Source organism: Pseudoliparis swirei, chromosome 7 (genome assembly GCF_029220125.1).
Source record: "Pseudoliparis swirei isolate HS2019 ecotype Mariana Trench chromosome 7, NWPU_hadal_v1, whole genome shotgun sequence".
Lineage (NCBI taxonomy): Eukaryota > Metazoa > Chordata > Actinopteri > Perciformes > Liparidae > Pseudoliparis > Pseudoliparis swirei.
In genome coordinates, this window is record NC_079394.1 from 25,405,840 (window position 1) to 25,527,735 (window position 121,896).

At 47.4% G+C, this 121,896-nt stretch overlaps 1 protein-coding gene and 1 long non-coding RNA gene across 6 annotated transcripts; one reads left to right on the plus strand and one right to left on the minus strand.

The window, feature by feature from the left end:
• Positions 1 to 8,017: 8,017 nt before the first annotated feature.
• On the minus strand, positions 8,018 to 115,112 carry sema6a (sema domain, transmembrane domain (TM), and cytoplasmic domain, (semaphorin) 6A). Of its 4 annotated transcripts, none has more exons than XM_056418152.1 (20): positions 114,738 to 115,112; positions 78,562 to 78,911; positions 66,948 to 67,128; positions 66,004 to 66,121; positions 54,242 to 54,302; positions 53,027 to 53,089; positions 52,484 to 52,585; positions 45,657 to 45,747; positions 44,378 to 44,497; positions 43,757 to 43,845; positions 41,477 to 41,694; positions 39,778 to 39,909; positions 37,929 to 38,084; positions 35,516 to 35,689; positions 33,799 to 33,939; positions 33,623 to 33,700; positions 28,824 to 28,882; positions 28,030 to 28,050; positions 24,845 to 25,009; positions 8,018 to 11,930 (listed from the first exon to the last, which is right to left on the minus strand). In XM_056418152.1, exons 3-20 carry the CDS (start codon positions 67,045 to 67,047, stop codon positions 10,768 to 10,770), a joined length of 3,051 nt encoding a protein of 1,016 aa, XP_056274127.1. In that variant the 5' UTR covers positions 67,048 to 67,128; positions 78,562 to 78,911; positions 114,738 to 115,112; the 3' UTR covers positions 8,018 to 10,767. The 4 variants fall into 4 exon arrangements, with proteins under 4 accessions (XP_056274127.1, XP_056274126.1, XP_056274125.1 ...); XM_056418151.1 differs by lacking the exon at positions 78,562 to 78,911 and adding an exon at positions 100,790 to 100,842; XM_056418150.1 differs by lacking the exon at positions 78,562 to 78,911.
• Positions 33,880 to 111,011, plus strand: LOC130196221 (uncharacterized). 2 transcript variants are annotated; one of them, XR_008832209.1, is made up of 3 exons: positions 33,880 to 33,967; positions 35,623 to 35,713; positions 110,300 to 111,011. It is a non-coding gene; the product is annotated as an uncharacterized LOC130196221 (long non-coding RNA). The 2 variants fall into 2 exon arrangements; XR_008832208.1 differs by lacking the exon at positions 110,300 to 111,011 and adding an exon at positions 49,500 to 49,567.
• Positions 115,113 to 121,896: the final 6,784 nt, after the last annotated feature.

Below are 121,896 nucleotides of genomic sequence, written 5' to 3' on the forward strand. Positions count from 1 at the left end.
AGCCGTGTGTGTGTGTGTGTGTGTGTGTGTGTGTGGGGCGGTGTTATCTCTCCTTCTCTTATGGCCAATATGCTCTTAGACTTTCTGAATATACATATGTGCGTGAGTTAGTGTGTGTGTGTGTGTGTGTGTGTGTATGTGCATGTCCAATTGCGCATGTGACCGGCAGATGAGAAGCAAAACTTCCATCCCAAGTCCCCCTGAGCGCCCCTCCAACATCACCCCATGGGCTTTGTTTTGATCCCCTCGCCAGTGATTCTCCACAGCCACCTCTTAAGCTCCCGTGCACACTGTGCAGTGTGTGTGTGTGTGGTAAGAAGGGGGGGGGGGAGAGCCCCCTCAAGCCTTTTGTGCTCCAAATTTACACCGTCTTGCCCTTATTCCCGCTGCCAATTCCTCCCCTGCTCGTCGGTCCGTGGATGCGGCGCGGGGCTTATAACTTGGCTCTTCTTGCCGCTCGCTCCGCCCTCAGAAGCCTCCGAGGCACATTCTCCTCTCACTGCCTCTTCACTGCCCGAGGCCTTTTTTGTTTTGCTTTTTTCAAAGTACGCAAGCTTGCCGTTGCTCTCGTCCTCCTTGCTGCGAATCCTCGACGAGACTCTTCCGCAGGAAGTTCTTCTGGGAGTTCGTCAGTCTGAGCTGAGCGACGGCTGCGTTGGCGCGCCGGAAATATACATCACAGAATACACAAGAAGAGGTTGTTCAGGTAGCATCACCACAACAGGGCCCAGCGTGTGTTACGCATATCACATTATTTAATGGATTCCTAGTCTGAGTTCCGGGAGCGACGGCATATTTCTTGGTAATGGAATATCAGAAGTGACTTTTGCATGAATGTGGCCATTAAAATCCCCAGAAAGATGCACGAAGGCACACGTACATAATCGTGCCGACACAATGAGTGACTTCACTGTAGTTGGTTTAACCCTCCTGTTACTTTTAGGGTCAATTTGACCCCATTCAATGTTTAATGTCGGTGTTCTTTGGGGTCAATTCGACCCCAGGCTGTTTTTCACTGTGTCAAACATATAAGAAATATCAACTTTTTTATATATTTAAAGAGCTATTTAGGTAGTCAACAAACAAACATAAAGTACCTCACACTTAAACTTGGGAAGCAATATTAATTCTAATAATTTTCTAGAGGTTTTAATTGCTGGGGTCAAGTTAAAATATGTTAGTAAATGTGAAGGTAACAGGAGGGTTAATCTGCACGGTTTTACTCAGTGATTAAACTCCCTCTTTTCATTTTAATCTCTCTATACATTTGACATTTGTCTTTTCTCTCTGAGGCTGCCAGACTTCATGACTCAACAGCCGCAGCAGCAGCATGGAGGCCCATTTCATTGTGTACACCCATACAGGCCTCTCCACTCAGCAACGAGGCCACCGAAATGCCTTCAGGGTACATTTAGTGCAGTTTAAGTGCTCTGGACACGTTAATGTGCTTCCTACAAGGATAACGTGTCTCCAGTGTGCTTTTATGTATTTGTCAGGGCAATAATTTCTGCTTTGCACTGAATTTTGGCCAACGTCCAGATTACTGCACCTAATCAGCTTAATATGAAGTGCAGCAGATATTGTTGAGTGCACAAGACACAAGGTGTGGCGTGGATGGCCGTTGCTGGCTGTTAAACCACAAAGATCCTCAGAAAAACAGAAACATCTTTATATTCAGTATTTAACTGCAAGATGCAGTAAAGGTCCAGCTTTGTTTCCCATTATAATACTTAACACAAGTGTAGATACAATGGCCTTGGACACATTTTATGCAGTATTGTCTTTGATTATATTCTAGTTCATCTGTCTGTCAGGGCGGATTTACAGCAATAATAAACTATGCATCTCCCCTGGAGTCAGGATTTTTGAAAAACTGAAATAGGAAGTTCCCCTCTTGACCCTGAACAAAGACTCGCCCCTCTTGGTTACTGTTGCTATGCCTGTCAAGCCTTCTCTTCCAGCACATATGCACATTACAGTGATAACGGCGACAGACTCACCGATACAGATTCTGAGTCCATTTATTGAACACTGAGTCCCAGATTTCCGACAGATGAAAACCAGGCTCCTCATTTCCAGCCCGGCAGATTTGATCAGATGTGGCTGCAGATGAATTGTAAAGAGGCGTGTGCATGCTCCTTAGCCTTGGAAGTGATACAGGTAGTGATGTGGATAGCATGCTAGTGGTGGCAGATAAACACACATTGTAATGAATCATTTCAATATTTTTATTATGATATAAAGATTGATATGTAGCTGTTTTATGTTTGATTATCAGTTGAATCATATTTTATCTCTCACAAAATATGATACGAAAGTAATTGACATCATTTGAAGATCGGATGTACTTGGCACATGGCACATTAACGACAAACCAACCAACATGGAGAACGGCCATCAGGGGGCCTATTGACCCCCATTAATGACGCATAGAGAGCTGCATCCATTCTCCTGGGACACATTACTCAGGAGTGTGTTCATGCGTGTGTGTGTGTGTGCTCACATATGTGTATCTCCCTGTATTCTGACTTCATTTCAAATCCATGCAGGTTTTCTGTCGACGAGGCACTGTGTCACGTGGTTACCTTTTGTGCCTTTGTGTCTGCACGGCAGACATCTTCTTCTTCTTTTTTTTGCCAGAAAAAAGGATGCCGTGCCATTAAAAGCAGCAGCGGTGTCGGCATCAGTGCGGGGATGATGATCGCTGGATGGGACTGCGGGGATTACGCACGGCTATAAACTTGACCACAGATCGTAGGGCACTTGAAATGAGCACGGCCACGGGAGATTAGAGGAATGTTGGGGGGGCGGGACTTGCATGAATGACGACCTGGTTAACCTAAAGGCCGGCTGGGGGGCTCAATGCCCGGCTGCCTGGTTTATCTGGTTAGCTGACCTGCCGACTGGCTGGCTCAACGTCGGGCAGGGAAAAGAGCCATCGAGCTCTTGGATGGACGGGTCATCATGTTACGTCGTGAGCCAGAGTCATTTGCAGCATACGGTGTCAGGGCTCTCAAGTTTTGAAGACAGGCAAGAGTGACATTTCCATCAGCACCCCCCAGAACGAAATTTTCGGATATCAGTCAGTCGCGCGCAATTCCAGGATGCTTTATATTCATTGGTTGCTGGATTAAATCTCACCCAGATACAACAGATACAGGGTTTTTTCTGATTGGCTATTGTGTAGCCCATTTTGTTGTTGTTGATTGGCTGATAAGTGGCACCTCACAGCAGAACTCCAGGGGAGCGCTTGATTCCTCCACGGTGAGGGCAGCTCATGTTTGCGCGCTGCGGCACATTAAAACATTAAATAGTTTTTTTCAGCGTGAGAAATACGATGTGTGGCGGGAGTGCGTGACTTAAGACCGAAATGCGTGAGTCTCACGCTCAATGCGTGACACTTGAGAGCCCTGCGGTGTTGCTACAGCAAATGCTAATCAAAGAGCAACTCACTTCTCGATTACGAGATGCATCGAGGATGTTAGCGTACGAAGCCACGCAAGCACGGCAGCGCCGCAGCTGTCCCCTTTGACGACGGTTGACGTCAAAGCTCCACAGACAGGTGTCTCTCTCTGGCACTCATCTCTGGCGGAGACACCGCATGCATAATGAACACTCGGTTGCCAGATCGAGAGATATACTGCCGGGGCGAATGGAGTCCAACAGCCCTGCAATAAAATAAAAAAATAGCTTTCGTTAAGGTTATCATGTCGAGTTCCTGTTCCGACGTGTGAGAAGCTGGAGTACGTGCTGCCGAGTTGTGTTGCGTTTTACTGAGATGCTTTCTTATATTTAGTCGACCCTCGTTTGTATAAACGGAACAAACGACATTTAAACTTATGAGTTTTAATGACATCATGCAAAAACAACGTACTCGCTTTTGTTGAGCAACTGGACGACACCGAAAGGATTATTTTGGTTCCCCTAATTTAGTTGTCTGTTTTTAATTTATTTGGTTTTTAATTTATTTATTTTCCATTTTATTTTTTATTTTAATATATACTTTTAAATGTAATATTGTTTTTTTGCTCTTCCACTTGTTTTGCTTTGACTCTCTGTGGAGCACTTTGTAAACATTGTTTTTAAAGGTGCTATATGAATAAAGTTATTATTATTATTATTATTATTATTAATCCCTATCAACGAGGGAGATTTCTGACGTGAGATTTAAAAAAAACTATTTGATTCATAATGTGAAACCCTCCACCTAAACGGCGCTGGCTAACGCAACTCAAACTTAATTTACATTTCCCATGGCGACTGGAAACTAATAACAGCGGCGGACTCAGTGAGGGCAACGTGATTGATTTCATTTAATATAACACTCCGACTGATCTGTATCCACACACCAAGTTTGGTTTGAATTCAAAGCAAAGATTCACAACAGCAAGAGTAAATATAAATATCTTTTAACACTGTATACTAACAGTATACTATTACATGGACTGCAATTTAAAGACTTGCGAGAAACACGATACCTGGTCTCTAACTAAAGTGCACTGAAGTAATGAAACCACTCAGTTACATTAGCATTGAGCTTTAATATCACATTAGCATTGACGCGGATTACGTTTCACGCTTAACGTGCACGTGTTTCTGTCCCGACTACACACATTGTCTCTCTCTCTGCTTCTATCCAACCCCCCAACACACAAAGACGAGTTCACCAGGTGTAAACACCGACGTCTGAGGCAATGCGTCTGCTCTCCGAGATTAGAAGAAGAAGAAAAAGTAGTCGGCCCTGGATCGCTTTGTTCTCTCGTCACGCTGGGAAAGATTTAGTGGCGAGTATCTGAATCTCGATCTCCGAGTAGTACGACAACACGCGGGCGGCTGAATGAAGGCCGCACAATGCGCCATTGTGAGGGGCAGCGACGGGCCTCATTAGCCGCCCGGCATCCCGGTTATCTGATCTCCATGACTTGTACCAACGCTTGCGACGAATGACTCACCTCGAGGATCAAAGGCTCGGGTTGTCAGCCCGCCCGTCAAAGCCACGTCTCCTTGACGAAGTGATACCAACGATGTGCCAACGTGCGAAACTAAACGCGCTCATTTGATATCGGAGCTGTTCTGGTCAGTGTTAGTCAGCACCGGCGCTCCGCGCTTTGATGATCTTCGTTAAACCGGAGACGTCCAGTCATAGCGAAGCAATTTGAGACAGACAATGATGCTTTGACAGGGTTATTATCCCTTTTTTAAATTTTTAATCAGGTAGTTCACTTCCTCTTGTTTTTTCTCATGACCTCCGTCAGATCCTTGAGGTTAAATTTAGAGTTTAATGTGTAGAGTATCTTCAGGACGTGAAGTAAAGGTGACTGTTGGCTTAGAGTGCTGCAGGATTGGGTCCTAAAACCAGGAAATGAGTCAGTTTCTGCACTTCCGGGTTTTGGCTGCAGGCTGTGGTTAACACAAGCATAAAAGATTTTAAAAGTTTTTTGGTCCTACGGTATTAAAAATAGGCCAGTAGATATCGCTCTCGTGGATTTAAAAACGTTTACGTGTTTTTTTTAAAAGGCGTTTGCTCCCAAGCGGCTAAATCAGGTGACAGAACATCATCACGCCGTTATCGCCGCCTCGTCGTTCACGTTTGTTTATAGCATGACGATAGCGTTTTACTTCCGCCATGGTTTCTAATCCATAAAAGCGGTGTTCCTTTGTGAAGAATATAAATGTATCTCACATGTACACTACCGTTCAAAAGTTTGGGGTCACTTAGAAATGTCTTTATTTTTCAAAGAAAAGCACTGTTTTTTCAATAAAGATAAAATTAAAATACACTCTATTGATTATTCGTATGATCGCAAGAATCTCAATCAATCGGGCCACCACTCCCATCAGAAGAATGTGACCTGGCTAGCGTATCGTGTCCGCTGTTTGTTTGTTATCAGCCCAACCACCTCTCTTGTCCTTCTGCATTACCAAAATTTCAAGAAAGATTTGTTGAATTTGAATATTTTGCATTTTTTTTTACCTGATTTTTTTTCACACTTTGTGGTTAATTCGCTGTTACCCACACACAGTCCGCGGTCATCATTCCTAAAAAACAGTTTTTTCTCTATCGACCATGGGGGACACTAAACTATTTTATACTTGTTGACTTTGTGTGGAAATACGAAACAAATCAGAAACATCAAGCCGTGTCTGGGTTCATCATATATGATCAGCTCCGCCTCCAGCGGACGACCGTGTCTGATGTCGCTGGTCGCTGCTCTTCATTCATTCAGGACAGTGACAGCAGTGTGGTGCTGGTGTGCTGTTCCATGGAGCCAGTGTTTTATTTTGTTTTGAAATGAATCAAAAGTAAAGGCAGACATTTCGACGGATGGGCCAATGGCTGCGTTCTTCTTCCATTCCTCCCAAGTTTCCAGTTCAGTTCCTTTTGTGAAAAGTGATTGATTTTGAAAAAGAAAAAAAAAAAAAAAAAATTGAATTGGTGTGTGTCGGTACCTCGCCCACAACCCATCCGATCAAACACAAGTCAACATGAGAACACAGTCCGAATAGCTCAAGCGAGTAGATGCATGACAAGTTGATGATTTGAAGTTAGTGAGCTGATAAGCCCATATTCTGAACATTCTGGCCATATTGACAATGCATCCAACAATGAGGCACAGTATAATCACTTTATGCACTGAGTTGCTTCTGAAATCGTCTTTCAGGATATAATGGATATAATAGCAGAGCTCAAACAGAAGAAGCAAACAGCAAGCAAACAAAAATAATGTGGGTTGATGTGAGTTAGAGTTTGTTGTTGGTGATCACGAAATATACATTATTAATTACGAATGTGAATTCTCTAATGACTCTTCTCTGTGGAATAATCTTCTATCTCCATAATATCTCCATAGGTAGAGGCCATCAACTATCACTCTAGTGTTCAGTGTTATTTTGGTACATTGTTTGTCGCCTTAGAAGACTAACTAATGATGAAAAAACTTTTGACAAATTATGTTAGCACAGCTAAAAAAGTTATGCTGGGTGATATAACTATACACTGGCCTTTCCTTTTGAGCCTCCTTTGAGCTTAACAAATTAATACTTCAAAATCATTATTCAAATATCTGTCATTATTTCTAACCTTTTTAATTTATTGACTTAAATAAAATAACATTTTTCATTTTTTGGAAGAAAGAAATTTGTCTGGGTGACAGTTTATTTTCTGCAATAATCCAAAATACCATGGGAAAATCACACTGGCTTTAATCCAGGGAACCCGCGCGATGTTGGCCTTCATACTCATCATGTAATAATCCCTCTGCAAGAATCTTTGCTATATTTCCAAAATGAAAACGGACGTGAACTTCGGTCAGCGAAAACAAGTTCCATGAACAACACGGACATGTTTTCACCTCATAAAGTGTCAAACTGGTTAGGAATCTGTTGCTGGTTAACATAGACATTTTAACTTTGTCTTATAACCCTTTTATCCACTCACAATTTGTCTTCAGAATAGTTTATTGATTTCCGATAGGGGGTTAAATGGATTACCTCCAAAGTTCCTTAAACTTCGCTTCAAGCCTCTATAGACAAGTATTGTAATTTAAAGGTGATTTAAAGTGCCTCCTGTAGCAGCCTGCCAACAGAGAGCTGCTCCCAATCTCCATCAAACTGTTTGCTCCAATTAACCAACTGGATGAATCGGACACTTGAGGCCTCTTCCCTCTGCTTATAATCTATTATTTCACGGATCAGATGTGAAATTTAAGAAATCATTTTCTCTTCAGTTTGAAGTGCTTCCATCCACTTAGACGTGCTTGAGAAAAGTTTCTGGGATCTCGAGGGGTTGGCCAAGGTTTGACAAACAAAGGAGAAAAGTGTACTCGAGGTAAAACAAAGTACAATATTTCCCTTGAGATGGATTCTCAATTCAAAGAACCTTCAGCGTAAAACTCTGACTTGGTTTTCCCCAAACAGTGTTGCACACAATTCAACAATTAAAGATGTTCCAAGTGTAAAGATAACCACCTGCGGCAGAGAGACGAGTGGAAAAAAAAGTCAAGGACGTATCACAGTCTTCATGACAAGAATTTTATTTCCTTTTTTTTGTTTTTTTTATTACATTTTGCATTAAATTAAAGAGTTTTTTCTTCTTCTTTACAACATACATTAAGCTGTGAATCAGATGTTAAGGAAGTGGAGAGAGTAGGGCAAAAAACTTTGTGACATCACAATATCTTACAAGTTTATAAAGTTCAAAAAGGTTGAGAAGAGAGTCGATTTGCATCCAACAGCAGTGTATCATAACAAGGGTGAAAGACAAAAAAGGCACACACCAAAGAACATCACTGTCCACAGCAGCCGTCACAGTCGATACCCCAGTCCGGTCGTAAGAATGTCCAAATCCGACGACGTCACGCGTGTCCTACAGTAGCGCCGTGCCCAGTGCCCCTCCACGAGGGAGTGGCCTCCTGGAGTAAACACGCCCCCTTCGGAAAATAACCTCGGCAGATCCTCACTTTGAAGATCATAGCGTTTTTAAGTAAAGAGGGGGGGGGGGGGGGATAACTGTCTGAAAGGGACAGCTTACTCTCGCCTTGTCCCACTCTGGTGCCCCGTGACCCCTTGACCCCGCCCGGAAGTGCACGCGTCGCTTCTCGTGTTCGCTGTGGATCGAGACATAGTCCATCGAGAAACAGAAAATTGCTTGACATCAAGAAACATTTTTATCTATCTACACATACAACACTAAGGGAGTGCTCCGTTGATTTTAGTGTTGGGGGGGTTGGGATGGTGATCAATACAAATCCTCAAGGAAAAAGGGAACGTGACAGCGGAAATAAAAACGGGGTCAGGTTAGTCAAACTCGGCCATTCACGGAGGCTTTGATAAGGAGTTAGTGAAGCCAAATGAAAACTAAGCTTCCTCAAACTTGTGTCTTACAACAACAAAAAAAGGGGGTTCAATAAATTACATTTCTTTTAGATTATTTGTTTGTTTTTCGAAACGTCAACTTTCTTCACAGGAACCAGCCTGTTTTGCGCGACGGCCTAACCAGCGAGCGTCGCTTAGCACACGGAGAGCCGAGAGCCGCGTGAGAGTGCGGCCTAGCGCTGCATTATTACTGCAGTGTCCAGAAAGACACCCGGACACCGGCCTTCTCGAGGAACACGTGTCACTTGTGCGGTTAATCGGGTCAATCAACCGCCGCTCCAAACCAACAGACGGCAAACAAAACAAACACCAGGGCTTTTAAATCGTATAAAAGAACAAATTGAAAACACTCACAACGTCTTCATCGACACTGCCAGCACAACATAACGGGTTGCTTTAAGCGCATTAATGGCACAATCAGAAATGAACCACAAAGATGAGTGTGTGTGTGTGTGTGTGTGTGTGTGAGAAGCCCTCCTTCCTCTCCTCCCTCCGGACTGTCCGTGTGTGTTATGTCTTGGGACCAGAAATCACAACAATAACACCTACATTCTTTAATTGCATTTTTATCAAACCCGGGAAATATCATGACGTAAGAAAGATGAAAAATAAGAAAACACTACGAGGAGACAAAGTCAACAGCTATTAAAGGAAAAACGTCGTCACTACTTTAGGGTGTAAGGCACAAATGTACATGTGGAAAAAGAAGCAGGCCAGGTGTTTTTGTTCTTTTACCTTTTTTCCCGCCTGCTCGTCGGCGCCCCGCCCACTCAGACGCCCCGCACCGACGTACCGCAAGTTGCGTCTCTTTAGATTTGCGTCATGCAACAGCGAGCTCAGACGGCGCCGGTTAGCCGGCGGCCAATCGGGACGAATGTTACCGACTCACGCAAAATAACCACAGTGCTGATTGGGGGGGAAGGGGGAAGTTTTGTTGTTGTCCGTGATTGGTCTAAAAGGGAACTCTGGTCCACGGAAGTAAAAGTCTCCCCGTCTGGCACAGTTTCAATAAATATCTCCTCCTCGCACACGTCTCACGCTGCAGGTCCCACTGAGACCGAGTGGACCTTCAGCCTTCGAGAAAGTTCTACGGGCTCCAGTTTAATGACTTTAAATACACTTATTCCTCCCCCCCCCCCCCCTCACTTGATTCATCAATATTAAAAGATCTCTTCTCTGTTCTCCCTCTCTCTCTTTCTCTCTCCGAGCCTAGAAAGTTTAGTTTTTTTTCCAAAAGCACTTAATAAAAATAAATACAACAAGCTATTAGTATTAACAGTCATGAGTTATTCAGTAACCAGTACAGTAGAAGATTTCCTCTGGCCCGGGCGGGACTTGATTGCTGTAACACTGAGAGGCTTTTTCACAGTCCGTTTCAGTCCGAGCTCTGAGCGCTCGCTCCCTCAGATTCCCTCGTCCTCGGGGTTCTGGACAACTCTCCGAACCCCCAGCGCTGTCGTCTTGTGTGCTTTTTTTTCTTCCTTTCTTCTTCTTCTTTTTTTCAAATCAGCGTGATAAAGGTATCAAGTCCCGGTTGGCCAAGGACAGCACAAACAAGAGCGCCACCGTCTCGGATGCTACAGGGCGCCGTCGGGATGAAGCATCGTCTTCTGCTTCAGGAGCGCACGCGTGGTGGGGGGGGGGGAGTCGACGAGAAACAAATGACCACAACCATGTTGTATAATATGTACATATTTATATAAAAAGAAAGTGGTTTCCTTAAAAAAATAAAATAAAGTGTCGCACTGTACTGTACACCAAAAACAAACAAACAAACAAAAAAAACACTAAAAAGAGATGCAAGTTGTACAGTATTCCCAGTTTTTTTCTCTCGTTTTGGAAAAAGAACCCTTTCACTGCTGTTCACATTGGACCGACCGGACAAGGAGCTGACTATGTGCAGGAGTCACCGGACTTGACTTTTGTGGAGAGTGAGACTACGGAGGGTTTGGGGGGGACGTCGGGCTTCAGATACTTGATGCCCGTTCGAGGCAGGGACCCGTAGGAGCTCATCCCAGGCTGCCGGGACAGAGATATGCCCTGTGCTGTCATTTGTATGGAGTCCACCCTCTGAGGCGCAGGGGGCGGAGTCTCCACGCGGTTGAAGCTTTGATGCCTCGCCAAATGGGAGGAGTTGGACGAGTTGGTGTTGTGCCTCTTGAGGGCGGAGGAGCCGGACGCTCCGGACGCCGATCCCTTCCGGAGCCCGTAGACCGACGAGTGGACCTCCAGGCGCTTGCCCATCTGGGGGACGGCCGGGGTGGGGATGGTGAGCGAGGCCTCTCGCTGGGGCACGCGTGGCGGCAGCACCCCGTCCGGGTCCACCGTGCCGAGGTTGTGACAGGGGCCCTTGACCGTCTTGTACTCCAGGGTGGCCCCCTGGTCGTCCACGACGCCGGGGCCCACGCCCAGGTCGCTGTGGTGGGACTGCTCCACGTACTCGTGCTGGTAGGACTGATGCTGCTGCAGGTGAGGCGGGAGCTGGTGCTGATGCTGCGGCAGAGGCAGGACCACCACGCTGGGGATGTGTCCCGGCGAGGCCCTCAGGGGCAGGTCCATGGAGATGACGGGCGAGCCCATCGACGGCATGTCCTTGGTGCAAGCGTTGATGAGGTTCTGGTTCCTCTCCCACTCCCGGCTGCCCCGGCCCGGTTTACGCCGCGGCTGCATGGGGGTGGACTCTGGCGTCGGCAGAGCGGCGAGGTCCAAGTGGTGCTGGTCCGCTTTGATCAGCATCTTCCCGTTGGGCGTCAGCCTCCCGTTGTGCATCAGAGGGGCGAGGATGGCCTCGGGGCAGCCGTCTTTGGCCTGCGTCTCAAACAGGCCCGTCAGCTTGGTCACGCTGTTCATGGAGCCGCGGCGGGAGTGGAGGTGGCGGTTGTCCTTCTCCTGGCGGCCCGTCAGGTCGACGTCCCGCCGCCGGTGGTCGCAGACGCAGTAGACGACGATGCCAGAGAAGACGGCGCCCATGGCGAAGGCGAGGATGACGGCGATGGCCAGCAAGGTCACGGGAACCAGCTGGTCGCGACCCTTCTGGTAGCTCTCACGGATGACACCTGGAGAGAGATGCGGAGAGGACGTTGAGACCGGCGGAGGTTAAAACTTGCCGTGGGGAGAGACGCTGGGAGAGACGCTTATTTATAGAAAAATAATCGAGAAACAATATTGAAAAACTAGAATCAAAAGATATTTTCTGGGTAAAAAGATTAGAGGATTGCAATAATTTCATTGAAGACATGCAAATGAAGACGGGTTTATCCCATCGAAAATCCAATTTTAGAGTGAGAAGGCGTTTCGTAGGGGTGATTATAATTCACGTTATAAACCCGAGATAAAACCCTCCGCCGAAATGAAAAAAAAAAAAGATATGAGCGCAGATGAAGTGAGTCTGAACAAGCCGAACCCCTTTTCTCCTCGCCGGATGCAAACGGGACGACTTTTCATACATCTTGGATCCAATCTCGCGAATCGCAGAGAACGTATTAAAAAGCCTCCGACGAGGCGTTAATAAATCCGACGAGCCGTGTTATCGGCGTCTTGTGAAAGCGGCACTTTTCAAAGACGCCGCGAATGAAATATAATTCAATTAAAGCGGATGCGACGCATGCTGGGGGGGGGGGGGGGGGCATCAGGGGGGCGGGTCATAAAATGGGGTCAACAACAATCTACACACACACACACACACACACATAGACACAGATAGAGGATAACCTCCAGCCTGCTGATGAATGTGGACGTCTAATGCAGCACTCAGTTGCCCGGGTTAAACACACCGGTCCACGGCAGAGAGGATTTATGACGTCTTCCCACATGACCCGTGGCCAACGATGATCAGTTACCCCACACAGGGGATTAGGCAGGTGGGCTCCGTCACGTTAAAGCTCCCACAGCGCGCCGCCAGTCTCCATTACGTGACTCCATTACACATGTGCGCTGGTGTCAGAGCATGTATTATTCACTGTACGGCACATGCTGTGCATTATGCTGGGCAGTGTGTGTCGACAGTGAATCCAGGCTTCTTTTTAAAAAATCTTGTTTTATACGTCAGATTTTCACTCCAAAGGCACTTTTTAAAAAGTGAAACAAAATTAAAAAGAATTGACCTACTTCGCCGTGCGGGAAACCGTTCCAAATATGTCGATACTAGTACTTATACAGCGACAGGAACATTGTGTGTGTCTTGTTTGCCTGAAGACAATAAAATCATCAACTTGCTGCAAACGGTAAACAACGCAAATGTCAACAAGCATTATTGTTGCGAGTTTCTGTTTCCATGAATCAATTCACTTTAATTTGTCTTCTTCTTCTTTTTTCTGCACATCATCCTAGAAGTGATTCAATTTGTTCCGCAATCTTCCAAAAAGGACACGTCACAAATGAAGCGCCGGTTGCAATACATCAGTCAAATCCAGAAGGGCCCGGGTAATCGTGTTTTAGGCTTTTCGGCTCGTCGGTGTCACCGAGGACGCGCTCGGAGGAGATCTCCTTTCTGAGTGTCCTCGGCGAGACGTAACACAGACACGGAGACGACGCTAATCTGTTCTCAGGGAAGAGAAATCCAGACTCTCTTAAACTAACATGCTTAATCCTCGCTCGCTGCAGTCGTACTTCATTAGCCCAAAGACTTAAATCGAGTAAAGCACCGAGTTATGCCTGAGAGTCTCTGCGTTGACTCCCGAGCTCAAGCTGGATAAAAAAAAATGTAAAAAGAAAAAAAAGCTGTTACTTTTGCTCCGTTCATTTATCATAAAAAAACCAAACCCCATTTCTCTTGAATAGAGTGCCGCCGAGACTCGGCCGTAACTCATTGAGTGTTAGTGTTCGTGTCTCTTCGGGCCAAACGGGTTCCTTATCAAGGACGCGCCCTGACCCCGCTGTGAGGCGTGATGAGTGCTATCCGCAGTGAAGCATCGAGGGTCACACCGACCAAACATCTGCTTCCCATCTCGCACAGTCGGCCCCGACAACCAGAGGGATGCTTTCCCCCCCGCTGCCGTCTTCCATTTTGTCCTCACTTAGATCTTTTTTTTCTTTTTCTTTTCGCCGAAAACAACGCATCATTTTTCTTGGACCGGTTTCTCTCCGCGCGGTTCGGCCTCCATGTGGGGGAGAGGCGGTAACTATGACCTCGGGGGTCTCCGTGAGTTACCCATCCTCTGGCGGGGACCGGGTGGCGTTGGAGAGAGCGGCGGCTCAACAAAGGCCCAAAAGGAAGAGGGAGTGCAGCCTTCACAGGAGGCGAGGAGCCTCGAGGAAAGGACTCTGAGAAAATGAAAGTGTGCGTGAATAAACAAATACTCTGGCGAAGCGACAATCCCCGTTGGACGTAAATACCTCCGTCTCTGTCTCCGGCGCTTCCATGCTGAAAGAGCGAGTCGAAACTGTTATGAATTTTCACGACGGTGAATTTATTGCCGCTAAAGGTCGGAGCGCGTCGACCGGGGGATTGAGATTAATCCCGTTGAATGTCAGAGACGGAGGAGGAGGAGGGGGAGGAGCCGGACGGTTGTCCGTTGTGGTGAAGAAGGCGAGCTGGGGAGCCACAACTTTGTGTTCTACTCCGGGTGTGGGAGCCGAGGGTGACAACCCTTTTTAACCTGCCTATTAAAAAAACCTTTCTTTCTTTTCTCTTCCTCCTCCCCTTCCATCCAGCCATCACTCACGCACACACTTCCGGACGGTACTTCGCCCCAGGCCTCTGGGTAAAACGCATGCGGGAAAAAAAAAAGTAGGGAACTTTGAAGACTTACATCTTTCATGTGAGGAATTGTTTCTCATGCTCACATCAGAGAGAATGTAAGTAGCCACGGAGGACACGCGGCCGTCTCGTCCAATCACAGGACTTCAGGGTTTCCGACCGAGCTCTCGACGCCACTCTGTTCATTTTTTTGCGACCTTTTCCAAACTTTTCCAAACTTCTCCACAGTGTGACCTTGAGAAGTGTCAAAGTGTTGCATCACAAGCCCACAGTTGCTCCTGACTGTACCGTGACGTGCCATCAGCCCGGCTTCAACCCCCCCCCACCCCCAGAATGCAAGGCGAGGCGTCCCGTGGTTTCTCTTGATTTGAATATCACGACGCCTCGGGTCTCAACATGCAGATATTAAACCCATATCTCAGATACTCTGATAGCAGCCGGGGTCGGCAACACGCTGTAGAATCAGGACACTTTATAATCTGCTTTGACGGGAGAGGGTGAATGCTCTCTCTCTCTCTGTCTCTCTCTCTCTCTCTCTCTCTCTCTCTGTCTCTCTCTCTCCCTGTCTCTCTCTGTCTCTCTGTCTCTCTCTGTCTCTCTCTGTCTCTCTCTCTCTCTCCCTCCTTGTCTCTCTCGGTCTCTCTCTTTCCCCCTCTCTCTCTGTCTCTCTCTCTCCCTGTCTCTCTCTGTCTCCCTCCTTGTCTCTCTCGGTCTCTCTCTTTCCCCCTCTCTCTCTCTGTCTCTCTCTCTCTCTCTCTCTCCCTGTCTCTCTCTGTCTCCCTCCTTGTCTCTCTCGGTCTCTCTCTTTCCCCCTTTCTCTCTCTGTCTCTCTCTGTCTCTCTCTCTCTCTCTCTCTCTCTCCCTCACACTCGTTTTAATCTCTTCAGAAGCGCCAACTGACTGGCGCCCACAGGGCTCGTCTTTGTGTTGGCGTTGTGGAAACTTCAAAGGTGGTTAAACATCACAGAGGGCTGACCGGGGGTTCCCTGACCTCCGACTGCAGGCCTCCGACAGAGACGGCGTCTGCCGAGCGATACGAATCCTAATCAGACTTCACTGACGAGCCACTTGTTGAGACTCTGGACGTCGCTAACTAATGGAGAGGAGGAAAGAGATGAAGGAGGAGAGCATGTTCTGTTCTTTAGAGAGCACTCAGTGGCCCTCTTTATTTATTTGTCTAAAAGGAGAATTGTGATTAGATGGTGACAGCAATTTATTAAGTCCCATTTAATCCCCAGCTAGGACATTATCCCATTGTGCCTTGTGTATGTTTACGTTTCGAGAGGCACTCGCAGTAATGGGGTTATTCAATATTAAAGGGCTCATCAGACAATCCAGTGTGCCGCATATTGATGAGCCCATTAAGTTACAATTAAAGCCCTAATTATATCATTCTGCGCCTCAGGTATTCACACCGATGCACTAACCTATCCACCTCCGTGAATACGCAGCGCAGTATTAAATGCTCGGAGGAAATCAAGCTGAATTACGCCTCCCTGGGAACCGTAATCATCCGCTGTTTGATGGCTGACGTTGACACCCACACTGTGTATTAATGGGTGATAGGCTTGTGAAAAGGGGCTGCCCGGCGCAAATAACACAGCGACATCAATTAATGCAATTATTTCTGAGTTCAACCTCCATGACGTGTCGAGGTATTCAAGGCAGTCGCTCCACGGCGGCGCCGGTTTACGGCAAGAGTTGAAATCCTCAACCGCGATTTAGAAAAATAAAAAAATACTTGATGAGTCACCGTCGGCGACCCACTCGAGTGCATTTCATCACACTGTGACTGAGAGGTGTGACAAGAATCTGCCTTCTGTGTATGACTGAAGTGAAATGTTTTGTAATTCATAGATGGCCATTCGTTAATGTTATCCTTTAAAAGCCGGTGTCGTCCCTCCAGAGGACAAAGACTCGGTTGGTTATCTGCTCACTCATGGACGTCGTGCGCGTGACCATTCAAGTTGTGTTCAAAGCAGAATAACGACGGCTGAATGCGACTTAGACGAGCTGCAAAGGCACACAGGGGACGAGCGGCCGCGTTATGAGATTCAGTTTCACGCGGCCCAAAAAAAGACAAAAGCAAAGCGTTTGAACGAGACCGGCAAAAGGCGAGAAGGTCTGACCGAAAAGCATAAACCGAAACATTAAAATGGAATAGTGAGCGGCAAATGTGCACGGGAAAAAAACTAAAGCGGGCCTGAAAGAACAATAAGCTAATCAGTGGAGGAAATTATGACTTATAGATTGACGTCAGTCGGGGAAGTGCGTAACGCCGGGGAAACATCCAGTCCGCTGTTTCTGTTATGATTAACAATGAGCTGCACATAATGTGTCCGCCTCACAGACGTCTATCGCAACCTCTGGCCGGCGAGGAACAGAATCCTGCTGTTGAAACACTAATGAAGGTGTTATAATTACAGTTGTAGGATCATTTGACAAAAAAACAACCCTAAAAAAACGTTTTTCTTCGCTACAGTGCAGTCGTCCTCAAATGACCAGCCCACTGACTTTGAACCTAAATCCTATCGTACTTTTTTATGGGATTAAGTTAAATCCTATCATTCTCCTGCGAGGACATATGCGACGACCAACATTAAATTACCCGATTGCCCTCGTAGCCTCCCGAAAAACATTTCCCCAGCCAAACGCTTCATCTGACAGCGAGCAGAGTTCCAGTTGAGCTAAACCGTCTAATCTCGTCGGCTCTCTTCCAAGGACGGGTAATTTGAAGGGGGAAGTCTCGACCAAAAAATCCGTCCTCCGGCTCTTTTTGCTCACTAGTGGGAGAGAGAAATAGATCCGGAAGGTAATGTGTGATATTTATATAATGACTACATTCAAGAGAAATGGCTCCCAGCCAGACGGCAACCCTGCGGTTCTGATAGGTGATGATGTCATGACCGTAATATTTCTCTCTTGATTTGTTCCCTCAGTAAACATCGTAAACATGAGTTTATGTCTCAATCTCTAGTTTCAAGTCTTCTTCAATCCTGATGTTCATTTCGTAAACGATGGTCCATGTAGAGTGCTTTTAAGGGCGGGGCTACCTCGTGGTTGACGGGTCGCGACCACAGCGTTGTCTGGTTTGGGAGTCGTCTTTGTTTTCATCTTTGACTTGAACATCAACCCCTTCACAATGTATTATCAGTTCATGGAAGTTACTTGTAAATGTTGGTCGCTGAAACATTTCCTATTCAGTGGTCGGTTGTACTCGGCTCCACCTTCTCATGTCATTTCTGGTTGGAAAATAACCAAAACAAGATGGCGTCGGACAAAATGCAGAACTCAAGGCTTCAAAGTGCCAATCGCCCAACCAATGGGTGATGTCACGATGACTACGTCCACTTCTTATATGTGCTAAACGCCCCTTTGGTCCAGTTGACACTAGTTACCTTCGCATTGAAAATGCGGAAGGTTATGTTTTGATCGCCATTTATTTACTTATTTATTTGTATGCGTGTTATTCGCATAACCAAAAAAGTTTTAAACCGAATCGCATGAAATTTGGTGGGATGATTGGTTATTATCCGGGGACCATTTGATTAGATTTTGGGATCAATCGGGTCCAAGGTCAAGGTCATGGATAGGTCAAAATCTTCTTTTTACCATAGCACGGTCAATTTTTCTCCAATTGGCATGCAACTAATGCCAAAATGTTCATAATGTAATGCCCAATGTTGTAATATGCGAAGGTATGCGCTCTACCGAGTGCCCATTCTAGTTTGTTGTAGTTTTCAGAGTTAAAATGTGGATTTCTCAGTAGTTAGAGGGACCCTACCAAACTACATGAGTTGACTGTTTTCAGGTGTTTCAACACGACAGGCATAGCTGTGTGAAATGCAAAGATCCCAGACACAGCTCTACTCTTTTAGGGGCATGCAGTCATGGTGACGAAGGTTGGATTTCTTGTCTTCATCATGTGTATACTGTGCACTGTAACTAAGTTTTAAATCAGACTGGACGTGTTTTGACAGTTCCCCTCAAAAACTACCGCTAACATTCGAGATTAACAGACCATCCCCCAATAACGATGGTGCAATGTTGCTTTAACTGCCTTTCAGAAAGTGAGATGAATCGAAATGATCAAGCGAGAGACTTTTTTGGACGAAAAAATAAAATATAGCTGTTTCCCTGTCTGTTGGAGGTCATCCTACCCCTCCATCACACCAGCCTCACCTCGGCACACAGGTGTCACAGAGCTGCCTGCAGCTGAAAATAACCCTTGCAGAGCAGCTCTCAGAGTCGTTGGTATTACCATAAAATCCACGAGGGACAATCATATCTCTCAATACACGTCACACGCTCTCGTCTAATGGCGAATAAATATCACCATAGTGCCATGTTTTAGAAACCCGGCGTTGGAAACAATATTGCGGTTCCTCAGATTTGAAATCAAGACCCATGTTCGGTGTTTCTCAAGATGTAAACACGGCGTCGTCTTCCGTGGATCGACACTTGTGAACGGTCCTCCTGTGAATCACAACGAGCGTGAGAAAACAAAACCATCTCCCCAGACTCGTGTCTCCTAAAAGACGTTTATGTATGACGGATGTCCCTCCACGGCTATGTTGAGATATATAATTAGGGTGACCAGACGTCCTCTTTTCCCCAGACATGTCCTCTTTTTGAGACCTAAAAAATGCATCCGGCAGGGATTCCAAAAACGTCCGGGATTTTGCTTCGTCGGATATTTGTGTTTATCTGGGTCTTTCACAAACTAGTATTTACCCCTTACAAGTTTTGGAAATGGTATCTCCCTTACGTTCCACCTTCTTGCGTGAGCTCTGACTGTATAGAGAACAGTCATCGGTCGACCGATCTCAGTGTTGCCAGATACACGAGAATTATCCTCCAAATATGACAATTTTGAGCCTTGGGTCCCTTTCCTATCTCAGGGGGTCGTCATGCAGGAGTTATGCCCCCCCCCCTCCGAGACGATGTGTCCTCTTTTTCACAAACTCAAATCTGGTCACCCTGATATAATAGTACCTGGATTATGTTCACATGCAATGTTATTTTCTTTAATCATTTTAGTATTTGTATACCACGCGGCCACACGCACACAACATGCACTAGCAGCACGCTCGGCCAGCCACATCAGCAATTCAAGAAGAAGCTCGGATTACAAGAGTGACTTCATCCTCTGCCCAGGTAGACGCTACTCCACTATATCTGGAGTCAGCAAACGGTAGCTTGCTGCTATATTAATCCTCTGCATCCTGTACATTGCACCTTTAACTCGGCGCTGCCTTAAAGGGACAGCGTCGCAGGTTTAATCGCGCTCTTGTTGCTTCCTGCGGATATTGTGGGAGAACGGATGAAACACATAATCGGGGGATGTTTTGCAGATGAGTTCAGAGGCAACATTTCATGTTCTGCAAATCAACATCGTCATTATGTTGGCAAAACAACATCATACCTGCTTCTCCTTTGTGAATAGATTAGCTTTGGAAGTAAAAAGTACACACATTGTATCATTTTGTTGTTGTTGTACATCATCCAAGATTAGTTAGCGGAGCAATGTGACCAGTTCAGGGTTACAATTGTGGCCCGGTATGAAAACAAATGACTGGGTGGGATAGAGAGAAACATCTCTCTACATCTTTTATCTTATTTCCCTTTCTTCCATCTTGTTTCTTCAATTCCGTCTTTCAGCCAGATTGTCCACCTCTTATCTCGACACTCCCTCACTTATAACCTTCACCACGACATTATTGTCATGTTATGTTTAATAAATCTTCATCATCCCCCCCCCCCCCCCTCACCTTCTCCCCTTCCCTCATTTCCTATGTCTCTTCCCCTGTTGTCTCTCTCCATCCCTCTTCTCCTCCACCTCTCCCCTCTTACTTCTTCCCTGGATTGCTGCTGTAATGAACCCATAAATTGGAGCAACACAGCGGTGGCTACAGGTCGGGTTGGGTGGGGGGAGAGGGTCTGACAGAGAGAGAGAGAGGTAGAAAGGAGAGAGAGCAGGGGTGGGGGAGGGGAGGGAGGAGGGGGGGGGCAAGGATTCATTCCTGCAGACAGGGGAAGAGATATGACTCCAGTTGGAGAAGAGACAGACGACAAGGGAGGAGGAGGAGGTGCAGAGATGGAGGAGGAAAACAGACAGAGATAGGCAGGGGGAGGGGCATTGGGGGAGCTACATGAATTGGTTTCAGGAATTAATTTGCACTCGGTAAGGTACAGCCTTGGAACATGCCATCCCAGTCAGATGAGAGGTCCTGTGGAAGGGAGACTGATCACAATGGCAGCAGATGGTGGAAAGATGCGGGTGTGGGCCGGCGGTGGGCCGCGGAGAGGTGTATGGGCGGGTGACAGGCTGCAGGAAGATGTGACAGAGACAGATGAGGCCCAGGCAGACAGACAGTCATACAGACAGTCATACAGACAGACAGACAGGCACAGACAGACAGGCACAGACAGACAGACAGGCAGACAGACAGACAGACAGACAGACAGTCATACAGACAGACAGACAGACAGACAGACAGTCATACAGACAGACAGACAGACAGGCAGACAGACAGGCAGACACCAGGCTCTAATGTACTGTGAAACACAAGCGGCCACCTGGCGACCGCGACAGTCCCACTGGAATGCCGGATAATGATGCTGTTGGGTGCTAACTATCCTCAGCGTGTGAATCCTCATCACTTTGCAGAATTTGTAATTACTACGGTGTCGGGCTAATACATATTGGCAGCACTGTAATATTCATTAGCAGATAAGATTCGGCAATGTCTCAACTGCAAATGAAAAAAGTTGGGGAGTAATTGTAATGTTCTTTAAATCGCCACCAGCTTGCAAACGACTTTTGATATGAGCTCATTAATACTTATGAGCATACACTTTTTTACTTAGTTTGAGAGACTCGTGGTTAAATGAGCATTCCTTATTGCTTCTGTAAAATGCGCCATGTGGATTTATCTCTTTGGCATTAAGATAAAAACGTTGTGACTCCATAATCATTTTTCATATATTGATGCCATTTCCACATTTCACTTCAGGCAGTTTGCTAAGTTTTCACAGTACAGTTGACACCTGAAGCCAATACGACTGAAGGCGACGGGAAGGAAGAGGAGGCAGGATGGGTGGAGCGGGAAATGAATGCTGCTCACTGTGGCGCTCAATTTGCCATGCTGAAAAGCATTAAGCTGCATGGAGGCAAAACTGTGCTTAATACCATCAAAGCAATCAAAGGGGAAGAAAAAGGCAAATATATAAATAGCAAAGAAAAAAAGAAGAACAAAATATCAGTCTCAGACGAAGCCATGCAAAATATATCAAGAACCGCTCAAAAGAAAACCAAACGAATCCCATCAGAGCTGACGCGTATATAGAAAAGGAAAAAAATAATAAAGGATAACAGAGCTGAAATTGAAATATAACTGATAAACACTGAAAGAAGCTGCATAGGTGTCTTGTGAAAATCATAATAATAATGATTGTACAGAAAACAAACAGCAGGAAGCATTGGTTTGAAATGTGAAGACCTGTTGCAGTTACCTGAGCGTCCCCTGCCCCCCAAATATGGGGGGGGGGTTACGTATTTGTATGTATATATATATATATATATATTTATATATATATATACTGTATATAAAATTGTTTTAACATACATATATTTATATATATATATATACAAATAAATATACAGATGCTAAAACAATTATATATATATATAATTGTTTTAAACAATTATATATATATATATATAATTGTTTTAACATACATATATTTATTTATATATATATATATATACAAATAAATGAACGGATGCTAAAACAATTAAATATATATAGAATTGTTTTAACATCCATATACTGTATGCATATATACAGGACTGTCTCAGAAAATTAGAATATTGTGATGAAGTTCTTTATTTTCTGTAATGCAATTAAAAAAACAAAAATGTCATGCATTCTGGATTCATTACAAATCAACTGAAATATTGCAAGCCTTTTATTCTTTTAATATTGCTGATTATGGTTTACAGCTTAAGAAAACTCAAATATCCTATCTCTAAATATTAGAATATCATGAAAAAGTATACTAGTAGGGTATTAAACAAATCACTTGAATTGTCTAATTAACTCGAAACACCTGCAAGGGTTTCCTGAGCCTTGACAAACACTCAGCTGTTATAAATCTTTTTTTTACTTGGTCTGAGGAAATATTAAAATTTTATGAGTTAGGATTTTAGAGTTTTCTTAAGCTGTAAGCCATAATCAGCAATATTAAAAGAATAAAAGGCTTGCAATATTTCAGTTGATTTGTAATGAATCCAGAATGCATGACATTTTTGTTTTTTTAATTGCATTACAGAAAATAAAGAACTTTATCACAATATTCTAATTTTCTGAGACAGTCCTGTATATATATATATAAATATATGGATATTAAAACAAGTATATACATATATATCTATATATATATATAATTGTTTTAATCCTAGCATACCTCACCATTAATTTGGAGGCTGGACTATACTACGCCTGCTCAGGTAGAGGCAACGAGGGCAGCGGCAGCATGTTGTGATGCTGGCTGGAGGCATGCTGTCTGAAGTCTCTCCACCATTGTGCTGCTGGATCTACCCGCCGGGCGCCGGACTGCTTCCAGCTGACGTCCACAGAGTTTGTATTCACGAGAGACCGTTGTATGTTTTTATGGCTCTGGGTTTTCGTGGCTCTCACGTGTGTGACGGTACATTCGGGTCGCGTTACTTTTGGGTGTGTCTGATGTTTAAAGCTAAATATACCTGTCGATGAACAGTTCTGTGGTTTTACGATATGCATTTGCTTGACGGCGTGCAAAGCAGTCGGCAGAAGAAGAAAAAAAGTTGTCATCGTACGTTTCTGCAAACCTCGGGAAAGATTTAAAATAATAATAGTAATATTTCATAACAATGAAACGTGCCAACGGTAAAACAACAACCGCCCACTTTCTCTCCACTTAACATTACGTGACAAGGGAGAAAATCAACTTTTACTTTTGGATTTATGTTTCACGCGGGACTCGAACAACGGTCTCCTGGGTGGACGCGGTTGTTGTTCGTTATTACACCGCATAATGTCAATAACGCTCGATATACTACGGCCCTTTGTTCTTCTTCATACTGTGTCTATAGAACGGCTGTGAAGGAATAATCCTTATTAACAATCATTATCTCCTCAAAGCCGCGCTGAAGCTGCCTCTAACAGCACGGCGTATGTCATGTGGCGGGGGCATGTTGCACGGTCTGTAGCAGGCCTGTTTGTTTTATTAACCCTCCTGTTACCTTTCGGGTCAATTTGACCCCATTCAATGTTTAATGTCAGTGTTCTTTGGGGTCAATTTGACCCCAGGCTGTTTTTCACTGTGTCAAACATAAGAAATATCAACTTTTTTATATATTTAAAGGGCTATTTAGGTAGTCAACAAACAAACATAAAGTACCTCATACTTAAACTTGGGAAACAATATTAATTCTAATAATTTTCTGAAGGTTTTAATTGCTGGGGTCAAATTGACCCCGAGGGTAACATATGTCAGTAAATATAAAGGTAACAGGGGGGTTAAACATTGAATGGGGTCAAATTGACCCTAAGGTAACAGGAGGGTTCAGGGACAAAACACGCTGCAGTGACATGATTCTTTTCTTTCTTAATTTCCCCCTCCGACGTAGGGCTCTACACTCGTCTCCTTCCCTCCTCTCCTTTCCCCTCCGTCTCATCCATCCAGCGGATCGTCCTTGAGGCGGTGCGGCATTAGACAGGTTGTTAACACGGGAGGAAAAAGGGCGTTCAATGTCGTGTCACCGTGGCGCAGAGCATGACAGAGGTCTTCCCCGGGAAATAAATACCTTTATAATATATGAAGTTTTTTCTTTCTTTTCTTCCGTGAGTGTAATGGTGTGGATATTACATCTCCTGTGGGACATTACGGCGCGGTGATAGTAAATCCATCCTGCCGAGCGTGCACGTTTGTCTGGGTGTGCGCGCACGTGTCTTAACGAGCGCAGAGCGTGTGCTGTGTGCATAGTGTGACGTCGGTGTGTTTGCATTCGGTTCTTTAGGGGGGGGGGCGAGGGGGGGGGGGCCTTACGTGCACAGTGTGAGGCAAATTGTCCCCTGGAGAGAAAGCGATCCAGCATCTCTCCCCTCCGTCAGCTGGAAGCAGTCAGGCAGCCGTAAATCTCAATTACACAACCCCCCCCCCTCTCCTCCCTTGCCACAGGTGACAATGGACCAAATTGACTGCGAGCTGTTGTGTTCCAAGGCTTACCATTGGCTTCGGGCTGGGACTGAGAGGGCACGGCTACGTAGGGGTCCTCCCCTTTGTCTGAGCTCATGGGGGGGTCCTTCCGCTCCACCATGCGGCCCCGCCCCAGGGGGCCCTCGGGCGGGGCCGAGGTGGGGAGGGTGCGGTGATGGTGGCGGTGGTGGTGGCCTGCCGGACACAACACAGGTTAACCGAGGGGACAGGCTTCAGTGCATATGAGCACAGGCCAGCAGGGGGTACACACACACACACACACACACACTGCATCTATTCCTCCTTTGAAGTGTACACACACACACACATATGAGGACATCTGCTTGGATGTGCGATGCAACCAAGTGCTTCTCCACGGTGACCCCGGGGTAACTCATTAGCAAGTGTGTGTGTGTGTGTGTTTCTCAGGATAGATGTGCCCTTTCTTTTCTTTTTTCTTTTTTCCTGTCACTCTCTCCCCTCCTGTTCTGGCTGAGGTGTCAGAGCTCCTTTGGGCCTGTCAGAGCGCAGCGGAGTACAATCGCGCCGCTCCACCGTCGCCATAGGGCGTCTCCCTTTGATACGACGGACCAGACAAAGTTTATTTCCATCGCTTCTGTTGAGAAGTCTGCCTGAAACTTTCCCCTCAGCTGTGGATCACTTCATGCTCCTCCTCTTGCCCAACTTTTCAATTCAGTTCTCCGTTATTTTTGTACGACACCTTGGGCTCTGGAATGAAGTACTTATTTATATTTCTGGCCAACATTATTAATTGGGGAAATAATTGGTAAGAGGATAATCGGAAACTCTCTCATCCCTCCTTTTCTCGTCTCCTCTCCGCTTATTCCCCCCACTTTTCTCCGCTTTAAAAACCCGAACGTTTTTTTTGCATCCCGCCCGGCCGGTGATCTTTATTTAGCGAGGCCCTCAGCGGCGAAGGCTCCATCAATCACGAGAAACGTGTCGTTAACATTTAATGAATTTTCTCTCCGATTTGGCTCCTCCTTGTAATTAAATTCCTTCGCGGCCAAACGAACTGCTGGCCAACAGTTGAAGAGGGTATCATAACGCAGCCGGAAAGTTACACCGACGATGAGACGGCAACCGGAATAGCTGGCGCAGGATGTCTCTCACACCTTCAGAGTGGCAACTGCAACAAAGTGCTCCTCCGTGCGTGGGCGATGGACCGTTACTCTCTCCTTCCCGTCTATCGGGGAACAACACGCTGTTCCTGCCTCCGCCCGGCCCCCTCCTGTTTTCTTTTATAAACCGAGTATGTGCATATACGCTTTGTCTGACTGGTTATTTTGGAACCATGCTAATCACATTACATTCCCACATGCTAACACTTAAGCCACCCTACACTCTTTTGCACAAGCTACATATTGTATTTAACATAATGCAATAAAAGAAAACCACATCCAGCCTTGATGAAGATTGACAGCGCTTTTATCAACAACCTCCACGGAGGAGACAGTGTGTGTCTGTCTGTGTGTGTGTGTGTGTGTGTGTGTGTGTGGGAGGGAGCATGTGTGCAGATGTGCGAGTGCCTTTTCAATATGTGTTTATGCGGTTTGAAAAGGGGCGTGGCATTTCAGGGGAGCTAACGCTGGTAGACGACGCACGGCACCACCCGCAGCCTCCCCCTCCGTGTGCCACGGCAATCATCAAAATGATTTATTTAACTATTGGCCCAAGGCTGAGAGATTAGTGTGACAGGCCTATTTTATAATTCATTCCCCCACCGCCAGGGGAAGTGCAATTCAGGCAGATGACACACATAGAGAGCGAGAGCTCAGAGCCACAGAGCTCCTCCGCGGATCGGGGAGGAGAAAAATATAATAAAAAATGCCGACGGATGCACGTCCCTCTCTTTCTACAGATTAAACGGGAGGCTGTCTCGTCGGGAGTGGAGGAGGAAGAGGATGAAGAGGGGGCATTTATTTATCTTCAAATCCATATCAACCACCGACTGATAGACAGAGGGGCTTGGGTAAAGGCTCAGACTTTGTGTTGTAAACTGGGTGATGTGTGTGTGTGTGTGTGTGTCTGGAAACACACACAGCCAAGCCTATGGAGCATATTCAGCATTATAGGGGTGTACACCAATACAGATCCCTTTTTCTGACCCTGGATCTGAAGGAGGGAGGAGCACAGTGTGTGTGTGTGTGTGGGGGGGGGTGTAGAGCCACAGGGGTGAGGGAGAGAGCGAAGAGAGCGAGAGCTGGGCTTTCTGGAACGACTTTATAATAACTATTCTTGTCATTCTGTATGGATCTGACTGTTTCATCTGGCAGCTGCGAGGTATGAGAGTGTGAGTGTGTGTGTGAGAGAGAGAGAGAGAGAGATTTACTGAAAACCATTAAAAATAATCTGGATGTGTGGGTGCTGTGGATAAGACGTCCTGCTCCGCTGCAGGCTGATCACTTCTGTTTATCATTCTTTAAATCTGTGATTGTGATGTGACTCGGTGTCCGAATAGGAGTGTGTTTTGCGGGAGCATAAAAAGGTGTGTGTCTGCGCATGTATGCGTTGGCCTTCTTTTCTCTTTTTCTTTTTTACAGCGGAGAGAGTCGGTGCCAACTGCACATGCTCGGTGGCAGTTGGCAGAAAGGCATCGGATCTTCCCCGACTCTAAACCCGTCTCATCTCCCTCGGTTCATACATGTTCTGCTCAATGTGCACACTCGGGCATTTCTGCACCATCAAAGTCCCGAACCACCAACAACCAGATCCATCCAATTAGAAGCAAAGGTCAGGGCTAATCGATGATGTTGCTCAGGGGGGAAAGAGGAGCTGGAACAATTAAGGAGGGAAAGCAGGTCTAATAGAATCTGAATGGGAATAGAATCAACGTTGAAGGTTTTTCATCTCTAATTTCTAATTCTATGTCCTTCATTCTGATCTCCAAAAGGGGCGGGACGAGGGGGGGAAACGCCACCGTGGGTGAATTGCGCCGACCGCGCTTTTGTTTCATTGCCTTCGTAACTGGAGGGAACGTCTATGAAACGGAAGGAACCAAACGAATTCCGTTAAAAGCGGCACGAGTCATTAATAACCCGTCTTTACACGCGTGGGCGGAGTTTTCATTTCCTTGAGAGCGGATGATTGATTGACTAGATGAAGGGGTGTGGTCGGAGCTAAAGAGTCGGGGGGGACGGGACATGAAACGCGGCTCCTGCTTTTCATTTGATCATAACATCTGGAATACTTACCGTTCAGCGCCACGAAGGTGTCTGGAAGAAGCAGAAAAGAAATGAGGGGAAACGTGTTATTGCTGGAAGTAAAGTATGCGTTAACATGATCAAAAGCCATGACTTCTGAAGTCATTCAGAATCGACGGGCTGCTCGATATTCTCCCAACTTTAAATCAGAGGTGATCTGTAGCCTCTACAGCTAATGAAGGTTCGACACTCTGGCTAAACGCACTGATGGAATTGAAGGGGAAATGCGCCGCCTACATTTACTCTGAGTAAACAGTCAACATGCAGATGAAATGGACTACGCTGACCCTTTAGAGGTCAAACTGTTCTGAAGTTTCTCTTACAGGCTGAGCAGTCGAACATCAACAGAGTCCAAACAGTTATTCCGGACATAAAAGATCAAATATACGTCGAGTTAAAAAGGCTTTTCTTGCGGTTCAGCTGCCGTTCCTCGTGTGCCGCTCAATGTTTGAGTTGTGTCTTTCGTAGCCAATTGCAAAAAGGGAATCTAGTGTTTGCCCGAGCGGACACAACACTCCATTGACCGTGGTACCGGAGAGACCGCGGGGGGGACAGAAGAGGACGAGGGACGAACAGGGACAGATGGATGGAAGAGGCTGAAAGAGAGGATTGTGAGGGAGGAACAGACGGGGGAGAACAAGGTGACAGCAGCGGAGAAGGAAAAACGCAGGGGCCGAGAGAAGAGGGAGGCCGAGTGAACAGAGAAGAGAGGAATGGTGGGGGGGGGGGGGGGGGGGGGTGTGGAAGAGAGGAGGGAAAGATAAGAGTGAAGAGGGCCTGCTTACTTTGGCAGTCTCCCAGGCCATCTGTGTTGCCGTGCTCCACGTCCTGCTCAAAGGCCGATCTGCGGGGAACAGAGACATCATGGTCAGCGCTGGAAAACGGGCCAGGCCACTCGAGGCTCGCCGCGGCTAAACGAAGAGCCGAAGCTGGAGGGAAGCTCGGTCCGACAGCAGCCCCGAGGGTTAGGGTCACACCGCGTGGGCTGCAGGAAGACCCGAGCTGGAGAAGAATCAAAGAACACCTCCCAGGTGCCCCGGAGGCCTGGAATCAGTGGTTGTGAGGAATGCTGGCAGGCGAGTAAATCCATAGCTGGCACGAGACTCTTTGCCAGAAGTGGCGGTATAAATAGATGTTTTATTCGACTGAGAGGATCTCATGGTGTGTATAAGTCTTCAAGAAGTGGTTTGACATTATTCACGTTCTCGCTGAGCGAGATAAGATTGCTACGTGATGAATGTGAAGCTACCGCCAGTTAGCTTAGCTTAGCACAAAGACAGGAAACATCGAGCCTGGCTCCGTCTAAACGTAGCACAATCCAGCCAAAGGGTACAAAGGAAGGATGGGCTCGACTATTACCTGACTGAGCAGTTGCCAGGCAACCAGCAGGAACTCAAACAAGGTACTAGCCAAATGCATTTTCTTTTCACAAAAAAACCCTTAAATAGAAAAAACGAGAGATAAGGTCGGGTTGAATGCAGAGAAAACACGTTTTTTGTATGTATGAAAAAAAACATGGAATCTATTATTATTAGTGGCGCTGCTAGAAAGATTTTGGACAGAGCTAGCTGTTTCCCTCTGTTTCCAGTCTTTCTGCTAAACAAAGCTAATCTACTAATCTAGGAACGTGATATTGATCTTGGTAAAAAAGACAATAAGTAGATTCCTAGAACTCCTGGTGGGAAATGATGGAAATGTCCAGAACAAGGGACACTGTTTCAATACTGTCTCTGATATTTCTCAACATCTGACGATTACATTTTGTTTATTTTGTATAGCCCGACATCACAAGTTACACATTTCCTCAGAGGACAATCTGTGCACATACGACATCCCTGATCTGGGTTCAGTAGAGATATGAGGCTGTCGTTCCAATCACATGGGCGAGGAGCAGGGCAGCGAGGGGTAGCCATGCTTGGGGAGGCCATCATATGACACAGAGTGAGAGAGAGAGAGAGAGATGTTATTTTCTGATGCGATCTGCACGGAGACCTGCTCTCCTTCTGAAAGACCACCGAGCAGACAGGAAGGAGATATGTGAAACAGAGCGGACCAACTGTCAACCAGGATCACAGTCACGCATGACAGCTTTCCACAGTCGTCCTCCGCCCGCCTCCCCCTCGCTAGTCCTCCACCTCCTGCCAGTCCACCAGCCTCCTCTCCCTCCACTGGTCTCAATTATAGCGTGTAGAATAATAATAATTTTTCCAAAACGGCATCGCCCACCCCTTATCCCGTGAACCTGACAACAAGATGGAGAGTTTAGGGGGGGGGGGGGGGAGAATACAATTGAATTTATTCTGTTCTGATGATGCATATTCATGTCTTTCAGACGATTGAAAAATAGTTTCCCCTTCATTTACTTTTCATCTTTCCCCTCCAGTTTCACAGCACCTTAATTGGGACGGAGATGGTACATTTCGCCCTCTTGATAACTAATAACCCTTCAAAAGAAGCCACTCTGTTTACTGGGAGACATCTCATCTATAAACCTGAGCAAAACAAACTGCAAAATACTTCTCGTGGCCCTAACTATCGCCAAGAAAACAATCCTCGTGAACTGGAAATCAAGGAATAACACACATATCTCACACTGGAAAAATTTAATGTCAGAATATATTTCAATGGAACAACTCACCTCATCTATCATTTACAATACAACAGAACACCACGACATCTGGTCATCATTCACTATATTTTTACAAACATGACACCACTCCTCTTATTTATTAGTTAATTCATAATGCACACGCACACACATATACACATGTACACATGCATTTGTCTTTCTTCTTCTCCTTCTAATTATTATTATTATTTTTGTTTTGTGTTTGTTTTTTGTTGTTTTTGTTGTTGTTTTTCACAAATACTCTGACTTTATGATGTCCATTGTCCATTGTTTTGTCGTCTGCATTGTTTATTGTCCTCTAGGTGTTATGTCTATGTATTGTCTTTTGTCTTATAATAAAATTTAATAAAAATAAAAAAAGAAGCCACAATAACAGCAACAACAACAACAACATCATTCTATTTTGATATCATGGAGTATATTTAATCTGCTTATCGGATTCACTTATCATACACAAGCATCATCGCAAAGCAGACGCACAATTCAACCTCTCTGAGCACAAACGTCGTCCGAGCAATTTTCCTCGTTTCGTCCGACCGGAAAAACACCGACGGACCTCGCGGTCGTGGTTTCCATGGTTTTATAATAACGTGGCAGACTCGAGGTGAGACGTTGTTGCGATGAAGACCGCGAGGTTTTTAAATGCCACACGGCCTCGGGATGGATTAACAATGAGCAGGCGCGCTCGAGGTGCCGGGTCTGAGCCCCGCGTGTGGACGTGAACTACGGTATGAACTCCTCGTTAAACGGGTTCATGTCCCGGTGCGGCCGCATGAGCGTGACACCGCAGACGGTTCAGCGCAGGGTTAATAAGGTCCCGCTGAAACTGCATGATGCATATTTTAATTCAAACGGCACTGTATATAACTGGAGACGCCCGAGGGATGCTTTTCCCCCCCCCCCTTCATATCATCTTGCATCCGATGTGATTATGATGTTGTGTGAGGGGGACGGAAATGCAGGTCAGGTGTAATATCATTTATTATTCATTCAGAGAGGGAATGTACGTACAGTGTAAAAGAGAGGCTCTGATCCGGAGAACAGTTGGGCCCGGTGGCTGCAACACTGGCTTGAATAATTAACTTGTGCGTTTTAATATGCTGATCGGTTTGTCACTGAAATACACATGTACCTTGTTTGCATAATGGCAACCACACAGAATCATATGCGATAACATGCATGAGCACGGCGGGTGGGGTAGGATGGGGGGGGGGCGGGTAACTGGGGACCATATTGCAGGAGACCCTGGATACGGGGCACTGGGTATGAGAGGCATAGCTCCACGCGAGAACGCTGGCACGCTCACGCCGTGGCCAGATGGAAGAAGAGAAGAGGGGGAGGCGTGCCGGAGGGAAAGAATATGTCAGAGGAAAGATGGAAGAAGAAGAAGGATGGATAAAAATAGACACACAGACTGGGACGGGCAGGTGAGACAAATAGAGGAACGTGCAAGGAAACGGGAAGCGGCGAGGGTTTTAATGAGGCGAGAAGCTCAAAGCAGGGCGGAAGGAGAAAGAGAGGCGAGTCGCCGTTTGTGTTATTTAACACCAAAATGCCTCAGATTCTCCCTCCCTCGTTTTATCCCTCATGCGCAGCTCGGCAAATGAAAAGCTAGATCCTGCCGGGCCTAATCCCCCCCCCCTCCCCCCTCCCCCCTTCACCCCACCCACTCTCACTGAGAAATATTGTACAGTAAAGGAGGGAGGGAGGTCATTTGCCCTTTTAATGCCTCCGTGTCGGCTTCAGCTCCAAAGTGGAAACTCAATCAGTCCGCTGCAGTTTTACAGAATAACAGGATAGATCTATGGGTGTTTTTTTTTCTTTTTTCGAGGACAGGTTTTGTGTGTACTTTGTGTGTCGTTTTGCGGGAAAAGAGGGGATGAGGGTCAAATAGCCTCTAGAGCCCTGGTCCTTTTATTTATGACTTCATCTGTAAAAAAAAAAATGTTTAAAAAAAATCCCACTGCAAAACTCCATCTGCCGTTTGTTCAGGAGGCATAATCTGGTTCTGTGTCACAACTACAGCCACGAATTACAGTTACCGCGACCACCGAGCTTTCCCAAAACCCTGCGTACCCAACCCCGAGCCCGGGGCAAGCAACACTTTCCTTTCCATTCAACCTTCCAAGAGCTCTGTCAGCTGCAGTTACACACCATCAAATTAGAAAGATCACAGACACGACAAATCGAGAGAGGAAAAAAGCCGCCGGGCGTGACCGTGAAGGTGGGGTACTGTTTTCTAAAAAGTTGCTTGCCAAACACATGTGTGTCAGGCTTTAAAAAAAATACAAAATCACGAGCATCAGTGATTAACCTCTGCCCCCCCCCCCCCCCCCCCCCCGCCCGCTGCTGCTCCATCAACCCGTCAGAGCTGCCATGGAGCCCACGCTGTCACGCACCGCACGCCCCCTCAATACATGTTATCTCTGTTTTGGGGGGGGGGGAAAGGCAATATCAGAGAGAAGCAGACAAACGGGTCTAAGGATACATCCAGGATGCCCGACTGATGCATCAGCGATAACAGGTTAGAAAGATAGAAATAGAGATAGATATAAAGCTTATAGCATGTTGTACTGTACGGTTACAGTCATGGAGGCTCACCATGGACACAGGGACACACATTGACATCAACTACAACTGACTTAAATCAACAGGTTTCTGAGTCATTGAAGATGACACAAAATTGAAGTCTTTTTTTAAACTGTAAATTCTCATGTGAACATCGTCTCATGATGAAATGCTCAATCTCCTTGGCAATTAAAACAACACTCCAGCTGAGTGATGAGGCCGCACACAGTTTTCATCACCGCAACTTTATTTCTGTAGATAGTTATTCAGCTGAATGGAAAACTGTCATCATTCATTTCATTTTTCACACCTGCGGTTTGTGAACGCGTCCGTGCATGAAAAAAAAACACCTTTTCCGGTGAATGCATCAAATAACATGTTACTTACTTTGTGTTATCAAACACCTGTTTGCAGGATCCTTCTGACACCCAACCGCAGTACGGGTCTCTGGCAGCTATACAGGACCTGGGTGACACACACACACACACACACACGATTAGAGCCCCATCATATTGTAAACTGGAGTTTATTCATGAAGGCTTTCATGTGCAAACATCACTCACTTCTTGCATCTCCCGTGCCTTTCACAGCGAGACAGCGGCACTTTAACCACACAGGAGGTGAAGGCGACCCACAGGGCGTGACTCCTGCTGTCCATCTGCATGCCGACGATGCGCTTGTCCTCCACGCCGTCGATGCTGCACCTAGGAGACGGAGGAGAGGACACGAGACGTGGGTTACTCCGACTTTCCTTCACTGTCCGGCTGTTTAGGGACAAAGTCTTGTAAAAACAACAAAACAACAAAAGTAGGCGGGGAGAGATGTGAGAGACCATGAAATGAGATTAAGCAGTTTATTTAAAAGCGATTTTTAAAAAAATGAGAAAGAGAGGAAGATTAAGATGTGGCGGAAAGACAAACCGCGAGGTCAGGGAGAAGAGAGATAAAGCTGGACTCCTCGACACGGGGGTCAGCAACAGAGTGGGAGATAAAGAGAGATAAAGAAAGGGGTGATACAGATACAACGGATAAACAGACAGATGGGCACTGGGAGCAGTCGGAATAACACTGCACTTAACTGTAAAACCCACTAATACAACCACTCCTCCTCCTCCTCCTCCTCCTCCTCCTCCTCCCCACTCCACCGCTCCTCCAACCCTGCCAGTCTTCTTTTGTCTGCTCGCCCCCTCAGGAACACACACTCTAATCCCTCTGGGCGTGTCGCGCCCTCCATCCCTTCGCTCCATCCATTTGCTCTCTCCAGCCCTCCATCCAGATCCTGGGATGTAATCTCCCCTCCTCCGCGCACTAGTCCCGCATTAACGCTCTCAATTAGGGCTTTAGGAGTCCATCTAGTAATGCACGACGACCGGGCCGGCGGGCAAAATCACTCACTGTATGCGACTCGAGCCAGATGGCTGGTGGCCGACGGACGCTCGGCCCCGGTCAGAGAGACGGAGGCAGGAAGGAGACACAGAGACGGGGAGAGGAGAGAGGGCCGGCCCTTTATCCCCTCTCCATACGGCCCGCCACGCGGCCGCAGCATGGCGGCGGCGGTCACCTTGAAGGCCCTCCTCTCCTCCTCCGCGTCCTTCTTTCCATCCCTCCGATGGCCCGGGCCTCTCGCTCCCTCTGTTCTTTCTCCCGTCCTCCGCTTGCGCCGCCCTCTCCCTTTCATCCACTACCCCTCAGCTAAATATTTGCCTTGGCGAGGGTCACACCGCGGCCAACTTTCCCCTTATTGACTTCTACTCCAAGTACGCTACAACGCTTGGCTCGCGTACACGCACCAGTGGCCGGCTAACGTATTGGCGTGGGCTTCGAGGTCGGCTCTGAAGACAAACACAAACCTCTGTGTGTGTGTGTGTGTGTGCTCGTTTCCTTTAATCAGCCAAACGTTTTGGAGGAGCTGGGAACCACAGCGCTGCGTTATCCAGGGCCTTAGGCTCCGCGTCTTTAATTCAGCCGCCGCGGTTGGGCCGAGTGTAACCTGATCAAAACCCTTCTAAATGATAGAGTAGCCATCTGGCCGGCTGGCCTCACTACACAGCGTGGGTCGGGGGGAGCTGACTGGTACTGATGGAGCTGGCGGGTTGGCGGGTTTGGCCGAGTCTGGAGATTGGTTGGAAACAAAGTCACACACCCAAAAACACACACACACACACACACATGTGTGTGCAATAGCCGGCCTTTCTTTGTTTGTAGCAACTGTATCCATGTGCTCCCGCTATTTATATCCACGTACACACACACACACACACACACACGCGCGTAGACGTACTTGTCCGGGTTGTAGACGTTGAGCTCCTCTAGAAACACGCTGTCGTTCAGGAAGCCGCTGTCCATGTTGGCCAGGAACTTGACGACGATGCCTTTCTCCGATCCCAGGAACACCACGGTCTGGTTGCTGTGGGGACCGGCTTCAGTGTCCACCACGATGCGAGTCAGGCGATACCTGGAAGAGAGGCGACACCGAGCAGTAAGTAAACCAGCCAGTCGGTCGATGGAGAACTGATTGTTCACGAGTCGACCTCCCTCCGCAGAACGGCACAGCGCTCCTGGACCGCATTTGACAACTTGTCACATTAAATTAGCGTCCCTGAAAACATTCTTGCCACTGAAAGATATAAAAAAAAACACCAAACAAATGTGCCCAAATGACAATTACATTATCAATCCATCGATTGATCTGCCTTCCGTCAGATCTCTAAATGAGAATATGGAACGGCGGGGGATTACACAGCCTCAATAATCTCATTCATTGATTTTTCTGTTGCAACAGAAGATCACGTTGCCGTCGGGCATGTCGGCTCGTTCCTGCGAGACAAACGTCACAAAAGCAAACAGATGAGTGAGCTCTACCTTTCTTTCTTCTTTTAAGTGACAGCTGGTGCTCAAACTCAATTTTCATTTCATCATTCGTAAAATGGAAACGTAGCAGGCAGATTCAGGTAAGCGCATTAGACCCCTGCCAGTCGCCGTGTTCTGGATCAGAGCCCTGTGGGTGTTATTTGTGATCAGATAACAAGAACGGGTTTCAAGAAAACCCTCGAACGGCTCTCTCCTTTCATCATCTGATCCCAGACGCAATCTACTTTTTAGTATCTGCTAATGAGTGTGTTTCATGCAAATGAAGGTGGTGGTGATTTCTTTGTTTTAAACGGAAGGCTGTGGGATTTAAAGTTCCCGGACTGTTCTCATTGTGGAAACGGGGTGAAAGGTTGACGAATTATTATTATTTCGGATGCGATGAGTGAAAATGTAAGCTTGCTGCGGAGCACAGTTTGCACCCAGAGCCCATTAAAACAACACAGCGCAACCTCTTATCCCTTCTTCTCTTGAAATATCCCTCCGAGCGCTCCGTGACATCCAATCAAAAATAACAGCAATCCGAAGGTCTGTTGTGGTCTGGATCTATTCAAGCACAACGGAGGCTCCAAGGACTGTGTCAATGGGATTTGATCTCAGCGAAATAATACAATCTCAAGGACGAAGACATTCACCGTTGTTCCTATTCAGGATAATACAAATCTCAAGAGTGCCCCCGCTCCTCCTCCTCCTCTTCCTCCCCAGTTGATTCACTGTGCCCAGCCAGCTGAGTCTCAGGACAGAAAAAGCTTTTCTCAAATTTCGCAGCGAGAGCTCTTGCAGGATATTGGGGTGTCTCTCCAGGGCGAAACAAGGATGAAACCATTTTCACTGATTTATTTTTCTAATCGACTTCGTCTTAAGAATGGTATTACAGCACACAGAGACCGTGACAGATATACGCCGGCGTAAAAAAAAGAAAACCTCACTCCTCTTCCACCGCGTGAGGTTTCCCGATGCTTCTCGAGCTTACATAACGCTTTTAACGACTTAACGGGGGCTCTGTTCGCCGCGGCGTCATCGCAAATCATGTGAAATGGTCTGGCAGCCGATTATGTAAAGACAGAAACAGTGCGTTATTCATAATAGGGTTGCACGATGTGAACAGCGAGAGTCGTCGGGGATAGATAACCTCGATGGAAGCCGTTCGTATTCCGACTACCGCCAGCGCGGTATGTAGGTCGGGCCGAGATGTGATGCAAATCGTTTGTAAAAACCTGTGAAGGATTCTTTGTGTAGCTGAGGCCTGTCAAGGGTCTGGCAACGAGGCTTGACCTTCAAATCTGAAGCAGTTGCAATTCAGAAGCAGCTCCAAATTAAAAGCGAGATTCTTTCTTTACTTTCTTGTTGTACTTCACACCAAATGCCCCGTCAGCTAGTTTCGCCTTGCCGACGGGATGCGAGTACGCTCTGTACCACCACCCCCAAGAGGCTGGCTGAAATGTCTCTGTGCAGTGTAGCTGTGAAAGCCAGACAGACCTTTTATGATCAAACGGCATCAGCCACAGTGCATTTTGGGGAAAACGGGCTGAACTCCAGAAACTCCGGAGAAACAACAAACCACAAACAAAGAAAAAAACTTTTTACTCCAATATCCTCTCTTTGCAAAAGATCCTCACAGGATACAAGCAGGCAATTTGCGAGAAGAGAAAACATCGCTGAATTAACTCTCTTAATAAGGTCTTAGAAGGGACTTGAAACGTAAAGACCAACATCTATGTGGAAAAATCACCACTCGGCCACTCTAGGTCAGCTGGTGTGTGTCGTGCCACTCAGTATTGATGAGTGTAATTGTTGTCCTGGGGGGGGGGGGGGGTGACCCTTACCGGACCATGGTCTTGAGGAACCAGGGCCTGTTGGCGATGGAGGGCACCGCCTCGTCCATCAGCGGGTGCGTCTTGATGAAGTTGAGCGTGTCGTCGGGGAACTCATTGGAGAACTTGTACCTCTCCATGGACGGGATGCCGGCGCAGTTGCCAGGCCTATGGAAAGGAGAGGAGGAAGATGAGAGGAGGAGGAAGTAGAAGGAGGAGGAAGAAAGAAAAGAAAAACACCATTACCCATTTCTTCTCTGGTATGCTCTGTGAGGAGGAGCCAGACCTTTCTTTAGCGTTACAGTGGTTCTTTTGATTGAGCGATCCTTCACGGCCACAGCTCCAAGGGAAGACGGAAAGTTTTACTTCCATCAAATCAAAAGAGAGTTCTATCTTTCTGAACCTTTGACAGGGAGTTGGTGAGCTGCTTGTAAAAGAGAAGCAGCGTTTGATGGCATCGCCCCATTACAGGCACCTCACCTCTGAGAGCTTGTAAAGCCCCTTTACTGCGTGGGCTTTGATACCCTGCCACACCACGTAATATTAGCCAGCTGGCCCCCGAATGTCCGACGCTGTCAACATGTCCAGAAACCAAAACCCAAATATTTATATATATATAAATATACATATCCATCTCTCTCTCTCTCTTTATATATGTGTATGTGTATGTGTGTGTACTCAAGAGAAATATATGTTCATCTGCCAAGAAAGAAAAATCTACAGTGGTTCTTGATTCCAATTTCTCTATTATGTAAATCCAGGAAAAGGACATTTCAAAGCAAAAAAACATTTTGAGTTTGCTTTTTTATTTTTTTTAAACATGCAATCCGGCAAGAGGAAGAAGAGCGATTTAACTATAGGAGGTGCACTTCTCTGTCCTCAAACAAAGAACGTCACGAGTTCAATCCAGCTGCCGCTGATGCTGAATCAACCTCGGAACTCTATATATATATTTAGCTGAATTAGCAGAACCCAATTTGTCAGAGTAAAATAAACACGGCGGGCCGAGTGGAAGCAGACACGTCCCTTAACCGCGGAAAAGATCTGCACATGATTCAGCGTGAGGGTGTAACACATGGGAGAGCAGTCTGCTGCGGGGCCCGACCTCGGTGGCATCGTCACAACTCTCCGGCTGTTTGCCTGCAGATCTTCTTAAAGAAGAAGATGTGAACGCAGCAGGGAAAGAGAGATGTAACTCCATCGCAACAAAAGCAACGGCGTCGGCATCCTCGCATCCACACGCCGTCTGACCTTGCTGAACGTAAACAGGTAATTCCATGTGCGCTCGCTCGGAGTCCAGCCCGGGCTCTGTGTTGCTGGGGACCCGCCTCCTCAGCCGTATGGGAACACACACGCACAGGGTAGCAACAATTATCGTGGCCCAGATCTTTGTAGTAAATCAGTTTTTTTTCTTCTTCTTCTTCTGGGAGATAGAAGAGCAGCTCTTAGCGCGCTAATTAGCGAGCAATAGATGTGAGATTGATCAGGCTGGTGCATTTGTGGAATTAGCCAGCCATCTGTAAAATGATCTCATGCTTCATTTGTTGATACTGAGCACTTCTTTGATGCAGCTGCGTGTGGGGGTGAGGTAATGGGAGGAGGTGTGTGTGTGTGTGTGTGTGTGTGTGTAACTGTGAAGAAAGAGGTGGCATCTGTGTGCACACAGTGTGCGGAGAGTGACAAAGGACGTGAAAAGAGGTGTATCGGAAAGATGACGCAACGCAAGCTATGAATGCGGCAGCACTAACACATCGTAACTCAACAGGTCTTATGCAATGATGAGGTGGAGAGAGAGAGAGAGAGAGAGAGAGACACACACACACACTGATGTTCAAATCCTGTTAATTAACTGCTGTTGTACCTTGGCTTGGGAACCCTGTCTTCAGGAAAAGGCGTCCATGTGGAGTCTTGGGATTTCTGCTCCTTGAAACGCCCGGTGAACGTGTTGGCCACCTCCGCCATGTCATAGGCGCACACCGCCGACCCTGGAATACTGCCACGACACACACACACACACACACAAAGTTCACATAAACACTCCTCTCATCTGAACATATCAAAGAAACACCTGGCGAATTTTGGACTTTCACCAATTGGCAGCGCGTCTCTCAGAAGGGTTGAATGCAGCCAGGACGCCTCGTGACAGCAGAGGGTTGCAGGCCTTCGAGGTTCTTTACCCTCGTTCACTCACAAAGCAATGCAGTCTTCCCCCATTTCTTTTAACAGCTTTGATTCGTGGTGCTAATTATAGAAGACGCTATTCCTATTGATTGCCGCGTGAAGGCCATTACATCAGCGCATACACTGCAGTGTTGTTGCATCTACTCGTCGATGTCTCTATGAGCTCCAGTGTCTCTGCCCGCCGAGCCTCATGAGGACACACATTCCATGACTGGGTTTCCCCAAAAGCCTCGAGGCATCAGAGTTCATCACAAGTCCGCTGTTGGGGGCAAGAACTACGGACAGATTCTCTTTTTTATTGCCTTTCATTTCAGGGGGAAGAACACCCATTTCGTGCCACCGGCTCCTTTCCGTCCGAGTGGGATCGACGCATAACACACTGCTGACTCACTTCTCTACGATATTTTTTTTTCTTCGAGCATCTGCGCTCATAAATTAGATCTGGAGGGCACTGTTTATTCTTCCAAAATAGAAATCTCTCCCAGCTGGCCACATTTCTTTCTGGCGGTTGCATCGTGGGTTAAACTCACGGAGACATCGGGTAGACGGAGGACACAAGGGCGGTATTATTGAGCGTGAAGGCAGAGGGTTGTTAGTTCTCGGGCTCGGCTGCTAAATGACAGTAATTGAAAGTTGGACAGTCACGTGTCTGTTTGCATCGGGCCGCTAACGAGGCGGGCGGATGGCGAGTGGGCCAAACACAATGCAACGACACGAAGCCCCGAGCGGCGCCCTCACTGCTGAATGTGCTCCCTCTAATCACCATAATTCACCCCGACTATGAAATGGAAAAAAACGAATGCCGGGCTCAAAACGGGCGCTTATAGAAATGTTCAGCGGCACTGCTTCATCGGGTTTTGATGTCCATTAACCGCGCTCGATTGCATCGTCACAAGCAAATTGTCTTATCGGCTAAATAGCAGCCATAAAATGGAAAAAATTACAACGTGGGCGAGCTATCAGCCGAGCTCTGTGGCTTTGTGGAAATGTTCAATTTAGATAACAACTCCCCCTGCGTATGAATATGAAAGCAGCTCTGCATGTGGACCGCAAAGAGGGGGGGGGGGGACACCTGCACGTCAAGAGAAAATAGAAAAAGAAGACCGGCGCAACTGTTTGGACACGAGAGATAAACGCTCGGGAATTACATGTTGGTGAGAGGCATAGAGCCACACGCCGCTAAGGTTAAAGGTCAAAGGTCAAACCGTCATGTTGATGAATTGAGAGCATTTTAAAAAGTGCAAAACGGTCGATGGCGCGCGTGAACTCGTGCGAGACGAGGGAAAACAGAGGAGAGCGAGATAAAGCCGATAAAGTTGCATTCCTCAAAACCTCTCAAAAGGTGCCCTGGGGGGTGGGGTGGGGTGGGGGGGGGTTACCTGTTGTACGGCGTGGAGAAGGTCGCCATCACGATGTCCCTCCCGTTGACGCGGATGACATCGGTCACGGCCTGCAGGATGTTGAAGTAGAAGTGGGAGTCGCCGGGGATGGAGCAGTTCAAGCGAGACTTGAGGAACGAGGTCCACTGCTTCTCCAGGACGCGGGGCGAGCCGCCGCGGTCGTTCTTGCAGACCCTGGCCACCCGAGGAAACACCACCTGACGGAGACACACACACACACACACACACAGAGTTTAGCTCGGCGTCAACCGACGTTGCCTCGAGCGAGATCCGCTTGAGATCATTTTGTTATTAGATTGTGTTGGTTTAACAAATCGGTGCATACATGCATACCAAAGCATACATGTTATCTTGTGGAGATAAAATAACTCATTATTTTTTTTTTATCTAATGAAACTCTTCCAGTTTGATGTTATGGGTTGTAAAGCATAATAGAGGAGCATGACAGAACTCCTTGGGAGACACCACAGTGTCTTAATCCAACATTTCATCACTTTACAGCTAATTAAAGACGCAGAAGAGTGAATTGCCGTGGTTTAGATATGCCGTGAAGGAGTCAGCACCTGGCAACAGAAAAATGTAAAGTACACGGCTTCAAATAGGAGCTGGCGCGGTAATTACATCCCTGCCGTAAGATCACACAGTCAGTATTGTAATTAGTTGTTGTCACACTATACTTAACAGCAATGAATCTAACTCTGATCTGAAATAGTGCCCCAGAGTAAACAGTGTGAATGGGACCGAACATGCATTTAAACCAGAGCTCCACACACTGCAGACAGCCACACATAAACACACTCTCGCCCATGCGTGCATCATGACCAATGCAATAGTGCATGCAAAAAACGCACACAAATACACACACATACACACACTCTCTTTCAGTCACTCTTTCCAACACATCCCATGTACTCCAACACACTCCTTTACTTCTGCATATATTCTTTGACAGCTCATACTTATCTCTCTAATATCTATTTAATATAGTTGGGAAAACATCAATAGTTACATTTTTTTAGCCACATTTTACAGGATTACATTTGATGACATCATGAAAGCGTTATAATTGGCCTTTGCTCCAATTCTCATTTTTAGTGACTAGAGCCTGAACGCATCACAATGTAAATCAATGGCGCTGTTGTTAGAATTTCAGCATCAACTTGGTACCAAAATATCACTTCATCGCAAAAAAAAACATTACGGTTTCTCACACGTCCTCTCGCTGTGTGTTACCTGCACACACACACAAGCACACACACACACACACACAAACGCACCGATCCCCCACACAGAACAAATACCTCAGCCGAGGCTTAGTTAATTTACTCTTGGAGCGAAATATTTACCCCTCCGCGTTTTCCAGAGAGCAATTTAACAATCCAACATTAAAACTAAAGTGAACAAAGCGGCGCGGCGGATTGATATATTTTCCATAAAGCGCAAGCGACGGCTCACGTTTGTCGGGCAAGGCCAGTCCACTTTGTAATAATGAAGAGATATCAGTCAGAGAATGTTAAATTGCTCTCTGCACCATCAGCTCCACCACCACAGGCGTAATTATCCTGCCATTGCTTTTCAAAACACCCCGCCGATCGAGAGGCCTGATCTGGATTCGTGTCCTGCGTAACACATGCCTGTCACTTCTGGCGGCGAATCCATTATTTCTCTGTTTCTCGTTACCTCCGCTCGGTCCCCGTCCTCTTTCTCACCCTCTCATGTGTTTATTTTCATTTATTCTGAAGAAGACATAGCGAGTGATTCATTTCCACTGCGATTATTTCCCACCTGCTATCCAATGAAGCTCTTTCAGGTCAGGGCCCAAACCCGAATCGACAAGATTACGGGAAACATGTCTGTGACACCTGAGGAACGCCTGCTTCTTCTTCAACCTCTATCCGTCTCGTTTTTTCAGAGACACTCGGGTGAAATTCCTCTTGGGAAACATCGAGACAATCGGGCGACCGGGGAGCGTTGCCAGAGGGATGCGGACGTACAACTCAAGCGGTATATTTAGACTTCAAAATGTGATCTCCAGACGTCCACAGATTGTTGTGTTGGGATCTATTTTAGGCCCTGCATCCTGCCCAGTGAAAACAAAAAATGTTGGCCACTTTACAGCTCCTGAAAGCCTTCTTCCAGCTATGTGACACACCCATATCCTGTTAGTTTCCTGAGGCACCTCCTGATTCTCCCGGTAAATAGGAAGTCACCTCTGATTACGGTTGAAACAATAGCAGGAGAATAGAGCAGGGTGCTTACCTTCCCCATTGTGTTGTACTCCATCGCAATTTCCCGGAAGAAGAAGTAGATGAAGCCCCCGTAATCGACCGCCTGGATGAAGTAGGGCTCTGGAGAAGAAAAAAAACAGACAGAAAATATGAGTCGAAGTGACGTTGTCCTCGTGACAAAACAGTTCTGACACCATATTTCACAGTAAACAGCCAGAATATCTGTCATATTATGTGCAAAGGCACCGACTGTGAGCCTTGAGTGCCTCAATCTATCATCCATCATATCAGCAAAACAATTTGCATGCAGGGGGAGAGAGAGAGATCTCTCTATTGAGCTGTGACAGGCTGGACTTGTGCTTTTTTGTATCCCCGGGGCAAAGCAATTTACCGGCTACATCGACTCTACCGAGCCAGGTTGGCAAAATGACTGCGTCAAACAGAGCGTGCAGCATTAGCATAAGTGCTTTTCATACCTGGAATCACACACGAATCTTAAATCACGAACACGCGGTCGAGCACGCAAACACAAGTTGTTGTTTTTTTCCCAGCTTGTCAAGTCGACCTGCTGCCTTCCAGCCACAGAGACGCGTGCATGTGTGCGTGTGTGTGTGTGTGTGTGTGTGTGTGTGTGTGTGTGTGTGTCCGTCACCTTTCAGCCACTTGGAGTCGTGCTTGACAGTGCGCAGAGTCGGGCTGTCTCCTAGGCTACGATAGATGACCGCATCGATCGCCAGGAAGTCTGTCACGGTGGCCGAGTACAGTCTGCCATCTGGGGAAAGGGAACGCAGAGACGGAGAAAAGAGCAATAAGAAGAAAAGATGGAGATGGAGAGGGCAGAAGATTGAAGACGGAGCCATAAAGGAAGATAACAACAAACAAAGAAGGTGAAGGGAGTCTCACGAAAAACACATAAAGCCACTCGGGAGACTCCCGCTCTCTGCGGATGGCGACCCAGGCTGAACCGCACGGGGAGAGGAGGCTCTCTGATGGACAACAGGGCTGTGCACACACTGAAACCTGTTGCACATTTTGTAATTGCTCGCTCGATCGCAAACACACTTCCAAAAGCGCAAATAAAGAAGGCCCTGCGAGCGTGCGCACGGAAACACGCGCTTGCGTGCGCGCGCTCGCCACATGCTCCACAAACACAATCCGCCACCGGCGTGACCTCAGCCTGCCTCGGCTGCGACCACAGTGGAAACTCAAACTACATAATTGAAAGGGTAGCAGTCAGAGGAACCCTCTTGATTACTCAGTGCTTCCAGCGGCTCTGCTCCACATTAACCGGTCGAGCTAGGCGTTGTCATTTTAAACAGGAGAGGGGAGGGGGGGCTCATCAATACCGCCATAAATCGGCTGGCAGCAAAGGGGAACGGTGACTGAATGTCTTTAGCAGCCTCAGAACCATTCCCCCCCCCCCCCCCCCCCCAGCCAACGGAAAGCTGACTCATTCTGGTCTCATCCGCCTGCGACTTGTTTTTGAGTGGAGGAACTGAGCGCGGCATTTTCTGGTGCTTTTCCAAAAATATCTCTCGAAAAGCAGCGGCGTTCCTCGTGCTGAGCTCCACGCGGCCTCTCCGTTTGGCGATCCGCTCGGATCGCATGTAACACAGATTGTCTCTCGTTCTTGACGTGGTGTCGGAGCACCGCCGCTTGGATAGAACCGCGGGGTATTAGGAACAATATTAAATACAACCGCAACTAATCTACCCGCTCAAATAAACTCTCCCATCCAGCTCAAACACGTTCCGATGATTAATACGTGCAGATCGGAGGAAATCAGGATTAATGGTTTCGCCTCACGGAAACTTTGTGTGGCTTTCTCTCATGTCGAGCCACGGGGAAAAGACTTGAATACGCATCAGCGCTTCCCGTGACAGATAAGTGAGCTGTTCATCGGACGACACACAGACGCGTTTCCATCTTACCAGCAAAGAGGGCGACGTTGGAGTGCTTGGCGTCATACGGGCAGCGCGCCATCCCGCTGATCTCCTCCCCCAGAGCCTCCAGGGTGTCCAGCTGTCGGGTCACATGTGAGTTAAGAGGTCAACAGCAGGTCAAGACACAGAGCGGGCGTGAACTACAACTGAGGCGCGAAGACGGGGGCTCCCGGTTGGAGGAACAGATCTAGCGGAGGTCGAAACAATGACGGTGTGAAGGCAGCGCTAACAGAAAGTACTGCGTTAAAGTGGAGACACGTGGTGAGTCCTGATAGAATAGTGCCCAAAAAGCTGCGCCCGGTCCAGGAGAGAGTCCGTCTCACTGCGAGCTGAACCCAAATCTCCTGAGCCGCCCGTCTGGGAGTATCGAACTGCCACGGAGGGAGATTACCAAAACAAACGGGCATCTCCCACGGCAGCATGCTCCGCAGCATGGCTGGACGAGGTTTGCTTCCTCCTGCCAATCCTTCGTCCTTCAACCTCTCCCGGCGTGAACGAAGAGCTTTACCAACCCTCACGACAGATCTTCAACCCGCACGCCGGGGAGAAAGAGAAAATAAATGGGCAGAGTAAAAATGGGTGAGAACACGGCCCTGAGCGCCGGGAATGTCAGGAACGTTGACGAAACCACAGCAGTTTTTAAATAGCTCATCGTACAGTAGTCATTATTTCAGTCGGTGTCTCGAGCCGAGATGCTTTCTCTTCGGCGAGACTCGATCTCTCGGTTGGGTGTATTTCTGGTTTTAATTCTGTACCTAACCAATGGAAAAGACGTAATGTACTCAAACCGATTCACCCGTCATAAGTTATTCCGAGGCCTCGTCCATTGTTTGAGAAGCCGTACTGGTGGAGTTCAGGGCTCTCCGTCAATTGGAATTCAAACACGCGCTTCTTGTTTTGTGCCAAGCTCGGTTACAGCGAGGAGGGCATGGCGAGGGGGGAAAGGTCACCAATCGTCCCTCGGCGGGTTTCGGCTCGTCTTCCCTCGCTCTCTCTCTCTCGCCCTCGGCTAAAGAGCAGAGATGAGGAGAGAGGAGGGAAGGAACGCCACACTGCGCTGGTCCGTGGGCCGAGGTCAGGGAGCATCATAAACACACCGTTTGCCTCACAATACATTTTGTTCTTGTCCATCTCTGTTTCTATCTCTGCGGTACTCCCCTTACTAACCCCCCTCCCCTCCCTCTCTCTCTCTCTCTCTCTCAACAAAGAGGAGAGCCGAGGCTGCAAACTGCTTACTCCGCCCTTTCTGGTCTCTAAACAGGTCATTTTGTTTTCTATTCCCGTCTCTCGGCGGAAACGGTTATCATCTGCCCACTGAAAAAGGTCACACGCACTCCGGCGCAATGCCGGAAAAAGCCTGCCAGAGAAATTGTTGATGCTGATTTGGCAGGGGAAATTACAAGTGACCTTTAACAACAAACACACGCAACCACCGGCAGCGGCGCATTTTCTCGATTTCTCATTCCCAATGTTTCTTTAGAAATTAGAGGAGGAGAGTACACGGACGCACGCGGGTTTGGAGATATGCATTTTATGAGACGGGGCAGCCTGTAATCATAGATTAGTTGGCAGGTGGCTGGAGGTGAGGTGTGTCTACTGACTCAGCCTGAAAACGTCAGCAGCTTCTGTGTCCGCTACCGTAACGCACAACAGTCCCTCCTCCTCCTCCTCTGACACACACCGCAAACAGTCGCGGGTCTCTCACACGACACGCCCCACACCCCTCTGCTGATTTTACCCAGGCAGTGACCTCTGTCTGCCGGGCTCGGCCGGCTGTCACCGATCTATTCCTGCCGTTTGAACAGAGGAAGGCACTCCCAGCCCGGCCGCAGATACACCCAGAGCCCCCCTCACCCCCCCTCCTCCTCCCCGTAAAGCAAAACACCCGTCATCACACTTTCCTGCTGCGGGCCTCGTTTAAAGCAATATGCAAAAACAAAGTTAGCAAAAGCAATCCGCCGAAGAAAAATGCGAATAAACGGCCAGATAAAGAGAATAGAAATACTTTGTGTAATAATAATAACTAGAATGGGCACTCGGTAGAGCGCATACCTTCGCCTATCACAAGATTGGGCATTGCATTCTGATCATTTTGGCATTAGTTGCATGGCAATTGGATACAAATTGACCGTGCTATGGTAAAAAGAAGATTTTGACCTTTTCATGATCTTGACCTTTGACCCGATCGATCCCAAAATCTAATCAAATGGTCCCCGGATAATAACCAAACATCCCACCATATTTCATGCGATTCAAGAAGATGTTGACCTTTTCATGACCGTGACCTTGACCTTTGACCCGATCCCAAACTCTAATCAAAAGGTCCCCGGATAATAACCAATCATCCCACCAGATTTCATGCGATTCGGTTTAAAACTTTTTTTGTTATGCGAGGAACACGCATACAAATAAATAAATAAATACATAAATAAATAAATACACGGCGATCAAAACATAACCTTCCGCATTTTCAATGCGAAGGTAATAATACATTCATTTTATAAGGCGCCTTTCACCAGGCGAACCGTATTATGCCGTCAAGTCCACTAGGCTTCAGAGAGGAAAGAAGTGCTTCGGCTTTGTCGACGCACAATTCAAAGTAACGGGGAAGGGAACATCAGCGCTGTCACACTTTGTCGGCGCCGGTCGGTAGCGAGCTCGCGTAGCTACGCAGACACATTGTACAGTAACCGTGGCTCGGGGTGCAGTGATTCTGGATGCATTAATTACCACCGCGACTCAATGGTGTTTTCCATAGGCTATATGCTAATTAATTAGACAAACACAATGTAGATCCAGAACATGCCCATCAGGAGCGTTATAATTGGTTCAGCGTCGGCGACACGGACCTCGGGGTGAGGGCCGCGTTCTGCCTCTGTTGTTTTTACTCTTTCATGGGCTTCATTATCATTGCTGAGGGAGTTGTGAAATCTTACGAGGACCAACTTCGTGTCGCCATTGTCCCACTAAATAACTGTCGGCTTGCATTCGTTCCCTTGTTTGTTTCATTGAAGAGAGATAGTTTTTAGTTTTCCCTTTGGGGCAAAATCTAATGTCCAAAGTTCCAGAATAGTCGTGGCTTCACTTGAGTCATGATTGTTTAGTGTCGGCCAGGGGAGCTCGTCAGATTAATTGCAACGTGGATCCGGGTGCCCCCCCCCCCCGCCCATCAATTTCCAGACCGCTGTCCTGCGGTCCGCTGCTGACTTGGATCCCCCCCGCACATTTCTTTGCATGCAATCCACATTGACGCAACCCGCGCAACCATCTCCGCCTACTTTAAAAAAAAGGTCAAGTACACAAGTTCACACCTGGGCCTGGAGCCCAAGGACACATCTCACTGGGAGATTAGTGGTCATATCCCAGTTCTCTGCAACCTGGGAGGAGGAACCCTTCCCCTGACCGAAGCCTGAAATCAGAGTCTTTGCAGCTGTGGACATAAATCTATATTTTTTTATGATTATTTCGTGGCGCCATTTTCACCTTTATTGTAGAAGTAGAGGAAAGGGAGACGGGTATGACGTGCAATTACGGTCCCAACGCCAGAAGTGTTCTTGCGGAAAGATGGTGGACAAAAATGTCACTAATATAACAGTAATTTGATCAATGATGTTCATAACTGTCCTGAATGATGTACAATTATCAATGAAACACGTTTTACACTGTTAGTTATTGTCTTTCTTTGGATTGAATGTAATGTTCTGTAATATACGGAGGCACGTGTGTGTGTGTGTGTGTGTGTGTAGGTGTGTGTGTGTGTGTGTGTGTGTATGACAATAAATCCCTCCGTTTGCATTAATCCCATCTCTGACTCGGCACACTTTTCCCCAGTCCTCCAGAATCAAGTCGAGGACGCGTCACCTTGGACCCGCTGATCCTTCCAGCCCCCCCCCCCCCCCCGCGACCAGCATCGCCCGGCAACAGGCGAGGAAACCGACTCTGGTCCTAGATCAGCCCAGCTGGATGGGGCGTTTGTTATTACTCCACAGCGAGGGAGTGACGGAGGGAGAAAGCAACAGAGGGGAAAGATGGCGGAGTGGTGGGAGCGAAGGAGGGAGGAATCAAGGCTGGCAGGAGAGGAGGGAGAGAAAGGGAGGATGAATAGAAAAAGAGAGGGACTTGGGTGCAGTGTGGTGCCCGGGGGCGAGGATTGTGTCGTGGCTGCCAAGGTGTCTGTCTGTGTGTGTGTGTCTGTCTGTCTGTGTGTGTGTGTTTTTTTTTCTGTGTGCATTTATGTGTAAGTGATGTTTCGGTACCAGCATACAGTGAGGGGCGGCATCATGCGATGATGTAATGATGGTTGGGTTTGTAAATAAAAAAGAGGAAAGGTGTTGGAGGAGAAGACGGGGTGGAGGTGTATGTGGTCCCTTCTACACCCTCTGCCTCCCTTCTACACCCTCTGCCTCCTCTCTACACCCTCTGCCTCCTCTCTACACCCTCTGCCTCCCTTCTACACCCTCTGCCTCCTCTCTACACCCTCTGCCTCCTCTCTACACCCTCTGCCTCCCTTCTACACCCTCTGCCTCCTCTCTACACCCTCTGCCTCCTCTCTACACCCTCTGCCTCCCTTCTACACCCTCTGCCTCCCTTCTACACCCTCTGCCTCCTCTCTACACCCTCTGCCTCCCTTCTACACCCTCTGCCTCCTCTCTACACCCTCTGCCTCCCTTCTACACCCTCTGCCTCCCATACAACCTCTGCTCCACCCCCATCCTTCCTCTCCTGCTCGCCCTCGCAGCGCTGTTGATTAATGTGGAATGAGGCTGGCCCCGAAACAGAAGCTCTTTTCAGCGCTGTCACACTGGGGAGATGGAGAGGCAAACTGTGGCCAAGGTGGATTTAACCACACACACACACACACACACACACACACACTTTTTACGAAGCAGAGTGGATGAACCCAGCACGCAATCAAAGGCCTGGTATCTGCGCAGAGAGCCTGCCATCCTACATACAATGTTTATCTGTGTGTGTGTGTGTGTGTGTATGTGTGTGTAATTGTGTGGGTCTAATCATTTTGTACAAATGTGTGTTTGCCTGTGTGCACAGCTGTCAGTGTTTGTATGAGTGAATGCACACTTCTGTTTGTCCCACACCCGCCCACCAACACACACACACCCACACACATACACACACACATGTGCCAAGGCATTTTAACGTTAAACATTTCAAATGCCTTCAATGTTCTCTTTGGCCAGCCTTTACATTTCATCTGAATGTAGTCATGGCATATTGATTCAATTATCTCCGGACTCAAATGGCTTATTCATTCAAGCAAAAATAATTACAGTGCAGTGAGTGTGTCGTGGAATTGCTTTTTCAGGGAAAGAGCAGTCGGAGGGACATTAGTGACTCACTGATATGTAATGTCTAATTGGAGCGAGCAAATTTGAAACACAAAACAATAAAAAACATTTGAATAAAACCCGCCCTGTTTCTTCACAGCCTCGTGGACACACGTGTCACTTTGTTCACAAAACGACTAAATTGTTTTCTTCCTTCAAATACATCATTTCATTTTCCGATTTACATCAGCCATCATGTGCGGGGATTTATTTGCGGTGTGCATCAACTTTAATGTTCGCGAAAGGCAACGTGCGTGTGCATGTCCCCGTGTGTGTGTGTGTGTGTGTGTGTGTGTGTGTGTGTGTTGGTGTGTTTATGGCCCTTATACTTCACAGCTTTTAACGGCTCTCCACCGGACGAGCGGCAGCAGCATCGGCGTAGTGACAGCTCAAAAACAAAACCTTGCAACCGCAACCGGAGGGGCTGTTAAAAAAACATAGAAATTGCGAACGCTGCCGGATAAACGCGGGCGGGCATAAATTTCCACTTTTCAGTGAATTGAAAGACGTCCCGGCTCTCGGCGCTGAGCGTGCCAAAAGCACAGAGCCGAGGGAGCCGAGGTGTCTAAAGTATGATCGCTTTCCCCACCGACAATAACTAGTCGATGCCGTTCTGTTTGTTCCTGTTCTCGGGCCTCGAAGTTGGAGACGTATTTGGGTAACGACCAGTGGAGCTGCCTCCCTCCACGGGGGCGTGTTCTGCTCTCCTAACGCCGGCCCACCGCTCAGATTGACTCGCTCACTTTTCACACCGAGGCGTCAGAAAACATCACAATCATGTCCGCGGGGAGGTACGACAATCGGGAAATTTTTCCGTTTGAAGGCAGCCCATCTGCTTTTGATGTCTGTCTTTTCCATCTGCCGGTAAACTTATTTATTTTATTTGTCCATCTGCTTCACTGCATGCTAACGTTTCTTCCCACACCTCCCCTCCATGTCTCCCGGACGTCTTTATGTTTATGTCCATCGGGTCAACCTTAGAGTCAACCTGCTCTCCTTCTCGACCCCAGGTCAGCAAAATGCGTCTTCTTCTTGGGTTTGACATTTTTTAAAATCTTCCAGACACCGCACCACGAATGTGAACTGGTTTACGGGGGGGGGCGGTGGGGGGGAATCATATTTCAGGCCTTCAGTGAGTTAGTGTGTATGCGAGCCGGCGCTCTAGGTATTTAGGTTTCTACGCTTCTAAATCGAGCGTGTCAAAGTACACCTGGAGATAAAGACACGAGGAGGGCCTGCTGAGTTGTGAAAGTCATCCATCTCTGTCCATCGCTTAACCCCCCCCCCCCCCTCTCATGCTCAGGGCTGCGTGTGAAAAATATCCCCGAGCGTGTGAAAGAGGGAAGCATAAAAGGAGGAGAGAGGACTTTTAAGAGGCTCAGTGTGTAACAAAGGTCAACCATTGTGTTCTTAAAAGGGCAACGAGCAACACGGAGCTGTTATTACCTGTGTGTGTGTGTGTGTGTGTACCTTGAAGGGCCGACAGGAGGGGTTGAAGGCATTCGTCCCACACACAAACAAGGTGTCTTCATTCTGCTGCAGGACGACTTTGATGAAGTTGTGACACTCGTCCTTCAGGGGGAGCGCAGGCCGGCGGAGACGGAGAGAGAGGCGTAAGTCGTAAGTCATGAGCCATCGCCGTCTTTCAGAAGAGACGCTTTCACGCTGGCATGTGGTTTCTTTTTCCTTTCTTTTTTTTTTTTTTTTTAAAACAAGGGCCTCTTTCTTTCTTTCTTTTGAAGTACAGCATGCAGCGGCCCACGGACGAGGGGGGGGCACGTGAAACAAACATCAAGCGTGTAATCATGAAATGTAACGTTTCCTCACGGTGCTTTAATGAAATCTTTATTCATTTTCACAGTTTTTGCTAGAATGCACGGCGACGCCGGAGAAAACGCAGTTGCACTGAAGATTATTGTTGATTGAAATCTTATGTGGCTGCAGGGAGTGTGACATCAAACCTCTACGCACGGTTCATGTCCGTGTGTGTGTGTGTGTGTGTGTGTTCTCTACCTTATGCTTCCCTTTCATTCTGCAAGTGTCCACATCGGCCTGTCTGGACTTCCATGTCAATTTCTGGAGAAAGAAAATAAGAGGGAATGCAAGTGGAAGAGGACAAGGAAGAAGAAAAAACAGAAGGCACCGTAGAGGTCAATAACCGATCCATACTGTGATCAATAATCATCATCTGAGATTCTCCGTCATTGATTCCGCTAATGAGGCACCTGCTCTGAGGTGAACTTTGTACTAAGCGCTGACTGGAGATTAGTTTACCTCCTTGAACTTCTAATTCGCGAACAGGGTAGGAGGAAATACGATACTGACCCCGGATCAGAGTGGAGTCTGTCCAAGGACAGATCCCAGAGCTCATTTCTGTGGATTGATAGGCTGGTGGCCATCCTTATGCACACACACACACACACACACACACACGGCCTCTTTCACTGTCACACACACACACTTATCAGTCAGTGCTAAGTTATATCTGGCAACCCCTCCCCCCGTGTGGCCTGTGGGTCAGCGCCGATCTGGCCGCCGCCGTCGGGCAGCATGTTTGGAGCTCGGCTGCTGATTAAAGACCCGTCGGTCATCCATCAATCCGCGCGTCTCCCATTGGCCTTTCATCTGCAGCGCCCGCTCTCATTGGGGCCTTTGACATTGAAGTGGACGAGGCGGAGGCACGGCGGGGGGGAAGTCGCACACACCGGAACGGCCTTGTTTGAATTCTGTTGGCATCCATTACGTCGAGAGAAAGAAATGATGCCGGCGAGAAGTGGCGAGATCGGAATGGAGAGTGGGTTATTACGTCCGAGGGGCACATGTGCATACGAGGCTCCTTCTGAATAATCTGAAAACATACAATGAGACCTTCTTCCTCGCCCGCAATCCATCTCGTCTTTTTTTAAATTCTGTCCCCCACTTCCTCCTTCCGTAACACACACACACACACGCACACACACACATCGGCCACTGTCCCACCGACAAGCGCCGATGATGCAGGTGCTTCGCTGAATGATTGATTGGATAATCTTCTCAACGGGGTCAGCGCTGCGCGCTTGGCAGGCTCACGGCGCTGTAGGACTGCTGGTGGGCACACACACACACACACACATATACACACGCACACACACACACACAGTGGCACACCCAGGAGGCGAGTCATTCGGGTTACGTTTGCCGATCGTGCCAAGAACAACGCGTCCTCAGAGAGGCGGACGTCTCACTCACCTTATTGAAAAAGATCTCGTCACTGTTGGCAGTGTCCATGTCCACCGCGTATATGTGATCCCTGCGAGGGAGGGAGGGAGGGAGGGAGGAGAGAGAGATGAGAGTCAAGGCAGCAGCAGCAAACAATACAGAATAAAAATCCAAGCAACGATTAACCCATTTCTCGTCTCCCCTGTGCTTTGCGCCCCAGACAACGTCAGGAAAAAGAGTCTTTGTATAAACTTTGTTCGAGCTTCAAAAAATATGACAATAAACAAAAGGAGGCCAGAGCTATTTGCTCTGTCAGACAGAAACAGTCAACAAAGCGTTGGAGCGCTGTGGCGCAGGCCGGGGGACAAAAGCCTCTTTGTCCCCGGAAAAAGGACCTGAGGGGGTGTGTTGGGGGGGGAGGTGCCAAGTCACTCGGAGCTGTTCAGGTCAATTAAGCCTAGTGTTTGAGCCACAGGAAATCTATACCAACACTCATTACGGCTCGGACAAGAAGACCTGTGTGCGCCGGCCGGCCTGCGACGTGCACAGACGTCTCCTGTGTTGCTCGCTCCGGACGCGCCGGCCGCAGCCGGGCATATGGAAGACATAAAACCCACGAGGGTGAACGGCCTCGCCGGGCCGGTGGGCCCAGATGCGTATAGCGGCACCTACTTACTGCCGGTAATTAAGGGCGCAGACGGGGGGGGGGGCTGTTCGGTGTCGAAGAAGGTGTGAGCGGACGAGAGACAGTAAAGGGGTGGTGGTGTGGGGGGGGGGGGGGTCTACCTCGTTTTCCAAGGTGCGAACCAAAGGTGACCGCGCTATAACCGCCTTTAATTTGTCGGAGATTAGCCGCCGAACGTGTTTTTAATCAAAGCGCGCAACAGTGGCGTCGTCAGACTCTCAGTTTAATTAGGATCCCGGCTCCCCGACCGGCGCTCCGGCAGCCAGCGCCAACTCGCTCTCACATTAACTAAATCTAATAAAGTCTTTTCGGAGGAACAGGCATCTCTGAAATGAATCCACTTATATCGCTTTCCTGGGGGCCACCGCCATCTCCTCCAGGATATTAAAAAAAAGAAAAAGGCAAACACAGTCTCCTGTACATTATTGGCCACGACGCCCTAAATTGCATAATTAATCTCGGACAGCAGGTTGCAATTGAGCAAACAGCGGCACTTCCTCGGCGGGAAGAGGACACATCCCGGGCGCCGCATCTCTGTCGGGGAGAACCGTGCGGTTTATTTCTATCTCTTCTTTCCGGGTGTGCTGAGAGATCACCATAGATGTACATTTAATGAAACATGATTCAAGTTCAACGCGAGAGTGCAAACCTCATTTTTACACGTCGATCGTTAAAAGCGTAAAGATATACACTGTTACGCGCTGCGCTGTTCTTGAATAAATGCATCGTGTTCAGTAGAATCTATGGAAATTAAAAAACGTGTTCGTGTCAGTCATGAAAAGGAGGAGGTCAGCCCCGGGTCACCGGGACGCCACGTCCTTTCTAGATTCGGCTTCCCGTTCTCGAGCAAAACGCCAGACGCCGAGTGTCACCGCGCCGTCTGCCGTGACTCAAAAAGAAACGAGTGAACTCTGCCGCGAAATGTTTTTCATTAAGTCGCTCCGGCAGCGCTACCATTTAACTACTCCGGCTAATTGATCTGGGTTGAATTTCCAGGGTTCCTGAATGGCCCCCTGTTTTAGTACTTCTTTTAACCTCGCTGCCACGGTAACAGGAAACGCCAACATGTGGCTACAGTAAATGTGATTATTAAAAGGGCACAACTGTGATTTATCAAAGATTACTTCTTTTTCTTTTTCTTTTTACTCCACGCCGGCACATTTTAGATCAAATGAAGACGCAAGATGGTTGATCACGCTGTAATGTTCACCGGCTCGCTGAATTGAACTTCATTTATATCTGTGTATTAATACTCTAACTTTATATTTAAAAAATGACTAAACTAAATGGAAAGCCATTAAATCAAAGGATTACTGTGCGGATTTAGTGTAATCCCAGTGGGTTATTTTACTGCCTGCAATTTTAAACCGTCTCATGGGGTAATATGCAATCTACAGCTCCGTAAAGTTGGACGGTAACCGTCTTGTGCCTCTTAGTCCCGCCCCCGACCGTGACCTCGAGGGGCCGCGGGCCTTCCAGCCGCGGGGGGGGGGGGGGGTTCTTTTGGTTCCAGCTGAGATTAGAGCGAGCCAAGCGATGAGGCGTCCCTCAAACATCCTGACTGGAGTCGGAGAAGGACAATGGAGCGGCTGTGTCTGTGTCAACAGCAGCTTTCTAAACACACACACATGTGCAAGAGGACCCCCCCCCCTCTGCCCCCCTCCCCGAGCGTCCTTTTACCCCAACATGTGAACACAAACACGCAAATGAACCATTTCCCTTCTTCACCACCGCACCTGAACTCATATTACGACACAATTCCGGTGTGCGAGTCACATCGGCGTGAGCTCGGAGGAGCAGAGGAGACGGGAAGCGAAGGCGCGGCGTTCAAGGGACAACACTGGTGGGATTGTACGGCGGAGGAGACCACCGGCTACAAATCCAGTCGAGTTAACTTTACTGCGGATCGCTTTACGAGGAAAACCTGAGAATTGATCTGCTTCCTTCCAGGCAGCCGGTGGTTTCCGTTAATAACCAATGAAAATCCACTTGCCGGGTTGGAACAAGCGACCCATTCAGAGTTGTGATCTGTCATGTGACACACGGAGAGCTGTGCATTCATGAACTATTGTGACTATTACAGTTCTTGGGTAGTCCAATTATTTTTGCCCCATAATGTTCTTGATTAAGTGTTAAATCACTTTTCTATCAGTTTATACTGGACAACATTCTGCAGCTTTAAAGCCCCATAATGGAGTTTTTCACTTTTAGCGCCCCCTTCAGTTTTGGAGGTATTTAACGTTTACTTCAGTGTCGTAAATACCCAGTTACGATAGATGCAGCCTCGCATACACTTGATGACCAGACGAAGTCAGAAACCAAGAAATGATGTCAACCGATAAGATAAGAATATTCAAAGATTTTACATAAATATGACTGCATAGTTTTATTCATTGTGATATCGAAGATGAATGCTAACATAACCAAAAGAATGACAACATTTAGTTTAGATGAAATACCGATCGCGTTTTCAGCCTATATACGTTGTTTTCTAAATGTTTGAATGTGGAGTACGTGTGATCGAATACAATATTGTTGACAACACCAAAAAGCTTCATATTCATAATTTACATTGGAACGTGTAATTCATTACAAGAGACTTCGCTTGCTTCGCCCTTATACTGTAGCTGCGAGTGTGGACTGGCACTATATGACATTGCGTAATCACTGCGAGAAAGCAGGTCGAAGTCCATCCGCCCCGGATCGGGCGGCTCCAGAATCCTACATAGCAGAGTTATTTCCCCACAGACCCCCGATGACAATGGCGGAGGCGCAAATCGCCAAATTAAAAGTCATTGTAGCGGCACAATTTTTTTCAAGCTGTTATTTTAAGGTACAATTGTTGCATAATGTTACTTTAACTCGACCCAATTTAGTTATATTCTTACTAAATAATCTGAAAAGTCCTTTATTAAAAACAAAAAGCACCAGTATCTTGTGTATATGCTACTTTATTCCTCAGGATAAGGACATAAACCAAAATATGTTCCTCCACAATCTTTACAAAAGAGAAGCTGCAACAAGAACATTTTTGGGGATTTTTTTGCTGAAAGAAATACCTTAATGGATTTATCAATTGTATTTAATAAGCTAAGCGGCTACTCAATGAACGACAGAAAACAAAAGGACGCTTAGAATAACCGAGCGAACCGGAGAAGATGCGGAATGCTAAACGTTAAATATGAGCTCGGTCTCATATTTACACGATGAGTGATGTGACCAGGCCAAGTGGATTTGTGCTGATGAATTAATGATGTGCTAACAAAACATGCCCTCAAGCAACATTCACATCACTTTAACAGATGACGACCACGCTGTTTGTAACACATCATACCCGCAGTAGATCCATATGTACATACATCAATATTTCCACTCCATTTATTTCGCTCTGCGTGAGCACGAGGCGGCACAGTGTCTTATGTGTGACTGTTGAAAACCTCGAAGAAGACAGCCTCCCACCGACCTCGCCTTAGGCCGAGGTCACATTTCAAGACAGTTCACGCCCGCCGAGAGAAGTTCAGACCGAACGACTGCTCCGAGTAAAACACGTCGCCCTGTTGGGGCAGAACTGTTCCGAAGAGTAACGACCCAACCGGATTGTGGAACGCAGCAGCCTGGTTGCACTGAGCAGCTTGTGTGAATATAAAAATAGGTGCTCTATTGTTTATTGTTTCCCAGAGCGGAATCAATTCACATTATAGATGTATGTATTCACATTTCCCATGAAACATTGTTCATGAGAATGAAACATGACGTAGGAGTGTTCTTCGACTTTGTTTGAGTAATTTCTAGACTAAACCGAACATTTAATATATGCCGTGTAGGTACCAGTTCATTTATTATTTTCCTCTCACTCAGACCCCGTTTACACGATGGGAAAACGCATATATTTTCATGCGTTTTGGCCTTTCATTTACACAAAAACGGAGGTTTTATCACGGAAAACGATCATTTCTAAAAACTCCGGCCAAAGTGGAGATTTCTGAAAACTCTGTTTTTGTGTTTGCGTGTGAACTAAGTCAAACGGAGTTTTAGGTTGTCAAACGTCACAGTATGCGACTAAAAATGCTTCACGTCATGTGAGCGTCCTATGTTTACAGTTAATTTGCTTAGGTGCGCCCATGTTATTTCCTCCTTGACATGAGGATACTCCCCGGAGGTCTCGGACGGGTTCTGTTCTAAGAACAATGCCAACATATCCCTATATTTAGTTTGGCATGATTCCCAATCCACATTATCGAGTGCTTTATTTGCCTTATAATCTAAGGCGACTCGAAGCAGCAGCTCCACTTCGCTGTCTGTCCATACAAATGAACCTCGCGCCATATTTACTCTCTAAAGGAAAAGGAAGTTGATCGTGTTTTTCGTAGTTGTTGTTGGTTTTGAGAATTCTGATTGGTTTGCATGTCTTTATCCTTCTCGTTACACTGCCGACTACAGGTTTGGCATAGTTATGATGGCGCCCGGGGGCGTATTGATGCGGGTTCATATAAACAGAAACATTTTTTAAACGACCTTGTGTGTACGATGTTATTTTTGAAAACGGAGGGGCAGAAATATTCGTTTCTGTAAATACCCGGCGATGTGTAAATGTGGCCTCAGAGAGCTCTCGTCTGGAGTCCTGACTCCATCCGCACATCGTCTCAATTCATCGATATGAATCCGATCCATGCCGAATAGCTTCAACTTAAAAGCCTTAATATCTGTTTCTATGTGGTGTGAGAGGGCCTTGAACATGGAGGCTTTCCACACGTGACTTCCTTTACCTGAAATAAACCGCGTGGATGTTGTTCTGCATGTCGCCCTCTTTCCCACCATTTCCTCCCTCTCGACTGCAAACTCTGAATCTAACGCGCCCCGAGGACGACACGGTGTTTACAGCTCCTTTTTTTTTTTGCAGCTGTGTTGTGAATTTTTGTTGTTGTTGAAAGAAACGCTGTTAGAATCCGAAGAAAACAACACGACAGAAGCTTTTTTTTTGTGCTCTGCGTTTCCCCCGAAAACTCGGCGACGAACAAAAAGACGCGTAAGCGCGGCCGAAGGTTTGCAAATATCCTCTTGGACACTAACGCGCCGTGAGGAACGGTCCCCGGGCGGCAGACGGTAGAGCGACTGAGATGGAGTGGGCATGCGGGGTCTCCGTCGGACATGACATGTGGCCATTGCGTGGCCCCGGGAACAACCGGGGGCTTTGTGTGGAAGAATGGCGTTTTTCATTCCAGCGCATTTCAGCTGCGGTGACCGCCAGCCCGGCCTCGGTCCGTCTGCTCGGCCTTTGTCAAACTATCTTGTGAGAGCGGAGAGAAAGAGGAGCGCCATTAGCATGCACTGCGCACCTTTTGGCCCTCTTCTTCCACTAAATGCCTGCACGTCCGCCACCCCTCTTCGCCCATATTCCTCTCTCTCTCTTTTTCTCTCTCTCTCGACATAACTGGATCACGGGCTGCAGAGGAGGCTCCATTGTGCATTGTTTTGGGCTTTTCTCCTGGTTCAAATCCTCTTCACAAAGTGGATGGGAGGGAACCACGCAAGCCAGCAGGCACCTTTGGGCTGGGTGTGTGTGTGTGTGTGTGTGTGTGTGTGTGTGTGTGTGTGTGTGTGTGGATGGGGGGTGCTGAATGGGCCCATGGCACCGAGGGGCCCTCGCTGATGCGGTGGCATGAAATACAACAAGCCAGAGTTCACTCACCCCCCCGAGCTGAGGCAGGTTGTTCTTTTCGAAGGTTGAGGTTCTCATTACGGTTTTCTACATTCCCTCCACATTCTCTCCTTTTTGTGAGTGTGTGTGTGTGTGTGTCTATGTGTGTGTGTGTGTGTCTGGGTCAGAGGGGTGAGGTGCATGTTTTCAGCTTGCACACTTAGGCGCAGTTAGCCCGGCGTGAATACCATCTGCATAAAAGATGTGGCTTATTTTACATTCATCTATTGAATTCTGTCCAGTGGTCTTAGAAAACATGTTCCCACATCCCCGGGCGAGAAAGTGAGAGAATTAGCTATTCGTGCTATCCAGTTAACTTGATAACTTAAATTGTGCTGATGAATTAATGATACGCACACCAACTGTGAGAACATGCCCTGAAGTAATATGTTTACATATTAACATGTCATGTTGTTTTTATTACACAGATCTACAGATCAACAACATGTAACTCAGAGAACCCAAATTACTCGTGCCTGGCTCCATATATTTATATTTTTTGACGGATAAATTGCTTCAACTTCAAAAGTATTTGACATGTTGTCGGAGTCTTTTAACGGAAACGTAGTTCCAACTTTTAATGCAGGTGACTCTCCACCGGAGCTGCGAGCTTTTGTTTCAGGGTGTGGACGTGGTTGGATGTCACTGGTGCTGCGAGCGGAGGCAGAGGAGGCAGCCGTGTAATCCCAGTCATTAGTGGGTTTGAACAGGATTTGGTGCTGCCACAATAATGGAGACTCTAGTGGCCTCCACTGCGAGGCCCAAAGAGACCCGACAGGGAGGAACCGAGGCCACAGAGGCACGACTGTTCCTGAGGACTCAACGGAGGGACGGTAATCTGGATTGTTGAGCCTGTGTGTGTGTGTGTGTGTGTGTGTGTCTGTGCATGCGTCTTTGTGTGGATGTTTGTGTCTGCGTGGAATAAAAATGTGGGTTCCTCCACTCTCACACTGATCTTTCCCTCTGTGTCTCACTGTCTCGATCTCCCCCCCCCCTCCCCCCTCCTCCTCCAACACACACACACACACACACATTCTCTCTCTCCGGTTCCCATGCTTCTCAGCCTCATAGAGGGGTGTAAACAGAGTGCAGTCAGCGTTACCATGGTGAACGCCGACTGACGGCCGAGAATGGCGACTATGCCCTGCATGTGGAGAGACCTGGGGCATGCTCGGCAGGCAGGCTATACAGTAACACATTCACACACACACACACACACACACACACACACACACACACACACACACACACACAATTCCGTATAGAGTGTCTATCTGTTTGTGTATTTTGTTTTTGTTTGTGTATTTTATTCAGTCAATCAAATCAAATACAATACAATATTATCCTATATAATATACAAAAGAGAAAGACTGAAAAGGTATAGGTAGAAGCAAAAAATGCTTGTAAATTCCGATCCTGAATTGAAATCAAAATAAATCAAAAAATTAATATAAAATAAAGAAGAAAATAAAACAACAACAATAAACTAAATAAAAAACATAATATATTTATATATACTACCACATACATTTTCCATATTAATACATTTTTAATTATCTCATTCTCTGCTTTACACTCCCCCCCCCCCTCCCCCAGACCTACGCTCACCACCAATCTTTAGTTAGTCTTACTTTGCCGAGTACATTGTCACCCAAACTGAAAGTCATCAAAACAAAACTACAAAAGTGTAACCCACTTGACCTCTTCAGTCGATATTCATAAGAATCGTCTAACTCTAAAAATACAAGTCAAAGTCATGGCTTTCTGCACACACACACACACACACACACACATATTCAAGCACAGGCTCACAGAGATATGTGTTTTCAGAGATCAGAATGATAAATCCCCCATTGCACTTTGATGAATTCCCCCTGAATGTCCAACAAGGTGAATCTTGACTGTGAAATATGGCCCGCTGTGTCAGGAATCCACCTGCGTCCATCTCCTGCTGCATCAACAGCAGTTTATTGTTTTCACCGGGCGTGACTCTGCTGCTAAACACCCCAGAACACGCGTGACGGCAGAAACCCACATAAAGTAAAGTAGAGTGTTATTAAATACACATCACGTCTCAGCTTGTCGTGGATAATGTGCAGCTGAGAAAAACAACCCTCTGGACAAGCAGCTGAACTGAGCTGAGTCTCATGTTCAACTATGACCTCACAAAGAACACCCCTCTTACACAAGGGTTTTCTCTATGGGGAGAGCGATGTAAAGGGGCATTTGTTACACATCCCTCCTCCCAAGAACCCAGATATTTGATGAAAATCCACACGATGCTCGATCCAATGCCTGTCTTGTTAAAACTGAACCAACAAGGGGCTTCTTGATGGCCTGAATAAGAACAGACAGCAGTCCGGCTGCACTGTCCCTCTGGATACTGCACCTGATGGGAAGTGAGTCGTGGAATAAGATTCAGGATATTAAGGGGACTAAACTAGTCATGCACTGAATTCATAATCAACGCTCAATATGTGTGTGTCTGAGAGGGCTCATGATATTGGACACATATTGGACGAGCCGTTCTCTGCGGCCCGCGTGTACAAAGGCTGAACACGGCTCGGCAAAGGGAGCGTCTGAGTCGGCCAAATCAATACGTTTCATTCAAGGCTCCAACCCGGGGATGAATTATCAATCAGTGCATCTGTTGCCGAGTTCCTCCATTGCCAACGGCTTGTCCCTTTCACTGGATTGAGCCACTTTTGTCTATTTACAATTTCATCAGTTGCTATGTTTGTATGCATCTCACATCTTAAAAAATCGTGTCATTTTATTGCCAGCGACCAAACGGGAGCCAAAAGGGACTTAATACACTGTGCAGCCATTCAAAAAAAACAGCCTGAAACAGTGTTGAGCTTTGGACCGCGTTCACAGTGGCCATCTGCAAGCTGTCGCCCACCGAGAACTGAGGCTTGCTGGTCTGGAGGCATGACGGCAGCGCCGAGAGAGGCTGGCCTCGGAATGAACAAGTCATTCGACTGGATAGCGGTCATAAAAGCATCTATTGATGTCGCCTCGTTTCTTCTTCTGCTTCTTTTCCCCCCGCAGCATTGTCGGTTGATTCGTCGCTCGAGACTCGCAGGGCTCCGCCGTTGGCCCGCTCTCACATTGATTTCTGAAGTGCCGATTGTCTCCTCTGTTTGCCTCGAACCGCTCTGTCATTCCACGTGTACATGTCTTCGTCGATAACCTGTGAGCGACGGTGGATCTCCGCGCGCCGGCCGTCGTGTGTGTCGTCCATGCTGTCGACCGTCGACGGGATCAACGGCGGTCGTCCAGCTCGGGCTGATCCGGGGCAGCCGTTCCAGTTATTCGGGGGGGGGGGGCGCATACCCCCTCGCGCCATGTGTCAGCATTCCCGTCTGCTTTAAGCAAGTATGCACGCCCGGGGCGCGACGCACCAGGTGACCTCGCGGCGTGCACGGCTCCCCGCAGGCTCGGGCGCCCGCTGCAGTCGCCACGCCAACTGGCGCGGCGGCATGTGTTCGCCCCTCCCCCGAAGCACCTCCACATGCACACATATCACACTCAAGAAATCAGTTTTTTAATCCATACGACAACTGGTCGGCATACTAAAGCGGGCAACACACACCCTCTCTCTCTCTCTCTCACACACACACACACACACACACATACAGAGACACACACTCTCAAACAGTCGCAAACACACCCCTCCAATAAACCCTCTGTCCCTGACGCCCCATGTGGAGCAGGTGGGTGACAGGCAGACCGAAATCTCTGGCGCTCCACACACACACACACACACAGAGGCTCACTTGTTGCTCCGTTGCCTTTTCCACTCTCCACCTCCTCTTAATGACCGTAGATACGTCAAAAAGCTCCGCCGCTTAAAGCGGCGGCCTCCCTCCGCCACTTAATTTGACATGCTTTGGGAGGGAAACAAAGAAAGACCCCTATTGTGGCTTTCAACATGAACCAATCAAGCCGGCCACATCAATTAGCCACGGCCGGCACAGAACAAACAGATAAGGATCTCTTTTATTAAGCCCGCTCGCAACGTCTTACATTCAGGGACCGCGTCCGAGGGAAACCCGCCTGTCGGCGCCGGCTGTCCTCACGGACCGCTCGCTTCGCCCTGAACATTTCCACCATAACAGTGACGGCAGAGGAGAATCAATATTGGTTTTCTCCGTGTCTCCAGGTGGTGTAATTGAGCCATATTATCTCCGAGAGATGAGACACGCACAATTGACAGATAGGTGACAAACGGGGGGGGGGGGGGGCAGAGACAAAGAGTTATGGTTGGAATCGATTGTGCCTAGAAATAAAGAGTCAAAACACCCGTATTCTAACTGTTAGTGTTCATGCCGTCTGGATGGTACATCAGCCATCTAAATGTGGACTATATCAAGTCCATTGTCTTTATCTTTGAGACAAGTGTTTAATTAACCTGTAGTTTTCACCCGTCCATGTCTGTGTGAGTTTCTGCGTCTGCCTCGCTGTTTAACCAAGACAGGCCACAAGTCTGCAGGGACATCGTAGGAGGTGAATGGGGTTCTGGCCGACAGCGGAACCAAAATAGAAAACAACTAGAATGGGCACTCGGTAGAGCGCATACCTTCGCATATCACAAGATTGGGCATTGAATTATGAACATTTTGGCATTAGTTGCATGCCAATTGGATAGAAATTGACCGTGCTATGGTAAACAGAAGATTTTGACCTATCCACGGCCTTGACCTTGAGCTTTGACCCGATTGATCCCAAAATCTAATCAAATGGTCCCCGGGTAATAACCAATCATCCCACCAAATTTCATGCGATTCAAGAGGATGTTGACCTTTTCATGACCTTGACCTTTGACCCGATCGATCCCAACATCTAATCAAATGGTCCCCGGATAATAACCAATCATCCCACCAAATTTCATGCGATTCGGTTTTAAACTTTTTTTGTTATGCGAATAACATGCATACAAATAAATAAATAAATACACGGCGATCAAAACATAACCTTCCGCATTTTCAATGCGAAGGTAACAAAGAGGTAATTGAAAGCAAAAAGTCCAACAGACTCCAAAGTCTCAGCTTTTTGCTCCGAACGAGTCCCTCCTGATCCCAAAAATATTTCTAAAAGAATAGCAGCACACCAGGGCTCCAAAGTGCAGGTCGGTAGCTCAACTCTCGTCAAAACAATCCTCAACGCGCAACAATTGATGAGCATCATAGCTCAGAGTTCATCGCTGTAGCTTCAATCAGCAGCTGCATTATGAGAGCGGCTGATGATGGATTCAATAATCCCGTTGGACCCACACTGGCTCAGCTTAATTAATCACAATCCAGATTGCAGAAAAGCAGTCAAACTATATTTGGAACGTTCTTCGCGTCTCTCTCAGCGGCGGCGGCGGCCCCGTGCCGCGGAGAAGAGCGAGCGGCGGTCACCCACCTGGCGGTGATGTACAGCGTCCGGTTCATGATCTTGATGAGCTGGATGTCCAGTCTGTGCCGCTGCGTGTTGTTCCTGCCCGGCTTGTGGCCGACGAACGCCGGGTACTGCTTGGTGTCTGCGAGGAGAGGGCAAAAGATTAATCCCGTGCGTGCGTCGCGTTGATAACTGTAGCTCGGTAATAACACGTTGCCGAGTTTCTCGTGGGCTTTGGGGTCAAATGGCATGTGTCTTCGCTAAAAAAGAGAACGCCACCGCAGCTTTTGACCATAAATTGCAGGCTGACACGGGGCTGCGCTGCACTGTGCGATCGTTCTATTGTTGGTGGCTCTGGATGAGAGCGCCTGGTTTGAACCAACAGTCTGACAGAGGAGCAGGCCTCCTGGCCAGAGAGTAAAGGACGGGCTGGGATACAGAGGAAACAATGGCTGTATCTTTTACAGCCTGCAACAGCGTCTGCGCTATCACACACAGGCATTCGGAGCCCAGCAGAAAAATAACGGATTTGCCTTTGATGTTGGGTGGGCTCGTTACAAACGCAGCTTTAAATCCTGCATTTCAGTGTGTGTGTAGAGGGACTATCCTCGGGCGCCAAATTACACTTTCATTCGGCGTGCGATGAGGGCAGAGGAAGCAAGAGGTTGAAAGAGAGGGATGTGGGGGAGCGAAAGGGTAGAGAAAGTAAGAGAGATATCGAGGCGAAAAGAGGGGAAAGAGTGCCGGGAGAGAGCGAGGGATGACTTTGTAATGAGAGGCATTGTGGGAGAAAAAGAAAGACAGAAAAGAGAAGAGGTTTGTTTGTCTCTTTGTATATGTTTTAAGAAAAAGATGAAAAACGATGGAAATGTTAGTTAAAGGACATGTTTTACTGTGGTGTGTATCTGTCGATATTTCCAAATCAAAAAAAATACATAGAAAATAAGAAGAGAGGAAGATGAACTTACAGTTGCCGTGTGAGATGCTGATTGGCTCGCTGTCCTCGGGGAAGCCCGCCCCGGCTGTGTGCAGCAGCGTGAAGTAGAGCAACAAGGCCTCTGACCTCATGGTGGCACCAACGCTGGCGCCGCCGCCGCCGCCGCCGCTGCTGCTGGTGCTGCTGGTCCTCTGCTACAGATCTACCTCGGCCTGCACAGAGAGACATGGAGGAGGTAGAGAGGGATGGAGAGGGATGAAGGGTGTGGTGGGAGGGGGGGGGGGAAGCAGGAAGCAAAAGAAAAAGAAGAAAGAAAGTCAAACATCAGTTTTCACCTGAATGAATCCTCAATTACTTTCCCTCCGCGGTTCCTGTATTCTTTGCGTGAAACAAAGAACCGCAGAAGCCAGAGGGTGTGTGTGTGTGTGTGGGGGGCAGAAAAAAGAACATTAGACACACACATTTAAGTCCACCTGAATTCGCTGTCTGTGCATTTTGCACGGCCCGTCGCAATCTGTCAGAGATGTAAATAAATATGCATTTCCGATGACTCAAGGGAGGCGCATTGCAAGCGAAACCTGAATTAATTGGATTAGGGTGGTAATATGCGTCATAGATCGATCTCAGGCGGAGGAGATCTCTCTCTCTCTCTCTCTCTCTGTGCGACAGGGTCTGAGTGAAGTGGGAGAGCTCTTGCAGAGATTAACTCTCCTGTAAAGTAGCAGCGGGACCTGGAGATGGGGCGCGGTGGTGTGTGAGAGCCTAATTTCCCCCTTGTCAGTCTCCCAGAAGGGAAGCAATCCCACATCACAACCCCGACAGGCAGATGAATACCGCGGGGTGAAATCGGTGCATCAGTATGTTAAATGTTCCTCTTGATCTCATTTCTCATTGGTCTCTATACCTCTAATGCCAACTGTTGACTCTCTATTCTCCCTCAATAAGCGTGGCGCTGCCTGGGGGGGGGGGTGGGGGGGGGGCACCACCTGGATGCGGTCGATTGATTATTTGCCTTAAAGGCACAATGTCCTCAATAAGCTCATTTGCTAATGTAATGTATATGAGCCAACGGAGGTGGATTTTTATAGCAGGTGCCCTGGATTGTGTTGTTCTAATGTCTCCATTGCACAAACCATGGCAACGGAGCTTATCCTACAGCAGTTTGAGGCAACAAATTACACCGATAAATCATCCGAGACAATTATTGCGTCTGTAATCTAATCAAGAATAAAGCATTTCATTTGCATAGAGCACTTATTTTCTTTTTTCTTGTTGTCTCCCCACGTTGAAGCTGCAGGGGGGAGATGTTGCCGGGTAGATAGAGTGAGGGATGCTTCGGGGATGAAGAATTGAATAAAATAGTTGATTTCATTTGCTTCAGTCTGATCAAAGTTGTTTATCCCACGCTGGATTTTTCATTCGCCATTCTATGACAGAGAGAGAGAGAGAGAGAGGGGGAATTACTTTCTCCTCCCCCCCCCACCCTCTCTCTCTCTCTCTCCATGCTCCTGTGAATCTCATTGAGGAGAGGAATGAAAACACTATTCACTGAGAGAATCACTTTAACACTGAGGAGAATACCAATACTAAAGCCGGGATACGACCTTGATCTCACCAGCCGAGCCGCTCTCCACTCTCCACTCTCTGCTCTCCTCCCTCCTTCTTCGCTCCTCGGTCCACTCCTCCTTACACTGTCTTGCATTGCACTCTATCTTTTTTTTTAAGAGAAAGAGAGAACAAAATACATCCTCAAAGGGATGTTCCCTCGCCCTCACCTTTATCACACGGCCTGCACTTCATTCCACCTCTGCCGGGGGACTAAAACGTGTTCTTCCCCTCAATCGTGACCCCGGAAGTCCCTTCAGTAATCGACTGATTGATGCACAGGAAGTGGCACGAGGCAGAGAGGTTAGCCCCGAGGGAGCGACCACAGTGGATGACGGATGACGGAGGGCGCAGCGAAGGCAACGACATGCGATCTGTGCCGGAGTCTGATCATCGTGGAATCTTATTTTCTCGATACGACTTGCCTGCTGTCAGAATCCAATGTGATAACTGGGGCGTGCTGCTGTAACCTTCAAACGGACCTGGAAGGATTGATTGTGCTCCTCCATCTTTATCAGTGGAACGTAATAGGATGCTAAGAGCTGTTAGCCAAAGCACCTCCTGCGATGCACAAGGCAAATTAAGCGCAAAATGACTGAAGTGAAACTCCGAAGCCGTCCACAGTGGGCCTGTTCGCTCTTCCAGCTGCCACACATGGGTAACAGGGGGGAGTGAGACGCAGTCGGTCTTTACCGAATTACGCTCTGTTTTTGTGGATGAGAAAATTGCTCCCTCATGTGTCTTTCTGTGTGTGTGTGTGTGTGTGTGTGTGTTGAATCCTGATCTAAAATGCTACCTAGACTGTATGTTTAACCGAGCACACAAACTGAGAACATCAGCACGTGGGAATCAAAGCTAAGACACGCGCTCAAACTTCACAGTCAATGATCCACTGCCAAAAACAAAGAGACTCCCATGCGTGCAGGTGGTGGCGCGTGGATTTCCTCTCTTATAAAAGCTCTCGTTGAAAAGCAAACCAAAGAGAAGGCATAACGAGTAACACGGAGCCTTGCGCCTCCTCCTCAGGCTTTTAATAGATACCATTTTGAGAACCGTAGCTGCTATGTACTTACACCTCCCGCACACTCAGTGATAAAGTAGCTGATTGTGTGTATGTGTGTGTGTGTCTGTGTATGTCTGTATGTGTGTGAAGTAGTGAGTTAATAAAAACCCAAGGACCCCCCAGAATCCCTCTACAGACCCACGTCATTATACGAATAACTACACACACACTTTCAGTCACCTTGTATCCTTGCAGGAAGCAAACTTTTCACCACTCAGACCAGAAGGGAATGACGAAAGCGCACTTAAAAGCCACTTTCTCCACATAGATGGAGCGGCCCCCTGGGGGCAATCGCCCCAAACTGCATTAGTTTGAACAATAAACACATTATCAGGCCTAATGATGTCATTACTGCTGTGGCATCAACATGTTTAGCTGTGGTTGCCGGGAGCTTAAACACACACACACACACACACACATTAACACACATTTGCTAAGGTCAGCCACGGCGGCCTTCAGGTGAGGAAAGGGAAGGAAACGTTACAGACGTTCAGTTTGTCTCGTTAAGTGCGCCAGCAAACGGAAAAACAGAGTTTCAGACGCACATAATCAAGCTTGGTCGGGGGCAGATTTTCCCAACATGCACAGTCGCACACAGCTAGTTAATCTTGAGGAGGTCCCAGCCATTCATTTCCTGAAGCACCCCCCCCCACTCCCCTCCCGCTGTGCAAGCCATCAAAGTGCGCAATGAAGCGAGAGACTGCTATTTAATTACCTCAGAGCAGACCTGTTGTTGATAGACCGATGCTTCTGAATGTGTTTAGGAACGGGAGTAGAAGCCGCCGTTGTTTCGGCAAACGCCCACAAAACAACATGTGTTTACGCTCAAGTGACACGTCTGTCAGGAGGGAAAGGAGGACGTGTTGTTGTTCTTTCCTGAACTCTTACCAAATTGATTTCAACATAAACTTAACCAAACCGTGAGCAAAGTCGGGGGGAAGCTCAGAAAGTGGTTTTATTCTTTTAATAGATAATTTACGGGTTTTGTCAAATGATGGAGTGGTGTCAGATCAGATCATAGCATATAAGAAGTGGACAAAGTCACTGTGACATCACCCGTTTATTCATAGACGGCCGTTTTGAAGCCTTGAGTTTGGTATTTTGTCCGTCGCCATCTTGGTTTCTTGCAACCAGATTGAAGGGGGTGGAGCTAAGTACAATCGAACTCTGAATAATACATTTTTCCACCACCAAAAATCGTACGATTACCTTTCACGAACTGAAAACACCCTGTGAAAGGGTTAAAGTACGTAAGCACAACTGTCAATCACCAGGAAGCCACGCTTGGCTTAAAGCATACCCTGTTTTATGATCTATTGTCCTCTAAATGGGACAATCATTTACTAAATAAATATAATGCTGCATTGACAAGGACTTGAAGCAAGCAATTGAGACCATAAACTCCCGTTCACAATGTTTATTGAGGTAATAAATTCATTTTAGAGTCATTTACTCAGAGACCTCTCTGCAGTCCTCTTTTTGCAACCAGATGGCTAATAGAGAGAATACAAGTATAAGCAGGGCTCTCAAGTGTCACGCATTGAGCGTGAGACTCACGCATTTCGGTCTTAAGTCACTCACTCCCGCCACACATCGTATTTCTCACGCTGAAAAAAACTCTCGGCTATTTAATGTTTTAATGTGCCGCAGCGCGCAAACATGAGCTGGCCGCGCTGCCCTCACCATGGAGGAATCAAACGCTCAGCCAATCAAATCAAATCAAATAAATGGGCTACACAATAGCCAATCAGAAAAAACACCGTATCTGTTGTATCTGGGTAAAATTTAATCCAGCAACCAATGAAAATAAAGCACTGACTGATATCCGAAAATTTCGTTCTGGGGGGGGGGGTGCTGATGGAAATGTCACTCTTGCCTGTCTTCAAAACTTGAGAGCCCTGTATAAGGCACTACTTATTTTTTATATCCACTTTACCGGCCGGATCAGAATATATTTATCGTTCTGGAGGGCGGTTGCAAACAACTTGGAGGAGTTCTTCTGTGTTTGTATTGGTCCGTGTGTTCCTCCCCGCTGACTTCACGTCCAGAGAAGCGCTATATAAAATAAATGATTATTATTATTATTTATTATTATCAATGTAGTTGAGTGTGTACTTCAGTGTGTACTTGACTCTTTGACTCATATTCTGAATATCTGCTATGTTTACAAGTGGCTTTACACAGCGCAGCTGCATGGAGTAGTTGACCTGTGAGGACACGCGTCGGTTGTAAGTTCTGTTCAACGGCGTCTCGCTCGTTTCTGAGCATGCCACTGTCATTACTGGGAGTGAAATAGATTTGTCTCGATGCACTTGATGTTTTTGTTGTTGTTTTTTTCGATCATGTCGGGTCTGGAGGAGGTGTTCAATTTGAAGGTAGCAGCTTCTTACAAATGCTGTGTGACAGCTTTGATGCGAGTGCAGCCTGCTTGTGTTTATATTTGGCAGTCTGGTTAATGTCCACAGATTGGTGCTGAAGGGTTTACGGATGACAGGAATGCCAAAGCGAAGAGGTAGCTTACTGGCCCACGCCCCGCCGCTACATGTCCGTGACCGTGGCCGGTCACCACACGCGCCGCCTGCTATTTGTGTAGCTTCATTTGAAATTTGGTGAAAAGTTACGCCAACAGAGCGCCAGAAGGAGTAATCGTGTTTTGGCAGCCGTTGAGAAAGTGTTGGGCTTGACCTAATTATAAGGGAACATATGTGTCTCTGTTGCTCGTGATGATCCACAGACTCCACCGTCAACACCGCGACTTCTTCGGCAGAAGTTGTCGCATCCAGAGAAAACTGTTCGCGACGTGTCCGGCGGGCGATTAAAATGTTGTTTCCCAAAAGTGATTTCTGTAATCCTTCAAGGCATCTGCATTGTGAACGGCTGGAAGCAGAAAAATGACGGAAAGATCAAAACCCTGGACAAACTAAACTAAACAGAGAGAGGGAGAGAGAGAGAGAGAGAGAGAGGGAGTAGTGGTTCGGCTGCTGTTTCCAGTTGCTTTTCATGATTGCTGGAACTGAATGAAAGCCAAAGTGATCTTACAGATGGATGAATGACTGAGGGGGGATTTCCAGCTACTTCAGAGGTTTCGGCTGTGCAACTAATCTTACAGTGTTATGTGCGGGTGTGAACAAGAAATGTCCGCGTATACAACTCCGCCACATGAATATGCCAAATTGCAAAAACCCGAAAACAGAGATTTAGACAACTGTCCATAGTAACACCTGCTCACGTGCAGGCCGGAAGAAAACTGTGTTTCTTTTGGTGCGAGGCACTAAAGTAGAAGAGAAACGAAAGAAAAAGAAGTTGAGAAAGAGCCAGCTGAGAATAATGCACTGATCCACCATATGGGTTAAAAAATGGAGCACATCCAACCACCTAGGGCTCCCAAATGGGGAAGATACTCTGGCAGGTGTTTACACTTGTCATCCATGGCCTGATAAATCAGAGAGAAGAGACAGGAGGAGCTGTCTGCCTGAACCCAGGAGGCCATGATAAGAGGAGGGAATGGAGATGGAGGAACCTGTCTGCCAAACTAGCATTCAATATACAGACACACACACACACACACACACACACACACACACAGGCCCGCACCTACGAGTAGTCCTTGAGCTATTACGTCAAAGACAAAATAAATTATAAACATCCTGGTGTTTTCTTTCCTTTTCCCTCCCCCATTTTGTTGTCTCTTAGATGCTGCTTTCAAATGCATAACTGCATGGGCGCAATCCATCATGGTTTGATTGTTAAAAGACAAAGAAGTGGACATGAATAAGGCCCCCTGTCGCTGTAGGCCCTCCGTTGAAACAGAGGCCCAAATGCAAGAAAGAATCCCTTTAAAGAGGTGACGCATTGATTTTGGAGGCGGGCCAAAGACTACTCAAAAAGATGAGAGGCAACGAGGGACAGAAGAGCGGCGAGAGAACAGAGGCAGAGCGCCAACTTGGAAGAACTGCAACCGAACAAAGAGTTCCACCGACTGGAGATAAGCCGCTATCTTTATAACTGTGATCTGACAGCCATTAGGACTGGACGCGCCTCCTCCCCCCCTCTGTCCCCCCTGCTGAGCTGCACATCCACCGAGCCCTCAATAACAATGGGCTCCTCCCTCCCTCCCTCTCTGGCACTGACCAGGTGAGAGACAGCTGGAGAGCTGACACCAGCAGAGCTGAAGGTCCTGATGGCATCAGCCCCAGGGTCCTAAAGACCCCGCCACCCAGCTGTCTGGTGTCCTGCAGCTTCAGCTTCAACCTCTGAGGCTGGGCAGCCTGTGGCTGGTGAAGAGTGGGACGCCGTGCCCCTGTCCCCAAGAAGCTCCTGTCCACCATCTGGCCCCCTCGCACCACCTCCCATGTGACTCCTCACCATGTGATGAAGGTGCTGAGGGAGGCTGGGTTGCCCGCCGCGGCCGCAGGTGAAATCATCGTTGGCCTCTGCACCTGCTTAGCCAGCCTCATGTGGGAGTGGACGACGCCATCCTACCTGCTGCTGCAGTCGCGAGCCTTTGGATGGAATGGATGGAACTGTGAGAGTCACTTTTCTTTTCTTCTCTCCAGTTAACATCATCCCATCCAGCCACTGCTGCTGAGAAGGTGGCTGGTGTGCCTGGGACGCACGTCCACCACTGGCACTATGACTACCTCAGCCACAGGCAGGGAGGGTTTTGTCAGAATGGGCGTGTCTGGAACGGTCAAGTTGGTGAGGTCCCCACAGAACTGTTCTGTCTCCTTCTTCTTCTTCCCCCTGAGTGACTTCCTACAGCACCTTTGTCATGCCATCTGCAGTCAGACTCTGATGATGATTCTGCAGTGGTCGGGTGTATTAGGGAGGAGGAGGAGGGGTACAGGGGAGTGGAGTAGTGACTTGTAACTGGGTGATGAGAACCACGAGGCTGTGCGGGCCAACCAGAGAGATGGTGGTGGAGACCAGGTGGAAGCGATACATTCCACAGCTCCTCCCTGGGCGTGGGGCGTGTGGTGGGACAGGGTGGACCTGCCGTGGGCGGGCCTGAGTACTGAACTGGGAACTGAAGGCCAAACGCTGTGTACACAAGAAGATGAGTCTTCTTTCTTGACTCTTTTTTGATCATCCTTCAACGTTCAACGTGCAGCAAGATGCTGGAGTTATCTACCAGTCGGTTGTGTGCCAGTGTGCAGCCATTGTTGTCTGCTGGGGGAGCAGCATCGAGCCGGTGACGCCAGCCGCAGAAACAGACTGGTTAGGAAGGCTGGCATCGGGCGGCTGCTGGAGCTCCTGGAACGAGGGTGGAGAGGAGGAGATGAAGAAAACTGTGTCCATGGACAACCCGGACACCCCTCTCACACCACCTCCTACAGGGACAGAGAGTACTTTTCTAGAGAGACCTCACGCTCCCCATCTCTCACGAGGAGATACAGAGAACATTCCAGCTTTGCCGACTGTAGGGCTCTCTACTGTTCACCTCTTGCCACCCTAACCCCTAACCCTTATTTGTTGTGTTTTTTTATTTTTGTATGTTGCTTGCTGCTACTGACTTTCAAATTTCTTGGGGATTAATATAAGTATCTTAATCATTAAAAAACTATTATCTGTCGCAAAGCAACGGATATCCTCTCTTCTCGGGATGTGCGGAGGACGCTCTTTGTAGCGAGATTTAGAAATAAGGACAAAGTTAAGAGGAAGAGGAAGGAAGGGAGAGGAGGACAGGGAAGGAAAAGCAGAGACAAGGAAAAGACAGCTATGTGGAGACGGGAAGAGGAGGTTGACGGGTGTTCTCTGCCTGAGGATGATCCAAAGTAAACTGACGTCACCGCCAGCGGAAATCATCCGAGGAGGAAGATGAGAGGAGATAACTACCTTTGACTCGACACACTGTTTTAAAAAAGTAGGTAAATAACTTATTAGGCTGCTGGCGTAGCTATCCCAATGACTCTGGAAAAACTCAAACAGCTAAAAGATTCAACACTCGACATCAAATATGTCACATGACCAGTACTCAACCGTTGAAACAAAGACAAAAGGGAGATCAAATGCAACGGAATATTCTTGAATATGGTGTTTTGGTCATCCAGTCGTTGCATCCACCAAATTCCGTGACGACTGAAAGGTCTCAAGAGGTTTTTGAGCACTGCTGGCTTTGGTGACCTCCTGACCCCAAGAGCCCCAGGATGAGGCCGACGTCTCTCTTTTTGTTGGGTGAAATGTTTCCTCGTCCGGCGAATGGGTCGCCGTGAAATTCGGGACGGGCAGTCGTGCTCCCCCTCCGTAATATATTTGTAATCCCTTGACTTTTTCCATTTAGCGCCATGATCACAGCAAAGATCGACACGTACACTACCGTTCAAAAGTTTGGGGTCACTTAGAAATGTCTTTATTTTTCAAAGAAAAGCACTGTTTTTTCAATAAAGATAACATTAATCAAAAATACACACTATACATTGTTAATGTGGTAAATGACTATTCTAGGTGGAAACGTCTGGTTTCTAATGAAATATCTCCATAGGTGTATAGAGGCCCATTTCCATCAACTATCACTCCAGTGTTCTAATGGTACATTGTGTTTGCTAATTGCCTTAGAAGACTAATATCTGATTAGAAAACCCTTGTGTAATTATGTTAGCACAGCTGAAAACAGTTATGCTGGTGATATAAGCTCTACAACTGGCCTTCCTTTGAGCTTGAAGTTTGAAGAACAAAATTAATACTTCAAATATTAATCATTATTTCTAACCTTGTCAATGTCTTGACTATATGTTCTATTCAATTTTCAATTCATTTGATAAATAAAAGTGAGTTTTCATGGAAGACACGAAATTGTCTGGATGACCCCAAACTTTTGAACGGTAGTGTATATATGCATTGCCATGAAAAAAAATGCATCTGTGAATCAAAACAAGCTCCCACTCTGTGACACACAGTCAACTCATATCACACACACAAACACACACACAGACGCACACATAGACGCACACTTACAAAAATTAAGAGCTTAAGAACGAGGTTACGCATTTAGGCTCGTCAATCATCGCTCCGGATGATACAAGCGGGGCAATTTAGTTAATCTGGACGCAGCTGATTCGGAGCCGTGTGGGCAAAGCAAAGCAAATTGTTGCCAATAAGGACATGCTTGGTGGCGCACAGCCTTCTCCGTCTCCCCCTTTTGATCCGATTATCTCTTCGGTCTGATGATACAGTCCTCCGCCCGCCTCCCTTATCGTGTATCCTCCTCATACTCTCCATGTCCACCTCGTGACATGTTGTGCACAGGCCGCGCGCCCGCACTGTTGCGCTTGACCCCGGTCGAAAGAGCGGAGGCAGCCGGAGGATGCGGACCGAGACTCGGTGCCCCTCCTGAGGTGCGGCAGGGAAGACATCGCAGTCATGAAATAATAAAATGGCAGAATGTCACTGAGCTAAATGCCACATTAACTGCACAAAGGGAGGGATGGAGAGAGAGAGAGAGAGAGAGAGAGATGGTGGAATGACTGAAACTCAGCGCCCCGTGGAGCAGCGATGGGGGTGTTGAGCTGTCACACGGCGTAATGCACATTCTACTTGGAAACTCACTTTACGGAGGCCGACTGCGGGGACCCTTCAGGCGACGCCGCGCCACGCTTAGTCATGATTCAGACCTGGGACTCCCAGCCCGTGAGGTTGCCGAGTCAAGTAATGCTTTAAAGTGGGCGAAAAACACAATATACTAGAGTCTGGCCACGTGTGTCCGAGAGGAGGAACTAAACGCCGGGGCAGAGCGGACCTCAAGGGGTTAAGCAAATCCTCCTCAGTCAACATCGGCTAGGAGACGCATAGCAGAGAAATCCATTTCTGCGGGTCTCTGGTTAAGTATTTCCAAATCCAATGATAAAATGATTATTTTATGTCATTTCTAGAAGATGAAGAAGAAAAAAACAGGACGAAGGGAGAGCCTGATATACTCACAGAAATTCATGCACATGTACTTTGAGCCGGAGCAGAAATTAGATCGGGTATTTAGAGGGAGTGAGAGAAGTGGCTGAGGGACGCTGTGTTCCTGGGGTCGTTTTCCCACAAATAAAAGAGGATGCACAATCAATAAAACAAGAGCTGTCTGGCACAAGAGTTACTGATAGATACAAACCCTCTCCCTCCACAGACCAGGACTGTAAATGAGAAAAAGTCTCAAAGTCAATATGAAACGGCGGCTCACTAAATGTTTTCTACTGGGGATACAATGGGCTCAAGGAGATTCGGAGGAATGAAATGGATTTTTATTTCCTCACGTAGGAAGGCATGTAAATCAAATGCATCAGTGTCTGTAACCGACGTGACCTCTGGTTCGTGGACGGAGTCAGAGAGAGAGTGATAGAATAGAGAGCTGCGTTTGACCTTGTGCTGCGGCAGACATCTGGCAAAGAAGTCTAAATGCCTCCAATAATATACTTTCCAATGTCAGGAATATGTACACTACCGTTCAAAAGTTTGGGCTCATCCAGACAATTTCGTGTCTTCCATGAAAACTCACTTTTATTTATCAAATGAATTGAAAATTGAATCTAAAATATAGTCGACATTGACAAGGTTAGAAATCATTTTTAATATTTGAAGTGTTAATTTTGTTCTTCAAACTTCAAGCTCAAAGGAAGGCCAGTTGTATCGCTTATATCACCAGCATAACTGTTTTCAGCTGTGCTAACATAATTGCACAAGGGTTTTCTAATCAGACATTAGTCTTCTAAGGGGATTAGCAAACACAATGTACCATTAGAACACTGGAGTGACAGTTGATGGAAATGGGCCTTTATACACCTCTGGAGATATTTCATTAGAAACCAGACGTTTCCACCTAGAATAGTCATTTACCACATTAACAATGTGTCGTGTGTATTTTTGATTCATGTTATCTTTATTGAAAAAACAGTGCTTTTCTTTGAAAAATAAAGACATTTCTAAGTGACCCCAAACTTTTGAATGGTAGTGTATGTGCTTTTTTGTTGTTGTTGCATGTGCTTCCACACTCAACTTATGCAGCTGTTATTTGTTTTGTTCTTCTTCGTCTCGTCGCAGCCAAACTGGAAAAAGCAGACACAGGATATGAGCGGGTGGCCTGCAGGGAGCGAAATACAAGGTGTGATGCTTTTCTGTCGCCGCATCCATCTGGCGCCGCTCTCGCATCTCGCAGCCTCCTGCCTCCTCATAATAGGTGTGCTCGGGAGTTGTTGTTTTTTACAAGGTGCGATACAATCTCTATCTGTGCCTCATTGTGTGCCCGTTGCCATCCTCTCTCTGCTGCCGCCGCCGCGAGCGTTTCCCCGACTGCACGATCAGCGATGTCACGCTGCAAGCGGCGAGCCGGAGACAGCAGTTGTGCGCCTTCGTGACCAAAGGGAGAAGTAAAAAAAAAAGGCATTAAAACACCACGTAAAAAAAAACAACTCATAAATAACACGTGATATCACATCTGTTTCGGGCATAAAGTCTGCGACTTTCTCATGATTTCATTAGCCGAGGGAATCACAAATCAAAGGAACATCTTTTCAGCTCCGTTAATGGCATATTTTGTTGTTGTTGTCGCTGCTGTTGAGCTCCCAGATCATTTGATGCCGGTTCCATTATGCTAAGTGGTTGAGTCTCTGTGTCCCCGCTGATAACTGGCTCGCCGGCCTTCGGGCCTATCGGATCTGACCGAGCATGATGCTAATCTCCATCAAGGTAATGTGATGTCCAAGGATCAGGGCAGAGCACACCCACGAGCACACGCTTTCTTAGTCTCTCTCTCTCTCTGTCTCTTATTCTCTCTCTCTCTCTTACTCACTACTCTCTCCCTGTCTCTTATTGTCTCTCTCTCTTTCTCTCTCTCTCTCTCTCTCTCTCTCCGTCTCTTATTGTCTCTCTCTCTCTCCCCGTCTCTTATTGTCTTTCTCTCTCTCTCCCCGTCTCTTATTGTCTTTCTCTCTCTCTCCCCCCCTGTCTCTTATTGTCTCTCTCTCTCCCCGTCTCTTATTGTCTTTCTCTCTCTCTCTCCCCGTCTCTCTCTCTCCCCCCCTGTCTCTTATTGTCTCTCTCTCTCCCCGTCTCTTATTGTCTTTCTCTCTCTCTCTCCCCGTCTCTCTCTCCCCCCCTGTCTCTTATTGTCTCTCTCTCTCCCCGTCTCTTATTGTCTCTCTCTCTCTCTCCCCGTCTTTCTCTCTCTCTCCCCCTGTCTCTTATTGTCTTTCTCTCTCTATCTCCCCATCTCTTATTGTCTTTCTCTCTCTATCTCCCCGTCTCTTATTGTCTTTCTCTCTCTCTCTCCCCGTCTCTCTCTCTCCCCCCCTGTCTCTTATTGTCTCTCTCTCTCTCTCGCCGTCTCCTATTGTCTTTCTCTCTCTCTCCCCCTGTCTCTTATTGTCTTTCTCTCTCTCTCCCCCTGTCTCTTATTGTCTTTCTCTGTCTATCTCCCCGTCTCTTATTGTCTTTCTCTCTCTCTCTCCCCCTCTCTCTCTCTCCCCCCTGTCTCTTATTGTCTCTCTCTCTCTCCCCGTCTTTCTCTCTCTCTCCCCCTGTCTCTTATTGTCTCTCTCTCTCTCTCTCCGTCTCCTATTGTCTTTCTCTCTCTCTCCCCCTGTCTCTTATTGTCTCTCTCTCTCTCCATCTCTTATTGTCTTTCTCTCTCTCTCTCCCCATCTCCTATTGTCTCTCTCTCGCTCTCTCTCCGTCTCCTATTGTCTTTCTCTCTCTCTCCCCCTGTCTCTTATTGTCTTTCTCTCTCTCTCGCCCCATCTCTTATTGTCTCTCTCTCTCTCTCTCCATCTCCTAATGTCTCTCTCTCTCTCTCTCTCTCTCCATCTCTTATTGTCTTTCTCTCTCTCTCGCCCCATCTCTTATTGTCTCTCTCTCTCTCTCTCTCTCACTCTTACTCACTACTCTGTGCGTGGACCTTCTGCCCTCCCTGCACTTAAACACCACATACGTCTTCAGAAATGGAATAAAACCACATCCCTGCCGACTCCGTTTTCTTCCCTCTGTGACAGGATATAATATTTATTCATAATGGAGGGCGGAACAAACTGCAACACAATTACGTTCCGCGTCGGCTCTCGATATCGTGATACTGATAACGGAGTATCTTGTTTTCCGTTAGTGCATCACATCCAATAGCATTATGAATCATCTTCGTTAAAAACCGGCCGGCGCGCGAGGCCGCGGCCGCCGACCGACGACGCATTGCTGCCACAGCGGCTGTTGTGTGGAGCGACTGTCTCTGAGCATCCTTATCTCCAGACTCCATATTGTAGGAACAGGCCGCTACCAACTCATGAAAGAGATGAGAATGCTCGGGCAGGCAGATCATTGAGATGCCGCTGCGCAAAACTAAATGTACGAAAAGAAAATGCATTACACAACGCGGGGATTGTCGTTTACCATTACGGGGGGGGGGTTCTGTATTGAATTCCACTCCAGCAGAGAGAGATGCGGGAATCATGGGTGAGTATAGAAGGGAGAGAGATTCTGGAACAACGAGGAAAGGAAAGGAAAAAGAGTCTTCCATCGAACGCACATGCACAACAGAAGTGATACAAGCATGCAATCCCTCAGGAAACCAACGTCTCAGTCTGTAAACCTGATTAGAGCCCATCAGTGCAATTAGACCAGTTGTGTCACGACTCCCACACAGGCACGTCTGTCGCCTGGCGGCCGCGAGACGCTTGTCACGGCGAGTCGGAATCCTTGCCTCCTACCCCGTGTTAGATTATGTCGTGAACCACTTTCTCCGGACTAAAAGGCCTCACTGTGTACTCAACGCGGGTGAAATACATTCGCTAAAAGACGCCCGTCTGCGTATAGCAGGGGTCGGGAACCTATGGCTCGCGAGCCATATGTGGCTCTTCCGGTGACGGCATATGGCTCCCAGACAATTTTGAGTTGAAAAAAAAAAATCTCCGCCCGCCCCCCTGTAATTTTCTCTATCGCGCCAGATTACAGCAGAAATAATTTAAGGTCCTTTTCTTAAAGAGCACGTCTTTGTTCTTTTAAAGACCCCCCCACCTCCCCGTAGCATCATGCAGCACCAGAAGTCACATCTCTCTCATTCCCTTCCCCCTATCCACAGACACCTGTGGTTGTTTTCTCCCCAGGACCCTTCAAGGCCATCTCCATGGCAACGACCATCTTGCGGTCTGGGAACTTTGTCTGTTGTGGACTGGGGGAGGACGATACACCAGGCCACTCACACACAACCAACACACTGAAATGCACTCACTACCCCCCCCCCCCATCCCACGCCTTCGCCTGCTTTGCCCCCCCAGGGTGACAGGACGGGGTCTGCGTCCGGCGCCGTGACGGCGAAGGACCGGGCTGGCTGCTTGTCGGTGCTGGTTACCTTCTGCCCCCAATGGCGGGGCTATCGCCCAGTCTTTGGCTTACCTCCCCTCCCCCCCTTCCTACTTGTTGCAAGTCATGTCTAAGATGTATGTGCTTATGTGCAATGGTGTTTTTTGTTTCTCCTGCTCCCACACTGTACCCCTCTAGGGGCATAGTCGGGGGGTTGCTTTTTCTTTTTCTCGCCTCTCTTCCCTCATGTTATGCTGTAATCTTTCATCCACCCTTTCCAAGATGGCGCGCATGACGGCGCCGGTGTCTTGGTGCGCGAATCTTGCACCTTCCGCCAAAAAAAGTTCCTCGTTTGTTTGTGAAAACATTCTTTGGCAATAAACCTGTTTCTGATTCTGATTCTGATTCTGATTAAACTGATACGTTAAAAATACTATATGGCTCTCAATGAAATATATTTAGAGATATTTGCCTTTTATGGCTCTCCCAGTCAAAAAGGTTCCTGACCCCTGGCGTACAGGGTAAAGCAACGTATTGCAGTCGTGTTACAGTTGCGCCAAGTGCAAACAAACAGCCATGAATAATACAAATCAAATCTATATGCAAGACGCTGAACGCATCGACAACGATTCATACTTAAATTATCCATTTACATTTTAACTACGAACTTTTATGGTTGACCGTACATTGTGCCGGATGATCGGTTAACCTCGGTTAACTCGAGATGCGTTTGTGGCTCCTGTGCACGACGCACATTGACAACAAGTTATAAATAGGACGCAATGCTTATTATTATTTTTACGGCAACAAAGTCATTTGCATGACTTGCACCGGGAGTTGACGAACACTGAATGCTGCCAGGTTTGCGTAATGAGCTCTGCTGTGCCACAAGAGAGGCGCATTCTGTATAATGAGACCATGAAATCAATACGGAGGAGCAGCTCTGCAGCGCCGCCGGTTCAGATATGCAGCCGTGTACGAGATCGCCCCGGGATAAAAGTGTATCGAGTAAAAAGATGTTGTGTGATCAGCATCGGAGAGAGGAACACAATCCTCCCGATGTTCCTCCTGTTGCGGCCTGCGCTGTAAGTGATGTAACGGTAATGCAAGCGCCCGAAGCACTTTAACCACTCCACTGGTCGGGGAAGCGTGAGCGGGAAAAAAGAAGAGCACATTTTAAAAAGCACACGTGCTAATTACCTTCGCATTGAAAATGCGGAAGGTTATGTTTTGATCGCCGTGTATTTATTTATTTATTTATTTGTATGCGTGTTATTCGCATAACACAAAAAGTATTAAACCGAATCGCATGGAATTTGGTGGGATGTTTGGTTATTATCCGGGGACCATTTCATTAGATTTTGGGATCGATCGGTTCAAAGGTCAAGGTCATGAAAAGGGCAAAATCTTCTTTTTACCATAGCGCGGTCCATTTTTATCCAATTGGCATACAACTAATGCCAAAATGTTCATAATTCAATGCCCAATCTTGTGATATGAGAAGGTATGCGCTCTACCGAGTGCCCGTTCCAGTTCGCAAATGTAACCGCCTGCGACGACGACCGCGATGTCGTTTTCATGAGAAAGCAAGACATGAAAAGTCAAAATGAAGAAGGGCAGAGACACCAGGATGTGAAGCAGTTTGAGACTCATATGCTGAGAAAGTTACGTTGCCACTAATTACAGTGTCGGGTTTCAATGAACTTACGCTTCAGAGACCTTCCACACTATCACGTGCCGGTGGAGGGGAACGGTGTGAAATTACACCCGGTTCAGCTCCTCTGGATTTCACACAGGTGTTAGAATGTGGAGAACATGATTGACATCGGTGTTAAAACATATTTCAAGTGTCCCGCGAGACTTTTTTACGAGCGACATGAGCCGTCTGCCGTTTCCACAGGTTGGCGTGCGCCTCACATTCTTCCAACAAAGCGTCGCTGACGGTTCTCCGATAAGGAATTTTCTGCGCCGTGATCGCTAACTTCTTATATTGGCCGTGTCGTGCAATTGTTCTCATGGAAATGTGCATTAATGCGACGGCTGGGGTGATACATCATGTGAGAGCGGAGACGGGCCGGGCCGAACCAGCTTGGTTTACGAGGTAGAGGCAACAAATGAAAGGACACCACGTGGATTATCTCACGCCGATTCTTCGTCAACATCCGATACGACGCACCGGGCCGACCAATGGGTGGCATCCCCGGTGACCACGTCCACTTCTTACGTACGGACCCTGGTTTTTACTGCGAGCCGGTGGCGCTGAGGGGTCCGACAAAGCCTCAGTGTGTGACAGGCTGGCAACACATTGCAGTTAATGAAAACCACTTTTTTCATATCCAGAGGGGACGGAAATAAAAATACTAATACTCGATTGAATAGGTTTAGGGGAATTCTACAGCGGTGGGATAAACCTTTTTTTTTTTTCGTGTAAAGTTAACTGTTATCGTTTAAAAATCTCGAATTACGCCCATTAACGCTAACAATAAATGCACGTTAACAAAATCATGATTAATTAAAACCAGTCAAAACTAAATTAGTCATAAGAGCTGTGATTCCACAAAGCAAAAGAGCAGTGAACTGGAGCAGAGACCTCTTCACAGTTCACGATAGCTCTGCATAATTTCTGCAAACGTGCAGCTATCTGGAAGGTACATCTATTATCTTCTTTTTTTTTCTTCTTTTCTCTTTATTTTTCACACCATAACTCACTAAGTGTTGTTCCTCTCAAGTGATAAAAGCTTTAACAGCCTCCCGTTTCACGCTTACACATCCTGATTACTTTTTATTTTGTATATATATATATTTATTTTTATGGGAAAACTTTCAGCTAGAACAGAGAGTAGTTTATAAGAATCACACACACACACACACACACACACAAGGCCTCTGCTAAAGAACTCAATTCCTCCGGCTTTCATCTTGAACCCTGCGACCCTCTAATCGCTTCCGTTACCCCAACTAGGGCCACATCTGAAGATCTGCATTTATGACTTCCTGAGGGGAGGAAGGGGAAATTAAAAAGAAAAAAAGAAGAAAGAAGAAAAAAAGCAAAGGGAGCCAGACGGAAGGTGGCGAGAGCCTCCGCCCTGACCCCATTGTTCTCGGTCTGAGTGATAATAAAGAACGGAGTGTGAAGAGGCCGTACGGCTTTGCAGGCGTTGTGTTACAGCGAGCCGGTCAGGCGGGTGGGCGTGTGCCTACCTGCAGCTCCCAGGCTTCACAGAGGGGGGGGGGGGGGGGGACTGGAGCCTGTCAAGCCCACTCACCGCGATGGCTAATGCCAAGATTACTGCTTCCTTTCAATCAAAAGCGTGAAAGAGGAGACCTGGCTGTTTCCCTGTCTGCTTGCCTTCTTTGTCTCTCTGTCTCTCTCTCTCTTTGTCCGGCTGCCAGATGGTAAAACTACAGTATATCAGGTATGCTATAAAAAAAACGGCAACAAAACAGCTCCTCTTAATTGTCGCAGCTCACGGAGACATCGGAGGAGGACGTTTGAAGAGCTGGGGAAAGGTTGCTGAAGTGTGCTATAGAGCATGGGCGGAATCGAGAGAGAGAGAATACAGTTGCCTCTTTCTTTGGGCTAAGCAGACGCATCCATCATAACTGTTTGCTCAGGAGATGAAGATTCATCACGTGGAAGGAGCCCTCCCCCTTTCTTCTGTTTTGTTGTGTCTCAAACACTGGTATTTGAAGAGGTGACACAAGAGGAGCTGAATGATTGAGAGCCATGAAGACGCAGCGGCAGGTGGGCCTGCACACCTTTATTTTGGGACGCATTCTTTTACGGATGACTGATGATCGGCTTGTTTTACGGAACGTCGGCTCCAAGTTCACGGCGATCCATCACTCATTAGTTGAAAACATTTCACGTGAAGCCATAAAACGGCCTCGACTCACGGCGGCGCCACGGAAGAAGTACGGAACGTCCCTCTGGGGACCATGAATCTCATGGAACATCCATGCAATAGATATTGAGAATGAGATATGTCAGTCTGGACCCACAGACGACTACCCGAGGAGCCGTTCCATTAAAAAAAATATATAAATAGAAAATCGGCAGTTTAGAAAATGCAGCAGGCGGAGGACAACATGGAACTATTATTTCTGACACACGGGTTACTGCACAACGGCCATCATTAGAAAGGAATAGAATGAAAGGAAACGAGAGCGCAGTCAGCCCCCGAAAGTTTTCAATTGTTTGGTGATGGACACATCCTGAAAAATAAAGATGAGCCCACGCACGCAGCCTCGGGGTGAATATCTCCTCTCAGCTCAGAAAGCGAAACACACTTTGTGTACAACACACACAAAAAGATGTCGGGCGAGCGTCCATGGCCATCAAATATGACTTCCCTTTCCTCGGGGATTTGCTGTGTATCTTGGCGAGCACGTGTGCATTTGAGTGTATCTTCAACTCTGTGTGTGTGTGTGAGTGTGTATCTCTAACTAACCATCTCCTTTGCCCATAGGATGACTTAGTCTGGCTGTGACCGCCTCCTCTGGCACACTCGCATTAACATTTCCTCCCGATTGTCTCCGTCGAAGTCGTTCATCATCATCGTCTGGAGCCTCTCCCCCGTCTCCACATCCCTCTCCGTTAGTTTCCAGTCTCTTTACCGTTCACGTTTCTCTTGCCTTCTACCTTTTCCGGGATCCTCCACCTCTCTCTCCTGAGATAAACACACAAGACTCTCCTCACGCAGACTAAGACGAGAATAGCTCTGGAGATGAGGCTGATCACCGTTTGGTTTCGGGCTGTTCAGTCCGAGCGTAACGTAACCCATCCGTCTGCTTTTACCTCAGTGGTTTCCTTTCTTTCCCCCCTCCCTCTGCCTCACCCTCGCCAGGGTTCAGATTGACACGCTGATTATATCCAGTGTGTGTGTGTGGGGGGGGGGGGGATTAATGAGTTTGCCTGTATAATGTAAATCAACTTAATGGATCTGGAAACGCAAAAAATGAAGGAGGAGGAGGAGCAGGAGGAGGAAAAAGAGAAGAGGGTTGCAGGGTTCACAGATCCACTCAGCTAAAAGGCAGCAACAGTAAGCAAGCCTCATCTGCTGTCAGACGGGCCTCAGAGAGAGAGAGAGAGAGAGAGAGAGAGAGAGAAGCAATGTCCTCCTTTTTGTTCTCCTCCTGTATTCTTGTTTCCCTCGTTCTGTCTTCTCCTCTTGAGTCCCTGGGATAACCCGCCCCTCCCCCTCCCACCCACCCAACCCTCGATCCAATCTTCCGGGTTTATCCATCCAGATATGATCCCATCCAAACCATTAGCACCAGCACCACTCCTCTAATCCGAGGACGTGACCCGGGGCGCCGCGCACCTTCACGTGCACGCAATCACGGAGAAAGCCGGAGGAGACGGCGGGGAGTCAGGGTCCCTAAAGACATAAGCGGATCAAATTGTTCATCCGGTAACTTAAACCATTTGTGCTTTTTAATTTGGACAGAAAACAACGCGTGGGAGCGACGGCGTCAGACAATGCCGAGGTTTAAAAAGCCCCGATCCGGCCGGCTTAACGAAAGTACTCCCGCAGAATTTAGAGGACTACTTATGTGAACGGGACCTTGACAAACCGAGCAATCGTTAAGTTGCATTTCTGTTTGTTTTTTAATGACTTTCTTTTCCCCCCGAAGTCAAAACTCAAGAGCATATAGCTTCTTGTTGTAGGTGCAAACTTTGTCTCGGTGTCATTGACTTTGAAGCCAGAGAGCAGCACTGGAGATCCTCGAGGATCTGTGGATTACCGTAAAGCCGTGTGGTGAAAGAGGGATAATACAGCGGCGGGATGATTAGCAATGCAACTAATGGGTTATTGGAGTCGACCACAAGCAGCGCAAGGCGCGGTTCTCATGTCCCGGCAACAACAACGCCTCGTTGTGTCCACCATGCGGTCTAAACGGACTGCAGTGTAATCGAGCCATCAACAGTAAACACACCTCCACACCCGCCTTGTGTGTGGAGGTGAAGGGGTTAAGCAAACACAGAGGCCCAAAGTGCTGTTGTTGTTTGCTCTCTGAAGTGACATTGGTGACATTTCCGTTCCGGTATCCGCCGTGTTGAACATGTGTGATAGTGTCGAAAACAAACTCCACGTGATTAAAATCTCCAGACACAAAGCGTTGACGACAGAACCGCGAGTCCCTTCGGTACTTCATGTTCTTCAGGCTCGAACCCTGATTTTATGAGTCGCCCCAAAAATACACCGGCACCAGTTCAGAAGATAAGTACTTCAATTATTCATTAGGATGGGTAAATCACATTCAATACACTGCGTGTCAAATCAGGAGCAGCCTTCGTCTCGTTGGGAAGCGGTCGTCTCTTCAGTTCGGCGGTTTCTGAAGGGAACAAATTCAAGACTTTTCATTTTTTCCATTTCCCTCTTTTCTCCAGCAAAGAGAAGTCATCTGTGAATTGATATTGTAGAGATTCATTCTCCCGGGGTTATTTTAATGTGATGAATTAAAATCACGCACAGACAGGTTACTGCTGTCTCCTTTTTCTTTTTTTCTTCTTTTTTTACTGTATTTTAAAGCTAGCTAGCATCTGTCTCAGAATTAGCACCGAAAGCTTTGTTCAAAGCGACGTAAAGAAAAAAATCTGCCCGCGTCCGACATGTTTTCCAAACGCACGGAGGCCTCGTCTTTGCCCTTTGACACCGTTTCTACATCTGTCAAGCGACTGACGCTCCCTGACTGAAGTTAGGCGGCCCTTCGGTCCGGCTCCTTCGGCCTCCTCGGTGTTTGTGACCGGCTGGACCAGGCAACACCCAAACACGCAGCGGCGGCTAATCCCCTCGTGCCGTAGCAGCAGAGATGATTATACGCAGCTGAGTCTGACGAGCACAGAGGTCAAAGGTCGCAGGTTTCAAAGGCTAAGAGGAGGGCGTGGAGGACACTTTTAAATTTAAGTCACATGGAAAAAAACTTCTTTTTTTCCAGTGGGCCAATTTAAAGAAATCCTCGTCTAACTTTCATTCTGCGGCCTTTAAATTCACACCTTGTCGTTTCACAGTTTGCCTCTTCACAACATGCTGTGACTTCCTTTTGTTTTGTTGCTCTTGTGCAAAAAGCCACTTACTCCGAATCACCTCCTCATCACTTGTGTGCAGAATGTACAGGTAGCACTTTGGTTGCCAGGGAACATAATCCAGGCTGCAATTACTCGGCTGTACAAAACATAATTGGAAAAAAAAAAAAAAGATTGAAAAAAATCACGAGTTTCTAAATGTAGTTTCCAGGAGACGGGGGTTGGGATGAGGGCCACTCGGGGACAGGATGTGTTGTTCCGAGCGGTCCCCGAGGCGTAATTTTACGTGGGACTTTGAAAGTGTGTGACGGCATCAATAAAATGCATCGCACTAATCCAAATGGACAGGATAATCTATAGAGCTGCACGGGACATAATCTCTTTCAAAAACACAGGATATGCACTTCATTTCACAGCCTCCAGAGACATCACAGGGCAGAAGCAGCTGAACGCACGGCTCTGGAACTCATCGGAGCCAACCACATCCTTACATCTTACAGATGGGTTTCAGAGTACAGCCAGAGAACAACGCTGGGCGAGTGCCCAAAGACTTCCATTTGTGACTCGGCACACCATTTGTCAGACGGCCGCCTGCCGACCGACTTCTACGCAGAGCCGCGGATTACAATGCAAGTTGTGATTTCAGCTTTTCTTGTTGCCTTCCGCTCAGGCGCAAGAAAAACCTGAAATACTACAACGTGTGTGCGCCAGTAAACATCACTTGAAGATCACTAGATTTCATGTTTTCTTCCGCGCATCAACACGGTTGTGTGCCCGTCGGGTTATCACCAGCCTCGATGCACTGATGATAATTTTACACTTCTGAGCGCAGCTTGGCCCGCTGCATCGGAGAGGCTCCTGCATTTGCATCTAGTGGTGGCGTTGTGGAGCCGAGGAGACGCGACAACAACACAAGCTAATCCAGGCAATGTGCCTCAGAGGGGTTTAGCTCATGGGAGGGATTTAGAGGAGAGAGGGAGGGAGGGAGAGAAGTAGAGGGGGGGGGGGGGGGAGAGAAGGAGAGGAGAGGGATTTAGAGCAGCCATTGTCTCTCCAGGAGCAGATTAACTATTTCAAAAGCAAAGGTGACGTCTATCGCCCGGCTCACTGTGCAGGCCCCAGCAAACGCTCTCAACACTCAAGATGGGTGAGATGCTGTTTTCTCTCTCTCTCTCTCTATTCTACTCTATTCCTTCATTCTCCAGCACTCTTTTCCCCAAGCAAATACCTTTTGCTCACTCTGTAGCTATACATATATAAATATCTACATATACGTAACCGAGCCGCGATGAAACACAAGGAGGACGATTAAAAAAGTTATTCTGCTGCGATGGCACCATTGGATGAATGGGGGTTAGAAGCACAAATGGGTAAAAGTAAAGAGGAGACACAGAGGAGTGGGGGGGGGGGGGGTTACACTACTTGATAGTAGGACATGAGGGGAGCAGAGAATGGGGTGTGAATATGAAGGGGATGAAGAGGGGTGATGTGAGGAGAGGAGGCGCCACAAATAATCCACACATATAGGGGGTAATGAGATAAGTGCCGGACTGGAGAGGGTCGGGGGGGGGGGGTATGAAGGTAGCTGGGCAAGGGAAAGAGGGGATGTACTCATGTTTACTAAAAGACAAAAGCAAAGACTGCCGTGGAAATGCAAATCCCCCCCCCCCACCCCCCCTCTGCAACCAGAGTGTTTTTATTAACTCTGAGAAGCAGCACGAACGATGAACACTCCGATCCTCGCATTCCTCTTGCCCTTTTGTTTTCTGCATATGTGAGAATGTGTAAACAACGGCGTGAGCCGTAATAATTAGCTACGTCGTCGTCGTCGACGACTCTCGGTCCTCACGAGGCAAATAAATGAAAAAACAGTCCAATCTGCATAATGCATGAGTTGTGTGCATTGATCGTCCTGGAAACTGGAGGGGTCCTCTTCCTCGATGAAGACGTCCTACCTTAAGTGTTCACGGAGAGGAAACATCCTGTGGATACACTCCAGCAATCGAGCACAGAGGGATGCAACGCGAGCGGGCCCACACACACACACACACACACACACACACACACACTGAATGAACATGCTGCACATGAACGCACATGAGCGCCTTTATGTCATTCTCTCTCCCTTTATCTGTCTTTTTCTCTCTGACCAACTATACAAACACACACACACACACACACACACACACACACAAACTAAATTCAGCTCCGTCATTATGAGGCCATCATGATGACAGACAGCCATTCATAGCACACGGCCGCGGAGTCCCCTAAAGTCTAAATCTGTGTGTGTGTGTGTGTGTGTGTGTGTGTGTGTATGTGTGTGTGTGTGGCTGCCAGGCAGGGTGGGCCCTACTATAGAAGGCTAGATGGCATGACCTCACCGAGAGACTTCCCTCCTCCAGGCACTGGCACACACACACACACACACACACACACACACACACACACACACACAGTGTTCCCAGCGTTCCTGGCAGCGCCAGTTAAACCAGACTTCTCTACACTTCTTTACACTCACTGTTTTCTACGGGTCTCCTTCTGGCTCTGCCCTCATTACTTCTCTCCATATGTGTTCCTCAGAGAGCCAAAGGACACCAAATACAAGCGTCGGTATATTTTTGGATATATATCCTTAAGACATAGTCTTAAAATAAAGTCCTACTTTTATTCAACTCCTGGAAACTGTGAAACCATTGTAAAGGGCAGCATCACGGGGCGGCGCCATTTTCATATCGCTCAGGCCGTTTATATCTCTCGCCATAAAAGCAACAGTGCTGTTTTTGTTGTGCTTGTTTTTGTTTTCGGACCCGATGGCGGCCTGCCGGCTCCGCGGGGAGCTCCAGCCGATTTATGAGCAAACGTAGCCGCCTTGTGTTATCTTCCGTGTCCTCCAATGCAAACACTGTGCTTTCAACCCGTGTACCCCGTGTGCATTATATCTCTCCAGCATCTCCTATGAATCCCCCCCCCCCTCTCCCCATCAGCTGAAGGCCCAGATCCCTGATTTTGCATGTCCCTGTGTGCCCCGCTGCTGCATAATTCATCCGCGTTACAAGGTATCACCCAAGGAAAACTAAATATTAGAGCTCTGCAAAACAAACCTGCGGTTTGAATTGGAACGAGCGGATTTCGACGAGGAGGGAGAACAGTCGCCGGCTGCGGTGCCGAAGCGGGGTGGGGGGGAGGGGGACAAACAACTTGAATTGTTTATCTGAGGACACAAAACTTTTCTCGTGAATAAATGATGAACGCCAAAAGAAAAGATTTTTTTTAAACGTCGAGCGCCAGACTTTACGATGTATTTTCGACCTCGCGCGGCACGCTAACGACACAAACTTAAGACCCGAATCCAGGTGGAACGAGGCGTTTTTTTGCACACTGCCCAGAATACTCAATTGAGAGAAGTTGTGTGCTCCGATGAGACGGCGGGTTGTCACGCTAACGAAGAGAATGAATTATAGATCGAGCCTCTATTGCCCCGCCTAACCTCTCTCTCTCTCTCTCTCTCTCTTTGTCCGTCACAACACGATGAGCTAAGAAACTCAAGAAGCGGCTGTCGCTCTCTCTCGGGGTTTCAGGCATTTTGTCGAATTTGCATCCTAACAACCTTTCCGGGTAATTGAAAAAGTGGTGTCAGAGCCCAGAGTCTTGATCTCTGATATGGTAATCGCCCTCACATTTATGGAGGGAGACTTTCAGGGAGTCCTGAGCTCCAGAGGCAGCAGCTGTCTTTTGAGGGGAAAGCCAGTAATGGCCTGCATGTGTCTGCCTCTCTCTTTGAGGGGAGCCACCGAAAAGCATTTTCATCTGCGGTCGACGTCTCTGATTATGAGATCCAGTAAAATTGTCTAATCTTCTAACGGCGGCCGAGGGGAAGGAGGCAGGGGATGAAATAAAAACGATGGGGGTCTGGGGGTATTGGCGGAAGGAGAGGGGCAAACCTTTCATGTGGTTTACCCCCCCCCCCCCCCCCCTCACACACACACACACTAAAATGGGTTCCAGAAGGGAGCGTTTTAATCTGAGTTTTTGATGACATGCTACTGGTTTGGTGCGGTGTGCATGCGAGGCTCGCTCATCAGCCACACACAGAGTCACCACCATGTAATCCAAAAATCTTGTAAAAAAGTGGGAGCGGAAAATAGAATTAAATCAAACGACACGAGAGTGTGAATCAACACTTGGCCATACGTTCTTTTAACTGCGGGAACAATTAACTGCCTTTGGACACGAGACTCTTTTTCTCAAAACGCCACCCGGCACTTCAGCCGCCTGTGAGATTGTTGTCGCAATCACGGTGGCATTTATCAGCCGACTCAGCCGCCATCTTTGATCTGCGACGGCGGACAACGGCCACGAAGAACGGCGAAAACAAAAAGCTCATGCGGGAAGCAGAGATCCGACGGACAAATGTGGTTGCCGTGGGTAATGTAAACATCTTATTAGGTATAGTGCGTGGACACGGTGTGTGTTTGTGTGTGTGTGTGTCAGCTGCCACACCTTCACACGAGGCAACACTTTTTCCTCGGTAATCACCACCACAATCACTTGATTAGCTCGAGTCATTTGTCAATTATATTGCTCTCTTTGAGAGCCGGGGGCCACTCGCTAATCACGGTCAAATGGAGAGCGGGAGAAAGCGGTTCGGCGGGGGGAACGCGAAGGCGCTCTGCGGCCCCTGGTTCATCCTCTTTATGGCTGAAGATAAACTGTCAGTGTCGGCTTCATCAGCTGCCTTGAAGCGAGTAAAACGCCTCAAACGAGATTGAAGATCGGCGAGGGCGCCTCGGCTAAAAGGCTCGTAATTTTTTTTTTTTTAAACTGATGAAATTAAGCTTTTATTTCTCGCATCTGTCTGATTGGTGCTGATGGTCCCCCCCCCCCCCTCCCCCCACCACCCCCCTCTTTAATGTCCAGTGCAATGCCACGGGCGGTGCTAATTACAAACGTGGGCATTATCCCATGGCGCACACGTGAGTCTCCCTCTAAGTCCCAATCAATACAGAGTTTGTTAAAGAGCCACTAATGTCCGCGGAGCCGTGCTCGGCGGACGCTAACGACCTCGCTCTGGATCCAGCTCTCCGACAGCTGAAGACACCCGGCAGACACGCCGATCAATACTTTCTCATCGCTTTTTTGCTCGCTGTCTGTCCCGCCATCTGTCTTACGGCCCTCGCGCTTTTTTTTCTCATTTCGCATTTCTTCTCTCTCGAGCCCATCTCCCTTCACCTTTGTCGTCTTAAGTTTCTTATCTCTCCCCCCACCCTCCGTCCTCCCTCCCTCCCCTCCCTCTCCGTCTCGTTAACCCCCAAACACACTTTACAATACCTCCTACCTCTCCAGCCACCTGTGCCTCTCCACCGTCCCCTGTCCTCTCTCAATTATTCACTACGTCGATCTCAGTCTCGTTCTCTTTATTTCATCCAACCAACGTCCCCCTCCTTCTCCTCTTTCTCTCTCTCTCTCTCTATCCCCTCTTTCCCCATCTCTCCACCCGGCCAACAGCTTCATTGTCCTTGGGTCGGGGGGGGAACAATGTCGGCCCACATGGGGCCCCAGTGCAGTCCCAGCCGAGAAGGCAGGCAGCACCGGAGAACACCCATAACTCAGTGTTTCAACGGGGCTGCGGGATAAAGGGAAGCCTCACACATGGCTGACTATGTGGGTCAGCCTTGGATCATTTGTAGGAGAGGAGGCCAGCAACTGGCACCAGAATCCCCCACTGAGAGAGTGTATACGTGTGTGTCTGTGTGTGTGTGTGTGAGTGTGTTTCGTGTCCCCTTGCAACCCAGTGGCCCAGCCCCCCCCCCCCCACCCACCCACCCACCCCACTCTCCAGTTCATCCCAGCCAACTATTCTATGGGAAACCTGCTCTTCTTCTCCGCTCGACGCCGCCGCACCCCGACGCCTTTGTGAGCGCCGGGCACAAAACAGGGGGCTCTTAGGGGCCACCAATTAGTCCTCCCCCATGGGGTGACATGGCCGATGAATAGAGGGACCCCCGAACCGTCCACGCATGTAATCTCAAACCACCCTTCGGAGGCTGCGCTGTCATAGCCACACAGATTGCACCTTGTCTTCTCCGGACAGATCTCCCTCTTGATTTAAAGGCACGGCCCACTGGTCCCAAAAAGAAAACGAGCATCCGGAGGCCAGCGAGTCACTTCGTGGGGAGAATAGGATGGGACTTGTTCCTCTCGCTGTGTGTTCTTCATCCCGGAAAGGCATGCAAAAGGGTGGCTTTGGAAGGGGAAGTGGATGCGGGGCATGGGGGTGAGGGGAAGGTGGATTTTTCTCATCAATCACCAAGTGACATAAACGACAATAGCAACTCGGAATCCATTACCCAAAACAAACAAAGACATAGCAGGAGTCTGAAGCCGGAGGGACAGGCTATGTAAACTTAAGTGGTGACTGAGTAGGGGGTGGGGGGGGCGGCTTTTGAAAGAACCCCCCCCCCCCCCGCCCCCATATTGCTGGTGAACCGCAACACATGTCAGAGTGACGAGATTCTCAATAGTTGCATCCACAGTCGCGACGTCTCGCCTCCCACTCGATGACTCGCTCCTTTCAATTACTTTAATCTTCAGACATCCCTTAAATCTCCTCGACTCTTTAAAAAACTGTTAGATTCTATTGACCTGTAACAAGAGGAGATTAGAAGTGAAAAGCTACCTGCAGACAGTCAGCCACTAACCTTCACTAAGCACACTAATGTTCACCCATACACACACACACACACACACACATGCGCGCCCTGGGATGTAACGTGCCATCCTCCTCCTCTCTCCTCTTCTAGGCCTGAACATCGGCAGAGGAGCTCAGAGAACATAAAGCGAGAGAGGAGTCAGGCACGAAGAGAGAGAGAGAGAGGGAGAGAGAGAGAGGAAGATGAATGTGGGATATTTGTGGACCTGAGTGCTCTGCAGCAGTCCTCCCCACCACAATGTCACAGCAGAGTCTCTACAAGTCCAAACAGGTGAGGCCCTCAAAATGACCTCATACCTGCTGAAACTAATGTTAAAAGTAGCAGGAAACAACCCGCTGTGAGGTTCTGGCTTGCGAAGAATTCTTTGCACATTTTCAATTGGTACATTCAAAAAAAGAAATCGGGTGGTTTAACGGCACCCGGCTGGACAATGTGCACCAGCGGCTGTTTATCTCGATGCGCTCGACTCCTCGATGGTCACATAAACTGCAGCAGATGGATACGCACAATAATTCTGCAGATGTATTTGGACTGTCGGTTAAAACGCTGCACGCCGTTTGGATGGATAACTGACCACGGCGCCAAATCTCTCCCGAAACGTACGAGGTAATCAGTCATTGCACCCGGCATCTTCCATGGAAACTGCTTCTCGTGTGCGTAGTCGCTGTTCAGCCAAAATGATCCACGCCGGGTAATTGTTCTATTGGGGAAAGCAGGACAACTGAGACTGAAGCAATGCCTGCTCTCAAAGGGAGGCGCATGTGCTCTTAGTTCATCATCATCATAATCATCATCATCATCATCAGTAGTACACTCAAAAAAACGATTCAAGCCTTTTTAGAGGTGACACATTTCAATATTGTTTGATACATTTAAATAAATCAATTACAAAACGAAGATATTTATATTGAATGGGTGTAACACAAAATGTATGAATACTTTCATTTATTAGATTTATTTAGGTTACACTTACAAAAACGATTCAAGCCCTTCTTCGAGGTGACACATTTAAATATTGTTTGATACATTTAAATAAATCAATTACAAAAATAGATATTTATATTTAATGGGTGTAACACAAAATGTATGAATACTTTCATTTATTAGATTTATTTAGGTTAGATGGTGTGCATATCAACTCAAAATAAATGTGTTTCATTGAGGACTACCCTTTGCGCATGCGCCAGCTGAAAATCAGTTTGTTTGCATGAGGTGAACACACTTTCAGGGCTGTACGGTGGTGTAGTGGCTAGCACTGTCGCCTCAGAGCCAGAGGTCCGTGGGTTCAGTTCCCAGTTGGGGTGTTCCTTCTGTGTGGAGTTTGCATAGTTAGTTAGTTTATATTTTGAGTTGGACAAACACAAATTAATTTAATTTAATGAATATCGTTATTTTATTTGAGATGTATTTGATACAAATGAGTTGGACTAACTTAATTACATTTTATTGCACTGATGTGCTAAATTTGAGTTGGAGTTGCATATAAATATTGGATGGAAAACCTGCCAACAATTTAATTGAGTTCATCCAATGAGTCATTTCTTTGAGTGTAGCGCTCGGCCCGGCCATTAAATGCTCGGCTGGAGAGTCAGACGGCTTTTAACCTTTGTTGCAGTTCACATACCTGAGGAATACTTTTCTTTTCCCAAACACCGCATGGGGCAAAAGGTCTCGGAGTCTGTAATTCATCGCGTATACCTGAGCGCTGCAGGTGCTGAGCAGAGTGTTGTCGCGTTTGGGGAAGCCGGTGAATACTTGAAGCATTTTCTACAGACACTTTTCTGTCACACTGATATTGTGCTTCCTCACCAAATAGCTGGTACGACCGTGTGAATGTGAAAAGCTGCAGGGTAGCGATGCTTTGTGGGTTGTCACTGTGAGGATGGGGTGGGTGGGCGTGCTGCTAGGCAATGGATCAATGACACTGTGCTCCCGCTGAGAGATATAGGAAGTACGGGGCGAGCGGCAAGTCTGAAAAAAAAGCTCCAGAGATTGCAGCTCCGCTGTAACCCAAATAACGGGGAAGGCTGACCAAGGTCTGCGGATGTCTGTGACATTTTTGATTAGCTTGTGACCTCGTGGGAGAGCGGACATTTCAAAAAAGGAGGAGATAGGAAAACTGGGCTTGTTGTGCCTCTGTCTGTGGCCTTGAAGGCCTTCTTTTTTTTAAACCCCGGTAAAGCGATAGTTGGAGCGTCTTTGGCTTCTGTTACCGTTTCCTCTGATGACTCATCCTGCGCTCAGGGGCGTTTACAAAAAGACAATCCAACTAAACTTTATCTGCATGTGCATGAAGGGACACAGAGCCGGTTGGTAAATCGCCTCTGTGTGTGTGCGTGCGTGTGTGTGTGTGTGTGTGCGTGCGTGTGTGTGTGTGTGTTAGCTAACAGGCCTCTGTACTTGCGCCATATTACCGTATAAGCCCGCCCACTTTTAGCGCTCCAATCAAATGTGAAGGATTGGATTTAAATCCCTATTGTAACTGTTCAACACATATACAGGACTGTCTCAGAAAATTAGAATATTGTGATGAAGTTCCTTATTTTCTGTAATGCAATTAAAAAAACAAAAATGTCATGCATTCTGGATTCATTACAAATCAACTGAAATATTGCAAGCCTTTTATTCTTTTAATATTGCTGATTATGGCTTACAGCTTAAGAAAACTCAAATATCCTATCTCTAAATATTAGAATATCATGAAAAAGTATACTAGTAGGGTATTAAACAAATCACTTGAATTGTCTAATTAACTCGAAACACCTGCAAGGGTTTCCTGAGCCTTGACAAACACTCAGCTGTTATAAATCTTTTTTTTTACTTGGTCTGAGGAAATATTAAAATTTTATGAGATAGGATTTTAGAGTTTTCTTAAGCTGTAAGCCATAATCAGCAATATTAAAAGAATAAAAGGCTTGCAATATTTCAGTTGATTTGTAATGAATCCAGAATGCATGACATTTTTGTTTTTTTAATTGCATTACAGAAAATAAAGAACTTTATCACAATATTCTAATTTTCTGAGACAGTCCTGTATATATATAAATCAGGCATGACTTTATAAAAAAACATTTTTACAAATAAATGCAGAGGTATAAATGTACAGAATTGTTATCCATTAAAATAATAGTATCCGACAACAGATTGGTCCAATGTCACAATACCGATCAGCTATTTGATATCCGATATCAGTATGAGTGCGTCTCCACCTCACACTGTGTTCTTCAGGAGAAGGAACAGCTGGCTATATGAAAGCATTAACATAGAAAGTATTATCGAAGCCTTCACTTACGGCGGAGCCGAGACTGAGTACACATTAACATGACATTAAACTTTAATGATAACAGTGGGTGCAACAGTCTCGGCAATGACAAAACTCTGAACAGTGTTCAACTCGCCAGTTCAAATGTTTGTTTAGAGATGGTATCTGTCGGTTTGGTCCAAACTGATCCAACAAAAACACTGGATGGATTACTATGAAATTCCATACAGGCATTCATGGTCCCCAGTGGAAAAAATATGTATTCCTCTGGTGACCAGAGTGATCCTGCAACTCGTCCACTAGCCCCACCGGCAGGTTGACCTTTGAGGTGTTGAGCGGACAAGTATCAACAGAATGACATTCATCAGCATTCACGTTCCCCAAAGGATATACTGATAATTACATGAAACGTCAAATCTGTCCAATAGTGCAAAACTAATGTTGTTCCTCTCCGCTTGTAGCCACTAACATGCGAACAGGAGAAACGAAGAGGACGACCCCAGTAAACAATGTTCTCCATGTTCCCACCGCTGAGTCACAATATCTCTGTGACTGTTATCCTAATGTCGCTTAATGAGAAAAGGCAACACTCAGCTTTTCCCTGACCCAGAAAATGAAAACATCGGATCAGCATGCGATGAGCAGGAAAAAAAAGCACAAATGGATCCATAAATAAGAAGTAAATAATTAGAAAGCTGATGATTCTGGACAAGTTGGCTCATTAGCCGAGGAGACTTCAGAGGAATCCCATCTGTGCGCTCCCCAATAAAACTCTTTTCCTGTCGACTGAACAGATAAACAGATTCCAGCGGCCGTAACGAGGCGTCCTCTCCCTTTTCTTTCCCCCCCACCGCTCTTCCCCTCCTCTCGCATTTCTCAGGGTCAATTAAGCTACAGTAACTAAACAGCAGTGCACCCCGTCACATTCCATGCAGCCCCCCCCCCCAGTGAGTGACTACAACTTCCACTAAAAACAAACGGGCTTTGATGGCGATTACCATATGAACTGCTCACTTCCGACCGCACAATGAACTACCTTCTTTACAGAGCCGCTCGGGCCGTCCTCCGCGGGGCCGGTGTTATTAACGGGGTATAAAGTAGAGTCTGCCGTGCAGGTTGCCCGCCCTGCTTCGCCCTCCTTCCTGGCTCCGCTTTCCCAGCGCTGCAATATTTACTTCATAGGGGGTCTACACCTAAATACACATGAGCTCACAGCGGGGTGCGGGCATAAGCACGGAGGAAATACATGAAACAAAAACTTCAGAAACGCACACACACACACACACTCGCACACATATTCACACAAAACACATGCACACACTTTCATCTCCAAGAGCACCATACTGAGCACTTGAGAGGCCATCCTCCACCGCAGGCGGATCTATTTCCCCTCACCCGGGCTCTTCGTCACGGAAACCCTTCATCTGCCAACAACTGAACTCTTTCAGAAGGAGGAGAGGTACCTTTGGGTTACCTTAGAGTTGTTGCATACATGTTTGCCTTGCCATCACTATACCCCACAACTCAGGGTCAGCTGCGCTCTGTTCACGAAAGGCTTTTCCAATAGAAGTTGGACTCTTTTTCTTGGGAACATCCTCCAACAACAGGATTTTATGCAGTAGATAGAGGAAGAAAGACTGTTCATCAGCGAAGATGTCGCAACAGGATCCTGTCTTGGTGAAAATATCTGCACGAGCAGAAGGGAAAACTGTAAATGTGGGTCATAATTTCTGTGGTGGCAAATCTGGAAGTCACACCCTTGATCCGCTCTTCTCGCCACTCGGTATTTTCTCCTGCATCTCTTTCCCCAATCGGATCTGTTCGATTGAAAACTCGACTCGGCACTCGAAGGAATCGTGTTCTTCTGTGTTTGAACATGAATAAAAACAGCAAATTTATAGCGCGCCCCGCCGTGCGGTTCACCTCCACTCACCGTGACATCGTCCCAGAGAGGGAGGAACGCCGCATCCACCGCACCGCCCAGATCTGCAATTGAGGAAAGAGGCACGCCGTTGGAAACCGTGACTCAGCGTTCTTAGTTCGGCGTTCAAATTCCCAAACACAGTGTCGGTGAAAGAAATTGGAAACAACCGACGGTGTGACAAAGGGTTGCATTACGCAGCAGCGTCGTGTCATGCCTTGTTGCAGAGCCAGAAACCCGTCAGCCAGAACAATCTCATGTTTGTGTTCAATTGATTCTCGATGCCACCGCTGCACGTGGGCGGGCGACGTCGATCAGATGTTGTTTGATATAGTATCAGGTAGAATTGCCTAATGCATTAACGGTACTGCGTCCACGCTGGGGCTGCAATGAATGATTATTTATTGACCAATTATTCTGCCAATTTTTTGAAAAACGGCCACTATAATTTCCCTGAGCCCACACACTCATCAGACCAGCAGCCCAAACACCAACTCTATTCAGTTTATTATCACATATGTCAAAGTAAAAACATCCCATCCGCGTAATTCAAACAATTTATTGATCGAAATATATAGTAATATTTCCCAAATGTCTCGGTGCGCTCCGTACGCCTGGCTGACCCCCTGCTTTCATCATTTAATTGTGTTCTCGGCAGCCAGCAATACAAAGAAAGCCTGAGTCAGAGAATCCGGCTTCTCACGGAATCAGATCTTCATCTGACCACAGTCATCCGACTCTCAGCACATGTCCGACCCACCGACACCGGATACACGGAGAACAGCCCAAAACCCCCTGATAGAAGATACCAGAAGGGTGGGGGGGGGGGGGACAGGACACACAGCACGTCTTCACCCTGAGGTAATGTGTGCCGCCACATAGTCATAGCCCTGGATGCATACGTGACATTGAGAAGCCGTATCTATGGTATACGATTACATGCCTGAGTGAGTGTGTGTCTTTGTGTGTGTGTGTGTGTGTGTGCATGCTCGCCCAAAGCCTGTTATCTCTCGCACGTATTTGTTCATCAAATCCCCCGTCAGGAGGTGGATAAAGTTCCCTCATCCGCCAGGTAATGACACACACCGTTTGTCCTCTCGCACAAATGGCTGCAATACAGGTGCGCTCCTCCCTCAATCCATTTGAGAGATGGCTATCAGTTAAAAAGGTAACCGAAGCCTCCTCGCTTCTTGCCGGGGTCCCCCCTCCCCCCCTGCTCTGCCTATTAACTCCCCTTTTAGCTTTGTTTACTCTGAGGCATATGGCAGGCCTTTACTGTAATCGGCAAGCTGTTCCCCGTGACTAACCCTCTTTTGTTTGTTAATGCACTCTTATGATCCCATGATGACGATGTTTTGACGCTGGTTTGGGCTGCAGGCCGAACCCATGATAGGAGCGGTTCAGTCTGAAGGAGGTGGGCGGTTGGTCACCCGTGAGAGGAGCACACGAGTAGTCTTAATGCTCCTATTGATTACAATCCCGCCACCAGCGCCCTACACCCTCCTTGGATGTAACACAATGCTATTCCAGGGAATGAACAGCTATTGCTAATGGCTATAAAAAAGCTCCCGAGAATCGGCTACCATTTCGAGCCACCAAAATCGATAACCCCCCCACCTCAACCACAATCTGTATTTAATCTCAATACGGTGACACAAAGAATTACGGATGAACAGCGGATGAGGAATCGCTCTGTCAGAACAGAACGGGCTCATCCCAAAAATGTCGCCCACGTCCCGCTCAAAGTTCGCAGACTCGTAAGAGCGTGTTAACCCATTCCGACTCAGAAAAATCCTCTCTGCCGCTCTCCGGTAAGGTGCTTAAGATAGAAAAAAACTCTTCCTCCGTTGTGTCAGACCGACTCCAATCCTTCGGAGAGGAATCCAAATCACAATCGATTCATTAAATGCACCTCCCCCGTGCTCACTTCCCCCCCGTTCAGTTGCTGCTGTAGTATTTACTAAAGCAATTAGCCAAGTGTAACAAGCATGGAAATCAGCGTGATGAAGGAGTCACACTATCTGTCTGCCTCCAGGGTGGGAGGGGCCATGAGAGCAGCCTTAAATAGGGAGTCACGGGGAGTTATGCGAGTGGCGGAGGTAAGAGGTAATTGAGGCAGCGTAGGCCTCTCGCACACAGACAATCACCCTGAACAGGACAGAGTGGAGTGTGGGAATGAAAATAGCTGGAACCCCGCAGTTTTCGTCTTTCCCCGTGTGCAATCAGCACATCTCACTGCCCCGGGGGGTGTAAGACAAGCTATTCAAATATTAAAAAGTGGAAAATTATGAGCGTGATAGGCGAGTGAGATCTTCTCAAGGGACTAAAATGCGCTTTTTCCCGTTCTTTGTCGAGCCCACAAACGCCACATATAGTGCACGGCGTTATGGTCAAGATGTGCTACCGTGAGCACATGAAACCACGGTGAAAGCATACTAAATTCTTCCACGGGACGTATTTCAAGCATGACATTTAATTGCTCAGCTGTCACTGGTTTACTGGCTGTAGGTCCTGCTTTATTGAGCTCACGTGTTCATGCAGGTGTGTGCAAGAGGATCTATGGTTGTGTGCGTGTGTGTGTGTGTGTGTGTCATTCCTCAATGCGTTGTAATGACTGCAATCATCTCAGTCTGTGGTATCTGTGTATGTTCATTTACCAAAGTCTGGGTCAACCAGAGTTAGGCAGTCTGACTAATACAAGAACACACACACACACACAACACACTCAGGCACACACACACACGCGCGTTTGCAAACACACACTGGAGTCCTTCGCCTGTTAATGTGTGATACAAATGACTGCTGAGCTGGCACTGTGTCCCTTCTTATCAGCTCTCTGGGTGAGCCACTGTTTGTTCTGGATGGAGCCTGCAACCGTTAGCCGGAGGGGGATTCAGTTGACCACCGGCTACGAGACCGAGCGGAGACGCAAATCCACAAGGGGGGAAGTTCAGGTACAGACCGCCACAGCATCGAATCTAAAGTCCCAGTCTCATCTAGGTCACAGCAGCACCTCACAAAGCCTCCCACCTCCCCTCCTCGCTGTCTGCTTTCTTTGTTGTCTTGCGAGGTGATGTAACCTACTGTAACTTTGCAGCGTGAACTCCAGGTGGAGACCAGGCCGCGGCGTTGTGTTGAAATGAGCCGACAGCACTACGCTCTCCAATAACCGCGTTATTGAGGAGGAACGCGAGGAAGAAATGATGCTCATAGACAGATTGTGATTTTGTAATTCCCAATGTGGCCCAATCAACACTTAGCTTCAGAGCAGCTGGAGGCCTGGTTTGCAGCTCTGTATACGACGATCTGATATGAACATAAATCAAGAGCAGAAAGCTCAGAAATGTGCTGCACGAAATGGTAAAAAGAAGTCGTTGTTAGAGAAACCGAGCGACGCCACGTGAATGATCAGCGGACAGTGAGTCCAGATAGCCCAATGTTCCTATCTAGTTACCAGGCTATAGCATTACGAGACGAGCTGGCATTACTAGAACCTGTGTGAGCTCACATGTGCTCTGACGCAAGAGAGAGGAAGGTAGGGAGGAGGAGAAAAAGAGGGGATGACTAATAAATTGTATGTTGTCTGTTTTTCCTACCGGTTCCTACCTGACAGCATCAGTTTAGAGCCTTTATTCAAACAGGATTCAAACACACATACACACATACACACACACGCACACACACACACACAGTCTATTAATCTCTTCCGAAAACAGGAATAATTCTCTTTGATGATGTCGGACCAATTCTGACTCTCTTCAGAGGAGTGCCTCCTTCTCGCTCTCCGACTCCAAAACCCAATTAAATAATCATGGGTTCAATCGCTGTATGATACCACAATCAATAAACGGAGGATTTGTCGGTTATTTGGATGAAATGAAAAAGATCCCACAGGCAGCAAATACAGAGAACCCCTGGAGGAATTGAGGACGAGTGGATCAGACGCTGTGCAGCTGCGGCGCCGCCCAATCAAACGACTCAGGACACCAGAGTGTCGGCCGCATCCCATAATTCTCATTTGACAAACGCAAATAAGGCTCCGGAGACGTTGCACATAGCCTCACACACCTTGACGGACCCAGGAGCAATCACCTCTTGAATAATTTAGTCGGGGCACACATCAAAACCTTAACAGGTTTAGAAAAGCAGAGAGGCTTTTTTCCCACAAATAACACACACACAAAAAGAAAAAGGGCCCCGTGAGACTGTGATGAATGAATCAAGACAAGCATGCTGTGAGCAGAGTGGGGGGATGAATGAATATATTATCATGCAAGGCCCTACTTCTCTTTTTGTTGCTTCACAGCTTGTCTGTCTTCCTGCCTGTCAAGCCGCTTGCCTGATTACCTGCCAGCGTACGGCACAGAGCACCTTTTGTCCGCAGTAAAGGGGGCCGGGTTAAATAATATTACTTTTTGCGACAATTCGTCTCACGGAAAGGTGACGTGCCGAGTTCCTCTACTCGGCAAGCCTTAAAAAGCCTCACCGCCTGCCTCCGCTGCTAAGCGTCCAGCCCCCCCCCTGTCAGGATGCCTTCCTCTCCACCCGTCTGCTTATATCCCCGTTACTTATGTGAGTCTGTGCTTTCCTCCGCGACCCCTGACCCCTGAGTGTCTGCTTCTATCGGAGGACTGTTTGTCGGTTTTTTCCAGCCCGTCTCTCTTCTAAAAATGTCTCCTCAAGATGACGTTCCAGTCGATTTCATCAATGCATAAGAAGCACGCTTATGTTTGGATTACTTTTACACAAAAGAGGACATTTGAACCTTTTCCTCTACACTCAAAGAAATGACTCATTGGATGAACTCAATTAAATTGTTGGCAGGTTTTCCATCCAATAATTATATGCAACTCCAACTCAAATTTAGCACATCAGTGCAATAAAATGTAATTAAGTTAGTCCAACTCATTTGTATCAAATACATCTCAAATAAAATAACGATATTCATAAAATTAAATTAATTTGTGTTTGTCCAACTCAAAATATAAACTAACTAACTAAATATGCAAACTCCACACAGTAGGAACACCCCAACTGGGAATTGAACCCACAACCCTCTGGCTGCGAGGCGACAGTGCTAGCCACTACACCACCGTGCAGCTCTGAAAGTGTGTTCACCTCATGCAAACAACTGATTTTCAGCTGGCGCATGCGCAAAGGGTAGTCCTCAATGAAACACATTTATTTTGAGTTGATATGCACAACATCTAACCTAAATAAATCTAATAAATGAAAGTATTCATACATTTTGTGTTACACCCATTCAATATAAATATCTTCATTTTGTAATTGATTTATTTAAATGTATCAAACAATATTTAAATGTGTCACCTCGAAGAAAGCCTTGAATCGTTTTTTTGAGTGTACTCCTGTACATTCTTGCAGGGTGACAGACTATGGAAATCAGCCATGCGGCTATCATTGGGTGCATTTACATTTTGATTTTAAAGGGTTCATCGATGTACAAAACTGTCCCTTTCGAACAAATAAAAAACTTCAAACTTGAAATGTTCGCCCTGAACATTTGCAAAAAATGTCCTGCTGAACGGATCCATATCACAGCTTGGCAACGAAAGCGTGATGAAAGGAATAGCTTGACATTTTGGGTAAATACACTTATTTGCAGTCTTGCCAAGAGGTCGATGAGAAGCTCGATACCAGTCTCATGTCTGTGTGGTTAGGGGGACCATATTCTTTACGGGGACCCTTTGGCTTCCACCGCTTATTCACGCACCATAGGATCAGGATGGGGGGGGGGGGGAGACAATCATTTCAGAGTTTAGCAGATGAAAAATTATGTTAGTTCTCCTAAAAATCTGCCAAAACACAGTTTATTAAATACTCTTTAGTTGTGATATGACTGATGCTATTGCAGCATCTACGCTGAGCTCTTTAGGCCGCCATTCTTTTGTTTTGAGGCGCTTCTCCGTGTTGTCGGCCATCGGCCCGTTGCTGCTCGTAGCTCCTCAGAGGTCGCTGCCTGGTCCCAAATGTTGCGGGATCTCGTGTCATTGCAAAAATCCAGCTTTCCGTGCAAGAACTCTTTGGAAAAGATCGACTTTGTCTTCGGCACGGCAGCTGAACATATGTGTACTGACAGGTTCTGTCAAAGAACAGCCTTGACAATGACACATTGAATGATTGACAGATGAAGTGTTGAGGTCTGCCGCGGTGTGCATTGTTGATGTTTATATATGGTTATATATAGGTTAGGTCATGATAGCCTAAGTGTATTCGTCAGGACACGCAGTGACACCGGGACAAGATGAGGACGTCTGGTCATGTGTGGTCGTCTGGTCGACATGAAATTACAGCCAGAGGCCGGTTAGCTTAGCACAAGGACTGAAAACATGGGAAACAGCTAGTCTGGCTCAAAAGTAACCTGATCCACCTCACACCTCCAAAGGCTCTCTCATTTGTTTCACTTTAAACAAAAACGGAGGTGTAAAAATGACACCTTGTGGTTTTACGGGGTGTTCTGTAAAGGACACGGCAAGTGTCTCCTGGAAGTGGAAGTTACTCCTGCCAGCAATAAAACAAAAAGCCCTGTAAAACCACCAGAGTTTGTACATGATTTTGGGGGGTTTTGAACAAATTAAACACATTTGTTTCCCTTCAGACAGTTCTGTGAAGCTAAGCTAACCAACTGCTTGCTAAAAGTTGTAGCCTACTACCCCCTTTAACATTTTGATGCTTACGTTTCGGCAGCGCAAAAGACACCGTTAAGCTTCACTCATCCAGAACCACAGTGTTTCCTGTGTGTTGCATGTCCAACCACTCCCCGTGACCTCTTCCCTCAGGCTGCTGTCAGGGGGTCACACTTCCTGGATTGTAAAAGCCTTCCCAGTAAATATAATCCAGGCTCTTGTTTGGCAAAGCAAAATACAAACACTGAAACGTCTCCCATCGGAGATATAGGGTTACCCTGCCACCTGTCTACCTGCCTGCTCGTCTCCATCGGGCTCCTCTCCTCCCAGTGTCGGCTCAGGCTGCTGTCACACCATACATCGAATCACCGGCAGTCGCCCTGTGCTGACTGCGTGTGTGTGTGTGTGTGTGTGTGTGTGTGTGTGTGTGTGTGTGTGTGTGTGTGTGTGTGTGTGTGTGTGTGTGTGTGTGTGTGTGTGTGTGTGTGTGTGTGCGTGCGAGCGAGCGAGCGTGCATGTGTGTGATGTGAGTGGGCCTTTGTGAGCCCTCCACTCAGCAATGTGATGATAAGTACTCCCAGCCCAGCGCTCCGCATGAGCTGATGGACAGACGGGCCAAGAACACTGGGGGCCTTGTGGTTGGCCGTGTGCGCGTGTGTGTGTGCGTGTGTGTGTCTTGTGGTGAAAAGAGGAAAAGGGCTAGACAGTGACTATAGGGTGTGTGTGTGTGTGTGTGTGTGTGTAGTGTGTGAGCCTGAGTGTGTTTCTTTTTTTCCTTTTTCCCTCTTTTATTTTTTTCACAGCCACCAGGCCATGCCACATGGCTGCAATTTGTTCATTAGCTATGTAATAAATGTACACACACGCACACAGTGGTAATATTGTTCTGATTTCAGCCTGATTGGATTCTGAAAAAGAGGACCCTGGGGGGAATCACTTGTAGTCTGCCAGCCACTGTGACTAGGAGAGGACTAATTTCCTAACAAGGTTTGAGGCCCACTCTGAGGACAAGCCTGTATTTGTCTATTTGCTGTAAAGACCGCTGTGAATATAAACTAAAATAACGTGGTTGTGTTAGGTTTCGGATATTAGCGACCAATATCCGAGACCTCGGTGGTTATGATTGTTTTGATTGCTTTCATGCGGCTGAATGCGAGAGTCCGTCCCTATTGTGTATCGTGTGTGTGAGCCAGAATGACTTCAGGTCATTGTGAGGATTTCCCAGTCACCTGGAAGTAATTAATATTCACCCAGGGCCAATTACACGCAATCTGTCATCATCATTCGTGTGTCAGATGAGCTAGGGATGCTCGTTACAAATTATCTGCTGTCTAGAATATCCGCCGATGCTTGTTTGAGCCGAGCTCGTCCCCGGCAGCTTTAGGGCGACCTAATAACCGTTTGAATCACAAGATCTCCGCCGACAGATCATCTGATCAGTTATTTTTATTTTTTTTGCTGTGGAAGAAATCCAGAAACATGGAAAGTAGACTAAATGGTGTCTCTCTGTGTTTGGCCCGCCGCATGGAAACTAGCAATGGGTCTGTAAGAAGAAGAAGAAGAAGAAGAAGAAGAAGAAGATCCACATTCAGCGAAGCTTATGGCCTCTGGGAGAGAATGACTGCTGCTCTGCCATGAGCATACAGATCACCTTACACACTGGCTTTCCCTCTGCTTTGATGACTGATGTACACACAAGCACACACACACACACAGCCATGCACACCTGCTTCCCCAGTACTCAGGAGCATTAACCCGCCAGATTTGCACACACACACACACACGTCCCCCCACCTAGATTAATTCACTTGCTGCACCTGAGAATGCGACCCCTATGATGTCACCTGCAGTCCCCTCACTTCAAAGGCACAAAAGCACCCCTATGCCACCGGCACAAAAAGAAAGAAAGAAGCAAACGCACCCTATTACTTCACCTCCTTTGTCCTCTCCTGTCCCCTAATGGCAGTTCCCTCGCAGAAAGTCCATCCGCGGCGAAGCCAGAATTACACAGTGTACTCTACAATCAGGTGCTCTTGGGTTTCTGCCCATTGGCACTTGCCGTGCACCGCTGCTACAATGACAAGCTCTCTTTCTTCCTCTGACATGAAAGAAACTACCCCGGCGCGTGAATCTGCGTGCACTATTCGTGCGCCTTCGGTGCGCGCGTACGAGTGCGTTTCATGCGTTCTTGTGTTGCGCGAGCGTTGGAGGGGAGAGCGGTCCGTGTGTCCCGAGGATCCCGTAATCGCAGCGCTGCCGAGCTCTCCGAAAAGCTCCCCGGTTGGAAATGCTCACCGGCAGAGTGCGATGTGATGAGACAGGGCGATAATACAACCGCCGCATTAGTGCATGGTTCGCCATTAAGAGACCCAAATGAGATTATGAGGTCATATGGGAGGCACGAAACAACAAGCCCCGACTCTGAACGCAGCAGCGTGTGTTCAGTACTCCCCTCTGAACACAGAGAGGGTGTGGTGGTGGGGGTCGACATGTGAAGGGGAAAGAGATAGATAACAGGCCAGGGAAAGGAGAAAGGCAGATAAACACAGAGAGACAAAAGGCTTGATGGAAAGAGGTATCCCCAGCCTTGGAAATTTCCATTGTGGTTTATTTCCACAGTAATCCATTATTGAATAACGCATGAATTCAGCATGATTTACCATCAACGCCTCCAACTGAGCATGAGACAGGAGGCCCTGGCCGCCCATCTTCCGTCTCGGCTCAGGGGAGGGCTCTCCCACTGTAAGGCGAGGTGAAACAACGGCGCCGCGACACGCCACTCTGTTTGTATCATTCACTGCTCTCCTCCATAGTCACACCTCTTTCCTTTTCCCTTCCCTCCTCCTCCTCTTCCTCTCACTTCTCCTCTCTCCAGGCAGCCAGGCACCCCAACACCGTCTCAGGTCCTGAAACTATGGCAACGGAATGAGAGAGCAAGCGCTCTCTATGATTAATAGATGAGAGATGCGGTGCCAATCGCTGGGGCCCGGTGAGGAGGGACAGATGCACTCGAACGGCGGCTCCCAAACACGCACACGGAGAGAGTGCACGGGCGTAGGACACACATTCAAACAACTCCCCCACCACCACCACCACCACCACCACCACCGCCATCATTAGCCACCCTCCGTGCTTTGTGGTACAGTTATGGACATGCAATGGGGGGAAAGGCCTGACATTGACACGAGGTGTTTGCAGAGTCATGGGCCTAAAAGAGCAGAAGAAGAAGGAGCAGAGTTTATCTGACGACGCACCTCCTTCACGGGTCTTACCGGACTCTCTCCGTGAGCCGGCGCAGACAGGACTTCATGTCTTCGATGCCCGATTGCGCCGCGACTGACATCACACGCGATCCGATATTGCACAAGAGTCGGCTCTTCTCGAGGCCGGGCCGTTCATCCATCTCCCACCCAGACAATCGCACATAAATTCCTGCTGCTTTCGGATTAAACGCCCCCCCCCCCCGCATTTGAGTAATGACAGGCGACCGAACGCAACTGTGTCAAAGGTATTACTGCGTGTGACTGACGCATGTGTACTATGTATGTCAAATGTAAACCAAAATAAAAACAATCCACGAGGAGAAACCTGTGGGGATTTGATTGTTGCTCATTGTTGTTGTTGATGTTGTTGTTGTTGTTGTTGTTGTTTTCTGGCGAGTTTGGCCAATCCTGGACGGCCTTCTTCTGGATGGGCAGGCGATCACTTTCTGATTCACTTCATCTCCAACAACAAAGCTTTGCCAAGGACCAACAGCCAAATACGCCAACAGACACTCCCGCCAATTCGACCGCTGGCTGGCGGCGCCCGCCACCCCCCCCCCTCCCCCCCCCCCCCCCCCGAGGGAAAGAAGTAGGCCTTACGCCTGGTTCCCTCACGCCCTCCGGCTTTCTTGGCGTAGACAACTCGCTCAATCAATTATGCTAATGTGACGAGTATGAGGAGTGGAGTCATGGATACAGAGCTGGAAGGGGAGACTACGAAAAATGTAACGCTGTGTGTGTGTGTGTGTGTGTGTGTGTGTGTGTGTGTGTGTGTGTCGGTGTGTGTGAACATCCAACGACACTCTGAAGCGACTGATCAGCGAGTGATTACGTTTCCAATGAGCCATGCTGTGAGTGAATGGAGCTCCATGGACCAAACAGCGCGCTGAGATATACGAGGTCTCCGCAGCACTGTGAATGGCATTTATCACCACCTATAAACAGGGGCGACATGTTCCAACTTAACTAGAGAGGATGGCGGCGGGTGAACAAAATAAGCTGCCGGCTCGCATACTTAAACAAAGCAGATAGCCATCTCGACGTAGTTCTGCCATCTCCTCCAGGCCCGCGTGATAGCATCATGCCGGTTCTTCTCAGATCAAAAGAGAAGCATTTATCAAATAATCAGTTCAGCTTCAGACGTTCGGTGGAGGAAATTATAACAAAAACAGAGAGAGAGAGAAAGACAGAGAGAGAGGGAGAGAGAGGGAGACGGAGCAGCAAAAGGTTAAGGAAAATGTTGATACGGAGAGAGGGGGTTGCATAATTTGTTACAGCACGTTGGCTTATCTCCCCGTTTCTTTTTTTCACCTCCTGAATCACAGCCGACTCCCACTGAATCTGACAAAAAGAAAGAAAGAAAGAAAGAGAGAAAGAGAGACAACTTCTGCACAGCAAAAAAAAATCAGCAACTGCCTCACGTAACATCTGTGATGGGCAGCTTCGTTAGAATGAGAGAGGGTCTATGGGTTAGGCCGCCCTCCCCCCCCCCCCCCCACACACACACACACACACCCCCCATCAACACGTACGCATACCATTTTTTTATTTTAATGATTGTATTTTTCCCACATTTGTCATTTAACCCATGAGACTATTGCGTGCTTTTGGTGCAGCGGCAATTTAGAAAAGATGTCAAAATCAGGTAAATAGGTTAAGCATCCATAGATCACTTCCAGATGAGTGAGCGGGGGTTTGATGGTTTCTCGCACTCTAATAGTTAATCAGAAATAAATGTTTGAAAACACACCAGCCCACACACCCGTGCATCAATAAAACATGGCTTTTTATAAAATATGCATAAACACATACACTGTTGAATGCTGGGTATTGACACCGTCTGAATGAGGACCGGTGGTTAACAGCAGCTGATAATAGAGGGCCAATTCATTTATCAATTATTCAAACCGACTGTACTCCTGCTGCATGTCCTCAACTGGCAAACCGACTCTCCCTCCCTCTCCCTCTCTCTCTCTCTCACACACACACACACACACAAGGTGTGACAAATCCACATCAGTCACACACTATGCCAAACCCATCGCTATTGTTAGGGGATCGGCGGATCAAATGCTCCACGGAGCATTGCTCCAAATACAAGCAACAACAGTGGTGGCTCTGATGTGTTCTGCCTCTCCAGGAGAAGAGCAGGCGGGCTGCTGTGACAAAGGTAATCATGCCGTGATGCATGTACCAGCACCGCAACATGCCAACAACGAATCTGGAGTTAATGGCAGGATGAGCACACGGCGGTGTTGTGGTGCTGTAGCCTTTTATGAAACAGTGCAGCGGGATTAGCAGCCCCGTGCAACATCTTCAAAAATTGCCTCCAGGACATCTGAATGCCTTGAGGCTGATGTTGTAGGACGAGCATGAGGTAAAACGTTCAAACATTCTGTTATATCACGTTTCGGATCTGCGTGTAATACCCAGCACAGCATGCAGCGGTGCTGACTGCAGAAGAAAAACAAAAAACATGAAGTCCCAGATGAAAGGAAATATGCAACATGCAGGGGGTCCAAATATTTGATTTCAGGACCCAAAAAAAAAAGATGAAATACAGCACCTTTTCCTCTCAGGTGGCATGAATTTTTATTTGACTAGTTATTAATATATTTTAAAAAGCTGATACTGGAATCATGTTTCTGAAAATCAGCTGACGAGAGACACAATTTTGCTGTGGCGATTCAATACTCCTTAGATTCACACACTCATACCATCACCCCGGCACACTTGATAATCTATAACCTACATTTTTACAGATCTCTTCCCATACCCCCCCTCCCCCCCCCCCTCCCTGTTTTTCTCAGTGGGGAGGTTCTTTCATGCTAGGAGAGGAGAGACCACTGGGAGTGACATGGGTGTTGGCAGTCAGGCTGCTGGAGGTGGTTTGTGAGGCCTCTATCTTTCTCTCCCAGAGCAAGAAAGAATGTGCAGCAGCACTTAATTTAATTGCAAATCCACTTCTAAGACCAGTGCAGTTTGGTCTCCTGGCCGGACTTTCAAACCTGTGATTGATCTTTTTGCACTAGAGTAATACTGGCCCCTATACGCCTCCTGGTAGCTCCAAATCCCTGAACAACACCGTGCCAAAACGGGGGTGCGCGCGCGCGTGCGTCCGCGTGCATTCTGTGCGTGTGTGTGTGCGTGTGTGTCCAGCAGAGCAACTCACTTTAGTACAATACAATAAATACAAATAAAAATCTGCATGTGCAATTACTAATCAATTCACAGCAACTATATGCGACTCTAATTGTTTTTTTTACAGAGAGCACAAAGCCAGAAAGAGAGATTATAGTCTACGTGTGAATGGCTGCTCTAATTCTGAATTTCCAATCATGTGAAAAATAAATGGCAAATGAAAATCCCATCATGCACTGTGTGATAACGGAACACGCGCTTCGGCTCTCACGCGTGTTCCTGTAACGATCTTCTAAATACTGCAATTCTTCATATTTATTTTTACACCTTCAACTGGTAGTTTCTTGGCGGTGTATTTATTGCATCTTTAGAATCCACGATGCTTGGGGGGTGAGTGGGGGGGACCATGACCAGGACCAGGACCAGGTCGGTCCGAGTCCCGCAAGTTTACACGCGGGCAAATATTTCTCTCTTCTCCCGTATACATGCAGACGATACTGACATTGTATTCGCCTGCATTCGGACTCGATGAGATCCGCATTTCGGTCCTCTGAGACGGACGCTTCTTTCTTCCACATGGGTGAACACCATGAGAGGGATTACGCACCGAGTCACGGTTTGTTTACATCGACTGGTTGTTCTCGCAGGGACGCGTCGCACTTTTCATGTGGATTGGATAACAGTCACTTTCTATTTTCTAACAACTTTAACACACATAATAATAATAATATTTAAATGCTATAATAAACACGCACGATCCCCCCTAAGTAGCCCTGATAAAGGGTGCACTTGTCTCCCAGCAGCCTGGCTGGCTGCACAGACGACAAGCCGCCGGGGCTTCTGCGGGAGAGGCATGGCGCAGGCTACAACGCGCACCTAAAGTTTGGGAATAAACAAAGAAAACCTTACCTTCAGCTCATGAATAGATGCGCCTCGGAGTGGTTTCACAGCTCGGTTCGTTAGTAATCCATGAGGTAGGGATCTCCAAAGCGGTTCAGACGGGGCTCGTTTCGGAATAACAACACGAGCGCTACTTTTTCTCATGCGCTTCTTTTTTAGTTACATGCCGCGCTCGAATCGCACCTCGGAATATCCATCGGAAATCCACACTAGAGAGAAAAGCGGGAGGAAGAAAAAGAAACCCGACGTTTCGGCTTTTAAACTCCCCTCTGGCGACTGAACGAACCGGAGGTCCCAGAACTAGCTACGGATCTGAATGCGGTCCCTTCCACAAAAGCCGACGGTCATCCTATTTGGAGATGAAGCTTCTTACCACAGACTGGAGCGGAGCGCAGCGATCCCAGCTGTCACCCACCAGCTACACACACACGCGCACACACACACATACACACACACGCTCACACACATATAGGGAGGAGCTACGTCCTTGGAACGGGAGGTATTGTGTCAATGGGTGCCAGTTTTGGACAACTGTATTTCTATTTTTACGCAGCGGCATTTCATAAGAATGCGCGTTGGAGAAGGAGAAAGCCTGCGCGCTATTTATAGTTGAGACACGGGATAAGAAAAAAAGAATAGTGTTTAGGTTAGTTAGAAATTAAATTAGGAGTAACTGGCGTGTTGTCCGGTCTGATGGCTTCGTGCCATGAGTGAACTGTCAATGGTGATTTGTGAAGAAATAATAAAGATGTGGGTCTTTTTGCTTTTTTCTTTGGTTGTTCACAGCCGATGCGAATCGGAATGTGATCAGGTTCAAGTCTGTCTTGTCTATTCTCTGGTCTCTGGACTGCCCTTTCTTCCTTGGTGGTCCCCCTCCCTGACACACACACACGCACACACACGCAAACACATGAACACGTGCTTTCACTGCTTTGCAATCATTTATAACAAATGGGCCCTTACTTTTGACTTGGCCCTGATCTCATCGAGAGGCCATGCAGGTATACAGTCTGAAAACAACTGCAAAGAAAAAGAAAAAAGTCTAGATATACAATCTGTCAGTGAGGCAGGGTCCACATACACACGTACACACACACACACACACACACACACACACACACACACACACACACACACATACATACCTTAGCCTTAATAAGAAGCCCCAATCAACATCATTTGTCAGATTGAAAACTGCCTGCCACAAAGCAGAAACACATTTATTTTGCTCATGACACAAATAAACACAAAACATTACAGTGCAGACATCTTGATCACACATATATGCTCTAGAAGAACACAGCTGCGTGAGAGAGAGAGAGAGAGAGAGAGAGAGAGAGAGAGAGAGAGAGAGAGCAGGGCTTTGGGCTTATCATTACATAATAGCAGGCCACCTGAAAGCAGCCATGTGTGTGTAATTGGGTTCCTGAGTAGTGGCCTGTCTTGTTACGGTAACAGCTCCGCTCGGTGCTGCCTCCACCGGCCCGGTGCCAAGCACTTCGCTGCCGTCCTCTAATGTAAACTAATGCCCCTCTCCCTCTTCTGATATCGTTTCATTTGCTCCAACGGGGCGAAACTCACTTATACCTTCGTGCAACTGCTGCGGCGGGCCGCGCGCGTCGCGCAGGAGACGTAGCCGCCCTCGTTGCTCTCCGGGTTCTGATTTGCATTCCGTGTGTGTGGTTTGTTTAAGAAGTAGCTCTTTACCGACAGGCCTGATCAGATGTGGTGCAGGCTCATGGAAACACACACACACACACACACACACACACACACTTCTCTGGCAATAAAGTGCATCCACGTGTCGTATATGCAGCTTATTTCACTGTTTAATGTGCAGGCGGCTTGATTCGAGCTCGTTCACAATCCGCGCGCGCCACGTGCGCGTGCGTTCACATGTGCAGGTGTGCTGACGACACATTCAGGTGTGCGGATACTGTACATGAAACCAGATTGGGGGGGGGGGTCGTGGGGTGAGAGCATTTTGATCTGCCAACATCAATGAAAATTCTGCAACCAACACAATCTAACTCTATCATCTCTCTCCCTCTCACACACTTTGAAGTTTAAGAGTTGCTAAGTGTGGGAGGCGGGTTGGGTATAATTATCAATAGCGTCAGGATTCAGGATCAGTTAGTTTGAACTCTGGAAATCTGCTCATATGAGAGCTTATCTCGCTTATCTTGCTTAAGTCGTCCCGGGCAAATTAGAACTGTGTGTGCGTGCGTGTATACGTGTGTGTGTGACTCCCATGCAGGACTGGGACAGACGGCAGGCCCTCACCAGTGTGTGTGTGTCTGCACTCATCCACACACACATTTCTTGCTGTTCTTCTCCCCTCCGACGCCTTCGCAGTGTCACAGACATCTTCTGCTCATTTCGCCGGCCTGCAGCACTTCCCACAGCTAATTCACACCCTCGTGCCGGCCTGAGAAGGTACTAAAGGCCCGGCGCCCACCTTCCCTGACATCAGAAATTCATTTCCTGTCTCTCTGACACGTCCCCCGTCTTTTTATCCTTTTCTCCCTGTTGATTAAGAGCTGTCACGCCGTACGAGCGGTTGGAGGAAAACTCAGATCTTCTACTGTGAGAGCACCAGTACGTTCATGTAAAACAAGAGTGTCTATTTGTATCATATCGGTATCATAGTAAACACGTGTGAGCCGTCTTCAGAGCTTGTATCCATCAGTACGTGCAGTGTGTTACTGGGTCAGAGTAAACGAAGACGGAACATAGATGTGAGATTGAATTTCCGCATCACAAAATTGTACATTTCCAGAGTGAATGTCCCAAAACAAGCGGAGCCAAGTTGGAGAGGTTTTGGTGGAGCAATGTAGAACCTTCAAATTGTCCATTTGGGTGTACCATCTGCTCCATTTAACATGTTCTCGTGTGACTGTAAAAGGCATTTAATTCAATGAAGGTGTGAATTCCATCAAAACACAACTTTTTCAATCATACTTCTACACACTTTCCCATTCAAAGAAAGCCATCCATAGGTCTGTGTGGATATCTCTGGACTGTATGAAGCGCCGGCCTGTAGATGTAGTAACACCATCCATCCACAACACGGAGACATTAAACTGTGCTGACCCCCACAACACCATCAGCCAGTCAAACGCCAATAACATGTCATGTGTTTTATAGTTGCATCTCCCTCCTTTTCTCTCTCTCTCTCTCCTTTACCTCTCTCTCATATATTTATATATAAATATATATATATATATATGCATATATAAATATACTGTATTTATACATATTTATATATATATGTGTATATATATATATCCCTATCCCTCTATACTTCTCTCTCTCCCTCTTTTTACCTCTCTCTACTTCTCTCTCTCCCTCTTTTTACCTCTCTCTACTTCTCTCTCTCCCTCTTTTTACCTCTCTCTCTCTCTCCCTCTCCCTCTCTACTTCCCTCTCTCTCTCCCTCTCCCTCTCCCGAGTCAGTCAGTGCGTTTACATGATGGTATAATTTGAATCTTGCTTTAGTCGGACTATGCTATCTTTTGGGGGATCTGCTATTATCCCAATATACATGGCAGTGAGTAATTTGAATCATTGGCCGAAAGCATGTCATATCCGCTACGATAGGTGGCGCTGTTTTCATTACAACTCGTGGTGATACAGCCATTTCTGCTTGACCTCTTCACCACTACCAACAACAACCAACAACAACAACATCAACATTTCGAGAAAGATGGCGAACAGAGAGCAAGGCGAAGCTACATCCCTCTACTATTCTGTCTGCTCTTTGGTCCAGAAATGTGTGGTGGCTCTTGTGTTCTCCATAGTTTGTTTGTTTTCTGCCGGCCAGGCTCCCGGCAGTGACAACTTATCGTCTCTTTCGACTTCCGGGTCACGACATGGGAGGGAGGGAGGGAGGAGGGCGGCGGCATCTCAAGCATGCGCAAAGACGCAAAGTCCAGTTCCTAATCCAATTCACCGTTACATGCCGCGATCGTCGAATTATCAACCGGATCGGATCGAGTTATCCAGGGGTGTTAATCGGATCGTAGTCGGACCGCACATAGTCGAACAAAGGTGTTTACATGAAACGGATAATTCGATTTCAGTCCGACTAAGCCAGTTATTCGAATGCATGTAAACACGGTCACTGAGACCTTTAGCGTCTCTGTCGTCCCCCGCTGTTCAAACAGGGACGCAAAGGTTAAGCTGCGTGACAAACTTTACTTTATTTGAACCCAAACCTTGATCTCCAAAGTGAGTTTGGTCTCCTGAACTCAGATGGTCTCCGTGGTGGCAGCACGTAAATTGAACGCATAACGAGAGGTCGTGGTCATTTTTCTGTGAGATGGCGTCGGCTGGAAGCAAAGGAAGGTCCTAGACACGTGCTCTACGGCCTCCTCTACTGAGGGAGCATCACTTTGACCCAATGAGACTTAAATCTACCGCATAGACTCCCGGTTCACACCATAATTGTGGAGTCACAGGTGCAGGTGACGGGAGATCTTCGGCGCCCGCTGAGCGATGTGTTTTTCTATTACAGCTGGATCAATGCAGCAGGAGCATAATGTGTGCCGCTGTAGAGTCCTGATGGCCGCCGCTCACCTGGGGATGTCACAGGCGGGCGGGAAAGGAACAGAGCCCACTTACAGAGGTAACTGCCATTGTGCCGGAGCGAGGCCAATCACTGAATCTGTAGCTCTCGTCTCTGCCGCCCGTTCACCTTCCCCCAAAGGGGGGAAAGTGGGAAAGTGTAAACACACAGAGTTCCATCGAGAACTTGCGGCTAACGAATTGCTGATTGCGAAACTTTTTCCACATGCGACTTCTGGGACACGTCGACGCAGGCTGGTTCTGTCGTCTCGTAATTGATGCTCCGTTGTGGCTCGTGCTGACAGGAAAATGGGAGATTATGAAGTTTGAGTCAAACACAGTCATACTGTGGGTTCTCTGAGACATTGTCCATGTCCTTTGGGTCTGCAGCACTTTAGACTGAGAGGGATGAAAGGAGCGTAAGGAGTATGTCAAGGTGGAAGCATTGTTATTTTGGTTTAGGCACAGTAAGGTAAAAGACCCCCAAAAAAGTAGCTCGCTGAAAGTGCACTCGGATTTTGAAGTTCATGTGCATTTCTAAAAAGGACAAACTGCGCTATATATTTACGGCCAGCGACTTTACTGTGAGGCCAGCGGGCCAATTAATCAAGAAAGGATTGTGTGGTGATATTCGACAGCTGGACGGTTAACAACAGCCATCTGCTGGGATACAATATGTCACAAAGTAGGCTGCAAAACAAGCAACAGCTCAAATATTGGAAAGAAACATTTATTTATTTATTAAAAAACATTCACAAGATGAAGTTATTAAGTAAGAAGAGATGACTTACCCCAGGGGGATGCATGTCATAAATACTGTATAAAGGTGCATTCATTCACTTCATATGAGACGTTTACTCAGGATACACATGTCATTCTGTATAAACAAGTGTGAATGAAAATGTGCTGTCTGTGGTGTATCACAAAAGCTTCAAAGTGCATTAGAGGTGCAAAACATGAATACAATTATAGCGTATGATTTACATGTATTGGTAGTCTCATCAGAGGAAACACATTTTTACCTTCGCATTCGAGTATGCGGAAGGTTATGTTTGTATGCGTGTTATTCGCATAACTCAAAAAGTATTAAACCGAATCGCATGAAATTTGGTGGGATGATTGGTTATTATCCGGGGACTATTTGATTAGATTTTGGGATCGATCGGATCAAAGGTCAAGGTCAAGGTCATGAAAAGGTCAAAATCTTCTTTTTACCATAGCACGGTCAATTTTTATCCAATTGGCATGCAACTAATGCCAAAATGTTCACATGACATCAAGCTCCCCACACTCTCATGCCAAGTACCAAAAAAGTGGCTGCCGCGAAGGTATGCGCTCTACCGAGTGCCCGTTCTAGTTTGAAAATGTGGAGCCCAGAAAAGGTTTAAATGAATATTTCTGGTCTCCTCGGTGAGACGCTTTGGCTCAGCGGCCTACGGAGGTGTCCCAGACGTATTTGAGGCACTTGGGCTCGTTAGAGGGAAATAATTTAGCTGCTAGTATATCTTTCTCTCCAAAAACCCTGGAGTCCGATTGTATACAGAGGCTCATCAAACAATACCACAATGTACACACGCTGAGCTCCAGAAATGACACAAAATGAATGTATTAGTGTGTTTAAACAGCAGGAACTGAAGTGTTTGTCAAACAATCTGCACACGGGTGCCCAAATTGAAAAAAGGACCATCTTATCTCAACGCCACAGTGACGGTGACGGACGTGGCCGACGCCCGGTTACACATGTGGAAGAGTGGATGCTGTCACACTGGCGGTGTCAAGTCTCGCCATTGACTGAAATTGCACACGGCTGCGTTATTTAAATTCGCTGGGAGATATTCCTGGTATTCTTCTGTGTATTTCCAGTGTGCAGGAATACATTATATCGTCTGCCAATGTGCAGCGACTGAAGAGCAACAGAGTGTCGCTGTGTACGCCAAGAAATCCGAGATTCTGTTGCTCCTGAGCCTCCGTATAATGATCATTAGTTATCTCTCGCAGGAAGATGTCACTCACACCTGCACTCGCATTGACACCGATTTATGCACACGCAAACACACACGTACACACACACACACACACACACACACACACACGCATGCATGTATATATTGCTCGCAGTTGTGAGCGGAACTTGGAATATATCATAAGAAAATACTGTGGAGAAACAGTCAGTCGCCCTAGTTATTAATTAGCAATGTTGGAAAGATTCCTAGCCCCCACACACATACACACATACGTGTATTCATGCAGTACAAACACACACACGGTTTCAAAGTGTATATCTTATGATAATCAGTAGACAGTAGTCAGAATTACAGGATCTATGAAGCAACAGTGTCACAGGAAGAGCTTTGACATTTTTCAGCACCATCCAACCGGTAACACAAATAACACTTTTTAATTGGGCTCCACGAACATTCTTGTATCTTTTCTCAAGCTGCACTGCTGCAAGTAGCATACCTATTTTGCGTGTGACCGCGTGAATGCTCATTTAACAGTTTTAAGGGTATTTGTTATCATTATTAATGGTTACCCTGCTGGCATCAGTATTAAGCTGCAATATTGTTACATATTGGCCAACACGGTCCTGATTATCTTGGCA

Excerpts from the sequence above, each read along its gene's own strand:
- sema6a (XM_056418150.1), bottom strand. The coding sequence starts at position 67,047 with ATGAGGTCAGAGGCCTTGTTGCTCTACTTCACGCTGCTGCACACAGCC. Across the intron at positions 66,122-66,947 it reads CAGCATCTCACACGGCAACT|ACACCAAGCAGTACCCGGCG; the intron begins GTAAGTTCATCT and ends CTCTCCTCGCAG. Across the intron at positions 43,846-44,377 it reads CGACTCCAAGTGGCTGAAAG|AGCCCTACTTCATCCAGGCG; the intron begins GTGACGGACACA and ends TTTCTTCTCCAG.